The following is a 111,525-nucleotide window of genomic DNA, read 5'->3' as shown; positions in this document are numbered from 1 at the left end:
CAATTGTAAATAAAAAAAATTAAATAATAAAAAGTCATATCTGTATTAAAGGGTTTCTGTCACCTGAGAAAATGGGTATTAAAGGGACTCTGTCACCACTTTCTAACCCCCCCTTTTAAAAGTATTGTTATCTCCATGGCGCCCCTGTGATTACAAAGGTGTTGTTAGAAGATAAATTCGCCGTCTCCTTTTGATAAAAAGAGCTTTTATCTAACCTGTCAATCTTCTTGATAAGGTGCCCAGGGCGTTTCTGTTGGTCTCAAGCTGCCGCCCGCCGCCGCCGCCGTTGGTGCCCAGCTCCTCCCCTGATGCTTTCAGCGCCGCCTGAATGTAATGAAATACGCCTCCGGCTCTCGCTCAGTGCCCCCTCCTCCTTTTCAAAGATCCCGCGCGTGCGCACAGGCCTGTGCCTGATGCGCCCGTGCGGACATTTACAATCAGCCTCATTGAGCGAAGTGCGCATACGCGCACTTCGCTCAACCTCCTCATCAGACGAGCACTGCAGCCAGCCTGGCTGGCTGCAGTGCTCGTCTGATGAGGAGGTTGAGCGAAGTGCGCGCATGCGCACTTCGCTCAATGAGGCTGATTGTAAATGTCCGCACGGGCGCATCAGGCACAGGCCTGTGCGCACGCGCGGGATCTTTGAAAAGGAGGAGGGGGCACTGAGCGAGAGCCGGAGGCGTATTTCATTACATTCAGGCGGCGCTGAAAGCATCAGGGGAGGAGCTGGGCACCAACGGCGGCGGCGGCGGGCGGCAGCTTGAGACCAACAGAAACGCCCTGGGCACCTTATCAAGAAGATTGACAGGTTAGATAAAAGCTCTTTTTATCAAAAGGAGACGGTGAATTTATCTTCTAACAACACCTTTGTAATCACAGGGGCGCCATGGAGATAACAATACTTTTAAAAGGGGGGGTTAGAAAGTGGTGACAGAGTCCCTTTAAGCTGGCTGACACTAGTGATGTGCTAATGTCAGCTGAACATAACTATATTAGTGCCATCTCCCTGCCTAAAGCCTTTATTGAGAAAAAAAGCGCTGCTCTCCTCCCGCCGGCCGTGTCTACTAAGAAAATCTCACGCCTGCGCCGTCCCATTCATTATATGGCGCAGGTGCAGTGAGGGAAGGACGCTCGGCGGCTGCTGGCTTCCTCACTGCGCCTGCGCTGATTACGTCAGAGTGCTCCGGGAAGAGAAGACGGCCGGCATCGCCGAGAAGGAGGAGATTCGAGTGACGTCGCTGGATCCTTCTCTGTGGTAAGTATATTCCTTGTTGCCCAGCGCTTTATAACCACTTATACCACCAATGATCAAGGAGTTAAATAATGAACTATATTTTATAAAAAAATAAAAACAAAATACTAATAATCAATATATTTATAAACACTATATGATTCGTTGGTGATATAGTGTTTATAAATATATTATTAGTATTTGTTTTTTTTATAAAATATAGTTTACTATTTTCCTCCTTGATCATTGGTGGTATAAGTGGGTATAAAGCGCTGGGCGACAAGGAGTATACTCACCACATAGAAGGATCCAGCGACGTCACTGGAACCTCCTCCTTCTTGGCGATGCCGGCCGACTTCTCTTCCCAGAGCACTCTGACTAAATCAACGCAGGCGCAGTGAGGAAGCCAGCAGCCGGCGCCGAGCGTCCTTCCCACACTGCGCCAAATACTGAACGGGACAGCTCAAGCGCGGGATTTTCGCAGTAGACATGGACGACGGGAGGAGAGCAGCGCTGCCCTGGTCAATCAAGAGAAGAAGGGCGTGAAAATAGGTGGGCAAACGGAGCCTCTAGGAGCAGGGCAACGCCCCCCCCTGCTCCTAGGGTCTAATTAGCATATTATAAAAGTTTGTTTTTTCCAGTAATGGCTTCAGGCAGGGAGAGGTCACTAATATAGTTATGTTCAGCTGACATTAGCACATCGCTAATGTCAGCCAGCTTAATACCTATTTTTCAGGTGACAGAAACCCTTTAAATACTTTCGCTTTTTGGTTTCCAAAACTACAACTACTGTACATGTGGCTTGGAGTTACTAAAAAACAACAGTTGTCATAACTTTCGCAAACTGACTGTCATTTTACATTGCGTGGCCAATGAAACTCTTTCAGCTAACGAAACGGAAATAAAAACAGATCCATACAAAGCAGCAAAAAGAGAACGTCCCGATTTCCACCACCAATGTTTATTCTGTTAAAGGAAATTGGTACAAATATACATATATGTCTGTAAGACCGAAACTTACAGGTAAAAACGAATCTCTGTGAATTGAGGTATACAAGAAGCGATGAACAAAAAAGAGGAACGCGGAAATGGTGACTAAAGTCGAAGAACAAAAGGCTGTATAACAGATATACTGTGCATAATAGTGGTATTAAAACTCTAAACTGCATATATTAATATATACGAGAAAATATATATTAATATATAAAATATATAAAACATACAAATAAAACAAAGACCAGCAGTTTGTCAAAGGAAAGAACATTGAGATATATATATATATATATATATATATATATATATATATATATTTATTAATTAGGCAATATTGAATCGTGGAAGAAAAAAAATTAAATAGAAGAGACAGGCTTTCTGCAATGGCTTTTACACCACGCATGTACTGTTCTTTAATTTTTTTTATTTAAAAGTACAATAGAGATATTTCCCATTTTGTGAATGTTGAAGCGATAGCTACTTACATCTGAAGGTGACGTGCGGCGTGAAGATAAAACCACAGGTTGTCCAGTTTTATTTTTTACTTTAGAATTAGCAGCTGAATCAATTCTTATGTACATTACTAGCAACTGAACCCTCTTTTCATTTTAACCTTTGGCAAGATTACTTACAAACCTATACAACCATTAATTAACCCAAAACTATTTAAAATATCTGCATAAAAATAAAGATTTTGGCTTTATTCCCTCGGCTGCCAGTAGGTGGCTGCACTTCAGTGCTGTGAAGTGCACTGCGGCCGCCATGCACCTGGCAGCCCCTGGGTTCATAAGGTCCGCCATATAATACCTAGATCTGCATATTTACATAGATATTTTCTTCTTATATTCATTTGGAAGCTCAGGCACTAGGACATTGCTTTGCAGAGAGTCATATCTCCGGTATGTAGTCAGATTTTGTTGGTTTTTAATTCAAATGAAAAAAGTCCACCTTTTCATCTTCAGCCCCATGACTACAGTACAGAATCTTCTCTGATTTGCGAGGGAAGCCTATGAAAGATTTGAAGAACACTGATAATTTCCCATGGTTTCATATAATATAGGTTTGCGTTTTTTTTTCTGTTTTTGGTGAACATTGCAACTTCCATGCCCCTCGTTGGTCCGTTTCTAAAGTAATAGAGATTTTATGAGAAATATTTTATCAGTCCCCACTCTGTAAGACCCATGTCCATTGCTGCTTTAAAGTTCTATCTCAAACGTCTTCTGGAGGTCACTGGAGAAGGGATTAGTTGGGGAAGGGTTACCTCGAGCTTTAGATTTGCTTTCTAAAGCAGCCCACTGGGCTTCAAAAGGGTCTATGGCGGCAGATGAAGCCTGCCCTTGTTGGTGCTTGGCACCCAAATCCCAACCACTGCTGTCTAATCCATTAAATGCCACCGAACCATTTTGCTGCTGGGGAGGTGGTTTGAAGAATGGACTGCTACTGGTGCTATTCGTCTCATAGGTTGAGAAAGTCTGCTGCTTGACCAGACCCGGTGACGGCTTTGGTTGATAGACTTGTGGGTGACCTGCAGCTCCAAATACATTAGCAACCATCTGTGAAGGTGTAATGCCAACAACTGGGACGCTAGGAACCGTGTAGCTCATTCCATTAGTTACCGGGTAAGGTTGCTGCACAGGCATGAATGTAGGTGGTATAGTCGGGACTATGGCAACTGACACAGGTGGTGGAGCTATGAAAGTGTTTGTTGGGTAAGGCTGAGTAGGATTTGGTGCAGCAGCAGCGACAACAGGCTGCAACAGAGGCGGCGCCTGAATGACTGGAGCGGGAACAGGGGATTGTCTTTGCTGAGCTTTAACAGTTTTGGAGACCTCTTCAAGCCAACGGTCTGCTTCTGAGGAAGTCCGTTTGTGACTGGGCTGGACAACTGTATGTGTGGATACAAACTCAGGCCCTGAGGGAAGAAGAAAAACATTTTACTATAATCATTTTGCTTAATATTAATATTCTCAAGGTCCAGGAGCACACCTATGATGCACAGGGCCCAATAGAAAAATAAGATGGGGCCCCCACCACCTAGCGTAAGAAAACTAAAACACCAGCAAAAGTAGAAATAATTAAAAGGTGTGTGTAATATCAGAATAGATCAGAAAACCCACATAATAGCAAAAAGACACCAAATTGTTATTCCCTGCAAAAACGTACAATGTTCTTGCACCTGATAGGGCCCTCCAACCTCTGGGTGCCATAGCCCCCTCACCCTCACATTTCTTGGACACAGCCTGGAACATAGACTGCGTAAACAGAATATATAAAGCCAAAATGGATGCGAAATACATGAGACCTTATATAGAACATAAAGCCATGCTACCGCTCCTATGTGTGTCATTGACACAACAAAGGGCGATCGTGTGTGTGTGTGTGTGGGTGGAATATCACATACAGGGGATCACAACTGGAAGACACAGAGGTAGGCTAGTAAAGGACTACTACATAGACAAGCCAAACAAAACCAAAAATTCATCATCTCCTTTCTCTCCTGCTCTTGTTTTGGCAGATATTTCAATTATCAGATTCGTTTTGTAAACTGGGATTACTTTAAAACATAACATTTACTAAATCATTTAAAATAATGGTTTCTGTAAGGTGATGGACAACAACAATATCTCCAATATACCACTTCAAATGCATGAAAAAAGGGTGGATCTTACCCCATTCTGTGGGATCCACATTCAATGGAGAAATTTCCTGGTCTTGAATAGTACCAGGAACCATGGTTCCTGGTACTATTCAAGACCAGGAAATTTCTCCATTGAATGTGGATCCCACAGAATGGGGTAAGATCCACCCTTTTTTCATGCATTTGAAGTGGTATATTGGAGATATTGTTGTTGTCCATCACCTTACAGAAACCATTATTTTAAATGATTTAGTAAATGTTATGTTTTAAAGTAATCCCAGTTTACAAAACGAATCTGATAATTATTTGGGTGTAATCAGATATCGCCACAGATTTATCCAGTGTGGTGATATAATTAATTTTATTTCAGATATTTCAATTGCAGACCAAGAAAAATAAAATAGAAAAGCAAAGCAGTGTATCTTTCTCTTAGGCTGCAGCCATGTACTCTCCCTCTTCCCCTGTAATGCTAGTGGATGTAAGCCAGGAAGTTTAGGAGGAAGGGCCAGACTTCAATGGGTCCGTAGTCTGCATTTAGCAGCCAACAATAAGGCATGGTCTACCTTTTTGTGCAACAGACATACGGAGGGAAAGCACACCCATCCACAGGTTGTTTGAATACTGTACGGAGCGAGCAGTCCGTACAGTATTAGAATGTATTGGCTCAGATGAGCCAAAGTTATTACTTCGCGAAGTCTCGCGAGACTTCGGGTGATAACTTAAATAATTAATTTCTACTGTTAAAAACTGTTTCCCGAACTCTGGTTCGGTTCCAAGTGGTACCTTGGAACCGAACCAGAGTTCGGGAAAAGCTCAGACCAAGCAAGCGCTACATTCACAGCTATGGGAGTTATGAAAATAGCCAACCAAGCGTGCCTAGCCATTTTTGAAAGTGTCATAGTGGACCATGCATTGGCAGCCACCCATCCAATCATTTCTATGGGACTGCCGGAAACAGCCAAGCCAGCACTCGGCTATTTTTGGAACTCCCTTAGCGGTGAATAGAGAGTGGCCGCTTTTGCGCAGTGCGCACTCATTCACTTCGGAGGAACTGTTCTGGAGACAGGTGTGGGTCCCAGAAGTGGGAACAGTACCAATGTGACATTAGTCATATCCTAGCAATATATCATCAATGTTTGAGATGAGACAACCCATTTTAGGCTCTATTCACACGTCCGTGATGTGTTGCGGACCCGCAAATTGCGGGTCCGCAACACACCAGCCCGTCACCCCCATTGAAATGCCTATTCTTGTCCGCAAGCTGCGGACAAGAATAGGACATGCTCTATCTTTTTGCGGAGCTGCGTACCCAAAATCGGGGGCGCGCTCCGCAATTGCGGCTGCAGACAGCACACTGTGTGCTGTCCGCATCCATTCCGTCCCCATAGAGAATGAATGGGTCCGCACACTTTCCGCAAAATTGCGGAAAGGATGCGGACCCATTTTGCGGACGTGTGAATGGAGCCATATTCACACGTCCGTGATGTGTTGCGGACCCGCAAATTGCGGGTCCACAACACACCAGCCCGTCACCCCCATTGAAATGCCTATTCTTGTCCGCAAGCTGCGGACAAGAATAGGACATGCTCTATCTTTTTGCGGAGCTGCGTACCCAAAATCGGGGGCGCGCTCCGCAATTGCGGCTGCAGACAGCACACTGTGTGCTGTCCGCATCCATTCCGTCCCCATAGAGAATGAATGGGTCCGCACACTTTCCGCAAAATTGCGGAAAGGATGCGGACCCATTTTGCGGACGTGTGAATGGAGCCTTAAAGTAAATTACCCACCGTTCTATTGTGTTTGGGAGCCTCCAACTTTTCTCCAACATATGATTTTCGAGGAGAGAGGGGCTGAAGTGAATATCTCTGCCTGATCCTTTTCTCACAGGAGATAAGCTGCCAACAGAAATATCTGGCAACCACATTGTCCCGTCTCCTCATCGTTTGTTGTTGGATATTATGAAGCTTTAGAATACATGGTGTTACACTGACAGGCCTAATAGGCAGATGCCAGTGGCAGGCCTTGGGGCCTTTGTTAGGTCTCAAGAGCAATCGTAATCAAATGCATTTCATGGCACCAATCAGATGACCGCATCTTAGGCTACTTTCACACCTGCGTTAGGTGCGGATCCGTCTGGTATCTGCACAGACGGATCCGCACCTATAATGCAAACGATTGTATCCGCTCAGAAAGGATCCGTTTGCATTATGAAGAACAAAGTCAAAACGGATCAGTCCTGACTTACATTGAAAGTCAATGGGGGACGGATCCGTTTTCAATTGCACCATATTGTGTCAGTGAAAAGGGATCCGCTCTCATTGACTTACATTGTAAGCAGCGTTTTGGTGTCCGCATCCAGAGCGGAATGGAGGCGGAACGGAGCCAAACTGATGCATTCTGTACGGATCCTTATCCATTCAGAATGCATTGGGGCTGAACTGATCCATTTTGAACCGTTTGTGAGAGCCCTGAAACGGATCTCACAAACGGAATTCAAAACGCCAATGTGAAAGTAGCCTAAGGTGTTAAAAACTGTGGAGCTCTGAGTCATCCCTGATCCCGACACTTGTGGCAGGAGTAGAGCTGTGGGATACTGAGATCAACATTACTAAAGTGCACATCGCTGAGGGGTAACAGTGATGTAAATTTTTGGTTAAGCTACAGATCATGCAAAAGGTATGTGAACTCTTGTGTAGCTTCTTAAAGGGGGATGTTCACTTTATTCGTATTGATGACCTGTTCTCAGGATAGGCCATCAATATCAGATCGTCAGGAGTCTGACTCCCAGCACCCGCCGATCAGCGGTTTGAAGAGAAGGCCGCAGTTGTGTGGGCGCTGCCTTCTCATTGTTTACCTGCTTGCCATCGCAACCGGTTCGGTGAGCAAGTGTAATTACACCTAATTAGTCCTATTCATTTCAATGGGACGGCTCCTTCCTATATAGTTAAATCGGTTGCGTCGATCTGATACTGATGACCTATCCTGAGGATAGGTCATCAATATAAAAAATGCGGACAACCCCTTTAACAGTTTTGGGTTCATTTTGTGTCTGCATATTTACATCAACGATGAGGACTGATCCCAGCAGAAGAAAGTGGGAAGCAGTTTCTGTTCTTAGCCAGAAGTAAGCTCCCATGTGAACAGCACAGCGCAGGGCTTTCCATCTAATATCTTACCAACAATAGTGACCACAGGCGGTGCTCCGGTGCTAGCAACTTGTTGGGCAGATACTGTAGGAGCATTTGCCCATGGATTGGTCTCACGCACAGGTGCTGCTGCAGGAGCCACAGAGACTTGTGCAGGCTTAGCAGCGGGAAGTGTGAATGCAGAGGCAGTGCCATTCACTAAAACATGACAATGAACAGGTTAGTACATGCAGAGACGTGCACAAAGCAGAAACCTTAGAATATAGCTAGGGATAAGCCTAAAATGCTGGAAAGACGAGGTGTTAGCACAGTAAAAGCTTTTGCATTTTATCATTAAAAGGTCATAACACGGCAAAAGGACTACATTAAAGGGGTTATCAAATATCATAAACAGCCCCGCTATGTGCCGGGCCCCTCACAGTGAATTTACTTACCTGGCTCCTGGTCCCTGCACCGCCGCTGCTGCTTCTCTCCGTACGCGGATGAAAACATCCGGTATCAGGGGGAGCAGCCAATGGCAGGCGTGGACGAGCCTCCCTAGCGTCATCCCCGATGCTAGGGAGGCTCGTCCCCGTCCCTGCCTGCTATTGGCTGCCCCCCCCCCCTTCCCCCAACACCCAATGTTTTCATCAGTGTACAGGGAGTAGTAGCAGCAGCAGTGCGGGGACCAGTAGCGGCGCGGGGAGCGGGGTAAGTATATTACCTCTGAGGGGCCTGGCACATGGGGGGGCTGTTTATGATATTGGATAACCCCTTGAAAATCTGAATCCACATGTGTGTCCACGACGTTGAAATCAACAGCAGACATTAGGTAGTAGACATGCCCCATACACAGGTTAAAATGGCTGTACTAATACTAAGGATTTAGTAAGACTGGAACTTTGTGCTGGTCTTGTAATTCCCTGTGCTGCAGGACGACACACCACATTTATGACAAGGCGCATCCTCTGGTAGTCGTGCACCAAAACGGAAATCCAAGACATATGCATCAGAAAATCAACGTAAATGAAGATAAATTTGTCTCAGCTGCTGGCTCCCTTCCCTGCCCGCTTTTGGAAAAGTGGCAAAGTAGGCGTAAAAAGAGGCACTTTGAACTTACCAGCACCAGTCCAATACCCCACCCATCAGCTGTTTAGGTGTAGCTCCATTGCCAGAAGTTGGCGCCGAAACTACACAGCCCCGTCAACCTTTAAACGAGCTCCCTCCACTATAAGGGCTCACGCACACGACTATGTATTCTGTGGCCAGCAAAAAACGGATCCGCAAAAATTACGGATGATGCCCGTGTGCATTCCGTATTTTGTGGAACAGAAAAGCTGGCCCCTAATAGAACAGTACTATCCTTATCTGTAATGCAGACAATAATAGGACATGTTCTATTTTTTTGCGGAACGGACATGCACACAGTCATTTGCTTTTTTTTGCGGCCCCATTAAAGTGAATGGTTCCGCATAGGAGCCGCAAAAAAAAAACAAAAAAACAGAACAGACACGTAACAAAATATGATCGTGTCCATGAGCCCTAAGGTTGGCGGAACTGTGTTTTTCCAGTGCTGACTTCTGGTAATGGAGCCACACCCAAACAGCTGATCAGCTGGAGTCCAGATCCTAAGGATAGGTCACCCCTTATTGAAGGCTGGACAACCCCTTTAAATGTTCAACTAAATATTAATTATATTAACACAGAGATGTCATCAATGTATAAACAATTTGCCACAGGTAATGCAATGCTAATCCAGTACAGACCTTCAAATGGTGGGGACTGTGGTGTGGTGGGCTTCGTCATAGGTGCTGACATGAAGGGGTCTTCAGGTGGCATACTGAAAGTGTTGGTAATCTGGGAGCATAAGGCGCTGATGCTGTCTGTTTCTCCCTCTATCTCAGGAACTGTAATGCAAAAAAGGGAATTCACAAAAAGGTTAAAAAAAAAGAGAATAAAAAAACCAGGAGGAACAAAATTACAATAAGGGTCCATTCACACATCCATGTGTGTTTTGCGGATCCACGGATCCTCAAATCACGGACACCGGCAATGTGCATTCCGCATTTTGCGGACCACACATTGCTGGCACTAATAGAATATGCCTAGGGCATGTTCTATTTTTTTCGGGAACGGAAATGCGGAGCCGGAAGTGCGGGTCCGCATTTCCGGATCGGGGCCGCACATTGTGCAGCCTCATAGAAATGAATAGGTCCGCAATTCCGTTCTGCAAAATGGAGCCTAAGGCTCAGATGCTAGGGGAAGTGTTTTTACAGAGAGATGATATGAAAATAAAACAAACACACATGTTGAAGCATTAGGCTAGTTTCACACTAGTGCTTTTATATCCAGCAGGCTGTTCCAGTATATCATATCAGTAACACAGCATCCATCTGATATGGTTTATTTTCCCATGATAAAACGTGTTGGCTCAACAAAAGGACTGCAGTGCCCTTAATTTTTCTCTTCCTTTTTTTTCATACAATGCTCCATTGAAATCCTAATTAATATTGCCCACATAATACCACCTTATACAGTGAAAGCTGAGATAACCACCCAAAATTGCCTTTTTGAGAAGATTATGCAGACCACAGTTCTAATTTTCAATGCAATCTATTGACTGGCCCTGCTTAAAGGGGTTGTCCAGGATTTTGATGGCCTATCAACATCTGTTACCTTGTACGATGGCTCCAACGCCTACAGCGCTGCTCCCATTGAAGTCAATGGGGCATGGCTGCTGTTACCGGCACTGTCCACTACACAATGGAGGGAGCTGTGCAGTTCTGGCAATGGAGCTACAAGGTAAAAGCTAATTGGTGGGGGTGCGGGGTGTCAGACCCCAATCTGATATTCATGGCATATCCTGTGGACAGACCATCAATAACCAATCCTGAACAACCTTTTTAACAAACTAGCCCTTATAAAGCATTATGTAAAAGGTTCTCAGCTTGATTTAGTCAATCATATACCAAAATATATATTTATTTTTTTATCAGCAAGTCCATATAATTATGGTCAGTGTGTGAAACATAAAAACAGGGTGGGCATGCTCAGCTTTTGTACCCACTGAGCGCTTTTGGACTAGACACAATGTGAATACCAAATAGGTATACCAAAGAATAGTGGAATTTACAAAGGGTTGAAGACGGGAATTCCCATGCAAAATACCCTATAAATCACCAATAATATTCCAGTCAGAAATTGGTGGGTGGAGAAGAGGAGTATAAAATAACAAAAAAAATTGTCAAATATAACTAAAGCTTCCCACATAGACTCTCACCAAGAGACTGGTGGTAACAAAGAGGGCATAAAAAATTCTTAAGGTTTCTTTTTAGATAAATCTGATGTATTTTTCACACAGCTGCAGTCCCACTTAAAAGGGTGGTCTCATCTCAGACAATGGGAGCATATCGCTACGATATGCCCCCATTGTCTTATAGGTGCGGGTCCCACCGCTGGGACCCGCACCTATATTGAGAACGGAGCCCCGAAAGTGAAAGAGAGCGCACTGCGCATGCGCAGCCGCCCTCCATTCATTTCTATGGGGCCGCCTAAAATAGCCGAGCACTGGCTCGACTATTGCCGTCTGCCCCATAGAAATAAATGGGAGCATGGGCCGCGCATGCGCAGTGCGCTCCAATTCACTTCTATGGGAGAGGCGGGGATTAGCTCTTGGTGGTGGACGGACAACGGGAAATCTGGGGTCCTACAGCCACAGCGCTCCCCGCTCCGTTCTCGATATAGGTGCGGGCAGGGCCGGTGCAAGGATTTTTGCCGCCCCCCCCCCTTATCAGATGATCTGCCCATATCATGACATCACATATGTTCCACCCCTTTCTCAGCTTTTAAATTAAAAGAACTGCTATGTTTCCCTTACGGTTAATCTAGCTTCTTGTAGCTGTCCCTTTTTGCGGAACGGAATTGCGGACCCGGATCCGCGATTCCGATCCTGAAAAAAATAGAACATGTCCTATTCTTGTCCACAATAGCGGACAAGAATAGGCATATTCTCTTAGTGCCGGCAATGTGCGGTCCGCAAAATGTGGAACGCACATTGCCGCTGTCCGTGTTTTGTGGATCCGCAAAACACATACGGACGTGTGAATGGACCCTAAATGTGAGGTAAATTAGTTTCCAATGTAGTATTAATAACTAAACAATTACATAATAAACATATTGCATTGTCTACTTATCACCAGGACAATAAGATGATCTGATCTCTGGCTGCAGTCTGGCTCTGGGGACTCCCTTGTCACTCTCTTCTCTCCCCCCCCCCTCCATCCCTTGTCACTCTCTTCTCCCCCCTCCTTCCCTTGTCACTCTCTTCTCCCCCCCCCTCCCTTGTCACTTCCCCCCCCCTCCCTTGTCACTCTCATTCTACCCCCCTCCCTTGTCACTCTCATTCTCCCCCCCTCCCTTGTCACTCTCATTCTACCCCCCTCCCTTGTCACTCTCATTCTACCCCCCTCCCTTGTCACTCTCATTCTACCCCCCTCCCTTGTCACTCTCATTCTACCCCCCTCCCTTGTCACTCTCATTCTACCCCCCTCCCTTGTCACTCTCATTCTACCCCCTCCCTTGTCACTCTCATTCTACCCCCCTCCCTTGTCACTCTCATTCTACCCCCCTCCCTTGTCACTCTCATTCTACCCCCCTTGTCACTCTCATTTTACACCCCCCCTCCTCCCTTGTCACTCTCATTTTACCCCCCCCCCCCTTGTCACTCTCATTTTGCACCCCCCCCTTGTCACTCTCATTTTGCACCCCCCCTTGTCACTCTCATTTTACACCCCCCCCTTGTTACTGTCATTTTACACCCCACCCTTGTCACTGTCATTTTACACCCCACCCTTGTCACTGTCATTTTACCCCCCCCTTGTCACTCTCATTTTGCACCCCCCCTCTTGTCACTCTCATTTTACACTCCCCCCCCTTGTCACTCTCATTTTGCACCCCCCCTTGTCAGTATCATTTTGCACCCCCCCTTGTCACTCTCATTTTACACTCCCCCCCCTTGTCACTGTCATTTTGCACCCCCCCTTGTCACTGTCATTTTACACCCCCCCCCCCTTGTCACTGTCATTTTGCACCCCCCCTTGTCACTGTCATTTTACACCCCCCCCCCTTGTCACTGTCATTTTACACCCCCCCCCTTGTCACTCTCATTTTACCCCCCCCCTTGTCACTCATTTTGCACCCCCCCTCCTCCCTCCTCCCTCCTCCCTTGTCACCTCTAGTGTAGCGTGGCCGAGCTCTGTCCGGTCCGCGGTACAGGAGCATTTGTTTCTTGTACCCACTACCCGGCCGGACTGACAGGAAGTGCACACTTAGTGTGCACTTCCTGTCAGTCCGGCCGGGTACAGGAAACAAAAGCTCCTGTACCGCGGACCGGACAGAGCTCGGCCACGCTACACTAACAACAGCAGTAGCACAGGGCAGACACAGCAGGCTGCGCAGCACTGAGCCGGAGATTCTTTAGAGCGGCAAGCGCTCAGGAGGGGCAGCATGACGGGCGCCGCTGGCCGGCCGCCCGAACTTATATTACCAACTTTTTTTTTTTTTACACCGCAAAAGGGCGCCCCCTGCTAGATGGCGCCCTAGGCGACTGCCTAAGTCGCCTTACTGGTGGCGCCGGCCCTGGGTGCGGGTCCCAGCAGTGGGACCCGCACCTATCAGACAATGAGGGCATATCCTAGCGATATGCCCACATTGTCTAAGATGGGAATATCCCTTTAAGAACACAATTGTTAAAGGAGATTGAATCACACACAGCCTATCCTTGAATGTGTTCTGCACATGACTCCACAAGGAATCCCGTACAGTTAGTGTTTCGCTTACGGAAAGTATAGGAGGACACATTCCTCTGTCTTACCTGGGTTTGCAATTTGGAAGTCAGACTTCCGCTGCACAGTGGATGGTAGCTCATTAATTCTTAGAGAAAGCTGCCGTTTAAAAGGAGACATCTTTTGGCTGAGTGCAGGAAATCCCCTGAAAGAGCCTTGTCTTGCCAGCTGTTCCACAGGGGCATGTCTACGTGGGATCATGTGAGGGTTGCTTCCATCTAGGCTTTCATGGACCACATGGAGCTCAGAAGTGGGTGGGGATGGCAGGGCTGGGACAGTTGTCAAAGTGACTGTGGCTGGTGCCGTGGTAGTTGGTAATGGAGGTTTTGGTTCAGAATCGCCTACAGAGAATGAAAACAGAGTTAGTCCTCTTCCACATGGTCAGTATTTTGTAAAGCATATTGGCATGTCTTCCACACTCTGGACCCGTTCCTGGTTTTGGCTTATAGTGCATCTGTCAGCAGATTTGTACCTATGAAACTGGCTGACCTGTTACATGTGTTCTTGGCAGCTGAAGGCATCTGTTTTAATATATGCAAATGAGCCTCTGGGAGCAACGGGGGCATTGCCATTACACCTAGAGGCTCTGCTCTCTCTGCAACTGCCGCTTCCTTCTCTACTTTGATCGACAGGACCAGGCAGTGTAAAGGTCATTTCTAGCCCTATCAAACTGCAGAGAAACGCAGCAGTTGCAGAGAGAGCAGAGCCTTTTAGATGTAACAGCAACGCCCCCGTTGCTCCTAGAGGCTCATTTACATATATTAAAACCTCATTTTTCTCAGCAAGGCAGGCACATGGGAACATGGGACCAACACAGATGCCTTCAGCTGCCAAACGTACATGGAACAGGTCAGCCAGTTTCATAGGTACAAATCTGCTGACAGATGCTTTTTAATAGTCTCTAGTCTAGTTTTAAGCTTCTAAAATACACTGCATTCTAGTACAAAGGATTATGAGGAGTAGGGCCTGTTGGGAGTCCACAGATTATACAGACAGCCCATAGATTTTTTGAGGGGTGGAAACACTGTTTAAGATACAACCATAATTAAAACTAATCTTGATCTGCAAGTACAGAATATAATTTGAAAATATACATTCACCTTTCTTGGAATCTTGTATCTGCTTCATAACTTCCTCCCTCTCGGCCTGTTCTGTAGCAGTGGTTACTCTAAATGAGCCCTCCCTGGTAAAAGTCGTTCTGCTGGCATCAAAGGTGGCAGTGACTCCGCATTCCTTTTCGCGCTTCTGCTTTCTCTCTAGGCAGGCGGCAAAGGCACATCCAACAGCATGGCTCAGCCGCTCTCCCTGCGATTCGTAAGAAATAAAGAAAAAAGTCATCTTTAACCATCGTAATGTGTGCACAAAGTCTCAGTGCATGTGCGTAATGCATTTACTCAGAAGCCAGGGGACTATAAAAGAAAGTACAATACCACATCACTACGATAGACATTATAGACGTTTCCATCCTGCAGCCCATGCTGAGAAGCCACAAAGTATTTGGAATAGACATTCAGACTATATAGGATTGCATACGACTTGTTGAGATACACCTGTAACACCCCAGAGAGGTGTTACTACACGCCTCTATCCCGCTACCATCTCCTAAGAGCCTTTATACTGTCATCAGATGCGATTTTGCTTATGTCCTCCACAAATGTGCATATAAATCCATGTTAAATTCAATTGTTCATGTAATTTGCCTGGTTACCAGCAGGTGGCAGCAACACATTGGCAGAGACAGTCTAGTGTATCTGAGCTGGAATGGATTATTCCAGCTTAGCTCCCCCTCTGTGGAGAGAGTGGACAGTTCCCACATCCTGCAGCATGGGTTGAGAAGGAAGTTAGGGTGAGTGTAGCCCACCCCCTGTTAGGGGTAGGGTGTGTGTGTGAGGAGCTCCCCTGGATAGGGAAGACACCAAGGACCTAGTCTCGGCTGAGACTTGGTCATATACCCAGTCCGAGCAGCTGGATGAGAAAAGCAGAAAACTACAGACAAACTCCAGAGTTCCAGGAAGAAAGCATCCCCTGAGAATCCATCTGTGAGTTAAGTCCAGTGCCTAGGAGAAGCCTATTCCTCCTCAGCTAATCTTGTCCCCCACACAGCAGAGGTCACATTTAAAGCAGAAGCACTCATTCCTGCCAATCATTGCTAAAACCTGCTGGGACCAAGAGACCAAAGCTGTATACTGCTTGAACGTTTGAACTTCATCTAAAGGTCTGGACATCATTTCTTCTGCAAAATTCCTTTATTATTCCTACTATCACTACACTCAAATTTATTGCAAGTGAGCCAGGAGTCCAGCCGTACCCAGGTAGGAGATACCGTGACACAATTATCACTACCCTTCAGAGACATTATAGGCCATTACATTACTCTGGCATTCCTAATCTGGGACGTGGTTTATAACACCTTGGAAGGGCCCTGGGATAGTACCCTGCGCATGCTGCAATTGGCATCACAACAAATACAGAACATTAACAACCCGTATCCTGCCATTGCACACCCCTGGAAGATTGGCCATTGACCGGGCCCTGGAAGATTGTTTGCCAGGCCACGGCGATTAGGGCCGTCTTTAACGAGGTACTAATGAAGCGCTTCCTCGGCTATCGGCTGTGCAGGGCTGCGCACAGCGTGAGGTCGCTCTGTGACCTCACACTGTGCCCCGCGATACACAGCCAACAGCAGAATGAAGAGGATCGCGATGGTGACCAGGAGAGGTAAGTGTTGTTTTTTTTTATTATTTGCACTGGGGGCTGACATAAGGGGCTGAGGGCTGACATAAGGGGCTGATGGCTGACATAAGGGGCTGATGGCTGACATAAGGGGCTGATGGCTGACATAAGGGGCTGATGGCTGACATAAGGGGCCGATAGATGGCTAAAGGTTGGGGGGTTGATCTGAGGCATTGGGGGTCTGATTGCTGGTCTGACCTGAGGTGTAATGAAAAATATATTTTTCTTAGGCCTATTGCACACGACCGTATGGCTTTTTCAGTGTTTCGCGGTCCGTTTTAAACGGATCCGTTGTTCCGTTTTTTGTTTCCGTTGTGTTTCCGTTTCCGTTCCGTTTTTCCGTTCCGTTTTTCCGTATGGCAAATACAGTATACAGTAATTTCATAGCAAAAATTGGGCATAACATTTTCAATAGATGGATCCGCAAAAAACGGAACGGATACGGAAGACATACGGATGCACTTCCGTATGCATTCCATTTTTTTGCGGACCCATAGACTTTAATGGAGCCACGGAACGTGATTTGCGGCCAAATATAGGACATGTTCTATGTTAAAACGGAACGGAAAAACGGAAAAACGGAAACGGAATGCATACGGAACACATTCCGTTTTTTTTGCGGACCCATTGCAAAAAACGGCCAGTAAACGGGAAAAAAAAACGGCCGTGTGAAAGAGGCCTTATTGTTCTACTCTAAAACCTAGGTGCATCTTATAGGGCTAAAAATACTGTACAGTGCAGCAGAGACCCTAGTCAGTTTATATAGTAGTTATATATTTTAATATGCACCTTGTGTTTTGTTATGCGCATGAATCAGTCAGTACCGACTAGCACCACCTAAGCCCCCTCCCCCCACCCGGTCCCTGGGAAAATTGTCTTGCATGAAACTGGTCCTTAGTGCAAAAAAGGTTGGGGACCACTGGTCTACAACACTGAGCCAGAAAAGACATGGATAGGTTTGCTTTTAAGCTTGCAGAATTATAAATGCAGCTCTGGATGCCAAATGAGTTTTGAAACAGGATATAACTCTGGATAAGTATATGATAAAGAAGCAAAGCTTCTATAAAATTACTTTTATAATAAAATCTGCATAAAATGCTATTTTATGCAGATTTTATTATTGCGTAAACTTTAAAATGGTGTTCAAGCATGAACATAATGCTGCAATGAAAGTAAAAACCCGCACATTTCTTTCTCTATTTTGCAGCAGTAAACTGGTCTTAGTCTCTCTTTAAAACAAAGTCATGACTGCTGTGAGGGATACATTTTTCTCATTCAAATAGACACTGATGAACCCAACAAACATTAAAGGGCATCTGTCAGCAGTTTTGTCCCTATGACACTGGCTGACCTGTTACATGTGCACTTGGCAGCTGATGACATCTGTGTTGGTCCCATGTCCATATGTGCCCGCATTGCTGAGAATAATAAAGTTTTAATATATGCAAATGAGGCTCTAGGAGCAACGGGGGCGTTGCCATTACACCTAGAGACTCTGCTCTCTCTGCAACTGCTGCACCCTCTGCACTTTATTTGACATGACCAGGCAGTGAAAGTGTCATCACATCAGGCCTGGACTTTTCCTAAAGTCGATCAAAGTGCAGAGTTTGCAGCAGTTGCAGAGAGAGCAGAGCCTCTAGGTGTAATGGCTACACCGCTGATGCTCTTAGAGGCTCATTTGCATATATTAAAACAGGACCAGGCAGTGTAAATGTCATGTCTAGCCCCATGAAACTGCAGAGGAGCGCAGCAGTTGCAGAGAGAGCAGAGCCTTTTAGATGTAACAACAATGTACCCGTTGCTCCCAGAGGCTCATTTACATATATTAAAACATCATTTTTCTCAGCAGTGCGGGCACATATGAACATGGTACCAACACAGATGCCTTCAGCTGCCAAGCGCACATGTAACAGGTCAGCCAGTGTCATAGGGACAAAACTGCTGACAGATGCCCTTTAATATAGAGTTTATAAAAGTTCTGTTATTTCAGATGGCAAAAATAAGAGCTGCATATTGTGCTATTCTACTCATTAAAAATGATTGACAAAACTAGAGAACATTAGTGTGAATAGAGCCTAAATCACAAAAATCTTTATATGCAGCGAGTTGCAGAAGCCAGTCCATATAAACCTAAAACAAGGCCAAATAAATGAGCAGAAACGTAGAATAAATCTTCAAAGCACAGACCGTGTCCTTAACAGCCATAAAGCAATGACAGATCCATCTCCTTGTTGTTCCATCACGACATATGTAAGAGAATGCCCGGTCAAAGTTTCTGTCTGGAGCACAGAAGGACACTTTTTCTATGGTTTGGTCTACCAGAAGATCCTACAGGAAAAAGAGAAAATAAATTAGTTGAAAAATGTTATTAAGTCAGAAAATATTAGGATTTCAAAGCTAAACCTCTCTCGGCCAGTTGCTCCCTATCTGTGGATCAGTAGATCATGCATCAAGTAATAGTGGTCTATACCAGGGATGCCCAACCTGTGGCTTTCCAGCTGCTGCAAAACTACAACTCCCAGCATGCCCAGACTACCTATAGCTATAAGCCATTATTCCCACCACCCTCTTACGGTGTACTCGGTCATGTTACATCGCCTTGTCCCGAGCACCTACTCCCCCAACACACCCCAGTGCTGTCTCTCATGTCACCGACGCTGCATAAGTCGTATGAGTGAGGTGCTAGGTACAACACCTGAAAACCCATATCCAGCTTTTCACCGAAAATGCTCAATTCATCCATTCAACAGGTAAAAAAGTACAAAAGGGAACACAGTGAAAGTACTGTATATATTGTAAGTGTAATTAATACTTTATATGTTGCATTACAGCTTGTACATAGAAACAGGAAAGTGGGTAACCCTCAAACAGAAAAAAACACGAACTAAGGACTATAAAACCTGTCACTATATAGGCATCCAGCATTAAAGCGGTATTCCCATCTTGGACATTGATGACATTTCACTAGGATATGCCATCAATATCAGATAAGAGCAGGTTTCAGAGGTGGGACCTGCATTTATCTGGCAATGATGGCATACCCTAGTGATATGCCATCAATGTCTGTTATGGGAATACCCCTTTAAGCCTCATGCACACCACGGTATCTGTATTTCGGTCCCCAAACCAGAGAACCACTCAAAATACCTTCCATGAGCATTCGCATTTCTCTCTCCCATCAATAGAACTGACTATTCTCGTCCGCAATGTGGACCAGAATAGAATATGTTCTATAATTTGCAGAACGGACATAGTGATGCGTACAGCACAAGGATGACTTTTTTTTCTTGAGGACCCACAGAAATGAATGGGTCAGTGTGCTAGCCACAAAAAAAACGTGGAATGGACACGAGTGCAAAATACATTTGTCCGCATGAGGAATAACCACATACCGTAGTTTTCGAGCAAGATGATGAACAAGCGACCAAGACCTCATACCTTTGTTTTCTCGTCCACAACTCTAAGTCCATCTGCTGAAACCCACAGGACCGCCTTGATTGCTTTCTTGCCAGTCTTTAAAAAGTAGGGGGGGAAATAAAGGAAAATCTTACAACAGGGTATAAGAGTTCAGTTTTATTTTTGCTGTGGACCTAGAACAAAACAAAAAATGAGCAAAAATCATCTGGTAAAACCTCTAGAAGCCCAAGTGTCGAATATCCATGCCAATTCATTCACCAAAGCAGAAGAGAAGGTCATAAAAGCACTGCAAAGAAGGTGAAGGCCAACTGCTCAACAGAATATGAAGACTACGACATACACTTGAGAGTGCAAAGAATTCTGCATCAAAATTCTTTACCTGGATGAGAACATCTACCAAGACTTAGGAGACTGGCACACATGAATAAGGAGTTACTCCACCAGTACCTTGATCTAAAAAATCTTGCTACCACACTGGAAAATGGCATCTAGGCAAAACTAATTATGAACCACTGAGAAACCACTGCTACAGCTTCCTCTAAATAAAAAAATAAAAAAAGGTTTTAATAAGATGCACTAGCCAAGAAAGAATCAATGGCCATAAACAAGGATCCATTAGAATATGATTTGGGATGGAGAAGGCAGTGGATGAAGAATAACAGCTGTGGCACTACCACGAATTAGTGCATCAAGCTGCAATGCACGGGGCCCGTCCCCTCTCCTGACAGGTCTGTGTTAGTAACTACTCGCATCCCCCGTGTAATAACATTTCTGGGTCATCTATTCTTATGACTATGATGTGGCATTCCTTTATTATTCCTGCTAGACGTTATGGATGAATTACTAGCAGTTTGCAGTGAAGGTCTAGATGGGTGTTACCAGTTAGCGGTGTGTCCCTGCAGTCTGACACTAGCCAATCAGTTCTGCGAGTATCAGACTATACAAGGACACACTCTTAGGGCTCATTCAGACGGCCGTATGCTGTCCGCAAAAACGCGGATCCGTTTTTTGGGCGGATTAGATGCTGTCCCATTCACTTCTATGGGGGCCCTTTTCTTCCATTGCACGGCTCAGCAAAAAAATGTAACAGGTCCTATACTTGTCAGTGAAAATCAGGACATGGCCCTATTGAAGTCTAGTTTTTTTGTGGACATGCTGAACTGTCCGCAAAAAATCGGATCCGCATTTTTGCGGACAGCATACGGCCGTTTGAATGAGCCCTTAATTGGTAACGCCCATTTATAACTTCTAGCAGGACTAATTGAAGGGGTATTCAAAGGATTGGGGATAACTATCTGATTCGTGGGAGTCCTACCACTGGGACCCACCCCCCCACACACACACAAATCACAAGAACAAGGGGCCCCGTACCCTGTGAAGCACCCCTGAAATGGACGGAGCGGCTGGTCGGAAAAACGCACCTCTGCTCTATTCATTTCTAGTCACTGTCCATTTCAGGGTGGCTCCACAGGGTACTGGGCCCTAGTTCTTGTGGGGGTCCCAGGGGAAAGGCTTAAAATTTAACAATGTGTACCAAAAAATTGGGCCAACGATTGGGGCAATTATTGAGAAGGAGCATTCCTAGGAACACTTGCTGCCGATAACTGACTTGTGTAAAGATGCCACCAACCAATCCATGAACAAGCAACAGGTGAAAGTATGGCTGACACATTTGGACAGCAGATGGCAGTAGCGATTCCTGATCCCCATACAACGGAGGTGATTGCTGCATGTAAAGCAAGGAACTAATGGTACATTCCCCATAATTGCCTGCACAGTGAACCCATAATAAAGGGGCCTTTTGTTTACTCTGTCTAAATATCGGATAGGATTAGTAAACTAGCCCTAAATTAGTCTCCAGGGAACCCTAAAAGGCCATGTCTTGAGAAATTCCCATAGAGAATGTAAATCCTCAAGACATGGCCTGCTGGGGTTCCTTGAGGACAAGGTAAATGTACATATGATGTATTGATGGAGTTAAACAACTTTGAAAACAAATAATATTGGGTTACAGTGGCTCGACTGTCACTAAAACATGGAATGGGGCTCACTCCTATGGCAACACCTAATGCCGGATTGGAGAGGTAAGAAAAAAATCAACAACAGGAGAGCACTCCATTATCTGGTATAAGGATACATATAGACGGTGCGATGTGTGTTTGTATAGAATAAAGGTTATTTGCATAAAAATTACAACTGGACTGTAATAATAGCCGGCTATAAATAAAGTTGAAAAAAATAAAAATAAAACAATAAAAGATCTAAAATATATTAGATTGATGAATATGATTATACATAGGAGTACTATTGCTCTTTGTTTACAGCTGTACATAACTATTGTACAGATCTGGATAGTATATTATAGCACCCTGTGATCTATGCAGCCTATCGATTCTACTTGGTCAAGCAGAGAGTATTGCCGTATTTATGGATTATCCCAAAAAGGGTATTAACCGATACTTTACAACGTTATAACGGTAAACGTTTTGTTCCAGCAAATTACGCAATGTCTCTGTATATGTGTATATCTTATACTCTACGTATAGGGAGTATCAGCAGGGTTCATACATCTCCAGCTGAATACACACAATCGTTCTGTATAGAGCCCGTTGCACACAGGGGATCTGTGACCTGAATACAATATAATATACAGTACGATTCAGATCTGTACAATAGTTATGTACAGCTGTAAACAAAGAGCAATAGTACTATGTATAATCAGATTTATCAAATATATTTCAGATCTTTTATCATTTATTTTATTTTTATTTTTTTCAACTTATTTATTGCTGGCTATTATTACAAATCCAGTTGTAAACACACATCGGACCAGCTACAGTATATGTATCCTTATACCAGTGCCCTCCTGCTATTTAATTTTTCTAACTTTGAAAACACATTACTTATTTTGTACGGATGCAGAGTTACAGTCTGCATTATGGTTCAGAGCTCCTTTCACAATTTCGTAGGCTCGGAGCTGAAATCTCCCAATGCTTTCTGCTGTCTCTATGCCTGTCAGGAGTCAGCCCTGGTTATCTGCATGCTGGGTAATGCAGTATTTACACCATGTAATGTGAGATAGGAAAAACTGTTCCAGCACAGTATAGTCTCACAGTAAGGGCTCGTTCACACGACGTGTGAAGCCCATGCTGTGGACCGCAAATTGCACGGGCACCGACCGTGGCCCAGTCGCATAGGGATCGCGGACCCATTCACTTAAACGGGTCCGCTATCCCTCCGTTCCGCAAAAAGAAAGAGCATGCTCTATCTTTTTGCGGTGCGGAGGCACAAAACGGAACCCCAGGAAGCACTCCGTAGTGTTCCGTTCCATGCTTCCACACCGTTCCGAATCTCCGGATTTGCGGACCCACTGAAGTGAATGGGTTTGCATCAGTAATGCGGAATGCACAAGGAACGGTGCCCGTGTATTGCGGATCCACAAATGCGGTCCGCAGTACGGCAACGGGCAGCACACGTTTGTGTGAACCCACCCTAAGGGTTCATGCACATAACTATATATTTTGCTATCTGCAAAAAACACAGATCCGCCCCAAAAAAAATAAAAATAAAATTATGACATCCGTATGTGACATACGTTTTTTTTTTTTTGCAGATCCATTGTAACAATGCCTGTCCTTGTCCGCAAAATGGACAAGAATAGGACATGTTGTAATTATTTTTTTTTGTGGAAGAGACTTGCAGACATACGGAAACTAAATGCAAAGAGTCATTTCAGTTTTTTGGGGTTTTTTTGCGGCCCCATTGAAGCGAAAAGGGGCTGCAAAAAGAAACAAAAAAATAAAACGGAATGGACGCGGAAAGAAAATACGGTCGTGTGCATGAGCCCTAAAGCGGTCAGGGAGCCATGTGATGAGAAGTCTACTGACCGTTTCCAAAAACGAGTAGCTCTGAACTAAAATACAGCAGGCTATAACGCGGAATTGTACACTATAAGGCCCCTTTCCCACGGCCAAGTTTTCCACGTGGGTGCAATGCGTGAGGTGAACGCATTGCACCCGCACTGAATCCTGACCCATTCACTTCTATGGGGCTGTGCACATGAGCAATGTTTTTCACGCATCACTTGTGCGTTGCGTGAAAATCGCAGCATGTTCTATATTCTGTGTTTTTCACGCAACGCAGGCCCCATAGAAATGAATGGGGCTGCATGAAAATCACAAGCATCCGCAGGCAAGTGCGGATGCGATGCGATTTTCACGCATGGTTGCCAAGGAGACGAGGGATGAGTGACCCGGGTCCTCATTTACTTTATTGTTTTCCATTATAATGGAAAATAGCATTCTTTAATACACAATGCAAAGTGAAATTTCACATGAGGGTTAAAAAATTAGAAAAACATTACTCACCTCATCCACTTGTTCCCGCAGCCGGGATCCTCCTCTTTGTTCTTCTTGAAGGACCTGAAAAAGGACCTTCGCTGACATATCACGCTCACCACATAGTGAGCGCGATTACGTCAAAGGTCCTTTTGCAGGTCCTTAAAGAAGAAGAAAGAAGACGATGCCGGCTGCGCGATCAAGTGGATGAGGCGAGTTAATTAGTTTTAATTTTTTAACCCCTCAAGGCACATTTTACTAAGCATTCTGTATTAAGAATGCAATTATTATCCCTTATAACAATGTTATAATGGAAAATAATACAGTGAATAGACTTTAAAGGGTAACTGTCATTTTAATTTTTTTATTTGCTAGTTTATTAGAGCTAGGCATGTATACCCGAGTTAGTCTGTCAATGATTGCCAAAAAATCTGTAATTACCTTATAACAACAGTTTTCATTAATGTCTCCTGTCCCTTTCCACTGCTCCTTAAAAAAGACAGTTGCTACAGCTCGTCTGTCTCCGGTTAGGAAGACGGAGGGGCGGTCCTTCACACTGAATGCCTGCAATAGGCTTCAGAGTGAGGAGGCGTGTCTCTCAGTAATCCAATCTGATTGGCTGGCAGGGAGCTGCTGGCTACAGCAAGTTTGTATGTGACCTGAGGGAATGCAGTTTTGGCCTCAGAGAACTGGCAGAGGAGCCATCTTGAGAAGATCCTCAATGTAGGATTCAAAACAGCAGTAACTAAGGGGAAAACTCAAGGAAGACAGTGGTAAGTGAAGAAACCAAAGATTGCTTTATGCATAATGCTGCTGCAGCAGTAACATATGCTAAAATTAATTTTTTGATGAAAATATGACAGTTATCCTTTAATGGGGTTGCTCATCCCTATCATCTCCTTGCAACCATGCGTGAAAATCGCACCACATCCGCACTTGCTTGCAGATGCAATTGCAATTTTCATGCAGCCCCATTCATTTCTATGGTGCCTGCGTTGCGTGAAAAATGCACAATATAGAACATGCTGCGATTTTCACGCAACGCACAAGTGATGCGTGAAAATCACCGCTCATCTGCACAGCCCCATTGAAGTGAATGGGTCCGGATTGCGTTCACCTCACGCATTGCACCCGCGCGGAATACTCGCCCGTGTGAAAGGGGCCTAAAGTAGTTCTCAATGGCCAACAAAAGACTATCAAGGGAAAAGGATTCCTAGATGCCATTTTGACAGTGAACAAGGATCCGTCACCATAGCTGTAGTAAAATGTCCTACACTGGGAATTCCTGCAAACATACAGTGATCTCGTACTGTGTGCCAAAAACCCAGAATTTGTACCCGGCAAGTATAATCATATGATTGCCTCAATCAGCATGAGCCATGTTCATGTGCAGATTTTTGTAAAGTCCAGAAAAGATTAAAAGGCGAGAATCTAGGCTGATTTTATTTCTTCTCAGATCATGATAGAAAGAGATTATATGAAACTAATGATTACATGAGTACTGCAGATAATTTAATGAATTAGCAGCAATGGATACTCATCAAGTACGACAGTATGTACCGAGGACAGGGAGCAGAATGTATGGGGCTAATGAACGAGAAAATACTTATACAGCTTCCAAAAACGTCACTCTCTCTTTAAAAGGGCATCTGTCAGCATATTTGCACCTATAAAACTGGCTGACCTGTTACATGTGCGCTTGGCAGCTGGAGGCATCTGTGTTGGTCCCATGTTCATGTGTGTCCACATTGCTGATGTTTTAATATATGTAAATGAGCCTCTAGGAGCAACAGGGGCGTTACCATTACACCTAGAGGCTCTGCTCTCTCTGCAACTGATGCGCTCTCTGCACTGACCCTTTAACTGCCTGGCCCTGTAAATTAAAGCAGTGGGGGTCAAATGAATGGGGCTGAGCTGTGGCACCAAGCACAGCTGCTATATAATGTAGGGCACTGTGCTTGTTAAACTATGAGGAGGTGTCTGGTCATGAAGGGGGGGGAATATGGCCTGGTGTTGCACTGGTTAAAACACCTCCACTGTCAAACCAGAAATTTAAGATTTACAAAGGGCCTGTCACCTCTCCTGACAGGTCTGTTTTGATTGCTTTCCGTGTAATAACAATTTGGGAACATCTATTCTTATGTCTCTATGTTGTGCCATTCCTTTATTATTCCTTCTAGAAGTTATGAATGGATTGCTAGCAGTCTGCAGTAAGGGTACAGAGGGGTGTTACCAGATTGTGTGGGGGGGGGGGTCCCTGTATGGTCTCACTCTATCCAGTCAGTGCCGCCATTGTCAGACTGTGCAGGGACAACTGGTTACCACCCCTTTGTACTCTTACTGCAGACTGCTAACAATTCATTCATAACTTCTTGTAGGAATAATAAAGGAACAGCACAACATAGAGCCATAAGAATAGATGCTCCAGAATTGTTATTACATGGGGAATGCATGAAGCTATTAAAACAGACATGTCATGAGAGGTGACAGGTCTTCTTTAAAGGGGTCACCAGAGATCAGGAAGGGAGGGGGGAAGGGGGGAGTGTCACATGTTTTGCACCGTCGCTAGCGCACATGATCTGTCATGGATGGAAGGGACTACAGCTGAATCTAAACCACCCATCCTGGACCCAAAAGATTATTATTCCCTGCCCATCCCTCAGACAACAGATTTATATTATTTTTTTTTAAAGAGAGGAAACCATACAAGATTAAACTACAGGAATCACAGCGTGAAGGCACAAACTGCTATGTACAGTGACCGTTTTACGACCAGTGTGTAACTCCTTATAAATTAACCACAAATGGCATTGGACTTACTTTTGCAAAGAAGCCTTTGAAGAATTTCCTTTCCTGGAGGAACAGGGGAGGGGACAAGTCGAGCACTATTATTGCTGGAAGCTACAAATCTCTCAAGGTTGTAAAATCATCATGCATCAAACAGCACAGCAAGAATTAGTAAGAGCTATGTAAAAGGAGCAAGCAGAAGAGATCACTCCCTACGTCCATGCTTGGAAAAGAAGAGGTTAAAATGGCGGCCAGCAAGCTCAAGCTGCCAGAAGGGGGGAGAAAAAAAAAAAAAAAAACTTAAATGTCACCCTGTAATTTCCCAATCCAACAAGGGAAAAAGCTCAGAACAGCATTTGGCCATGGATGAACGTGTCAGGTCTATCTTTTATCTTTAGAAGAGTCTATTAGACTGGGCTCATTGTGCCAGCAGAGACTTATGGCTTCTGTAGTATTAAACTACAAGGCCTCATATACATAATGCTGTATGGAGCTGATAGATGCAAATATTTTGAAAGGGATAAACACACACACACACACACACAAAAGTATTTTACAAGTTTGCCAAAGACATTATCGACTCAACAGAATCAACAATTGTAGGACCAACTTTTATATTTAAAAGGGTCACTGAGCTTTCAAAAAAAACTTCCAATATGTCAGTGACAGATCAGTTTGGAGCGGTCGGGGTTCCACCACTGATTGCTAGAGCGAGGAGATTGCTCTCTCTCTCAATGGAAAAGGCTATGGAGCCGTCTCCGTTCAGTATGGGAGCGCTTCTCTCTCCAGGTTCTAGCAATCAGTGGGCATCTTAGCAGCCAGACCCCACCCCATGGGCGCCACCTGACATGCTCCATCACGCATCCCCCCCCACCGGGCAGGGGAAAAGTGTCTGATCGCTGGGGGTGATAGTGGGCATGCGAGGCAGCCGAGTGCTGTACTTGGCAGTACCATAGAAGTGAAGGGACTGATTATCTCCCATGTGCACCACCGCTGGGCTCTGGGGCCCTAAAACCACCAGCAAACAGGGCTCATGCACACGACCGCATGTATTTTGTGCTCTGAAAAACACAGACCCGCAAAAAAGAAATGGATGACATCCGTGTTACATCTGTTTCTTTTGTGGATCCATTGTAACAATGAATGTCCTTGCCCACAAAATGGACAAGAACAGGACATGTTCTATTTTTTTTTTGCGGAACAGACTTACGGACACAGAATTCACGCAGAGTCATAGTTCCGCAAGTTACTGGTTGAAAGGGAAAAAGGAGGCATCGTTTTCAGAACCAACAACCAACCACACACAGCGCAGCCGGGCAGCAGAAGGTTTGTCAATCTGGAAGAGAAGCATTGCCCAGCCATGATCCAAGAGCCGAGTCTGCATCTTGTCCTAGATAAAACCTTACCAAGCCAAAGTTATACTAACGCTTCATGTTGGATACTATAAAATGAATATCTAGGCAAGATTGAATATTATTATTTTTTTAGCCCAGAGTTAAAGGGGACCTGACATTTCTGCTGTAGTAAACAATTCTGCATCATCGAATCTTATCACCCTGTGTTGTTCTATTCCTTTATTATTCATGCTAGAACTTATGAATTGCAAGCAGTTTGCAATGAAGGTCCAGATGGGTGTTACCAGTTGAGGTGTGTCCCTGCACAGTGTCACATTATCCAATCAGTGCTGCCAATGCCCGAGACTGTAGGGACCCCAACTGGTTCATTGCGAGCTGCTAGTAATTCATTCATTATTTCTAGCAGGAATAATAAAGGAAGGGCCCATCATAGAGCCATAATAATAGAGGCTCCAGAATTGTTATTACTTGGGGAATTCAAGTAGTTACTAAAACAGACATGTCAGGAACGGTGACCGGTCCTCTGTAAAGGCCTGCTAGATACCTGATAATTAGGGATGAGCGAATTGAATACTGTACGGATCGAGTGCTCCGTACAGTATTAGAATGTATTGGCTCAGATGAGCCGAAGCTATTACTCCGGGAAGTCTTGCGAGACTTCGGGTAATCACATAAAAATGTATTTCTACTGTTAAAAACCTTTTCCGCGAACTAGGGGAATTAGTGGGTTTGTCTGATTTATTTAAAGGGATTTTTGAAGACTTATTAATTGATGACCTATCCTTAGAATAGGTCATCAATACCAGATCAGTGGGGTCCAAATCTCTGCACCCTTGCCCATCAGCTGCTTAAACAAGCTCTGAGACTATACACCTCTATCCACTGTGTCTGGTTACTGGATCGGTGGCCGTGCCTGGTTACTGGATCGGTGGCCGTGTCTGGTTACTGGATCGGTCACTAAAACACCTATCATTCAGGTGAAATAACTGGCCTCTTTAAAAGCCCAAAATATCACAACCTCCATCTTAAAACTTGAAAGCTAGCACACAGCATTGTAACCCAGGGATTGTAAATCACAGTTTGTGGCTTCATAATGACTCCCAGTGTTCTAGAGCTGAGAACTGTATTATTCATTACAAGATGTTTTACCCTGATGGGCTGAGGTTAAGAGGAAATGTCTGATTTAGGCATTATATTTTAGACATACTGGTTTGGAACCATCACAAAATCAGAATTCCCTTTTGTTGACCATTAAAGGGGTTTTCTGAGATTTTTTTTAACTGATGTCCCACAGCTCCAATAATACTATAAAAGATTATGGCCACGCCGGATGGATACCCTGCAGATATGCTGCAGCCACGCGGGAGGGATACCCTGCAGATATGCTGCAGCCACGCTGGAGGAATACCCTGCAGATATGCTGCAGCCACGCTGGAGGGATACCCTGCAGATATGCTGCAGCCACGCTGGAGGGATACCCTGCAGATATGCTGCAGCCACGCTGGAGGGATACCCTGCAGATATGCTGCAGCCACGCTGGAGGGATACCCTGCAGATATGCTGCAGCCACGCTGGAGGGATACCCTGCAGATATGCTGCAGCCACGCGGGAGGGATACCCTGCAGATATGCTGCAGCCACGCGGGAGGGATACCCTGCAGATATGCTGCAGCCACGCGGGAGGGATACCCTGCAGATATGCTGCAGCCACGCGGGAGGGATACCCTGCAGATATGCTGCAGCCACGCGGGAGGGATACCCTGCAGATATGCTGCAGCCACGCGGGAGGGATACCCTGCAGATATGCTGCAGCCACGCGGGAGGGATACCCTGCAGATATGCTGCAGCCACGCGGGAGGGATACCCTGCAGATATGCTGCAGCCACGCGGGAGGGATACCCTGCAGATATGCTGCAGCCACGCGGGAGGGATACCCTGCAGATATGCTGCAGCCACGCGGGAGGGATACCCTGCAGATATGCTGCAGCCACGCGGGAGGGATACCCTGCAGATATGCTGCAGCCACGCGGGAGGGATACCCTGCAGATATGCTGCAGCCACGCGGGAGGGATACCCTGCAGATATGCTGCAGCCACGCGGGAGGGATACCCTGCAGATATGCTGCAGCCACGCGGGAGGGATACCCTGCAGATATGCTGCAGCCACGCGGGAGGGATACCCTGCAGATATGCTGCAGCCACGCGGGAGGGATACCCTGCAGATATGCTGCAGCCACGCGGGAGGGATACCCTGCAGATATGCTGCAGCCACGCGGGAGGGATACCCTGCAGATATGCTGCAGCCACGCGGGAGGGATACCCTGCAGATATGCTGCAGCCACGCGGGAGGGATACCCTGCAGATATGCTGCAGCCACGCGGGAGGGATACCCTGCAGATATGCTGCAGCCACGCGGGAGGGATACCCTGCAGATATGCTGCAGCCACGCGGGAGGGATACCCTGCAGATATGCTGCAGGCACACGACCACAAATAAAATACTAATAAAATAAAATATATAGTAGTCAGATGGTGATATGGTACATAGCTGGTTGTAGGAAATCCTGCTGTGCTCTCTTCTTAAAGGATTAATTCCCTTTGCCGCTTGAGCGGCATGAAGCGCGTCCGTGTGTGAAGGGCTACGAAACGAGTGGTTACTATATACGCCACATGCACAAAAGATCTAATGCATGTCATGAGCCGGTGCGAGGCGACCACTAATGAGAAAGGACGAGCCTTCTGCTGCCAAGTTCAACCACCCTCCAATTCATCACGCCCGCAGATAGCAGACGTTAAGGACATTTCACCACACACACTCCTAATTTCAGGGTGACAGTTAATCGTTAATATTACTCCAAGAACAGCACGTGTTAAAGTGAGATTCACTTCCAAACGACTCCAGCAGAGTTAAGAAGAGTCAAGTGGTCATGCAAGGAAAGGCTGATTATATCCAAAGAAGGAACTACACTTGTTAATTGTTTAATATGTAAAAACACGGTTTATAAGTTAATTATGAATCTTTATTAAAAAAAAAAAATTATAAACCTGCTAAAACAAGAAAATAAATTAAACATATCAAGCATTGGTAAGCACGACAGACATGTACATCAAGGAGGCACATGGTGAGAATTACTGGAACCTGTTAAGGTCATGTAAAACACATGTAAGTGGTGGATGGATCTTTCACGTCTATCATCCAAAGCTGACCAGACGACCCGCAAAAAAACGGACTGAAAATGGAATACGATAATCAAATTGCTCAACACAATAGAAGTTACTGCAGCTGAGGATCACTTCCCCTGATGGAGCCTCTACAACAAATGCTTCATACTGCCATCTAGTCAGTAGTGGTACTGTAACATTTAGGTCTCATGCATACGCCCCGCAAAATATGGAAGCAGTTGAATTCAAAGGGTCCATGGTCCGCATTTTGTAGCCAATTATAGGACATCTTGTGTTAATTTGCGGAATATCCAGATGTCTGATCCACTAAAAGATAGAATATGTCCGTAATATGCAGACTACGAACCCTTTGAAGTCAATGCATCTGCAAAAATAAAAAATGCGGATGGCGCACAGACCACATCCATATTTTGAGGATTTGCGGTTTGCAGACCGCAAACGGGAAGCAATCGTGTGCATTAGGCCTTTAGGTCACTAATGCAGAAGATTTTTTTATTTTTTATTATGTATGCACTTGACCAGGAAAAATAACGCATAAGACCGCTAACTGGATCTAGATTTAGGTCTTCAGCTAGTCTTACGTGGTACATTAAAGATGGCAGAACTTGAGGAGTTTAGTGGGATTGGATATAGTCTAAGGCTAGGTCTACACGACAACATTTGTCGCGCGACAATTTTTATGATAGTCTATAGTGTCGCACTGACACGAGAGTCGCAAAAAAGCCATTCAAGATGGATTTTTCTGCGACTGTCGCGTCGCAGCGTGACACCATAGACTACCATTTGCCCTATGTGTTGCGCGACTTATGTCGTCGTGTAGACCTAGTCTAATGGTTACGGACAGCCAGATAAGTCCTCCAACATGAACGTCATCATGCCAAATTCTGTGTCCTATTAACCTATATATGCACGCTCTGCTGATCCAATTATTCATGTTTGCAGGGGAGTCAGAAGATACAACAGCTTACCAACGTGTTGGGGCGACTTTTCTATTTGTGACCAGCTTAGGCCCGTTTCACACTTGCATTGTGGCATTCCGGTTTTGAGATCTGGCAGAGAATCTCGAAACCGGGCCAAAACGGATCAGTTTTGTCTCCATTCATTGTCAATCAGCTGTTAGAGAAGGCAGCAGCGCTCTTGTGAGCACCACGCCTGCTCCATGCTCACCAAGCACAGCACCGTACATTGTATCCCATTCACTTCTATGGGGCTGAGCTAAGCCTAAGCCACGCGACCGATGAACGTGTCGTCACTCAGATTCTTTGGTCAGTCTGGACTTTTAGCTCACCCTCTACTATAGTTACCCTTTTGTACCTGCACAACATATGCCTTGTCCTTCCAGGCGTTCAAAGACTGCGAAATTTAAGTTTCCACGTTTAACTAAATGAACAGCATCATCCTGAAGCATACTGATAGAAAAAGCTACAGGAGGCCAGAATCCATGCTAGTCCTTCTCAGCACAGAATATACAGGCACGGCAGGATTTATATAGCATGTGGACAGTTATAAACACCAATAAGAATACCTACAGATTTTAGTCTTTTTACTGCATCTTCACAGATGTGCATTCCTCGAGATTCGTCCACCTCCACGTGTCCCAGGTACTACGTAGAGAAAACAGAGAAGAGGTAACATGACTTTACATTTCGTACAAACATCAATTCAGATAATCACATTTCACATATGATGAGTTGCTCATTTAGCAGATCCAGTACCCCGGAGGGTGTTCTTAACCAAAGCTGCACATCCCAAGACAATTACGCTTAAAGGGAACGTGTCTTCAGAAAATGAACTGTTTAAAAGGGTTTTCCAGGATTTTAATACTGATGACCCATCCTCTCGATGAGTCAGTCCCTGATCCGCGGGGGTCTGACACCCGGGACCCCGCTGATCAGCTGTTCGAGAAGGCATCGGTACTACTGTGCATGCTGCAGCCTTCTCACAGTGCCGTACATTGTATAGCAGCTGTGCTTGCCATCACGTTCAGCCCCATTCACTTCAATGGGGCTGAATGCAATACCAAGTACAGCTGCTATACGATGTACAGTGCTGTGCTTGGTGAGCTGTGAGATGGCCACGGCGCACACCGGAGTGCCGGTGCCTTTTCAAAGAGTTGACTGGCAGGGTGTCGGAACCTCACCGATCCGATACTGATGACCTATCCTGCACGACCGTGGTGTGTTTTGCGGTCCGCAAAACACGGATGGTGTTCGTGCGCGTTCCACAATTTGCGGAACGGCACAGACAGCCTCTAATATAAATGCCTATTCTTGTCCGCAAAGCGCGGACAAAAATAGGACATGTTATATTTTTTTTTGTGGGGCCACGGAACGGAGCAACGGATGCGGACAGCACACGGAGTGCTGTCCGCATCTTTTGCGGCCCCATTGAAGTGAATGGGTCCGCATCCGAGCCGTCAAAACGGCGGCTCGGATGTGGACCAAAACAACGGCCGTGTGCATGAGGCCTTATTGTGACTCCTGGGCAAAACTCCACTTGTACATGGTAGGTGTGAGGCACTTCTGATGACCAGGAGATTATAGCAATATCAATCAGGAGATTTTGTGCCACGTAATTGGAGAAAGAGTTCAGAGTCATCTAATAGCCCACACCCCAGTGTAGACCCAGGGCTGTCCACACAGTGGGCAGGTGAAAGCAGTCTTCTGCTCAAAGGTTTACATCGACAGCTACTTCACAAATCCAGTGCTGTCATTTAATTCAATGTCAGCATCAGATGCACAGTGTAAAATGCAGATCACTTCGGTCACATGGACTCATAACACCATTTTTATAATGCTGGATAACAAACCCTTTAAATAAATGCTTCTGCAGGGTCCAATTAGCATAAACCTCCACAAGATGGCGATAGACCGGGGTTTCATTAGCAGACATCCAAAAAATACCAGCGATCACAAGTGCACTGGTTACACTGGAAGGGCCAAAGACTCAAATGAATCAGCACAATTAATTCTCTATTGCAGTCAGTCATCAATCCTCTATAAACGCACAATAAATCCTGGTAATTTGCAGATTAAGTCGCTGCACTTACACCAGCAGCTTCATTTGGCAAATAAAAAGCGTAAATCCCTCATGAAAGGAAGCGCCCCACAGTGATAAGCCGATATTGGCAGGGGACGCTGCAGGTAACCACACCGTTCCCCTGCAGCAGCCATTCACATGTAACACATGGTCTCAGAGTCTACCAGAGCAGAAGCTGCTTTTTCTAGCTCTACCCCTCTGCCTAAACTAATGGAATTGGGTTTTAAACGGGGGTCCCCTCCGATGTCCATGTTTCCCATTAGAGCATATATACAGGGGTCAGTCCAGAACCTCTCTTCTATACGGCACACAAGGCTTATCCTATAAAGGGAAGATGTTCTACATATTTTTAAACTGTTGTAAATGAATATTTCTTAGGGGTCATTTACACGACTGTATCCGTTTTGCCCGGTGTGGTTCCGCATTTTGCAAATCAGCACGTCCTGCCCTGTCAGAAATGAGGATTCTTGTCCGCATAACAGACAAGAATAGGCCGTTTTTTGCGGGGCTGCAGAATGGACATACGGATGCAGACGGCAGACAGCCGTGCTGGGCACATCTTTTGGAATGAATGGGTCTGCATCCTATCTGCAAAAAATGTGTAAACGGACACGGACTGAAAATGCGTTCATGTGAATGCCCCCTTAGCTGTACTTTCTGGGTGACAACCAATATGGCTGCCTATTTATTTTACGCACTTATATAGCGCCGACATATTCCGCAGCGCTTTACAGACATTAGCATCAAGCTGCCCCCAATGGGGCTCACAGTCTAAGCTCCCTATCAGTATGTCTTTGGAGTGTGGGGAAAAAACCGGAGTACCCGGAGGAAACCCACCCAAACACAGGGAGGACCTACAAACTCCATGCAGATGAAGTCCTTGGTCGGACCCCAGCGCTGCAAGGCATCAGTGCTAACCACCGAGCCACCATGCTGCCTATAACTATATATCCTAGGTCTGCTGCGAATCCTTTCAATGATGCAGTATTCATCCTATTTATTCTACTGCAGAAATGAATACAGAAAGCCTTCATCATCCTGCCTTATCACCAACAATATTTAAATGGAAGTGGATGCACCCATCAGAACGTGACCCTGTGTCCCTACCCCCTATGACTGTATACAGATGGGAGATATGCACAATGATACGGGCTCCCACTGTGACAACACATAAAAGCCTTTAATCCGTCAGCAAAAGACAAGTGTTATTGCCGAATATGAATCACAACTGAGAGTGAACCCCTGCAGTGATTTTCAATGGAAATATATTATGGCAGCCTGCTGGAGATGATCTTTACTGCCACTTGAAGTCTAACTTGTCATAAGGCAACAAATCACAACATACCATTAAGGAAATGTTCCTCTCTGTAAGCAGAAGTCTTCCAAGGATATCACATATACTATTTTCTTACTTTGAAGGCTCCAGCAAGAGGGGTTTGAATGTCAATTTAAAGGGAAACTGTCATCAACTTTGTGCTGCCCAAAATAACAGCAGTATAAAGTAGAGACAGGTGAGCTGATTTCAGCGGTCTGTCATTTATAAGTTAAAAGTAAGTGGTTGCCGAGAACCAACATCACAATCATTGCAGACTGGGCCTGGAAAAGAGTCCCGGCCACCTGAGAAGAGTCCTGGTTATTCATGATCTCCTGCTCTCCTGCTGATGGCTGACAGTCTTCTACCTAGTTTTCTCTCTTTCTCTCTAGGAGAGAACTGCCAGTCATCAGCAGATGGGGACAGAGCAGGAGATTAGGAATAACCAGGACTCTTCTCAGGTAGATCTGACTCTTCTCAAGGCCTGAGCTGCAATGATTATGATGCCGGTTCTCAGCAACCACTTACTTTTAGCTCATGAGTGACACACCGCTGACATCAGCATTTCTGTCACTACTTTATGGTACCCTCAGTGAGATCAGCATAAAAGTTCATGACAGGTTCCCTTTAAGAAATATGCGCCAGATACATGGAGTAGTGCCAAATAAAATGTTCATTTCTGTAAGTAATAAATGCAAGGGAGGGAAAAGAAAGTCTGTGTGTGTCCAGTACAGCTTGGTATACACGTTAAGGCCTCATGCACACAACCGTGTGGCCACCGTGCCTGTGTTGCAGACCGCAAACCACAGACCCTGGCCATGCGCACTCCACATCGCAGTTTGGAACCATTGGCTTCAGCAGTTCCGCGATCCACAAGATGCAGCGAAAGGTAAAACATGTTCTATATTTTGCGGTGCGGAATATGGACCCGGAAACCCACGGAAGGACTTTGTTGTGTGTTTCTAGGGGCGTTTCCATTACTCCTAGAGGCTCTGCTCTCTCTGCAACGGCTGCGCCCTCTGCACTTTCATTGATGGGGCTCCCTGTGATGATGCACTAAATGGCCCTGTCAATCAAAGTGGAGAGAGCGCAGCAGCTGCAGAGAGAGCAGAGCCTCTAGGTGTAACGGTAACGCCCCCGTTGCTCCTAGAGTCTCATTTGCATATATTAAAACATAATTTTTCTCAGTAATGCGGGCACACATGAACATGGGACCAACACAGATGTCTTCACCTGCCAAGCGCACATGTAACAGGTCAGCCAGTGTCATAGGTACAGATCTGCTGACAGATGCCCTTTAGAGGGAGTTTTTCACCAGTAACCTTCCTATCTAACTAAGGGCATAGATTAAAACTATGTTTAAAAAGCTGTTTTTCTTTTGTTAATCCGAGGCCACATTCCAGAGTTTTTCCTAATATGCATATCAGGCGTTTGGTGTAACAAGGGTGTCACCATTGCCCTCATTGCACTGAAGCTCTGCACAAGAACAGAAGGCCAGGTGAGACTATGTCGCCAGTGATTGACCTTGTCAATCAAAGCAACTGGGAAGGGGCTTGTGGCAAAGCTTCAGTGCAAAGAGACCAACAGTGATGTCCTTGTTGCACCAAACACCAAATTTGCATATTACAAAATGACTCATAACTATCTTAAAGGGGTTGTCCTACTTTACATTCAGATTTGGTGCCAAAATAATAAATATGGCACATTTTAGGACTCCATGTAGCCACGGCGCTTTTTTTTGTTTGTTTTCTTTTGAAAAGTGTCTAGTGAGGCATAACAAATCACATAACAAATCTGGTGAACAACATGGACGACAGTAGTTCTACGCAATTTGATCCAGAATTATGGTGCATTTTGCTTAGTAAATCGATGTGGACACAAAATACAGTAAAAGCTTTGTAACAATGTGTTGTAATTACCTTAACCTGAAAGCTACATTTCCCAGTCCGCACGGACTCCTCATCCGTTTGCCACTGGTGGGGTCGGCTGGCCTCCGGGACATACACATCTTTCTTTCGCCTGAAACTTTGACGAAGTTTGTTCATTTTTTGACCCTCACAACCTGAAAAAATATAAAGGAAAATCTGAAGAAACAGTAACATAGGTATAATGCTGTCCTCAAAGGGGTTTTCCAGGTTTGTGCACTTTTGTCGCCCCCTGGGTCACGTGTCGCTGGGTGACAAGTCACGGCTGAGGCCAGTCATTGGCTGCAGAAGTGCAGGTGACCATGTGCATCCGAAAAGTAACAGGACAGGGAGTGGAAGACTGCAGAAGAGAGGCCATGGACTCAGGGACTCTAAACAGAGCAGAACGAGGACCAGGAAAGTATAGTTTTTCAACAGGTACAGCAGACTGGGCTTGAAGTTGAAAAAAGTGCACAAAGCTGGAAAACCCATTTAATTACACAACAGCATATTAACAAGACCAAGAAACAGTACTGGAAATGTTGGGGTAGGAGGTGCACTTTCAGTGGTAGTTGGAAATCACGGTCCCATTTCATCACCAACACAGTAAGGACACCTGTGGACAATGGCTAGTGATGTCAATTACCCACCCAGCTCACACTGCATCGGTGGCAGAAATAAGGGGGGTGCTCGGACACAAGGGTTAAGTAGGTGGTCACATGGCCTAGGCGCTGCTCAGCCCCACAGAAGTGATTGGGACTGAACTGCAATACCAAGCACAGCCACTATGCAATGTACAGCAGACAGAGGACATTCAGACATCTTTGGTTAGGGGGGTTAAAGGGGTTGTTCAAGAGAGGAAAACAAGAATGCCTTCTTCCAGAAACAAGTGTCACACTTGTCCATGGGTCAAGATGCCACACCACGTACAAGCTAGATATGTCACTGTTTTTGGAAGAAAGCAGCCTGGTGTTTAATAACATACACAACATCCTTAAATCATTTTTTTTTAGGATATTATACTGTGGACAAAACAAGCAAAGTTGTCTCTTGTCATACAGTGGTGCTTGAAAGTTCAGTGTCCTCCTAATGGTGGACTCAAACATTCATCAACAACTCTTCTTCTGGAGGTCCCCAGAAATCTCCTTTGGTTTTTGCCATGATACATTTCCACAAATGAGTGGTGAAAATCACACTTTGATAGATCCCCATTCTTTAGATAAAACAGGTTGCCCATTCACTCCTGATTGTCATCCTAGTGATGGAAAACACCTGACTCGTGATATTGGATGACGTTTCTCAATTAATAAATGACCAAGTGTAATATTTTTGACTCATTTGTTTGATTTGGATCGCTTTATCTACTTTTAGGACTTCTGTGAAAATCTGATGTCGTTTCAGGTCAAATTTTTACATACATATAGAAAATTCTAAATGGTACACAAGCATTCAAGCATCACTGTATATTAGCAAAGATCTAAGACCACACCAAAAATGCAGCTAGAATCTGCAGGGACGGAGAACATGGTAGTCAGCCAAACCAACACTTGGCTGAGCAAAAAACTACGCTTGAAAATCTGGAAGTACTCTCCATGTTCTTTATTTCAGTTTGAGTCATAGTGAACATTGTGAAAAGACTTCATGTTCTTCACAGTCAGTGAATCATGTAAGGACTAAAAAGTCAGGGGAAGAAGAAAACCCTCCTGGTTCCAGAGTGCAATTATAAAAAAGGATAATAAATAAATAGATTAAAAAAAATTAACGGATCCGGCATTTTTTTCCATTGACATGCATTAATGCCGAATCCGGCCCCGAGTGTTGCGGCAAAACGGATCCGGCATTGCGATCTGCGCATGCTCAAACTGCAACAAAAAGTGAAAACAATAAATGCCGGATCCGTTTTTCCCGGATGACACCGGAGAGACGGATCCGGCATTTCAATGCATTTGTCATACGGATCAGGATCCTGATCCGTCTGACCAATGCCATCAGTTTGCATGCGTTTTGACGGATCCGGCAGACAGTTCAGGCGACGGAACTGCCTGCCGGAATCCTCTGCCGCACGGGTGAAAGTAGCCTAAGACCAACATTTTATATACACTCCTCTTAATAATACGGGGTGCATCTCTGCAGGGTCATGTGCCAGAAGTGAAATCAGTGGCAGCTAGGAAGCTGGTGTAGACTTCAGGTAAACACTACCCCAGTTTTCTGGCATGAACAATAATCAAAATGCCAGGCCCAACTCTGTACCACTAATTCCCTCCACCACTTTTTGGAAGAAGGGGCGAACGGGTCACAAACCCAGCCAAAAGTTGCACATTTTTACGCAAGGGGGGAGGGGAGGGGGGTCAGCAATTGCCTTTTAGGGTACATTAAAATTGGGCAAGCTCTTTGCTACTTGACTTCTTCCAAGATGGCAGTGCTTGAAGTCATAGACCTGAAACCCAAGACAGAACTTCCAGTTCGGATTTCTTTCACAGAGACATTGAAATCAGCGCCCTCTAAGATGTTCACATGGACACGTTTATATCTTGGTCCATTTAATTTTCATGGTAATTTAAAATCTCATGCTGTCCTTATAAAAAGAATTCAATTAGAGAAGGAACAGTTGTCATGTGATTACCAAAGCAGCCTCAGGCTTTGGGCCCGTAAATAGGAATTACTTTTACGAGAATCAAATCAATGAGAGTAACAATATGCTAGGAGTGTGTACGCGCCCCTCGAGTTTTTGTAGGCGTCCTCCTCGAGCTCAGCTTCTTTCCCACAATGCAAAAGCATACGGATATGTCAAAAACAGAAAACGTTGCTGACTGCATAAATGGAACAATCCTCAAATATCTGTAAAGGATGAACTGCAGGACGGTTTTGCAGCAATGAAAGAGCTGAGCAGATTGATATAGTTTTGTGGGAAATGATTCAGTAAAACTTGTATTTTATACAATTAAACCTCTACTACTTCTGACTTCATTGTACACAGGAGGTGTTGATTGATAGCATTCTCTGTGTAAGTGTGTATACACAGATAGCTGCCAGTCACTGATAGCTGTACACAGGGGAGGTGTTATCAGCGATTGATAGCATTCTCTGTGTAAGTGTGTATACAGAGATAGCTGTCAGTCACTGATATCTGTACACAGGGGTGGTATCAGTGATTGATAGCATTCTCTGTGTAAGTGTGTATACAGAGATAGCTGTCAGTCACTGATAGCAGTACACAGGGGAGGTGTTATCAGTGATAGCATTCTCTGTGTAAGTGTGTATACACAGATAGCTGTCAGTCACTGATAGCTGTACACGGGTGAGGTGTTATCAGCGATTGATAGCATTCTCTGTGTAAGTGTGTATACATAGATAGCTGTCAGTCACTGATAGCAGTACACAGGGGAGGTGTTATCAGTGATAGTATTCTCTGTGTAAGTGTGTATACACAGATAGCTGTCAGTCACTGATAGCTGTACACAGGGGAGGTGTTATCAGCGATTGATAGCATTCTCTGTGTAAGGGCTCATTCAGATGGCCGTATGCTATCCGCTAAAATGCGGATCCGTTTTTTTGCAGATTAGATGCTGACCCATTCCCTTCTATGGGGCCCTTTTCTATTCCACGGTTCCACAAAACAAATGAAACATGTCCTATACTTGTCCGTGAAAATCAGGACATAGCCCCATTGAAGTCTATGGGTCCGCAAAAATACTGAATGCTATCCGTTTTTTGCGGATCGGCCAAAAAAAAACTAATAGCATTCAGTATTTTTGCGGACAGCATATGGTCGTCTAAGGCTACTTTCACACTACCGTTCAGAGCGGGTCCGTCTGATGTCTGCCCAGACGGATCCGCTCATATAATGCAGACTTGTGATCCGTTCAGAACCGATCCGTCTGCATTATATTGTAGAAAAAATTCTAAATGTGAAAGTAGTTCAGACGGATCCGTCCAGACTTTACATTGAAAGTCAATGGGGGACGGATCCGTTTGAAAATTGAGCCATAATGTGTCAACTTCAAACGGATCCGTCCCCATTGACTTACATTGTAAGTCTGGACGGATCCACTTGCCTCCGCACGGCCAGGCGGACACCCGAACGCTGCAAGCAGGCTGAACGCCGCCAGACTGATGCATTCTGAGCGGATCCGCGTCCACTCAGAATGCATTAGGGCTGGACGGATCCGTTCGGGGCCGCTTGTGAGACCCTTCAAACGGAACTCACAAGCGGAGCCCCGAACGTTAGTGTGAAAGTAGCCTAAATGAGCCCTAAGTGTGTATACGTATACAGAGATAGCTGTCAGTCACTGATAACTACACAGGGGAGGTGTTATCAGTGAATGATATAATTACCTGTGTACTTTACACAGGGCGGTCATTTACATTCCAAAAGAGCTAAGGTTTAAAGGGGTTATCCAATATCATAAACAGCCCCGCCTCCTCAGATGTGCCGGGCCCCTCCCATTGAATATATTTACCCCGATCCCCGTGCCGATCCTGGTCCCCGCACTGCTGCTTCTCCATGCACACGGATTAAAACATCAGTTGTCGGGGGGTTGGGGTTTGAGCAGCCAATGGCAGGCAGTGACTGGGACAAGCCTACCTAACATCGCGGGTGACGCTAGTGAGGTTTGTCCTTGTCCACGCCTGCCATTGGCTGCTAACACCCCACCCCCCCCTTCAACACTGGATGTTTTCATCAGCGGCAAGGGGAGAAGCAGCAGAGGCGATGCAGGACCAGGAGCGGCGCCGGAAGCGGGGTAAGTATATTCATTGTGAGGGGCCCGACACATGGGGGGGGGGGGGGCGTTTATGATCTTGGATAACCCCTGTAAAAATTATAAATTGCAACATTTACTAAACCCTTTTCCACAAAATTTATGAATCTGCTCAGCTCCTCCCGCTCTATAACATGCTGCAATATGTGGAGAAAGTTCTCTTGAACTCTACTCCAATTATACCTAGGGCTTTGGAAGGGGAAAACCACTGATAAAAGCAAAAAGTCCTATATGGGCAGATACAGCGTTATTCCTCCTGTACACACATTACCACATCTTCATTATACAGAGATTGCCTTTTTAGAATACGTATGGCAATTTTGTAGTACACTTTGAAAAATATTCCCAGTATTGCAAAGTCAAAGAAAATTGAAAATAATGAGAAAGTGAAACACAAAAGTACATTATGAAAGTTACCCAACTTTATACAATGATTCGAGGAGTTGTCTCAGCGCAGACAATGATATCTCTATGAGTCATGGGCCAAGCCTGCAACTTCCAGAGAAAGATGAGTGGAGTCATCAGGGGATATTCCTAGCGTCACTGTCACTTTGCTTTAGTGAATACCAGGGATCACAGTGGAAGCATTTAGAATTGGGCATGCCGAAATCCAACGGCAAAAATTAGGGGACAATTTTATGTGTGTACCTTGGGATCAGGTACATGCAACATCTGCTATTGGGGCAAATAGGCATTGGACAGGTCAACCAATATGATCCTATTGTTAAAGGGTCTCTCAAGCACTTCTATACTGATGAAAATCCTCCGGGTAGATCATCAAAATGTGATCAATGGAGTCTGACTCTGGGAAAACCACTGACCAGCTGCTGAAAGAAGCCGCAGCGCTCAACCTAGAGCTATGGCCTTTTGCTGGGTCAGTCACATCACGTACGTACGTTGGTCACTCGTTCAAGTAAATGGGATTGAGCTGCAATACCAAGTACAGCCACTATACAATGGATGGCGCTGTGCTTTCTATATTAAAGGGGTTGTACGGGCTTTTACCATTGATGACCTATCCTTAGCCGTCTCCTAAAAAAGATGATTGGCGGAGTTGCCGTGTGTTGGACCCCCGCTGATCTTATCTGCCGACACATTCTATGTTTCTATATGTGTAATTTTTTGGTAAATAAATTCCATTAATCCATTCACAATCCAGAGGATTTTGTAAGATTATTGGGCAGTTTCTCTGCCTACAAAATATTATCACAGATGCTTGGTTTACTTTTGCAGTTCTCAAAACTGAATTTGACTCAGCAGAGATCACATGCCTCTTCTTCACAGCAAAAATGTTATAACATGAACAGAGTTGAGAAAAATACCTTAATCCTAACTTCTACAAACCTATGAATACAGAATCAACCTAATCAAACTAATATGAAAAGTTGTTTAAATCTTCATCTACTTGCATATTATAAGTTATACCAGCAAGAATTAGTCTTTTATTTGGAAAACTATGATTTCAATCAAGCCCACCCTGATCCCCACCAATCAGATATTGATGACCCATCCTGATGAGATCATCAATATTCAAGCTCCGTAGACCCCTTTTAGCAGTGGACAGCCATTTCAATGGCTAGCCTCCAATATTTGGCAAGGCGATATGGCTTCTCCCACGGTAGATAGTTGGAGCAGTGGAGACCCGATTCCTGCAAAACACAGGACGGAATGCTAGTGGAAAGTCAGCAATAAGCGGAGAACAATGTTGTCTAACCTGTGACGCTCCATTGTTGCCCTGACTGCCTACAGCGCATGAACAGTATGAATGCATGTGCAGAGCAGGATCCCTCCAATGATGTGCAGGAACCACATCACCACCGCCATCTTGTGACCCATGTGCACGGCACAGGAGAACTGGAATCTTGGCGACCCCTTTTAATGTATAAATAGGTGAAAACACATTGGACTACATTGTTCAGGAACTTCCAACGAGGACTCTCGGCAATGACCTTGTACACAATTTGGTCCTCACAGTACATTTTCCAGTTTGTGATCATTAACTGGGTCAGTTATTTGCTCCAGTGCTTTTTTTCCTCCAGTTACCATATCTAAAAATGGTCTCGTCGCCGTACGCACAATGTTGTTAATATGTACACGGCTCATATGCCCCAAGCATAATAAAAACGAGAATGCGCTGCAGCTAATAAGAGATCGCTGCGTCACAAGGATGCCGACGTCTCCGAGACATACTGAACGCGATCTGCTCTATTATGTAAATTATGGATGAACAGAAGATTCCCAAATTCAGTTTGTAAAAGTGAATGCACGTCAAAATCCGCAAGCGACAAAAGATGATTTGTCGGCATATCTACGTGAAACATGATGGGAAGACACTGCTGGGGCCACAGGAACTGAGGATCTCGATGATAAACCAGGAGTGAAAGTAATTAACACTGGCTGACCTGTTACATGTGCACTTGGCAGCTGAAGGCATCTGTGTTGGTCCCATGTCCATATGTGGCCATGTTGCTGAGAATAATAAAGTTTTAATATATGCAAACGAGCCTCTAGGAGCAACGGGGGCGTTACCATTACACCTAGAGGCTCTGCTCTCTCTGCAACTGCCGCACCCTCTCCACATTGATTGACAGGGGCAGGTGTGATGACGTTTACACGGGTCCTGTCAATTAACCCCTTGGCGAGCTCCGCTGTACATGTTCAGCGCACGTCGGCGCGCACAGTGGCCGCCATAGAGTCCGGGTTTCTGCTGCCTGGGGCAAATGTATGCGAACACCCATAAGGTAAATATTTAACCCTTCAGACCCCATGGTCAAATGTGACCCATAGCTTAGGGCTTAGTCCATATGTTATGCTTGCATCTATTATTATAGTGCATTATTTTCTGTAATTGTATAAATGTAGCCATGTACATCCGCTACATTCATTATTATATTGTGCAGGATGTTTTATATATTTTTTTTCCGTGATTTTTTTTTTTCATAGCATATGAGCGGTGGAGATGTCAGTATATACCAATAGAGGCCAGAACATGACAGCACTATGCTGGTATATAATGAATGGTATGGTGTGTTCTGTGATGGATATATACTCATCACAGAACACAACTGGCAAGTTAATGATGGACAGTTTTAGTCACTTTACAGCCAGTGTCATAGGTACAAAACTGCTGACAGATGCCTCTTTAACGTAGCTACCAGTTTTCAACACTGGAGCGAGTGGTGTAAAAATGCAAAAAGTCCAACATTTTTAACCCCTTAAGGACACAGCCTTTTTACACCTTAGGACCAGGCCATTTTTTGAAAATCTGACCAGAGTCCCTTTAAGTGCTGATAACTTTAAAACGGTTTGACTTATCCAGGCCGTTCTGAGATTGTTTTTCCGTCACATATTGTACTTCATGACACTGGTAAAATGGAGTAAAAAAAAAAAATTTTTTTTGCACCAAAAAATACCTAATTTAACAAAAATTTGAAAAAATTTTGCAAATTTCAAAGTATCAGTTTCTCTACTTTTGTAATACATAGTAATACCCCCAAAAATTGTGATGACTTTACATTCCCCATATGTCTACTTCATGTTTGAATTGTTTTGGGAATGATATTTTATTTTTTGGGGATGTTATAAGGCTTAGAAGTTTAGAAGCAAATCTTGAAATTTTTCCGAAATTTACAAAAACTCAATTTCTAGGGACCAGTTCAGGTCTCAAGTCACTTTGCGAGGCTTACATTATAGAAACCACCCAAAAATGACCCCATCTAAGAAACTACACCCCTCAAGGTATTCAAAACTGATTTTGCATACGTTGTTAACCCTTTAGGTGTTGCACAAGAGTTATTGGCAAATAGGGAGGAAATTTGAGAATTTCATTTTTTTGTCTAATTTTTCATTTTAACCCATTTTTTCCACTAACAAACCAAGGGTTAACAGCCAAACAAGACTGTATCTTTATTGCCCTGACTCTGCCATTTACAGAAACACCCAATATGTGGCCGTAAACTACTGTACGGCCACACAGCGGGGCGTAGAGTGAAAGGTGCGCCATATGGTTTTTGGAAGGCTGATTTTTATGGACTGGTTTATTTACACCATGTCCCATTTGAAGCCCCCTGATGCACCCCTAGAGGAGAAACTCCCTAAAAGTGACCCCATCTAAGAAACTACACCCCTCAAGGTATTCAAAACTGATTTTACATACGTCGTTAACCCTTTAGGTGTTGCACAAGAGTTATTGGCAAATGGCGATGAAATTTGAGAATTTCATTTTTTTGCCTAATTTTCCATTTTAACCCATTTTTTCCACTAACAAAGCAAGGGTTAACAGCCAAACAAGACTATCTTTATTGCCCTGACTCTGCTGTTTACAGAAACACCCCATATGTGGCCGTAAACTACTGTACGGGCACACAGCGGGGCGTAGAGTGAAAGGTGCGCCGTTTGGTTTTTGGAGGGCTGATTTTGCTGGACTGTTTTTTTGGCACCATGTCCCATTTGAAGCCCCCCTGATGCACCCCTAGATTATAAATTCCATAAAAGTGACCCCATCTAAGAAACTACACCCCTCAAGGTATTCAAAACTGATTTTACAAACTTTGTTAACCCTTTAGGTGTTGCACAAGATTTAATGGAAAATAGAGATACAATTTCAAAATTTCACTTTTTTGGCAGATTTTCCATTTTAATATTTTTTTTCCAGTTACAAAGCAAGGGTTAACAGCCAAACAAAACTCATTATTTATGACCCTAATTCTGTAGTTTACAGAAACACCCCATATGTGGTCGTAAACCGCTGTACGGGCACACGGCAGGGCGCAGAAGGAAAGGAACACCATATGGTTTTTGGAAGGCATATTTTGCTGGACTGTTTTTTTTGACACCATGTCCCATTTGAAGCCCCCCTGATGCACCCCTAGAGTAGAAACTCCAAAAAAGTGACCCCATTTTAGAAACTACGGGATAGGGTGGCAGTTTTGTTGGTACTAGTTTAGGGTACATATGATTTTTGGTTGCTCTATATTACACTTTTTGTGCGGCAAGGTAACAAGAAATAGCTTTTTTGGCACCGTTTTTTTGTTTGTTATTTACAACATTCATCTGACAGGTTAGATCATGTGGTAATTTTATAGAGCAGGTTGTCACGGACGCGGCGATACCTAATATGTATACAATTTTTTTTATTTATGTAAGTTTTACACAATGATTTCATTTTTAAAACCAAAAAAATGTTTTAGTGTCTCCATAGTCTAAGAGCCATAGTTTTTTCAGTTTTTGGGCGATTATCTTAAGTAGGGTCTCATTTTTTGCGGGATGAGATGACGGTTTGATTGGCATCTATTTTGGGGTGCATATAACTTTTTGATTGCTTGCTATTACACTTTTTGTGACGTAAGATGACAAAAAATGGCTTTTTTTACACCGTTTTTATTTTTATTTTTTTACGGTGGTCATCTGAGGGGTTAGATCATGTGATATTTTTATAGAGCCGGGCGATACGGACGCGGCGATACCTAATATGTATACTTTTTTTTTATTTATGTAAGTTTTACACAATGATTTCATTTTTGAAACAAAAAAAATCATGTTTTAGTGTTTCCATAGTCTAAGAGCCATAGTTTTTTCAGTTTTTGGGCGATTATCTTGGGTAGGGTATGATTTTTGCGGGATGAGATGACGGTTTGATTGTTACAATTTTGGCGTACATGCGACTTTTTTGATCACTTTTATTACCTTTTTTGGGAAGTAAGGTGGGCAAAATTTCAATTTCATCATAGTTTTTTATTTTTTATTTTTATGGTGTTCACCGTTCGGGTAAAGTAACATGACCGTTTTATAGATCAGGTCGTTACGGACGCGGCGATACCAAACATGTGTAGGGAATTTTATTTTTTTTCATTTTTTATCAGTGATAAATGTGTTTTTTGATTTTTACTTTTTTTTCACTTTTATTCACTTTTTTTTGACCCAGACCCACTTGGTTCTTGAAGATCCAGTGGGTCTGATGTCTGTATAATACAGTACAGTACAATATATATTGTTCTGTACTGTATTTTACTTACACTGAACAGATCTATGCCTTTCAGCACAGATCTGTTCAGCACCATGGACAGCAGGACGCCTGAGAGGCGTCCTGTTGCCATGGGAACCTTCCCCGTCTGCTCAGTACTGCTCAGAACTTCGCAGACGGGGAAGGGTAAGGAGGGGATCTCTCGGGGGGCTCTCTCCCTCCCCATCGGGGGGCTGCAAAGGCACAGCAGCCCCCCGATGGGAGAGGGAGGGAGCTCCCTGCGCTGTTAACCTTTTCCATACAGCGGTCCGTACGGACCGCTGTATGGAAAGGGTTAAACGGCTGACATCGCATCGCAGATGTCAGCCGTTTATACCAGGGTGCCAGCAATGTGCTGGCACCCTGGTATCCCCACTAGACACCAACGATTATACAAGGGGAGGCGGGCGGGGGATCGCGATCCCGCCTGCCGCACCGCCCACCTCCCACACCGCCCACAACCCTCCCCCTGCACCTCCCGCCACCATAAAAATCATTCGGGGGTGCAGGGGGGGGTGAATAAAACTTTTTTTTTAGGCATATAAAGTTTCTGATCCCCGCGGTCAGGGACCGCGGGGACCAGAAACTTCAGAAATCGCAGCAAACCGCAGGTCTGAATTGACCTGCGGTTTGCCGCGATCGCCGACATGGGGGGGTCACGGGACCCCCCCGCGCATTTAGCCTAGGTGCCTGCTCAATGATTTGAGCAGGCACCGGGTTCCGACCACTGCCAGCCGCACGGCAGTGATCGAAAATACACAGGGCGTACATGTACGCCCTGTGTCCTTAAGTACCAGGGCACAAGGGCGTACCTGTACGCCCTATGTCCTTAAGAGGTTAAACAAATAAGACCAAAAAGACAGAATTCTGGAGCGCAGGGCTTGATACGTTATTTACCCTGTTTGTTTTCTCTTCCAATCTTACCAGGGTAACAAATAAAACCTAAATTATTAAAGTTCGTCTACTAGAACACATTATCCTGTTAATTTACTTTTATATCCTCCTGGATTCACTTTAAGTGAACTTGGAAAAGCAAAGCAATAACATTCTCTGTATTCGTGCACACGATCAGTATTTGTGCCGGAGGAGAAATGCGCTCAGAGAGGAGACGGAGGTTATAGGATACCATTAGTATCAGCTCTGCAAGCCTAAAACAACGCAAGCCAGAAAAGCACTCACTAGAATCAGGAACAATGTTTACCTTGTCAAAATTTCAGTGAGGTGCCTACAGCTCCAAGTGGTAACCAGAGCTAATGGCCGTAGGCCGACAGAAGCAAAAAAGATTCCCCGGGCCTGGCCCCAATGCAAAATCAGAGCCTGTAAATTAATCCGCATTTATATTACTGGTCTCCTCATACACGCAAGATTTATAAAAGGTTAAAAGCATGTCGTACATTCATGGAGTCTCAGACTCGCCCTCTAATGCCTCTTGGCCAGTTGGTGCCGCTAAGAGGAATCATGGGGAAAGAGGACCGGTCAGGAATGCCTATTAGCACCAACATGGAGTGACTTAAAGGGGTTGTCTCACTCAGCCAATGGCATTTATTATGTAGAGAAAGTTAATACAAGCCACTTACTAATGTATTGTGATTGTCCATGTTGCCTCCTTTGCTGGCAGGATTCATTTTTCCATCACATTATACACTGCTCGTTTCCAGGGGTTACGACCACCCTGCAATCTAACAGCAGTGGTGGTCGGGCTTGCACACTATGAGAAAAAGCTCCAGCCTATGCGCACTCCTGCAGACTTTCGGAAAGGCAAAATTATTCATTTCCTAATGTAAACGGGGCACTTTGATAATTTAAAGCAACCCCATGTTCCGCTATTATACCTCCTGGAAATGTACTAACATATTTTGGCAACTGAGTGTTACCATTCCCCTTTTTAACAGAGCATGTCCCTAAGCTCATGCACACGACCATATATATTTTGTGGTCAGCAAAAAATACGGATGACGTCTGTGTGCATTCCGTATTTTGCAGAACAGCCGGTCGCTAATAGAACAGTCCTATCCTTGTCTGTAATGCGGACAATAGGACATTCTATTTTTTTGCGGAACGGAAATACAGACATACAAAAACGGAATGCACATGGGGTAACTTCTGTGGTTTTTTTGCGGACCTATTGAAATGAATGGTTCCGCATAAAGTCTTCAAAAAAACTGAACGGACACGGAAAGAAAATACGTTCATGAGCCCTAAAGCACTCAGTGCAACTGTGTAGGTACAGGTCAACACTCAACTGCCAAATTATTCCTATATTTCTAGAAGTAATAACAGAGGAACTGTGCAATGCAAATTAAAATGTCATCTTTGCTCATGACTCAACACCTTATTGTAACAGCAATCCACAGAGGAGATCCGCACACAATTTGTGATGTTTCAATGCAATAACTGAACCTCTCTCAGTCATGGAGGACAGGGGCAAGTAAAACAGCCACAGAGCAGAGCGCTAAGGAGAAGGGTTCTGCTATGGAGGAATGGCTCAACAACACTGAGATGTAAGGCCGAGTTCACACACAGTTTTCAGAGTGGATTTTAGTGTCAATTCTGCACCTAAAAGTCACACAGAAAATGCATGCAATCCACCTTCCATTAACTTCAATAGGAAAACCCCATGGTTTCCATGCCAAATTCACATCCAAAGCTCTCACTGAAATGGGTGGGATCAAAAACTTCACCAAAAACTGTGTGGAATTTTAAAGCTGATGCCACATTGGGGTTTCTTTTTCAGCACAGAAAACAATTTTGTTTGAATGTACCCTAAGGGGAAACAAATGCTCCAGAATTGGAATCTTAAGGGAATGACACAGACATGGAGGAGAGCCGACTGATGCTCGTCAAATATCAAGGAACAAACATTTAAAAAAAAAAAAAAAAAAAAGGAAAGTTGCCTACGAAGGCATTAATAAATGCATAATCATGCGCGTACTGGAGAAGAGGCCATGTGTAGAGCTAGCAGAGTGAGACCCCAGCCATCCCCCATGCAACACCGCGCTCAGCAACAGCTACAGAGGCCGAATTCCTCCCCTATCAGCAGTGTTCATCTGACAGAGACAGAAGGAGGAGGCAGAAGAACCCATTATCCAGAGACTAAAACTCAGCTCTCTCGTAACCTTATAATAATATATAAATATATATATATATATATATATATATATATATATATATATATATATATATATATATATATAGCTGAGTTTTAGTCTCTGGATAATGGCTTCTGCCTCCTCCTTCTGTCTCTGTCAGATGAACGCTGCTGATAGGGGAGGAATTCGGCCTCTGTAGCTGTTACTGAGCGCGGCGTCATCGGTCTCTCCATTCATCTCCCTCTCTCTCCCCATTCATCTCTCCCTCTCTCTCCCCATTCATCTCTCCCTCTCTCTCCCCATTCATCTCTCCCTCTCTCTCCCCATTCATCTCTCCCTCTCTCTCCCCATTCATCTCTCCCTCTCTCTCCCCATTCATCTCTCCCTCTCTCTCCCCATTCATCTCTCCCTCTCTCTCCCCATTCATCTCTCCCTCTCTCTCCCCATTCATCTCTCCCTCTCTCTCCATTCATCTCTCTCTCTCTCCATTCATCTCTCTCTCTCTCTCCATTCATCTCTCTCTCTCTCTCCATTCATCTCTCTCTCTCTCTCCATTCATCTCTCTCTCTCTCTCCATTCATCTCTCTCTCTCTCTCCATTCATCTCTCTCTCTCTCTCCATTCATCTCTCTCTCTCTCTCTCCATTCATCTCTCTCTCTCTCTCTCCATTCATCTCTCTCTCTCTCTCCATTCATCTCTCTCTCTCTCTCCATTCATCTCTCTCTCTCTCTCCATTCATCTCTCTCTCTCTCCCCATTCATCTCTCTCCATTCATCTCTCTCTCTCTCTCTCCATTCATCTCTCTCTCTCCATTCATCTCTCTCTCTCCATTCATCTCTCTCTCTCCATTCATCTCTCTCTCTCCATTCATCTCTCTCTCTCTCCCCATTCATCTCTCTCTCTCTCTCTCTCCATTCATCTCTCTCTCTCCATTCATCTCTCTCTCTCTCTCTCTCTCTCCATTCATCTCTCTCTCTCTCCATTCATCTCTCTCTCTCTCCATTCATCTCTCTCTCTCTCCCCCTTCATCTCTCTCTCTCTCTCTCTCTCTCTCTCCCCCTTCATCTCTCTCTCTCTCTCTCTCTCCCCATTCATCTCTCTCTCTCTCTCCCCATTCATCTCTCTCTCTCTCTCCCCATTCATCTCTCTCTCTCTCTCCCCATTCATCTCTCTCTCTCCATTCATCTCTCTCTCTCCATTCATCTCTCTCTCTCCATTCATCTCTCTCTCTCTCCCCATTCATCTCTCTCTCTCTCTCTCTCCATTCATCTCTCTCTCTCCATTCATCTCTCTCTCTCTCTCTCTCTCTCCATTCATCTCTCTCTCTCTCCATTCATCTCTCTCTCTCTCCATTCATCTCTCTCTCTCTCCCCCTTCATCTCTCTCTCTCCCCATTCATCTCTCTCTCTCTCTCTCCATTCATCTCTCTCCCTCTCTCTCCATTCATCTCTCTCCCTCTCTCTCCATTCATCTCTCTCCCTCTCTCTCCATTCATCTCTCTCCCTCTCTCTCCATTCATCTCTCCCTCTCTCTCCATTCATCTCTCCCTCTCTCTCCATTCATCTCTCCCTCTCTCTCCATTCATCTCTCCCTCTCTCTCTCCATTCATCTCTCCCTCTCTCTCTCCATTCATCTCTCCCTCTCTCTCCATTCATCTCTCCCTCTCTCTCCATTCATCTCTCCCTCTCTCTCCCCATTCATCTCTCCCTCTCTCTCCATTCATCTCTCCCTCTCTCTCCATTCATCTCTCCCTCTCTCTCCATTCATCTCTCCCTCTCTCTCCATTCATCTCTCCCTCTCTCTCCCCATTCATCTCTCCCTCTCTCTCCCCATTCATCTCTCCCTCTCTCTCCCCATTCATCTCTCCCTCTCTCTCCATTCATCTCTCCCTCTCTCTCCATTCATCTCTCCCTCTCTCTCCATTCATCTCTCCCTCTCTCTCCATTCATCTCTCCCTCTCTCTCCATTCATCTCTCCCTCTCTCTCCATTCATCTCTCCCTCTCTCTCCATTCATCTCTCCCTCTCTCTCCATTCATCTCTCTCCCTCTCTCTCCATTCATCTCTCCCTCTCTCTCCATTCATCTCTCCCTCTCTCTCCATTCATCTCTCCCTCTCTCTCCATTCATCTCTCCCTCTCTCTCCATTCATCTCTCCCTCTCTCTCCATTCATCTCTCCCTCTCTCTCTCCATTCATCTCTCCCTCTCTCTCTCCATTCATCTCTCCCTCTCTCTCCATTCATCTCTCCCTCTCTCTCCATTCATCTCTCCCTCTCTCTCCATTCATCTCTCCCTCTCTCTCCATTCATCTCTCCCTCTCTCTCCATTCATCTCTCCCTCTCTCTCCATTCATCTCTCCCTCTCTCTCCATTCATCTCTCCCTCTCTCTCCCCATTCATCTCTCCCTCTCTCTCCCCATTCATCTCTCCCTCTCTCTCCCCATTCATCTCTCCCTCTCTCTCCATTCATCTCTCCCTCTCTCTCCATTCATCTCTCCCTCTCTCTCCATTCATCTCTCCCTCTCTCTCCATTCATCTCTCCCTCTCTCTCCATTCATCTCTCCCTCTCTCTCCATTCATCTCTCCCTCTCTCTCCATTCATCTCTCCCTCTCTCTCCATTCATCTCTCCCTCTCTCTCCATTCATCTCTCTCTCTCTCTCCATTCATCTCTCCCTCTCTCTCCATTCATCTCTCCCTCTCTCTCCATTCATCTCTCTCTATTCATCTCTCTATCCATTCATTTGTGTGTCTGGTCAAAACTTTCCATCTTTCAATCGATTGTTCATCTTTCTAGGATAAAGAAATGTCCAAGTTTTTAATAAGGCACTTAAAGGTCATCTGTCAGCAGTTTTGTCCCTATGACACTGGCTGACCTGTTACATGTGCGCTTGGCAGCTGAAGACATCCGTGTTGGTCCCATGTCCATATGTGCCCGCATTGCTGAGAAAAATGATGTTTTACTACATGCAAATAAGCTTCTAGGAGCAACGGGGGCGTTACCATTACACCTAGAGGCTCCGCTCCCTCTGCAACTGCTGGGCCCTCTGTACTTTGACAGCGCCAGATGTGATGATGTTTTCACTGCCTGGTCCTGTCAAAGTGCAGAGGGTGCCGCAGTTGCAGAGAGAGCAGAGCCTCTAGGTGTAATGGTAACGCCCCTGTTGCTCCTAGAGGCTCATTTGCATATATTAAAACATCATTTTCCTCAGCAATGCGGGCACATATAAACATGGGACCAACACTGATGCCTCCAGCTGCCAAGTGCACATGTAACAGGTCAGCCAGTGTCATAGGGACAGATCTGCTGACAGATGCCCTTTATATTACACCATAAAGCACTGATTTCAGGACCTCCTTTTGGCCTCTTGGATTCCCATGTAGCCAAGTTGCAGCCACTGTTCATAGTGGTGCCATAAAGAGCAGCCAATTTTTGCTATTTAACACCAGATACTAATACATATTTTTAAGTCAGTTTTTTTCTGATTGCATATGTTACATTCTATCATCTGTTCAGGATTATGGCGGCAGCCATCTTGCCGAGATGAGCTTTACAGCAGCCACATGAACCATAGGTTTCTATAGTCTAGGGTTGATTTATTGACTTCTATGAGAGAGTGTTGTGGGCATGCCCTGTAATGTTGTGGGCATGCTCTGTAATGTTGTGGGCTTGCTCTGTAATGTTGTGGGCATGCTCTGTAATGTTGTGGGCTTGCTCTGTAATGTTGTGGGCATGCTCTGTAATGTTGTGGGCATGCTCTGTAATGTTGTGGGCATGCTCTGTAACTTGTGCCGAGATCATCAAGCAGGGCGAAGGAGGAGGGGAGCTATGCTTATCACCTATAGAAAATGGAGGATTCTGTGTTATTTATATACACAGCAGGGGTTACATTCTATTGTAATCCCACCTGTGATTAGAATGAAATGACTGCTGAGAAGTGATCTCCACAGAACAGGAAACGACAGCCTATTGTGAGGCTGCAGGATTTTAGATTTTCTTAATGTAGATAACGCCATGCAGAATAAATAATAAATAAACAGTATGTTTAACATAAAAACGTGATTGGAAACAATATGGAACATATTCCTTTAAAGGGGTTAACCAACTCTAGAAATACCACCCCACAATGAGGAGATGCAGCAGCGGCCGTGCAGGGATCTGGAGTGACTCGAGTGCTGGGGAGCGGGGTAAGTATGATAGGAGAAGCCCGGGCATTGTGGGAGGCATTTTTAGAATTGGATAACCCCTTTAAGAAATAGCAGGTAACTATCACCAATAGAATAGCACCTAATCCAACTCTTTGTAATGGATGACCAGATATCCTCAGGATAGGTCATCAGCATCTGATCCGTGGTGGTCCGACACACGGGACCCCGCCGATCAGTTGTTTGAGAAGGCCCTGGCGCTCCTGTGAGTTCAGCAAGAAGCACTGGGGCCTTTGCAAACAGCTTATCATCGAGGGTCCCCGGTGTCTATTTCCCACCAATTAGATGCAAATGGTGGGATATCCCTTTAAATAGCATTTTGTACACTTAAAGTGGAATTCTGCTTTAACTAGAAAGCAACCAAACTAAAGAAAGCCAACTCTGTTCAGAGAAGTCCCAGGAGTGGACCAAGAGCTCGCCGTCCACTCAGCACTATGTCATCTATTACTGCAAGATGCAAGAACATCAGAAAGAGAACTATAATAAAATATACAATCACAAGCATAAAACCAGATGCTATAAATACACGGATAGGAAGGTTTACTGACTTACCTTTCTGGTTCCCCTCTTGTTACCAATATCACAGCTGCTCCTTTATCCTGTAAGCAGGAAAATATATAAAAAGAGGGTTAATCATTAACATACATTAATTAGAGTTACCTGCCATAATGAAAGGTTAAAAGGGTGAAATACATTTGGAAAAAATACATAACAATAACACAAAAAAAAACAATTTTTTTTACAGAAATATCCCTTACTAGAACCTCAAAGAAAGGTCTTATACACACTTATACCACAATTGCTCTTGAGCGATAGTTACGGTGCATGTGAGCATCCAATTAAAGGGGTTGTCCCAGTCTTTACTACCGATGACCTATCTTCAATACGTGATTGATGGGGGGGGTCCGACTCCCGGCACCACCCCTGCCATGAGTGCCACAGCCTCCTTGCACCTTACCAAGCACAGCTCGCCCATTGGATAGTGGTTGTGCTCGATATTGCAGCTCAGCCCCTTTCACTTGATGGCCATGTGACGGATAAAAAAAAGGAAGAGTCTAAAGGAGTTAGGACCTATCCTGAGGAATTCCAGAGAACCCTTTTAAAAAAGGTACAATTTCCCTAGAGGAGTACTCCTAGGTCACTGAAGTAGTTTGAGGCCACCTATACACACATACATCATGCCAAGACCTTGGGCAGATGACAGCTCGGAGAGAAAACAGAAGTCACTGTATACCAGCAAAGCAACAAGGGGAGTCAACGAGCACAAAATATTTCCTTAAAAATCTAAATAAAAGCAAAATGTGCTAGGCAATGGTCCAAGCATCGATGCCAGGGTAATTGCTGGGTCCACCGCTGCTCTTAGATGGTTTGCACAAACCACCGTGCTGCAAAACTTCATATCAAAAAGTCATGATTCAGCAAACACAACCACAGACGCAGCGCAAGAGACGTGTCACTTCCTGTGTTTAGTCTTACAGGCGTTTCACATGCTGTGAACAAAGTGCGAGACGACATTTGCAGACATCGGGTGTATGAGAAACCTCACGGCATCCTTCCCGTGTAAGCCATAGGTCAGGGCTTTCAGCCTAATAACTATAGAGATCACAACATCAACCCACAAATGAGCACAAAACAGGCGCAAAAAACACCTCACCCCAAGTGCCTCTATATTACTGCACCAAATATTCAAGTGTCCTGCAATGGGCATCACTCTCGCTCTTGAGCAAATATCTACCGACATCACTAGTGCAAGAATGACCAGAAAGACTGTTATGATTGATGGTAGTTTGGGAGTAAAGCAGACCATACGCAGGGATAGCCCCTGGCAGACACCTTTGGTGGTCGCTCTCTCCCCTATCCAGAATACATGCATGCTCATGGTATGGGGCAGTTAGGAGTGACCCCAGTGCATGTGTCAGCAGTGAAACATGGGGGGTATTCATACACCAGCCCATAGTTCTCTGGTATTTTCTTTGCATTACGTGTACTAGGTTTGTTTTTCTTTGGTTTGCACTATATTAGATGTCACATTACCATTTTTGCTAATACGACATCCAATACAGCGCAAACAGATTTTGGGGTTCACATTTCTGTACATTCTTCTCCTTATGCATTGTTTATTTTTGCATTGTTTGCATAATTTGAGTTAGATCACACTCTATAGACCTGTTTTTTTTGTTTTGTTTTATAACATGCTGGGGGGGTGTTTAATTTCTATTACTTTTGGCCCCAGTGAGTGAATTGTGTCGTTTTAAATGTTTGATTTTTTTTTTTGTTCTCTATAAGGCTATTTTCCATCCGCATCCAATCCGGACTTTTTGGAAATGGGATGCGTGCCCATTCATTTCAATTGAGAAGCACAAAAAAAAAAAAACGGTACCACTATCTGCAGGTAACAGCAGCTTACACATTGCAGATTTGCAAATCTCTCCTATTCCTCTAAATGGGGTTTGCAGAAATTTGCTGGGGGGGTGACAAAAAACAAAACAAAAAAAAACAAAAACAAAAAAAACACACTCACATGTATGAAATAGGACTTTCAGTCACAAAGTCCTGCAGCAAATCTGCCACATACAGAATGTGTCCTATTAAAATCCTTATTACAGACAAGCATATAGGACTGTTCTATTAGGGGCTGGACGTTCCGTTCCACAAAATGCAGATTGCACGCGGCCGATATCCATGTTTTACGGACCGCAAAACAGGCTATGGTCATGTGCATGAGACCTAAGGCAGAATTCTCACATTTATTGGAGTCCGTATTCCGAACGTGTTTACCGGCCCGAAAGCAGGTTTAATGACCCAAACTCACAGCAACATAGATCCCCCATGATGCTGAGAGGTCAGGAAGGAAAACCAGCATTCTGGTCACGACACACGTCAGAGAAAAGGATTCTAGCATACGGATGTGCGAATCTGACATAATGAATTCTCGCACTGCGGAATGTTCCAGGGTTTTCAGGGATTCCACACCGAAAATCCATGACAAGGTACAACATAGGGATGTGTTAAAGGGGTTGTACAGTGGATCAAAAACTTTTAAAACTGGTTATGTATGGCATCCTGCACATATGCCTTGGGTAATACGTTCTTCTTTTCCATCAAAGGAACAGGAAAAGGGAATGCAAACCAGTGATGGATCCGTCACACGACACGCACCAACAGTGCTGAACAAAAATAAGTGATCTGATGCTTCCCGATACCCCACCAGTGTCTATTACCTTATCCCTCTTAAAGGGTTTTTTGGTTATTTACCGTAATTTTGATGACAGATAATCAATATGCGATTGGTCGCGGTGGGGGTCCGACTTCCAGCACCCCCACCCACTAGCTGTTTGAAGAGACCTGTAAGTGGCGCGGCCTCTTCCTAGGCCAGTGATGTCATGCCCATGGCCTATCCAAGTGAATGAGCACGAGCTGCAATACCAAGAACAGCCACTATACAATGGATGGTGCCATGCTTGGTAAGCTGTGGCATGGACTAGAGCACTGCAGTAGCCTCAATGAAGTGATCAGCGGCGGTGCCAGGAGTCGATCCCCCGCCAATCTGATATTGATTACCTATCCTGAGAATAGATCATCAATATTAAACACCTGGGAAACTCCTTTAACAATGAAAACAACTGCGCAGACTAATCCTGACCACAGCGGCGACCCATCTCAGACAATGAGTGGTGGAGCCGTCACTTCCGGTGTGTCGAGAGAGACCATTTGCAAGCAAATTAGTCAAGACAGATACTTGCCAACCCACTTCACACATTATTGTGCATTATGTTCAAATATTAGCCATGGAAGCGGGGTCCAAAGTGCACGGACAAACAAGTGCAGTGAGGATGGCAGGCTATGCTCGAGTGTTCCTGCAACAATCAAATCCTCTAGCTTTCATCGTATCCATTTAAAAATAGAAAAAAAAAAAAAAGTAAGCAAAAACACAAAACTAAAGGGTTCCCATCCACAGGAACCCATGCAAAAGGAGATTAAGTGTTCTTATAGGGTCAAGGAAATATTTTGCGATTGAAAAAAAATTATTGGTGGTGCAAAAAAATAAAAAAAATATTAGATGAGTAAGTGCTACAGTTCTGAAAAGGACATGGCTTACCGGAAAAAGATGAAGGGTTTTGGAAAATCTCCGGCAGACAGAAAATCAAATAGGTAACGCTGTTTGGTGGTAAAAGCAGAATTGAGTTATGGATTCCGTTACCACGGACCATAATGCAATTCTATGACGGAATGCCTTTAGAGGCATTCCTTTATTCATTCCGTCATAATAGAAGTCTATGGACTGCAAAACGGATCCGTCCCGTTTCCGTTATGCAGGGGATTACTGTGTGCACAAAATACTAAAGGGGCATCACATGCGCCTAACAGCTTTAGGGAGGAATCCCTCGGTAAACAGCCATTTAGTTATTGCTGGATTCTTTCCTACATTATGTAACCAGCCCCAGAGCCTTTCCATACTCTCCAAAAGTCATTTCAATTTTACTCTTGTATTAGTCATGTATTCCTGAACGCCGGAGCAGTTCTCATTTTTTTTCTTCCCCGCCTTTCCTTAGCCATGACCTATACCCCCCCCACTCACATAGCCATATGAGGATGTTTTTTTGTTTTTGTGGGGCAAGTTGATTTGTTTTTTTATAATTTTAATTAATTTACCATATTATGTATTAAAGAAAAATTATATATATATATATATATATATATATATATATATATATATATATATATATATATATATATATATATATATATATATATATATATATAAAGAAAACAATGGCGGCACCGGAAGAACAACACAAGAAGGGTGCTATGTCCAGGGATGTAGCAGCTTACCCCGTCAATAGTAGATGAAAAAACGGACAGCACTCCAAGTAAAAGTTGATGGTGTTTATTCACCCATGTGGATATATACTGTGTAGTGTGAAATAGATAAAAAAAAAAAAACAATACAAAACAAAAAACAAATACCACCACTTTTTGGAGTTTTTTTTTTTTATAACATTCATTATGCGCTAAAAGTGACACGTTACCTGTATTCTATGCATCAGTACAATTAGAGCAATGCAAGACTTATATACCGTAGTTTTTTTATTTATGCTCCACTACTTTAAAGAAAATTGCCTTGTGTCACCCATAACTTTTTTAGATTTCCATTTACAGGGCTGTGTGGCCGCTTGCTTTTTATTGTGGAGAAAGCTGTAGTTTCAACTGGTAACATTTCAATTTTGAGGGGTCAGGGAACAAACAAAAAAAAATGCTAAATTGTCATTTTTATTTTGTTCCAATACTTTGTATTAGATGCAGCAATATCAATTTTTTTATTATTTATTTTTGTATCTAAAATTGGGAAGGAGGGTGATTTTATATATTTGTTTTTTTATATATTTTTAAAAAACATTTTGTTTTATGCTTTTATTTGTATTCCCCTTGCAAGACCTTAACATGCAATCGTTGGATCGTTTACACCCCTTTATAGCGACCGTGGTGTAACTGACATTGTATATGGGGTATTATAAAACTGTGAAATGCAGCACCCACCCCTCCAACAGTCAGGATACAGTAATATGGCGACCTTCCAGAACAGAGGTAGTGTGCCAGAAATGAGGCTGTGTTCACATATCGGTTCCTTTATGTTCAGCGTATACAGCAAATGTGCCACCATATGTATACACCACCTACAGGCCCTAATGTTAAAGGGGTTTTCCGCCAAGGACCCTGCACAGGCCGTTCTGGTATAGTGATGCGAATCACCGTGTTAGCCCAGCGTTCGGGCGACACAGGGAACGCTCCACTGCTGGGCGGCATCATCATGGCCGCTGCCTGTGCCATCTTACTACACCTCCTAGACCACACTCTGTCAGGGCGCCAACAACTTACTGTACTTGTGGATGGTGACTTCAAGAAGTGAGAAATACAATGCACGCCCTGTATCGATAGAAAAATAAAAGGTTATGGCCAGAAAAAAATAAAACAAGCGAGAAAAATCGATGATCAGGGGCATTCCGATTACAGAAAGTCATCACCTATCCACAAGATTGGTGGGGCGGAGGGGTCCTACCATCGGGATACCCACCGATCACAAGCGCCGTACCCGGCTATCTCCAGCGCAACCATAGAAATGAATGGAGTAGCAGAGCTCTTTTCCGACCAGCTGCTCCGTCCATTTCATGGGGGCTCCACGGGGTATGGGTCTCCGTTCTCCTGATTGGTGGGGGGTCCTAGCGGTAGGAGGTATACTTATGTCCCCAATTTCTATGTGCACATTTTTGGGACGAGCACTTCTACTTTAAATAAAAGAGATGAAATTCAGCATGCCCAATCCCCGTTGCTTATTAATATATTCAAGCTCATGTACAATTTAAATTTTTTAGCCCTGAAATGGCGCAATTACACCCATGGTGTTGGCTGCCAAGCTCCGAGGGGACTTTCATATAGGAATCCTAAATGACACCTGCATTTCATCGCTATATATCTGAGGAGTACGCCAGCATGTGACCACACAAGCTATTCCTCTAACTTTACAGAAAAGCGTGAAGGTATGAATAAATTGCAGTCCTGCCAAGTATTGGTTATCGTAATGATCAGGCTTTACTACAAGGAACAGAAAAGGGCCCAAAGGGAAAGCCACAAAAGGAATTTCCGCAGGAAGTGAATCACTACGCAATTAGGATTTCTAACTTTGCAGAGGACCTCCAGGTAATGCCCCGGGACAGAACAGCATTCTCCAGCTGCTCTGTCATATATAGCAGGGACTCCCACAGCTCCAATCACCTCTCCTGACATTCCCCATGTAATAATTCTGGAGCATCTATGCTTATGACTATGATGGATTTAGGGCTGCAGCTATTGATTATTTCAGTAATCAAGTATTCTATCGATCAATCCAACGATTAATCAAGTACTCTAATAATTAAAAAAAAAAACATTAAAAGAACGTTTTCCTTTATAAAAACTCATCAGCCCCCCCCGTGCCATCATCAGACCCCCATGCCCTCAGCTCCCCCAGTGCCATCACTCCTCCGTGCCCTCAGCTCCCCCAGTGCCATCACTCCTCCCTGCCCCCAGCGCCATCACTCCCCCGTGCCCCCAGCGCCATCACTCCCCCGTGCCCCCAGCGCCATCACTCCCCCGTGCCCCCAGCGCCATCACTCCTCCGTGCCCCCAGCGCCATCACTCCTCCGTGCCCCTAGCGCCATCACTCCTCCGTGCCCCCAGCTCCATCACTCCCCCAGTGCCCTCAGCTCCATCACTCCCCCAGTGCCCTCAGCTCCATCACTCCCCCAGTGCCCTCAGCTCCGCTCCTAGCCATGAATCCCCAGCGCCAGTTTAATACTTACCTCTCCTGTAGGAGCGCCGCGGACACATCACAGCTTGTCCATCCTCTTCTTCTTCCCGCGCTGCACTGTCGTCCTGACGTCACACAGCCTCAGGTCATAGTGCGCGCTTACATGCACTATGTCCTGACGATATGTCAGGATCCATTGCAGAGCGGTGCGGGCCGGGGGTGACCACGGAGCGCGAGTAATAGCAAGCGCTTCACTCGCACTCGGTGGTCACATGACAAACAAGTTTTATCCTCAGGATATCTCATCAATACCCGATTGGTGGGGGGGGGGCTGACACCCAGCAGCCCGGTCGGTCAGTTGTTTGAAGAGGAGGCAGCGCTACTTCCTCTTCTAGATTACACTGCATGTCATCTCGCCTGCATTCAAGTGAATGAAACAAGTACTTGTAATTACACTGCGCCGCTTCCGAGACAACGCGCAGTGTAATCTTGTAGAGGATGTAGCACTCGAACGAGCCCTGCTGATCGGCGGGAGTGCCATATTGATGGCTACACAACCCCTTTAACCACCTCCGGACCGCCTAACGCAGGATCGCGTTCCGGAGGTGGCAGCGCTGCGCAGAGTCACGCATATACGCGTCATCTCGCGAGACGCGAGATTTCGCTCAAAGCCGGCTCGCGCATGCGCATCGCGGGCCGGCAAAAGTTAAAGAAGAAGTTCGTCACCAGCCTGCCAGCAACGATCATTGGCTGGCAGGCTGGCGATTTTAAAAAAAATCCAATCACAAGCCATATAACAGATCATATTAGTAAATATGATCTGTTATATGGCTTCTCTGCTTCTCTGCTGGTCCTTTTCGTCGGTTGGATCCAGCAGAGAAGCAGACTGAACTGTGAGTACACCAAACACTTCACTGTAGCCCCTGATCACCCCCCTGCACCCCAATTAACCCTTTGATCACCCCTGTCAATCACTAGTGAAAGACAAAAAGTGATCAGTGTAAACTGTCACTTTTTTTTCCACTAGTATTGGCTGTTAGGTCTTAGGGATAGTTTAGGCCCCTTGGTTAGGTAGTTAGCGTCAGTTAGCGCCCACCCCACCGCACCGCAGTCACTTTTATTCGCTGATTAGCGTATCGCTAATCAGCATTTGTACTTTTATAGTATCTGTAAGTGATCAAAACTGATCACGGTCAGATCTATAATAGTATTAGTGTCACTTTAGTTCGCCCTCCACTCAAAACGCAGTGTTTGCCCGATCAGGCCTGATCGGTCGCCCACACGTGCGTTCACCCACGCCCGCCCCACCGCAGTGACAAAAAATATATATTTTTTTGATCACTGCACATTCACTTTACACGCACTGCGGCGATAAAAAAATCAGTTTTGATATTTTTTATCAACCGCAGCGGCCTCCGGTACTTTGCTAGCCTCCCCTTTGTAAGACAGGTTTGCTTTTTTTCTTGGGTAGTCTCAGGGAATACCCCTAAATTTAGTAGTCCAAAATGTCAAACAGGGGGTATTCTTCTGAAGAGGCCTACAGGATTCTGACCCAGTCGGATGAGTGGGAACCCTCATCTGACGAATCTAGCGGGTCAGAATATGAACCTGTGGAAAGCAGTGGCTCTCTGACCCAAAGTTCGGACGAGGAGGTGGAGGTCCCTGGCAGCACCAGGCGTACCCGGCCCCATGTGGCTAGACCACAGGTTGCGCAGGATCCGCTTCAAGAGCAGCAGAGTGGGGCTGTCGCTGCCGGATCACGTGGTGAGGCATACACCAGCAGCGCAGCCCTTCCTGGACCTAGTACCAGCACTGCCGTACAACCTGGTGACGTGGCGAGCACCAGAAGGGCAGTTGAAGCTGGTACGGTGGCACGTGCAGTAGTTACCCCGTCGCAGCCACCGCACAGACAGGCCCGTAGACCCCCTAGAATCCCTGAGGTGCTGGCAAATCCTGATTGGCAGTCACCAACTTCAGCCACACCAGTAGTTCCCCCTTTCACCGCCCAGTCTGGAGTTCGGGTTGAGACGGCTCAAATCGGTTCGGCCCTGGGATTTTTTGAGCTGTTCTTGACTGCGGAGCTCTTGGACTTAGTCGTGGCAGAGACCAACCGGTATGCCACACAATTTATAACCGCAAACCCGGGAAGCTATTATGCCCAGCCTTTCCGGTGGAAACCAGTCCAAGTTTCCGAACTTAAAATTTTTCTGGGCCTTCTCCTCAACATGGGCCTGACAAAAAAAGCATGAATTGCGGTCATATTGGTCAACGCACCCGATTCATCACATGCCCATGTTCTCTGCTGCTATGTCCAGGACACGATTTGAGACCATCCTGCGTTTTCTGCATTTTAGCGACAACACCACCTCCCGTCCCAGAGGCCACCCTGCTTTTGACCGGCTCCACAAAATTCGGCCCCTCATAGACCATTTCAACCAGAAATTTGCAGATTTGTATACCCCTGAGCAAAACATCTGCGTAGACGAGTCCCTAATACATTTTACCGGGCGCCTTGGCTTCAAACAATACATCCCAAGCAAGCGTGCCCGGTATGGGGTCAAATTGTATAAGCTCTGTGAAAGGGCCACAGGCTATACCCACAAATTTCGGATCTATGAGGGAAAAGATCAGACCCTGGAGCCGGTCGGTTGCCCTGACTACCTGGGGAGCAGTGGGAAGACAGTCTGGGACTTGGTGTCACCCTTATTCGGCAAGGGGTACCATCTTTATGTGGACAATTTCTACACAAGTGTGGCCCTCTTTAGGCATTTGTTTCTAGAAGGGATTTGCGCCTGTGGCACCGCGCGAACTAGTCGCGTGGGCTTCCCCCAACGGCTTGTAACCACCCGTCTTGCAAGGGGGGAGAGGGCTGCCTTGTGTAACGAAGAACTGCTCGCGGTGAAATGGAGAGACAAGCGTGACGTTTACATGCTCTCCTCCATTCACGCAGACACGACAATCCAAATTGAGCGAGCAACCCGTGTCATTGAAAAGCCCCTCTGTGTCCTCGACTATAATGCGCTCATGGGAGGGGTGGACTTCAATGACCAGATGTTGTCTCCGTATTTAGTTTCCCGCAGAAGCAGACGCTGGTATAAGAAGGTGTCTGTATATTTAATTCAATTGGCGCTGTACAATAGTTTTGTTCTCTACAGTAAGGCTGGGAGAACACGATCTTTCCTCAAATTCCAGGAAGAGATCGAGAACCTCCTTTACCCAGGAGGTTCCGTGGCCCCATCCACCAGTGTAGTTAGCCGTCTACACGAGCGACATTTCCCCAATGTCGTTCCTGGTACCTCAACCCAACCGTCACCCCGAAAAAGATGTTGTGTCTGTAGCAGGAGTGGAATAAGGCGTGACACCCGCTATTTCTGTCCTGACTGTGCTGACCACCCTGCCCTATGCTATGGAGAGTGTTTCCGGAAGTACCACACACAGGTACACCTAGCATAGGGATTGCATCTCACCAGGACAGGCACACAGGGCTATTAGGGCCCTTTTACTCACAGCTGCTGCAAACCTCTCCTTTCACCTGGGATAAAGTGCATAACGTACTTTGCCACATCTTTGGGCGATTTGCGCTTTGCACATTGTCCCATGGGGAAGGAGAGGTTTGTTCTATAAAGGTAAAAAAAACTAAACAAAAAAAAATTACCGGTAAGTAAAAAAAGTTAAAAAAGTTTAAAAAAAGTTAATATGTTCTGTTCTAAAGTTAATAAATTTATTGCGTTGCGGCCTGGTTTTTTCTTTTTTGTTTTGTTTTTTTTACCTTTCAGGTGGACCAACCGATCGACTAGCTGCAGCACTGATGTGCATTCGGACAGAAGCATTGCGCTGCTGTCAGATTACACGCAAGTCGGTGAATGCGGCGCTGCAAGACGAGATTTCTCCTCTGCAGTAAAAGATACGTTTGCCGAGGCATATGAGCTGAAGAGGTGGCGGTGTTCATATACTTTGGCAAACACTTTGTATATATAAAAAAAAAAATCCCGGCAATGATTTATTCATCCACATCGATTGATGTGAATGGAGAAATAGGGTTTGCCAGGGCATACGAGCTGAAGTGGGTATGGATGTTGGGCGGAGCTCCTATGTCCTGGCAGACGCCTTTCCCCTCCTTTTTTTTTTTTGGCAGAGATTTTTTCATCCACATTGATCGATGTGAATGAAGAAATCTGTGCCGTTCATTTTTTTCTTTCAGCCCAGAGGCTGAACGGAAAAAAAAAAAATCTCATTACCCGTATGCTCAATATAAGGAGAATAGCAGAAACTCCTAATGCTGGGCATACATGTAATGATTGTGGAGACCCTCAAATGCCAGGGCAGTACAAACACCCCACAAATAACACCATTTTGGAAAGAAGACACCCCAAGGTATTCGCTGAGGGGCATATTGAGTCCATGAAAGATTGAAATTTTTGTCCCAAGTTAGCGGAAAGGGAGACTTTGTGAGAACAAAATCAAAAAAATCAATTTCCGCTAACTTGTGGCAAAAAAATTTTTTTTCTATGAACTCGCCATGCCCCTCATTGAATACCTTGGGGTGTCTTCTTTCCAAAATGGGGTCACATGTGGGGTATTTATACTGCCCTGGCATTCTAGGGGCCCCAAAGCGTGAGAAGAAGTCTGGTATCCAAATGTCTAAAAATGCCCTCCTAAAAGGAATTTGGGCCCCTTTGCCCACCTAGGCTTCAAAAAAGTGTCACACATCTGGTATCGCCGTACTCAGGAGAAGTTGGGGAATGTGTTTTGGGTGTCATTTTACATATACCCATGCTGGGTGAGATAAATATCTTGGTCAAATGCCAACTTTGTATAAAAAAATGGGAAAAGTTGTCTTTTGCCAAGATATTTCTCTCACCCAGCATGGGTATATGTAAAATGACACCCCAAAACACATTCCCCACCTTCTCCTGAGTACGGAGATACCACATGTGTGACACTTTTTTGCAGCCTAGGTGGGCAAAGGGGCCCACATTCCAAAGAGCACCTTTCGGATTTCACAGGTCATTTACCTACTTAACACACATTAGGGCCCCTGGAAAATGCCAGGGCAGTATAACTACCCCACAAGTGACCCCATTTTGGAAAGAAGACACCCCAAGGTATTCCGTGAGGGGCATGGCAAGTTCCTAGAATTTTTTATTTTTTGTCACAAGTTAGTGGAAAATGATGATTTATTTATTTTTTTCATACAAAGTCTCATATTCCACTAACTTGTGACAAAAAATAAAAACTTCCATGAACTCACTATGCCCATCAGCGAATACCTTGGGGTCTCTTCTTTCCAAAATGGGGTCACTTGTGGGGTAGTTATACTGCCCTGGCATTCTAGGGGCCCAAATGTGTGGTAAGGAGTTTGAAATCAAATTCTGTAAGAAATGACCTGTGAAATCCGAAAGGTGCTCTTTGGAATATGGGCCCCTTTGCCCACCTAGGCTGCAAAAAAGTGTCACACATCTGGTATCTCCGTACTCAGGAGAAGGTGGGGAATGTGTTTTGGGGTGTCATTTTACATATACCCATGCTGGGTGAGAGAAATATCTTGGCAAAAGACAACTTTTCCCATTTTTTTATACAAAGTTGGCATTTGACCAAGATATTTATCTCACCCAGCATGGGTATATGTAAAAAGACACCCCAAAACACATTCCTCAACTTCTACTGAATACAGAGATACCAGATGTGTGACACTTTTTTGCAGCCTAGGTGGGCAAAGGGGCCCATATTCCAAAGAGCACCTTTCGGATTTCACAGGTCATTTTTTTACAGAATTTGATTTCAAACTCCTTACCACACATTTGGGCCCCTAGAATGCCAGGGCAGTATAACTACCCCACAAGTGACCCCATTTTGGAAAGAAGAGACCCCAAGGTATTTCGTGATGGGCATAGTGAGTTCATAGAACTTTTTATTTTTTGTCACAAGTTAGTGGAATATGAGACTTTGTAAGAAAAAAAATAAAAATAAAAAATCATCATTTTACGCTAACTTGTGACAAAAAATAAAAAGTTCTATGAACTCACTATGCCCATCAGCGAATACCTTAGGGTGTGTACTTTCCGAAATGGGGTCATTTGTGGGGTGTTTGTACTGTCTGGGCATTGTAGAACCTCAGGAAACATGACAGGTGCTCAGAAAGTCAGAGCTGCTTCAAAAAGCGGAAATTCACATTTTTGTACCATAGTTTGTAAACGCTATAACTTTTACCCAAACCATTTTTTTTTTTATCAAAGACATGTAGAACAATAAATTTAGAGCAAAATTTATATATGGATGTCGTTTTTTTCTGCAAAATTTGACAACTGAAAGTGAAAAATGTCATTTTTTTGCAAAAAAATCGTTAAATTTCGATTAATAACAAAAAAAGTAAATGTCAGCAGCAATGAAATACCACCAAATGAAAGCTCTATTAGTGAGAAGAAAAGGAGGTAAAATTCATTTGGGTGGTAAGTTGCATGACCGAGCAATAAACGGTGAAAGTAGTGTAGGTCAGAAGTGTAAAAAGTGGCCTGGTCTTTCAGGGTGTTTAAGCACTGGGGGCTGAGGTGGTTAAGGTACAGATGGGGTTTTCCAGTTGGGGGGGGGGGGGCATGTCCTTGCAGCCTGACACTAGCAGCACTGACTGGACAGTGTCAAACTGTGCAAGGACATGCCTCCAACTGGTAACACCCATCTGGACCTTCATTGCAAACTGCTAGCAATTCGTTCATAACTTCCAGCAGGGATAATAAAGGAATGGCACACCATAGAGCCATAAGAATAGATGCTCCAGAATTGTTATTACTTGGGGAATACAAGTAGTTATTAATGTCAGGAGCGGTGACAGCTTCTCTTTAAAGCCGTTAAAACTAATGACAGCTCATATGTTTTGGGTCTAAACCTGCAACACAATCCAGATAGCATTTGTTAGACCAAACCTACCCAGACCGCCCCATTAACATGCACCCTTCGACTGCTGGATATCCATCACCCCAAACGAAACACATTTGCTTGTTTGGATGCCATTTAGAGACTTGTAGCTATAAGGAGGGTGGGATAAGCCATAAAACATATTTTTCTAAAAACATGGACCCTAATTTATCATGCCTTCACTCCAGAATTCTGTCTTCAAAAAGTCACAAAATTGGGCTTTTGTGACATTTTGCACTCATTTGCGCAAACATTTTACAATTTTTTACAGTTTTACACCACTGTGGTTAGCTATGTTAAAGAGTTTCACTCCAGATTTATCAGAGATTTTTTTTTAAAAAAGTCGCAGTCTCACTCCAGGAGTAGGAAAACTGGAGTAGCTTCTCTAGACAAAAGTGTTAAATTTTTGGGTTCATGCACATGAGTGTATTTTTGGGTTCATGCACATGAGTGTATGTGCCCCGTGCCCGCATTGCTGCCTGCAAACAACAACTGGCCATGTGCGCTCTATATCACAGATGCCTTTCACTTGAATGGGTCCACAATCCGCAAGATACGGAGCGGAGGCACTACGGAGCGCTTATATGGGATTTCGGTCCGTGCCTCTGCACTGCAAAAAAAATGCTGTATATTTTTGCAATGTGGACTGAATGTTGCGGATCCATTCAAGTGAATGGGTCCGCGTACTCAAACTGCGGGCAAAGAGGCGGTGCCCATGCTTTGCAGACTGCCATTTGCATCCTGCAGTACGGGCCACACGTGTTCGTGTGCAGGAGCCCTTAAGTTTAATCACACAGCATGAGACGTTTGATACATGTGGAATAAAGTACACCAACATAGACTCGTGCAAAACGGACTTCAAATATTCCCCTCATGATAAATCCCCCCAAGTAGATAAAGGGATAAGAAACTAAGTAAATAAGTTTGGCAGAAGTTTAATGGGAAAGCAGGGCTCAGGCTACTTTCACACTAGCGTTGTTTAAATCCGGCGTTCAATTCCGACACCGGAACTGCCCGCCGGATCCGGAAAAACGTGTGAAAACTGATTACATTTGAATCCTGATCAGGATTTTGATCACAATGAAAAAATGCATTGGAAAAAACGGATCCGCTATTTATGGACTTTAACTTTTTTTTTCACATTTTTCGGGTTTAACATGCAAAAGCCGGATCCGGCGTTAATGCAAGTCAATGGGAAAAAGATCGGATCCAGCGTTCAGTCAAAGTGTTCAGGATTTTTGGCCGGAGGTAAAAATACAACATGCTACGGTTTTCTGAAAAGCCTGATCAGTCAAAAAGACTGAACGGAAGACACCCTGAACGGATCACTCTCCATTCAGAATGCATTAGGATAAAACTGATCAGTTCTTTTCCGGATTTGAGCCCCTAGGACGGAACTCCGCGCCGGAAAAGAAAAACGCTAGTGTGAAAGTACCCTTAGGGTAGTTTCACACTTGCGTTGTTTGATTCCGGCAGGCAGTTCCGTTGCCTGAACTGCCTGCCTGATCAGGCAAACTGTATGCAAACGCATGTCATTTTTTCTGACTGACCAGGCATTTGTCAGACTGATCAGGATCCTGATCAGTCTGAAAAATGCATTGCAATACCGGATCCGTTTTTTCCGGTGTCATCAGGCAAAACGGATCCGGTATTTATTTTTTGCTCATTTTTAAAAGGTCTGCGCATGCCATTCCGGTATTTTGAATGCCGGATCCGTCACGAATACATTCCTATGGAAAAAAATGCCGGATCCGGCATTCAGGCAAGTCTTCAGTTTTTTTCGCCGGAGATAAAATCGTAGCATGCTACGGTTTTCTATTTTGCCTGATCAGTCAAAATGACTGAACTGAAGACATCCTGAACGGATTACTCTTCATTCAGAATGCATGGGGCTATGCCCGATCAGTTCTTTTCCGGTATAGAGCCCCTGTGACGGAACTCTATGCCGGAAAAGAAAAACGCTAATGTCAAAGTAGCCTAAAAGTTTTGCTTGGTGATAATGTTTTTTTGTTTTGTTTTTTAAATAAAAACAGTGATTGCAAATAAAGGATCTGTTGTAATCGCCATTAAGTAATGCCAACAACTGTAACCGGTATAATGAAGTAACAGCAAGCGGTACTTTTCCTGTAGTGCTTGAACGCTACCTTCAGTCCCTTCTAGGGGCGATATGGCTTCTGTTCTTGCTTGACATTAAGCAAGTGGGAGAAGGAGACAAAGAGCAGGGCAAATTTAGGCATCATGTTTTTGTTTTTTTTACAGGATGCAATTATATGAAATACCGTCATCTACTACACTTTTCTCTATACGGTTTTTAATGCAGTATACTGAAGTACTGTATAACAGGCAGACGAACATCAAAAAGACTCTTGGCCTCCCTTCTGGCATGTAGGTAGGGAGCTTTCCCGTCGTACGCACTAAACAGACATCAGAGGCATAATGTGAACACACCCTTACACGCTGAATTTTAAGGCTACGGCTACGTTGCATTTTCTTGATGCACGATTCCCAATGGTCCATAAATTGATTACATAGAAATGCCTATTTAAAGAGGCGCTGTCCCCTCTCCTGATGTGTTTTAGCAACTACTTGTATTCCCCATGCAATTATACTTCTGGAGCATCTACTCCCATGACTCTATGATGTGCCATTCCTTTATTATTCCTGCTAGAATTTATGAATCAATTACTAGCAATTTGCGGTGAAGGTCCAGATTGGTGTTACCAGTTGGGGGGGTGTCCCTGCACAGTCCGACACTATCCAATGAGTGAGAGTAACACCCGTCTAGACCTTTATTGCAAAGTGTTAGTAATTCATTCAAAAATTCTAGCAGGAACAACAGAGGGATGATACATACAACATAGTCATAAGAATAGAAGGTCCAGAATTACTATTACATGGGGAAGGCAAATAGTTTCTAAAACAGACATGTCAGGAGAGGGGACAGGCTCTCTTTAAAACAAATCATTCCATGCAAGCGTTCAATTTCATTTCAAAGCCTTGTGTACATATCCTGCACATGGACTTCCCATGGTTCTGGACTGCAGAGCCTTACACTGAAGCTGGATTTACACGGGCCAACTGAGCAGCCGATTGCTGCTTCCCGACAGTCGGCTGCTTGTTCGATCCCTCGGCCTCATACAGAATCATTGTTTGTGGGCAGCAGATCGCTGTTTAGACAGCACGATCTGCTGCCCAGAAGCCATGAGCAGTGGTGCCTGCATGAACAACAGGATTACCCAATGCTCGTTCATCGGGTGATCGGCAGCACACTTACATGGCCAGATTATCGACCTTCGCAGGAACAGTCGTTCCCAATAATCTGCCCAATTATTGGGCCGTGTAAATGCACCTTTAGCCCTTATGCACGCGAGTTTATTCGTTTTAGCCGCTTGCAAATTGCGGATACGAAAAAAAACGGATACCAGCATGCGCGACGCATTTTGCTGATTGAACATCTGTTCCTATGTTAGCAATGCCTATTCTTGTCTGCAAAACGGACAAGAATAGGACATGTTCTGTTTGTTTTTTGTTTTTTTGCAGGGCTGCGAATGGATGTGCGGATGTGGACCGCACATGGTGTGTTGTCTGCATCTTTTGCAGCCCCATTGAAATTTACGGGTCCGCATCAGATTTGCAAAAAAATGCAGATCAGATGCAGACTGAAAATACGGTCCTGTGCATGAGGCTGCTGTATGGTACTTCTGTGTGGCAGGGTAATCTCCCATAAAAGATAATTATCTAGGGTAGAATAGCTCCTTGGAGAGGATCTGTCATGACAATAATTGAATCTAAGCACCTGTGCTTGTACCCAGAGTATTATTGTTGTTGTTTTTTTTTTATTCATTCATTCACGTGTCCCCTATCCACCTTGTGTCCAAAACGTGGACAGAATGTAGTATGCCACTGGAGTGGCAAACCCATCTCTTGTCTGGGAGTACAGCATCTCTTTGGTGCCATCACAGTGGGCAGCCTCAGAGCGATCCAGAAGCCCAGTGTGATCTCACAATATCTTCCACATCTTGTGAGTAAAGACTTCGTCCCTGACCTCACCGCCTGAGGGATCGGAATGAAGTCTTCACCGAGCATGGTCTCGTGAGATGAAGAAGATCCTGCAAGATCACGCTGGACTTCTGCATCGCTCTGAGGCCGTCTTCTAAGCCTGGACAGCTCCAGAGAAGACATGTGGTTCCTGATGGCATACTACCATCTGTTGATATATGGGGTGGCATAAAAAAGATTAGGAGACATGGCTCCTCATACAGGTCCTCTGTATAGACAACCCCTCCACGGCAGTCCTCTGCCTGCCACAACCTCATAAAAAAATATTCACATCGTAGAGGGAAGCTGCAGGCAACCAGTCACTTTACTGCAGCAGGTTTCCAACAAGGGCATCCATACGACATATGTGCAGGTGAAATGTTCTACATCCTTTAGATATAGAAGGCAAACAAGACCAGAAGCCTTATTATAAAACAACACTATTTTACGGCCATGGCAGCTGATGGGCACCATTATAAAAAAATACTGTTCTTAAAGAGTCACAGTACTTTCACACAATTTCCTTTCGCTTTATAGAGAATGGTGTAACTAGCAAATATCTAAATCGCTTCATTTAAAAAAAATCTGCCAGCATCCACCTGAAAAAAAAGATGCCACTATGGATCTCACTGCCACCTAAGGGCTCGTTCACACAAATGTTTTTTGCGTTCCGCATACGGGCCGTTTTTTGCGTTCCATATATGGTCTGTATACGGAACCATTCATTTCAATGGTTCCGCAAAAAAAAATGGAATGCACACCGTATGCAGTCTGTTTCCGTTCAAAGATAGAACATGTCCTATTATTGCCTGCAAACCACGTTCCATGGCTCCATTCAAGTCAATGGGTCCGCAAAAAAAATAAAAAATTTAACACATACGGAATGTACTCCGTAATGTCTTCCGTATCCGTTCCGTTTTTGCAGAACCATCTATTGAAAATTGTATGCCCAGCCCAATTTTTTCTATGTAACTTCTGTATATGCCATACAGAAAAACGGAACGGAACCGGAAACACTACTGAAACAAAAAAAACGGATCCGTTAAAAAACTGCCCCTGAAAAAGCCATACGGCCGTGTGAACGAGCCCTAAGTTGCAGTCCACTGGCTATTGTCAGGCAAGATCCGTCCCTAGTAACAAAGACTCAAAAACGGCAGAGAGGAAGTGGGGGTGCGTCACAGCTAGCTGAGATCCCGAGTCTGATAAAAAGAACTGCTTCTACGCTGTTTCTGATCATCACAGAAGCATCCTGCCTTTCTGTAAGGTTGATTTTCACTCTCCTTATCTGTTCAGAAAGCTTCAGAGCTGAAATAAACATAGTGGGAAGTAGGGGAAAGGACGTAACAGTAGTAAAGTACTAACAGATTCAACAGAAGCAAGACATCCCTGCTTGTGAAAGAAATGCATCTAGCTGTGCAGCTGATGAGGGAAATAATTAGGCTGAAAAAGACATAAGGGAAGCCTAAAAAAAAGATCTATTCTTTCACAGTTATGAATGTACAAAGAGCCAAGATGCAAACTCCGGTACAGCAACATGCAGGGAAACAGCTACTGGATAAGTGGGAGAGCCTCCCTCTGTACAGACTGACTAAATGAACCGGGAAATTATTTGTGAAGTCTGCTTTCATTGTCTTTTAAACCGTTAGGAGGAATTTTGAAAAGATCATTAACCTATAAAAGCCACTTAAAAGGTTGTAACCTTATTATCTCCCCCCCCCCCCCCCCCCCAAAATCAGGAAACTGCTTATAAAGTAGGATGAGACAGATATTGCTTATGTCTAATCCTGGGAACCTGTTTGACAGCAAATATAATGCGGAGCAGCACCCACAACAAGGTGTGCTCCAAATGTAAATATGCTCCAAATTTGGGATGGGGGGGGGGGTACATCTAAAACACACCGTCCGTATAATCTCCCCTCCAGGAAGGCTTCTATGGTCGGAGTGACAGTGCTATAATCCCAGACAATCATATAAACTCTGTGACGCTGCTATTACAACATATTTTATTAGCCTGCTATATGGCTCATTGCATTTATTTTTTTTTACATTTGCTCAGGTCTGACTCATCTCTGGCTCCTTGAGACGTGACCTGAATCCTAACCTGGATCTCCACGTTGGAGATCAATTGTACACATGTTCTTGTGTAAGATACCAATATCCAAAGCAGCCTTGAAAGGAAGACTTCTTTTCATAAGCTGTCTTAAGGGGAAACCAATGCAAACAGCAATTATTTTTCTTTCTTTCCACAAAAGCAATTATTCCATTCTCACACTGACTTCACAGTGGCCCAGCGGGAGGATATTTTAATCATTGTTATTTGAAAAGCGTCCTAATTTAATAAAATATGAATGCTTATGTTGTTCTTAAAATCCAACCAAATATGCGGAAACCCTCTAATATATCAGCTATACCACAAAGCAACAGGACATGTAAGAATCCAGTTATTTCCAGGCCCCTCTGCTTCTTATGATGTCATCCTGTCTACGTCTGTCAATCCAATGACATCACTTCTTGCCTCAGTGACTCCTCACAGACCCAACCTGGCCATACACTTGAGATTCATTACAGTTTAGCCCTTCAATTTCTCCTGGCCATTGTATGTGTATAGGGAGTGTCCTGACTTTCCCCCAATAGCTGGATTTCAACATGTCCAATCTTTTTGTACTCAGATACACTGGCAGGAGCAGCTTACTCCCCTCTCCATTCAGTGCACAGAAGTACTCATACCAGCTTGCATGCATAAGAGGAGGTCGGGGGATAGCGGTCTGCCAAACAAGTGGTGGCCAGTATGGAGAGTCTCAAAGTGACCATGCACATGAAAGCTATGTTCACAAAAGCTGTCAATTTTGTCAGAATTGGCTGACCATCCAATGTGTATGGAGGCTTCCAGACTCTCCACCACCGGCAGAAGACAGGGAAAGAAGGGTTAGACATAATGGAATTCATCACACCCCGGTCCCTTTATTCTCAGTAAGATAAGCCACCGGCAATAGGAGTTTGATAAGAAGCTTCTTTCCCTCTACCATTCAAAACACTTGCATGCTTGGCATAAGAGACCATGCATATGTTTAGGAGGATCAGAAGAGATAGCCAGATGCTGGTGAGGCAGACGGTTGAAAGTTATATGGTGTGTATGGCCAGCGTAACTGTCATGGTCACTGCCAATTCAAAACAGGGCTCTGTGGAGAACAAAGAGGCTCCATCCATGCAGCAAGAAGTTACAAAAGATCTCCTAGTCTTGGGCAAAGTTGGGAGGAAACGAGCTTGAACGGGGAGACAGAATTCATTTTAAAGTTTAAAAATGTGGTAATTTGCCTAGTTTTAGGGCAACCTGTCATGTGGATATTTGATTATAATCTAACTAATTAGATACAATCATTAACAATCAATAAAAGTGCCTTAGATGTATTCACTTACTGGTGTGACAGATGGTTACCTCATAATATACACACAAAGATGCCGCATGCTAATGAGCTGATTTGAGTCCAGCGTGATGTCATTGAGTCCAGCGTATATTTAATTCAGAGCTTTAGCCACTCCCCTGCCCACCTGCTGCTGATTCCTATGGAAAAAAACGGTCATTCAGCAGCAGGTGGGCGGGGAGAGTCAGGAGCTCATGAATATTCAGGACTCATCATTATCAGCTGGAGCTTTACAATACAAGATGTTGGCAGATTGACTGGGTCAATTAAAGAAAGTGACCCAGCATTTTGCTAAGAGAATCACTTATTTATGTTGCCCTTAGTTAGGACACCATAAAACTGGTGACAGGTTCCCTTTAAGCTGAAAAGGATACATTGCCAGTGCCACAGATTTCTTCATCGGGGCCTTCAGGGGTTGTTACAGTTCAGGATCACAATGGGTTTGTACTCATGGATATGACCCACCAGCCAGCAAGGAAGGTGATTGCCTATCCAGTGCAGAAAAATGGATGGTTTTTGGAAGAGGGAAATAGGGATACTGGCAGGAGGTACGTCTTAATTTGAATAAAGGCTTCCATTATGCTTTAAGATAAAATGCCAAAGAAGCGTCCCACACAACAGCTGCCAAAACTATAGTTCTGTTCACTGCACCATCTAAAAGTATAATTTAAAAAAAATATATGTTTTTGTCGTTCTGCAGAGGACTTAAAGCTGGCCATACAAATTAGCGTTTTGTCCACCGAACCCACTGAAAATAGTGGTTTCGGCCCAGGCTCTCCCCTGACAGATGATGTTGGAGGAGACAGGGATTGAGCGATGGGGCTATCCTGGATGGATATCCTGCTGTGCTCCCGCTGTGATCTGGAGCACTGTATCAGTGCAGCCCGCTCCTGGATTAATAGCGGGTCGGGGAAACAATGTCACGATATCTAATAAAATGAATATTGTCTGACGGCAAGAAAGCAAATGAATCAATTTAATTAGCTTAATCGCGGCCCAATATGTATGTGTACGGGGAAGTCAGGAGAGATAGCTGAAAGCTGAACAATCGTTAATGACTGTACGGAAGCTTACAATGAAACTAAAGGCCCGCTCAGCGAAGGAGACTGCTGTATCTACATGCAGCGATCTTTTTCACAGTACGAGTACGCGCGATCCCTCGTCCACATGCAGAATCCTTGTTTCTGGGCAGCAGATCGCTATTTAGAGTGCACGATCTGCTGCCCAGAAACGATGATCGATGCGTCTGCACAAACGACAGGATCACCTGATGAACGAGCGTTTCGCCACATTTAGATGACCAGATAATCCTTCCGATTATTGGTACGTGTAAATCTATCTTTAATCCACTTTAAACCATCCCAATAATACACAAATAAGACACAGATAGCGTCCACAAATTCAAGTGAGAAGTGAGTACAATGTAACAGATAAGAACTGATGACGTCAGGCGTATTTACTCTGGCTGTATGGCTCCAAACAATCCATTGTTCTCCATCGGCGACATCATTCAGCAACGGAATACCTTCAGCTAGCCAAACAAGGCCCATTTACATGTGCCGATACACAGGGCAATGAACAATCATTTCTACGATCATTCACTCCAATTGTTGTTCGGCAGCACATCACTATTTACAGGGGACATGTGCTGTCGACAAATGATGATTTCACGTGCCACATAAACGGTGCATCACCCAATCAACAAGCATTTTTGCATTACCCAATCAACAAGAACAGGCATATTCTATTGGTACCCGGCGATGTAGCAGTCCGCAAAATGCGGAACGCACATTGCCGCTGTCCGTGTTTTGCGGATCCGTAAAACACGTTGCAGACGTGTGAATGGAGCCTAAAATAGCGGTGTGCATTACTCCAGATATTCTCCCATCCTGTCCATTATGCTTACGGTCCCCATTACCAATGGGTTTGACTCCTAGGATATCTGTGCTGCAAGGCATCATTGCCAACAACTTATCAAGCCATTACAGATGTATTAGCAGCAATAAGGGCTCATTTTACACAAACGTGTGCTGCCCGTTGCCATATTGCGGACCGCATTTGCGGATCCGCAATACACGGGCACCATTCCGTGTGCATTCCGCACCCCGGATGCGGAAACATTCAATTCAATGGGTCTGCAAATCCGGAGAAGCAGAACGGAAGGACGGAGCAGAACAGAAGCACGGAACGCTTCCTGGGGTTCCGTTCCTCCACACCGCAAAAAGATAGAACATGCTCTATGTTTATGCAGAACGGAGGGATCACGAACCCATTCAAGTGAATGGGTCCAAGGTCAGTGCCCATGCATTGCGGATCGTAATTTGCGGATCACAGCACGGGCTTCACATGGTCGTGTGAACGAGTCCTAAGGAAGAGTAATCTCCATAGTACAGTATCTGTTGGAGCATGCCATGGCAAACTTCACACTGTATTAGGCCTCTTTCACACGACCGTTTTTTTTTTCCCGTTTTGCGGGCCGTTTTTTTGCGTCCCGTATACGGAACCATTCATTTCAATGGTTCCGCAAAAAAAACGGAATGTACTCCGTATGCATTCCGTTTCCGTATTTCCGTTTTTCCGTTCCGTTGAAAGATAGAACATGTCCTATATTTGGCCGCAAATCACGTTCCGTGGCTCCATTAAAGTCTATGGGTCCGCAAAAAAAACAGAATGCATACGGAAATGCATCCGTATGTCTTCCGTATCCGCTCTGTTTTTTGCGGAACCATCTATTGAAAATGTTATGCCCATCCCAATTTTTTCTATGAAATTACTGTATACTGTATATGCCATACGGAAAAACGGAACGGAAAAACGGAACGGAAACACAACGGAAACAAAAAACGGAACAACGGATCCGTTTAAAAACGGACCGCAAAACACTGAAAAAGCCATACTGTCGTGTGAAAGAGGCCTTACGGAGAAGTTCCTTCCAAGAAAAATATGGTGCCTTACAGGGTACACAACCTGCAGCTCAGGCGCCACAGCCTGTGATGTTATTCTGTGTGGCCCCCAACCTAAGTACTGATGGTGCACTGCGTGGCCATCTCTGCAACCCCCATATCACCAGAATGGAGGTCTCCTCACCTCTGTAGGACACCCCAGAAAGGAGTAGTTAGTTGAGGTTTATGGAAGTGGTGAAGCATTTGGCCGTTTCTTCAACTTACATAAGCTACAATGGAACCTGCCATAAGCTTCCATAGTCTTCTCCTTTCAGGAGTGGGAACTGGGGAGAAGAGGACCCCATTCTTGAGAGGTAGGACCCCTGGAAGTGTATCTGGTACCTATTAGACACATATGGCATATTATTTTGATATGCCATAAATGTCTTAGATTTAAAGGATTTAAATCCTCAGGATAGGACATCATTATCACGTCGGTGGGGGTGCGAGTCCCGGCACCAGCGCCGATCAACGGTTTCGGGAAACTGCAGCGCTTACTGAAGCTCTGAACACTGATGGCTCCTGGCAGCTTTCCAAGCACATTGTGGTACATAGTATAGCAGCTGTGCTTGGTACTGCAGCTCAGCCCCATTGACTTGAATAGGGCCGAGCTGCAACTAGGCCATCTGACCAATATACGGTGGTGTCACATGGCCTAGGAAGAGGCTGCGGTGCCCATGGACCTCCATGCCTCTTGTAACAGCTGACTGTCCCAGGAGTCGGGCCCTGCTAATCTGATGAGGATAGGTCCTCAACAGTAATTACCAGATAACCCCTTAGGCCCCTTTCACACGGGCGAGTATTCCGCGCGGATGCGATGCGCGAGTTGAACGCATTGCACCCGCACTAAATCCTGACCCATTCATTTCTATGGGGGCTGTGCACACGAGCGGTGATTTTCACGCATCACTTGTGCGTTGCGTGAAAATCGCAGCATGCTTCTCTTTGTGCGTTCACATAACGCAGGCCCCATAGAAATGAATGGGGTTGCGTGAAAGTCGCCAGCATCCGCAAGCAAGTGCGGATGCAGTGCGATTTTCACGCACGGTTGCTAGGGGACAATCGGGATGGGGACCCGATCATTATTATTTCCCCTTATAACATGGTTATAAGGGAAAATAATAGCATTCTGAATACAGAATGCATAGTACAATAGGGGATTGAGGGGTTTAAAAAAAATAAAAAATTAAATTAACTCACCTTAATCCACTTGTTCGCGCAGTCGGCATCTCTTCTGTCTTCATCTGTGAGCAATAGGACCTTTGATGACGTCACTACGCTCATCACATGATCCATCACCATAGTGATGGATCATGTGACGGACCATGTGATGAACGCAGTGACGTCATCAAAAAGGTCCTATTGCTCACAGATGAAGACAGAAGAGATGCCGGCTGCGCGAACAAGTAGATTAAGGCGAGTTAAAAAAAATGTATTCAGAATGCTATTATTTCCCCTTATAACCATGTTATAAGGGGAAATAATACAATCTACACTACAACTAACCCAAACCTGAACTTCTGTAAAGAAGTTCGGGTCTGGGTACCACAGTCGGTTTTTATCACGCGCGTGCAAAACACATTGCACCCGCGCGATATAAAAAAACTGAACATCGGAACGCAATCGCAGTCAAAACTGACTGCAATTGCGTTCCTACTTGCGCGGGTTTGCCGCAATGCACCGGGACGCATCCGGACACGCCCGTGTAAAAGAGGCCTTTAATGTTTTATTACAGCCCTCAGACCAAAAAAAGGTTGTGTATACCTGCCATAGGGACTCTATGCCACCGTATGCAGAAAGCCATAGGACACTGTATTACCCTTAGGCCACAATTCTGAGCTATGTCTAACGGTCCCTGCAGCGTCACTGTCTCCATTCTCTCCATAAGTAAAAGAAAGTGTCAGAAATAACTACTAACATTTTTAGCCGCTGCTAAAGTGGGTCACACAAAAAAATATATAAAACTATACCCGGCATCAGAGAATTTCAGATAAGAGAGCTCTTTAAATAGAAACGGAGAGGAAGTGCCCGAAATTAGTCAATGAATTAATCAGAGCGCTATGAATAGCAGAGATCACTTCCAAGGCTAAAGTGCATCCGAGTAGGCATGGCATCAGCGCACAGCAGCCATGAATAAATCATTAGAGAGTGACACAGGGTTTACCCAGCAAGTGCCAGACACCGACAACCAGTGATCCTCACCGCACCGAATGCAACGCTGCCAGGAGCCGCCAAAGGGCTGCTTTCTTGTGTGTCCAATCTATGGTTTCCCTTTAGTATCCGATAGCCGCTTATTCCCCTCCTCACTGAAAAATTTTAAGCGTTCAGTGAGGCCTTTTGGGTGAACAGCTAGCACCCCACATCTATGTGCAGATACAGCAGTAACCAGACACTACCCCATGTGGTGTTATACAGCGCATTCAGAAAGTCTTCAGACCCCTTCACTTTTTTCATATGTTAAAAAAAAATAAAAAATTTAGTTTTCCCCGTGTCAATCTACACTCATTACCCCATAATGAGAAAGTGAAAACAGAATTTATAAAAAAAAGAAAAAATATATATTTTTATAAAAAAATATTGCATGGACATAAGTTTGCTGTGACACTTGAAATTTAGGCTACTTTCACACTGGCGTTTTGGTTTCCGGAGGCTAGGTCATCAGTATAAGGTCTCTTGCAGACGATGTTGTTTTGGTGCGCATCTGAGCCGCATTTTTTACGGCTCGGATGCGGACCCATTCACTTCAATGAGGCCGCAAAAGATGCGGACAGCACTTTCCGCATCCGTTGCTCTGTTCCGTGGCCCTGCAAGAAAACAAAATAACATGTCCTATTCTTGTCCGTTTTGCGGACAAGAATAGGCATTTCTACAATTGGCCACCCGTTCCGTAAATTGTGGAAGGCACACGAGCGGCTTGCGTTTTTTGCGGATCCGCGGTTAGCAGACTGCAAAAAACGGAATGGTCGTGTGCATGAGGCCTAAGGGCTCATTCAGACGGCTGTATGATGTCCGGAAAAATGCGGATCCTTTTTTTTTTTTTAATTAGATGCAGACCATACACTTCTATTGTGCCCTTTTCTTCCGTTCTATGGCTCCGCAAAACAAATAAAACATGTCCTATGCATCGTTTTTTTTTTGCGGACAGCATACGGCCGTCTAAGATGAGCCCTAAAAGTCTTGGAAAACCCCTTTTAAATTAGATTAATAAGGCACTATACTTAGGCTACCTGACGTTTTATGGAAATTCCACACAAATTTCCATGCAGATTCCTGTGTGTTTTCCACAGAAAACCGGCAAATTGTGTTTTTTTTGGTTTGAGTTGATGCAGGGTTGTACTGCAGATCTCACTCTTGCATTGCAAAAGAGAAATTCGCACAAAAGAACAGCACAAATAAATTGACATGCTGCGGATTTCAAAATCCGAACGGCAGGTCAATTTCCACATGGAACGAAAAGGCAAAGTGTTCACCAGATTTGTCCGCTCTCTTCCACTTGCTGTATTATTACACTGCTGTTTTTCCACATTGTAATCCGCAATGTGTGCAGGTAACCTCAGCTGCATGCCAGCTAGAAGCGTGCAGAAGAGAGCGGAGATCTGACCCTGACCTTCGGGCTAGGGGCAGGCAGCCTGTACTACCGCCACATTTCTCTAAGCAAACACGTCAGTCACATCATCTTGTGCTAAGATATCACCTGGCAGTGAGCTCCTCCAGGAAATTCTCATGTTGCAACCATGACATTGTGAGCTCCTCGCACGCAATTTATCAGGATTTCACATCTATTCCTGACAGGCATTCCCTTGAAAGGGGTATAACTATTGCGTATAAGGCTACATTCACACGTCAGTATTTTTCTATAATCCGATTTTCTGTCCGTTTTTTGCGGATCCGTTGTTCCTGAAAATGTTTCCGTATGTCATCCGTATGTCATCCGTTTTTTGCGGATCCGCAAAAAACGGAAACATGTATAAATTTCAATAAGCAAATAAAGTTGTTTGGATTTCTTGAAAAAAAAAAAAAAAAAAAAATAATTAAAATGTAATTTCCAGGAACGGATTCCGTATAAAACGGATGACATACGGAATGACATCCGTATGTCTTCCGTTTTTTTGCGGATCCATTGACTTTGTATTGTACCAGGATCCGATTTTTCAGGAAAAGAATAGGACATGGTTTTATATTTAAACGGACATGCGGAACGGAACAACGGAAACGGACAGCACACATTGTGCTGTCTGTTTTTTTTCCAGGACCCATTGAAAATGAATGAGTCCAGATCTGGTCCAGATCTGTTCAGAAAAAACGGAACAGATCAGGAAAGAAAAAACGGACGTGTGAATGGACCCTAACTATTAGACCGGTGAGGGGTCCTACCACTGGAACACCACGGATCACGAGAACGGGAGCCCTGTACCCTCTGGAGGCCCCCTCACCGACAGCTGATTACTTAAAAACAATCGAATACCCCTTTATAGACTTCTTTATGTTCAGCAACTAGTAAGAAGGCACCATTATGAATATTTCACTATCCTGCTCTCCTGGAGAGCAAAGGAGGAAAAAAAATAAAAAAAATCACTAAAGGCTTGGCTATACGACAGTACATTTTATTCTGTGAATATAAAGTATTAACCCCTTCAGGACCTTGAAAATGTCAATTTTTGCGTTTTCATTTTTTACTCTCCGTTTACTCTCCGCCATAACTTTTTTTTTTTTATCTTTCCGTTCACAAAGCTGTACGAGATTTATTTATTTTTTTGGCAGGACAAGTTGTAGTTTCTAACGACACAATTTAATAATGCATACGATGTAGTTTAAAGCTGGGGGGGGGGAAAAAATCCAAGAAGGGAGGATTGAAAAAAATAAAATAAATAACGCAGTTCTGCTGCAGTGTAATATGAAACGTTGTAAAAACGAAGCCTATGTGGTAATACTGATCTATTACCTTCTTTCTCCAAGTCAGTATGATTACAGCTATGCCACATTTATATGTTTGTTTTTTTATATATACAAAATAAAAACTTAGTTTAATTTCTTTGCATTGGCATATTCTCATCCCCATACCTTTTTTCCTCTAATAGTTACATATATGGAGCTGTGCAAAGGCTCATTTTTTGAGAGATAATCCGTTTTCATTGATACCATTTTGGGGGGTGTATGACGTTTTGATCACTTTCTTTTTTAAATGGGAGGTGAAACGACAAAAAAAAAAAAAAATCTGCCATTTTCATTATTTTCTGTTACAACATTTACCATACGGGATAAATATGTTTATATCTTATTAGTTCGGGCATTTTGGGATGCAGCAATACAGATTTTTTTTTTATTGTTTAGGTTTCATTTTTAATAGGGGTAAAAGAGTAATTAGAATTTTTGTACATATTCTATACTTTTTATTTTAAGTCCACCTAGGGGACTTGAACGTGTGATCATCTGATCGCTGCTCCCATACACTGCAATGAATTACCGTTGCAGCCTATAGGAGTATCATTATGTTCCTATGGAGCCCTGGAGTGGTTGGAGCGGCCAGTAGGAAAAGCACACCCCGCCGCTCCATTCATTTTTAGCCATTTCAGGGTGGCTCTACAGGGAATGGGGTCCCGTTCTCATCATTGGTGGGAGTCAGAGCGGTAGGAACCTCACCAATCCTGTGAATAGGGAATAACTTGTTATAACCGGAATACCCCTTTAAGGAATGGTACAACACAGTCAGAACAGATGCTCCAGAATGGTTATTACAAGGGGGATGCAAGTAGACACTAAAACGGTCTTGTCAGGAGAGGTGGCAGGTCCTTTTTACCATCTTTGTGTTAAAGGGATTATGTAAAAATAAGCTAAAAATGCGGGTCATGGGACCCAAGCCAGGTGTTGTCACCTGGAGGCAAACTTTACACCAAGGGGGTCATTTATGAAGTGAAGTAAGGCACTTTTTGTCATTCTGTGGTAACAGATTCGGCCACAAAGGGGATTTGTGGCCGAATGTGCAACTTTTCTGAGGTGGTGGGAAAAAGTGGCGTGGCGTGGGCAGGGAAGGGGCAAGCCAGCCGGCTTGTCTCATTTATCATTTTCAACACCTGTTTTTGGCGTAGAAAATTACTTAATCTACCCCAGCAAGGGAGCTGGAGTAGATTTAAGCAAGTTGCACGGCCAGAGCCCAAGTAGAGGCCAGCGCCTCTAAGGCCCCTTGCAGACGAGCGTGTCCGGATTAGGTCCGGATGCGTCCCGGTGCATTGTGGCAAACCCACGCGAGTAGGTACGCAATTGCAGTCAGTTTTGACTGCGATTGCGTTCCGATGTTCAGTTTTTATCGCGCGGGTGCAATATGTTTTGCACGCGCGTGATAAAAAACCGACTGTGGTACCCAGACCCGAACTTCTTCACAGAAGTTAGTTGCAGTTATAAGGGAAAATAATAGCATTCTGAATACAGAATGCATAGTACAATAGGGCTGGAGGGGTTAAAAAATAAATAAATAATAATTTAACTCGCCTTAATCCACTTGTTCGCGCAGCCGGCATCTCTTCTGTCTTCCTCTGTGAGCAATAGGACCTTTGATGACGTCACTGCGTTTATCACATGGTCCGTCACATGAACCATCACCATGGTGATGGATCATGTGATGAGCGCAGTGAGATCATCAAAGGTCCTATTGCGCACAGATAAAGACAGAAGAGATGCCGACTGCGCGAACAAGTGGATTAAGGCGAGTTAAATTATTATTATTATTTTTTTTTTTACATACATAGGTGACAGTGTATCCAAGTATTAATCCCAATGATTTTTTTTAACCCCTCCAGCCCTATTTTACTATGCATTCTGTATTCAGAATGCTATTATTTTCCCTTATAACCATGTTATAAGGGGAAATAATAATGATTGGGTCCCCATCCCAATCGTCTCCTAGCAACCGTGCGTGAAAAATCGCACCGCATCCGCACTTGCTTGCGGATGCTTGCGATTTTCACGCAACCCCATTCATTTGTATGGGGCCTGCGTTACGTGAAAAACGCACAATATAGAGCATGCTGCGATTTTCACACAACGCACAAGTGATGCGTGAAAATCACCGCTCGTGTGCACAGCCCCATAGAAATGAATAGGTCAGGATTCAGTGCGGGTGCAATGCGTTCAACTCACGCATTGCACCCGCGCGGAATACTCGCCCGTGTGAAAGGAACCTAACTCTACATAACTTAGGCGCATCATCGTCTAAAACGCCGGTCTTAATAAATGACCCCACAAGTGTTTTTTCCCCATGCAGCAGCACCACCACCACAGGTAAAATTAAGCATTAAATCAGTGGGATGGTCGTGTAATGAGTGGACATTCCAGGTCCTCCAGCGAGAGAGATGCTCTTTATTCAATGCATCTGATGGAGGTCCCGACGGCAGAAATGTCTCTCATCGGAGCCACACAAATGACCGTTCATCTATGGCTAGTTCTCTATAGCAGGGAGGCTCAACCTGCGGCCCTCCAGCTGTTGTAAAACTACAACTCCCAGCATGCCCGGAAAGCCTACAGCTATCAGCCTACAGCAGATCACGATGGGAGTTGTAGTTTTACAACAGCTGGAGGACCGCAGGTTGAGCATCCCTGCTATAGAGAACTAGCCATAGATGAACGGTCATTTGTGTGGCTCCGATGAGAGAGATAAGTGGCTGAGAGACAAAAGACTTATTGATTGACCTTTTTTTTTTTTTTTTTTTTTTTTTAACTGGCCTTACAGCATATTTATCACATAACCCTCCCTACATGTCAATACCATCAATTACATACAGTACCATAGCCCTGGTTGCGATTGGTTACATGACATAATTAGCTATTGGTTTTCCATAGTATGGCGCACAAGAGGGGATAATCCCCTTCGGCACAGGTTCACACAGCCCTGCCCACGTGCAAAGAAACTGCAAGTAAAATGGAGAAAAGCTTTAGTCTGAGCACATACCATGTCATTTACAGAGAACGATCCCTCGAGGACTAATTACATGCAGAGAAATCTAAGGCACATGGGAATCGGATCAGTGATTACTTACACAGCATCAGGAATGCAGCATAAACAAGGCCCAGGAGGATTACATGGCCAATTAAGAGAACAAACAACCTGGGGGTTGGGGGGGGGTCTGCTATTTAAAAGAAAGGAAAACGCAGCTCTCCATCTACAAAATATTCAGTAGCGTGTATCTACAGGTTGGGATAGAGGTGTCAGGGGCACGACTGTGATCTTCCATAGGTTTAAGTGCTCAACAGTCTTCCTCGCATTTGATATTTCTGATATAACGTGTGTCTAGACTCTAGTCCACGATCGGCGTGAACCAAGAGCGGCCCACACATTTGTTATGGCATAAAACATTTACTATTATAATAAGGGTTGTCCAGTAGCTGAAAACCAGGTCAGATCGGCATAAAACAGTAAGGGATACAAGTCACCTTACCATTTACCCCCCCCCCCCCCCCCCCCGATTTATGGTCTCTCCTTCCTGGTCAAAAAAAATACCCGCTCAGCCAATCACTGGCCTCAGCATTGTCCCGCCTCAGCCAGTGATTGGCTGAGGAGGAACTTCCAGGCATTTCCTGGACCAGGAAGTGGCAACCAGTGAGGACCCGGCCATCATCAGGAGTGGCGGGGAAACTGTAAGGGGAGTATCTATTATTTTATTCAGCTATCCTTGCCCTCTTTTCATAAAAGGCAAGCACATCATAAAAGCTCAAAAAGTTGCATATTTTTGTGGGAAAACCACCCATGTCAAAATGGGACTATTTTTATTTATTTTTCACCCCAGATGGTGGCAAAAATAAAATCATGATCTCCAGCCTGTGTTTGCACGACAGGGCAGGCCGCTCAACAGTGCCCGATATCCAGGGATATCAACATGCCATGTATCTCCCAGAGGAGCAAAGGATCGGGCAGGACAAAATTCAACTAGACGGACCCTTCCTACCTTAATATCATCTGTAGGGGGAATAGTCAGCCGGCCCCGCCAACTTCCCTGTATGTGTATAAAGGGGCCTTTAGTGCCCGAGATAAATCATCCTAGCAGTAGAAATCTCTGGGAAAATATCATTTTAGAGAATGCGACTGACAACACCCTGATAAGACCAGATGGATCCAAACTAAACAATGTGCGAGAGGATTCTGTTTACACTAGATACAGCAGTGTAACAGAATAGCAAGAGAAACTAATGCACACTCCACCCTGGGTCACACAGCCCGCTCATCGCTGCCTCCAGGCCCTCAGGACGGACAACACAGTGATGTAACCCTTGTTCAATCCTTCACCTGAACACTTCTGCAGCTTCCCCCAGTACAGAGAAACTGCTGCAACAAATGTGGTGGCAATAAAAGCAATTAGACAGAAATGTATATGTTCACTAAAGTTTCTTCAGTTGTGATCACACTTTTCCAACTTATGCACAAACAAGTGTGAACCAGGCCAAGCTTAAAGGGAACCCGTCATCAACTTTATGCTGATCTCACTGAGGGTACCATAAAGTAGTGACAGAAATGCTGATGTCAGCGCTGTGTCACTCATGAGCTAAAAGTAAGTGGTTGCTGAGAACAGACATCATAATCATTGCAGCCCAGGCCTTGAAAAGAGTCAGATCTACCTGAGAAGAGTCCTGGTTATTCCTAATCTCCTGCTCTCTCCCCGTCTGCTGATGATTGGCAGTTCTCTCCTAGAGAGAAAGAGAGAAAACTCGGTAGAAGACTGTCAGCCATCAGCAGGTGGGCAGGGGGAGCAGGAATAACCAGGACTCTTTTCCAGGCCCAGTCTGCAATGATTGTGATGTTGGTTCTCGGCAACCACTTACTTTTAACTTTTAAATGACAGACCGCTGAAATCAGCTCACCTGTCTGTACTTTATACTGCCGTTAGTATGGGCAGCATAAAGTTGATGACAGGTTCCCTTTAAGTGATTGCTGTTACAGAGAAAGTGAGAGATTGATCAGTTGTCGTCAGAAACCTACAATACAACTTGGGGAGGATCAGACTGCACCAATGCATGTAGAATTATCTGTAGGATCCACCAGGCTCTGGACAACTAAAATGGTTGTCAATGCAACCAAGAAATATTTCGGTTCCAACATTTTTAAAAGTGGAAGCCAAAGTCACCAAAGTGATTTTTTTTTTAACTCGGAGTCCGGCAGATCCATGGCTAGTTTAAAGGGATTCTCTACTTTCATAATCCATTTATTGTTATCTGACCATAGTACCCCAAACACTGCATGTTCACCCCATATGCCTGGTTTTTGCATGTCAGCACTTTTCTTCCCCTTTTCTCAGCATCACTGCATCCTGGCAAGACGCATAACAGACATGCAGAACTTCCTGTTTTTATCAGCCCATTTCCTTAGGATGCTTCATCAACATCGGATGGATGGCGCTCCGACCAGCTGTTTCAAAGGGCTGTAGCTCTGCAGCCTTTTTTAAAAGTTTATTTTGGGCAGTACCCCAAAGTTGGACCCCACCATTCTAATGTTGATGGCCTATCCAATCCTGACATTCCGAAAGTATATCTGTTCTTTCAATATTTAAAAAGGTGTTATCCTATTAAAGGGACACTGACAGGCCGTTAGAGCATATAAAGTGACATATATTCTTCTATTGGTCTTAATATGATAAATTAAACTATACCATTATCACCCCTCACTGCCTTTCCGTTACTTATAAAAAGTGTTTTTATCAAAATGCAAATTACCTTACTTTGCGCCCAAGGGGCTGTCCCTCATTCAGTGCTGTGCCCAGCCGTGCCCCAACTGCCGTCTCCTAGTGCCGCCCAGCTCATTAGTATTCACATTGCCCTACTTCTCCTGAGTACGGCGATACCAAATGTGTGACACTTTTTAGCAGCCTAGGTGCGCAAAGGGGCCCACATTCCAAAGAGCACCTTTAGGATTTCAAAGGGCATTTTTTACACATTTTGATTTCAAACTCCTTACCACACATTAGGGCCCCTAAAATGCCAGGGCAGTATAACTACCCCACAAGTGACCCCATTTTGGAAAGAAGACACCCCCAGGTATTTCGTGATGGGCATATTGAGTTCATGGAAGTTTTTATTTTTTGTCACAAGTTAGTGGAATATGAGACTTTGTAAGGTAAAAAAAAAAAAAAAAACATTTTCCGCTAACTTGTGACAAAAAATAAAAAGTTCTATATAGTCACTATGCCCATCAGCGAATACTTTAGGGTGTCTACTTTCCGAAATGCGGTCATATGTGGGGTTTTTCTACTGTCTGGGCATTGTAGAACCTCAGGAAACATGACAGGTGCTCAGAAAGTCAGAGCTGCTTCAAAAAGCGGAAATTCACATTTTTGTACCATAGTTTGTAAACGCTATAACTTTTACCCAAACCATTTTTTTTTTTACACAAACATTTTTTTTTAATCAAAGACATGTAGAACAATAAATTTAGAGAAAAATTTAAATAGAAATGTAGTTTTATTTGAAAAATTTTACAACTGAAAGTGAAAAACGTCATTTTTTTGCAAAAAAATAAATAAATCGTAAATTTCGATTAATAACAAAAAAGTAAAAATGTCAGCAGCAATGAAATACCACCAAATGAAAGCTCTATTAGGGCTCTTTCACACCTGCGTTATTGTCTTCCGGCATAGAGTTCCGTCGTCGGGGCTCTATGCCGGAAGAATCCTGATCAGGATTATCCTAATGCATTCTGAATGGAGAGTAATCCGTTCAGGATGCATCAGGATGTCTTCAGTTCCGGTACGGAACGTTTGTTGGCCGGAGAAAATACCGCAGCATGCTGCGCTTTTTGCTCCGGCCAAAAATCCGGAACACTTGCCGCAAGGCCGGATCCGGAATTAATGCCCATTGGAAGGCATTGATCCGGATCCGGCCTTAAGCTAAACGTCGTTTCGGCGCATTGCCGGAGCCGACATTTAGCTTTTTCAGAGTGGTTACCATGGCTGCCGGGACGCTAAAGTCCTGACAGCCATGGTAAGTGTAGCGGGGAGCGGGGGAGCAGTGTACTTACCGTCCGTGCGGCTCCCCGGGCGCTCCAGAGTGACGTCAGGGCGCCCCAAGCGCATGGATCACGTGATCGCATGGATCACGTCATCCATGCGCATGGGGCGCTCTGACGTCATTCTGGAGCGCCCCGGGAGCCGCACGGACTGTAAGTATACCGCTCCCCCGCTCCCCGCTCCTACTATGGCAACCAGGACTTTAATAGCGTCCTGGGTGCCATAGTAACACTGAAAGCATTTGGAAGACGGTTCCGTCTTCAAATGCTTTCAGTACACTTGCGTTTTTCCGGATCCGGAGTGTAATTCCGGCAAGTGGAGTACACGCCGGATCCGGACAACGCAAGTGTGAAAGAGGCCTTAGTGAGAAGAAAAGGAGGTAAAATTCATTTGGGTGGCAAGTTGCATGACCGAGCAATAAACTGTGAAAGTAGTGTAGGTCAGAAGTGTAAAAAGTGGTCTGGTCATTAAGGGTGTTTAAGCTAGGGGGGCTGAGGTGGTTAAACACAAACAGATATTCTAACATTTATGAAGGTCAGACCATCAGTCAGGACATAAAGTAAGCCACAAATAAAACAATACTTGACAACACAAACATATAGCATATTATTCGGACTATAAGACGCATGACGGATTTTGAGGAGAAAAATAAGAAAAATATTTTACAACAGACCTCAGATCAGACCCTCATTCTTTATCAGACCCCAAGCTCTATCAGACCCCAAGCTCTATCAGACTCTAAGCTCTATGAGTTTCAGATCAGATCCCCCCCTCAACCTCCATCAGCTTCAGATCAGACCCCCCCCCCCCCAACCTCAGATCAAACCCCCCCCCCCCCATCAACCTCAGATCAAACCCCCCCCCCCATCAACCTCAGATCAGCTGCCCATCAGATCTCCTCCGAATCAGATCCCCAATCAGCCTCACATAAAACCCCCAGCCTCCATCTGCTCCCCATGAGACCTCAGCCTCCGATCGGACCCCATCAGACCTCAGATCAGGCGTTAAAAATAAATAAACTTACTTCACTTACTCTGGATGGTGCTGCACATCCAGGAATCACCGCTTCCCGCTGCACAGTTACCATGTAGTCGCACAGCAGCAGGTAATAGGGTGCGCCTACGTGACTTACGTCCTTCCGCTGTGCAGTAAGGACTCCGTGCACAGCGGGACCCGGTAGAAGACCAGGGAGGGTGAAGTACAGCCAGCGAAGCGCTACCCTCACCTTCCCATGCCTCCAGCATGCTGATGATGGAATCGGTTATTAGCATTTGGACTATAAGATGCACTGCCACTCCCCCCCTCCAACAGTCTTGAAGGAGTTCCCAGAGATGCTTAGCACTTGTTGGCCCTTTTGCCTTCACTCTGCGGTCCAGCTCACCCCAAACCATCTCGATTGGGTTCAGGTCCGGTGACTGTGGAGGCCAGGTCATCTGGCGCAGCACCCCATCACTCTCCTTCATGGTCAAATATCCCTTACTTTCAAAGTTTTCCCAATTTTTCGGCTGACTGACTGACCTTCATTTCTTAAAGTAATGATGGCCACTCGTTTTTCTTTACTTAGCTGCTTTTTTCTTGCCATAATACAAATTCTAACAGTCTATTCAGTAGGACTATCAGCTGTGTATCCACCTGACTTCTCCTCAACGCAACTGATGGTCCCAACCCCATTTATAAGGCAAGAAATCCCACTTATTAAACCCGACAGGGCACACCTGTGAAGTGAAAACCATTTCAGGGGACTACCTCTTGAAGCTCATCAAGAGAATGCCAAGAGTGTGCAAAGCAGTAATCAAAGCAAAGGTGGCTACTTTGAAGAACCTAGAATATGACATATTTTCAGTTGTTTCACACTTGGTTGTTATGAATATAATTCCACATGTGTTAATTCATAGTTTTGATGCCTTCATAGTCATGAAAATAAAGAAAACTCTTTGAATGAGAAGGTGTGTCCAAACTTTTGGTCTGTACTGTGTGTGTAATATATATATATATATATACACACACACATACATACATACATACACACACACACACACACACACACACGTGAAACTCGAAAAATTTGAATATCGTGCAAAAGTCCATTTATTTCAGAAATGCAGCTTAAAATTTGAATTTTGTGAAAAGGTTCAATATTCTAGGCTCAAAGTGTCACACTCTAGTCAGCTAATTAATCCATATCCCCTGAGATTGTGACTTTGGGGTTTCATAAGCTGTAAGCCATAATCATACAAATTATAACAAATAAAGGCTTGAAATATCTCGCTTCGCATGTAATGAGTCTATCTCATATGTTAGTTTCACCTTTTAAGTTGCACTACTGAAATAAATTAACTTTGCGCAATATTCAAATTTTTCGAGTTTCACCTGTATATGTACAGTGGATATAAAAAAAAAGTCTACACACCCTTGTTAAAATGGCAGGTTTTTAATCATGTAAAAAAAAAAAAAAAGACAAACGTTCAGAACGGTTCAGATGTATTTCCACTTTCAATGTGACCTATAATCTGTATATTTCCATTGAAAATTAACAATTTAGAGAGGAAAAATAAAATAATGTGGTTGTAATTGAGGAGATGGTTGTGTTCAGAAGTTTAGAATTAGCCAATCACATTTAAACTCATGTTAAATAGTAATCAGTACACCGCGGTCCTTATTTAAAGTGATTCTGATTAACCCCATATAAAGATCAGCTGCTGTAGTAGGATTTTCCCGACCTTTTAGTTGCATTTTACAGCGGAAGCCATGGTCCGTAAACAGCTTACAGCACATCAAAGGGATCTCATTGTTGAAAGGTATCAGTTAGGATAAGTGTACAAACCAATTTCCAAAGCATTAGATGAACCATGGGACACAGTGAAGATGGTCATCAAGAACTGGATAAAGTTTGGAACCACAGTGACATTACCTAGAACTGGATGTCCCTCAAAACTTGATGAAAAAGACAAGAAAATTGGTTCGGGAGGCTGCCAAGAGGCCTACAGCAACATTACAAGAGCTACAGGAATTTCTGGCAAGTACTGGTTGTGTACTGCATGTGACAACAATCTCCCGTCTTCTTCATATATCTGGGTTGCGGGGTAGGGTGGCAAGACGAAAGATTTTTCTGACTAAGGGTACTTTCACATTTGCGGCAGAGGATTCCGGCAGGCAGTACTGCCGCCGGAACTGCCTGCTGGAACCGGCAATCCAGACGCAAACGGATGCATTTGCGAGATGGTTTCGGATGCGGATCCGTCTCACAAATGCATTGCAATACCGGATCCGCCTTTCTGGTTGTCATCCGGAAAAATGGATCTGGTATTTTTTTTTTCCTCTCATTTTTAAAGATCTGCGCACGCGCAGACTGCAAAACCAGATCCGTTTTGCCGGAACACTTGGGGCAGGATCCGGCATTAATGCATTTCAATGGAAAGTGTTCCGGCAAGTGTTCAGGATTTTTGGCCAGAGAGAAAACTGCAGCATGCTGCGGTATTTTCTCCGCCCCAAAAAAAGTAAAAGGGACTGAACTGATGCATCCTGAATGGAATGCTCTCTATTCAGAATGCATTAGGAAAAAAATGTTTTTTTCCGGTATTGAGCCCCTGAGACGGAACTCAATACCGGAAAACAAAAAACACTAGTGTGAAAGAATCCAAAGAAAAAAATCCAAGCTTGGCTATGTTTTGTCAAAAGCAATTCTGACAAAAACATGGTTTGTACTGATGAGACCAAGCTTGAACTTTTTGGCCATAATTCCAAAAGGTATGTTTGGCGCAAACCCAACACTGCGCATCACCAACAGAACACCATAGCCACAGTGAAGCCAGCATAATGCTTTGGGGCAGTTTTTCTAGAGCAGGAACTGGTGCTTTAGTCCAGGTGAAGGGAATTATGAGCAGTTCCAAAAATCTGGCAAATTTGGCACAAAACCTTCAGGTCTCTTCTAAAAACCAAAGAGGAATTTCACCTTTCAGCATGACAATGACCCAAAGCATACCTCCACACTAACAAAAAAAATGGCTCCGCCAGAAGAAGATCAAAAGTTTTGGAATGACCCAACCACGGCCCAGACCTGAATCCAATTGAATACCTGTGGGTTGACCTGAAGAACGCTGTACACCTCACAATCTGAGTGCTTGGAGCGCTTCTGCAAGGAAGAGTGGGCAAAGATTGCCAAGTCAAGATGTGTCAAGCTGATAGACTCCTACCCAAAAAGACTGAGTGCTGTCATAAATTAAAAGGGTACTTTAACAAAGTATTAGTTTAAGGGTGTGCATATTTATGCAACCACTTTAATTTAGTTCTTTCTCTTTATTTTTCCACCCTAAAAAAGATTCCAGTTTCTCAATTGACTTGACTTGCACTGATTATAGGTGACATTAAAGGTGGAAAAAGTTCTGAAATTATTCTTCTGGGTCTGATTTTATTTTGACAAAAATCTGGTATTTTAAGAGGGGTGTGTAGACATATATATACACACACACACACACACACACACACACACACACACATATATATACAGTGAATATAAAAAGATATTGATATAGAATTATAATAAAATTAAAATTCTCTCCAAGAACAGGCTGCTCATGCTAGGCGAGATTAGCGTCCCTCTAATTACCCCACACTAGGAAAGCAGCTTACCATTACTTTCTATACTAGTTCTTACTTGGTTTTTCACAGGTAGGCCTCATGCACTCGGCCGTTGTTTGGGTCCGCATCCGAGCCGCCTGCTCGGATGCGGACCCATTCACTTCAATGGGGCCGCAATAGATGCGGACAGCACTCCGTGTGCTGTCCGCATCCCCTTGCTCCGTTCCGTGGCCCCGCTAAAAAATTATAACATGTCCTATGCGGACAAGAATAGGCATTTATATTGAAGGTTGTCCGTGCCGTCCCGAAAATTGCGGAACGCGCACGGACGCCATCCGTGTTTTGCGGATCCACGATTAGCGTACCGCAAAATACACCACGGTCGTGTGCATGAGGCCGTATACTCATGCCGTTGCTTACCTCATGTACATCTTTCCCCATGGCTTTTCCTTTTCTCTTTGGACTCTGTGTGTAGATTTTGCTGCAGATTCCGTTGCAGTTCACTGCAAATTTGCCACAGATATCCGCAACATACAACGGCAGGATTTATCAACTGCACGGCATGTTAAGGGCCAAGTTATTTTCCGGACAGCAATGGGTTGTGCAGGCTTAGGCCTAGTTCACACTTCAGTTATTTGGATCAGTTCTTGTGAGCCAAAACCAGGTGCGAGTCCACTTCTGGTTTTGGCTCACAATAACCGATGTGTGAACTGGGCCTTAGAACAGCATCAGCCTTCTTACAATAACCGTGCCACACGTTACCAGATTACGTGCGATCTTAAAACCCATTCACTTCAATGGAACTGATGACCAGATACAACGCACAGTGGTGCCGTTTCTGGAAGAAAGCAGCTAGGTAGTTCTAGTCCAGGATAACATTTTTAATTTTGGGTCATTGCTAGTTAACTTTTTTTTTTATACTGTCTTTGTCTTATCCATTAGCGGCCATATACAGATCTGGTTGACCTTGGCGCCCAGTGAAATACAGGCCTTCCTGCCACTTATGTCCTCACTCGTGCAGTCAAGGAAAACTGCGGAAGTTTACGGAGTGTCAAAGTCTGTACCAGGAGCCTCCCCTTCATACAGCGCCGTGCGTTCAGGCCAAACACAAGAACGCTTGGCTGCAAACTGTATGACAAATTAGCAAGTAGTAAAATACAGGGAGAAAAATCTGAACAAAAAAGGTAACACGAGGAAGCAGCAAAGTCTACTTATTTTAAAGGCTATGGACAAGTTTAGGGGCAAATTTTCTTATTGTTGTATTCTGCTCATTTTGGGCTAAACGTCATTTTTTCAACTGATCTTTATAAAAAAAAAAATTAATAGTCCTTCCACTACGGCTAAGGGCTCTTTCACACCTGCGTTGTTGTGTTCCGGCATAGAGTTCCGTCGTCGGGGCTCTATGCCGGAAGAATCCTGATCAGGATTATCCTAATGCATTCTGAATGGAGAGTAATCCGTTCAGGATGCATCAGGATGTCTTCAGTTCCGGTACGGAACGTTTGTTGGCCGGAGAAAATACCGCAGCATGCTGCGCTTTTTGCTCCGGCCAAAAATCCGGAACACTTGCCGCAAGGCCGGATCCGGCCTTAAGCTAAACGTCGTTTCGGCGCATTGCCGGAGCCGACATTTAGCTTTTTCAGAGTGGTTACCATGGCTGCCGGGACGCTAAAGTCCTGACAGCCATGGTAAGTGTAGTGGGGAGCGGGGGAGCAGCATACTTACCGTCCGTGCGGCTCCCCGGGCGCTCCAGAGTGACGTCAGGGCGCCCCAAGAGCATGGATCACGTGATCGCATGGATCACGTCATCCATGCGCATGGGGCGCTCTGACGTCATTCTGGAGCGCCCCGGGAGCCGCACGGACTGTAAGTATACCGCTCCCCGCTCCTACTATGGCAACCAGGACTTTAATAGCGTCCTGGCTGCCATAGTAACACTGAAAGCATTTGGAAGACGGTTCCGTCTTCAAATGCTTTCAGTACACTTGCGTTTTTCCGGATCCGGCAGGCACCTCCGGCAACGGAAGTGCATGCCAGATCCCAACAACGCAAGTGTGAAAGAGGCCTAAGGCTACTTTCACACTAGCGTTCGGGGCTCCGCTTGTGAGTTCCGTTTGATAGCTCTCACAAGCGGCCCCGAACGGATCCGTCCAGCCCTAATGCATTCTGAGTGGATGCGGATCCGCTCAGAATGCATCAGTTTGGCACCGTTTGTCCTCCGCTCCGCTCAGCAGGCGGACACCTGAACGCAGCTTGCAGCGTTCGGGTTTCCGCCTGTCCGTGCGGAGGCAAACGGATCCGTCCAGACTTACAATGCAAGTCAATGGGGACGGATCCGTTTGAAGTTGACACAGTATGGCTCAATTTTCAAACGGATCCGTCCCCCATTGACTTTCAATGTAAAGTCAAAAAGGATCCGTTTGCATTATCATGAACAAAAAAAAAAAAAAAAAAAAAAAAAATTTTTTTTTTTTTTTGTTCATGGTAATGCAAATGGATCCGTTCTGAACGGATCCAAGCGTTTGCATTATAGGTGCGGATCCGTCTGTGCAGATACCAGACGGATCCGCACCAAACGCAGGTGTGAAAGTAGCCTTAGGCTACTTTCACACTTGTGCTTTCTCTTTCCGCTATTAAGATCCGTCATAGGATCTCAATAGCAGGGGGAAACGCTTCCGTTTTGTCCACATTCATTTTCAATGAGGACAAAACGGAACCCACCAGAATGCATTCCGTTCCATTGCTCTCCCATCACGGACAGAATAACGCTGCAAGCAGAGTTTCTGTCACCGATGTGGTGCAGAGCAAGGCGGATCTGTCCTGAAACACAATGTAAGTCAATGGGGACGCATCCGTTTTCTCTGACACAATAGAAAACTGATCCGTCCCCCATGGACCATCAACGGAGTTCATGACGGATCCGTCATGGCTATATAAGACATAATACAACCGGATCCGATCATAACGGATGCAGATGGTTGTATTATCAGTAACGGAAGCGTTTTTGCTGATCCCTGCCAAATCCAGCAAAAACGCTGGTGTGAAAGTCGCCTTACACTTTCAGTGCATGTGCAGACTGTTGCCTTCTGCTTCACAATGAATCAGAGCTGCCCTGACGGCTCCATCCGTAGCCCTTTAAAAGCTCAAAGGTTATTTGCGGCACAATCTGCGACTTTTCCCTACGCACGCCAGGTCTAAAAAATGTGGCATGGCGTGGGCAGGTCAGTAAGGCCGTCTCCTTTATCATTTTCTACACCTGTTTTAGGGTCCATTCACACATCCGTGTGTGTTTTGCAGATCCGCACATCGCCGGCACTAATAGAATATGCCTATTCTTGTCCGCTATTGCAAAATGGGGAACGGAATTGCGGATGCGTGAATGGAGCCTTAGGCGTAGAAAATAGTAGACTTTGGTAGATCCATCACAGGGGTTATTAAGGAGCGGTGTCTAAAACGCCAGTCTTAATAAATGACCCCCATAGTGCTTGAAAAGAACTGAAATTTTGTGTGTGCGTGCAACGTTGTATGCGAGTGCGTGTGCGAGAGGGCGTGTGTGTGACAGAGAGATAGAGAGAAGAGTGACGTGTGTGTGCTGTGTCTGTGAGACCAGGTGACAGACTTGGGATATCATCCATGGCAGTTAGAATTTGAATCTCCGAACATTCTGCCGTTCATTTCTATGGGGGTTTTTTATTTTTAAACATTAATTTAAATAAATAGAAAAAAAAAAACATAAAACACAGACATACGAAAATATACAGCAAACGTCTTAGAGACGGGAGCTTTGAAAGACAGTATGATCATGGACTGTAAGTTAAGCGGTTCGCGCTGTATTAATCGCTGAAAACATGGAGGAGAATAAAATAGAAGATGAGAAATAACAATACAGCGCATTTTCAAGCACTATAAAAAAAAGGGTAATCTACGACCAGACCACAGCAAAACCTGGAGGTAACCCGTGGGGATTATTTTATACTATTATTTTTATAAAAAAAAAAAAAAATATATATTATATATATATATATATATATATATATATATATATATATATATATATATATATATATATTTTTTAATTTTTTTTTTTTTGAGAATACAGGTCTACTATACAAGACAAACGATGTGCAACGTGACTTGAGCTACATTCCATCTATTAGACACCCTCACAGGAGCGCTACACAACCCGTCACATTTCTGTAAAGTACAGGGTTTCCTCTCCATAAGGGTACATTCACCCATATTTTTGGCTCTGCAATTTTGCGGAACGGGTGCGGACCCATTCATTTCAATGGGGCCGCAAAAGATGCGGACAGCACACAATGTGCTGTCCGCATCCGTAGATCCGTTCCGCAGCCCCGCAAAAAAGATAGAGCATGTCCTATTCTTGTCCGCAATCGCGGACAAGAATAGGCATTTCTATCATGGGGCCGGCTACATTCACACGGCCGGTATCCGTGTTTTGCGGACCGCAAAACACATACAGTCGTGTGAATGTACCCTAACATGAGCCCTGTTATTCACATCCAGTATCACAGATTTTATTTTTATAAGTATTTGGAACGACTTGGAAGGAAAGCTTTTAGCCCACACAAGAACGGGTGAATAATACATGCTGCTGATATTGAAGCATTGCCGTCGCAGCCAAACCAATAATCACAGTCCAGAAATACCCTGGAAGAAGTTCTGGAGACACTATAAAAGCCAAGACGGACAGAACCCCATAGCTATAGACACCAAAGTGAGGTGCACTACAAGCAAGGGGGCTGACGAAACCATTTTTAAAATATTTTACTCTCCCCCAACAACATCCCTTTCATTTCTACTTTTAAAGGTTCTCTCTCGAGTTAAAGGGCATCTGTCAGCAGTTTTGTCCCTATGACACTGGCTAAGCTGTTACAGGTGTGCTTGGCCCCATGTTCATATGTGTCCGCATTGCTGAGAAAAACGAGGTTTTTATATATGCATATGAGCCTCTAGGAGCAACCGGGGCGTTTCCATTACACCTAGAGGTTCTGCTCTCTCTGCAACTGCTGAGCCCGCTGCACTTTGATTGACAGGGCCAGGTGAGATCATGTTTTCACTGTCTGGTCCTATCAAAGAGCAGAGGGAGTGGCAGCTACAGAGAGAGCAGAGCCTCCAGGTGTAATGGCAACGCCCCCGTTGCTCCTAGAGGCTCATTTGCATATATTAAAACATCATCTTTTTCAGCAGCGCAGGCACACATGAACATGGGATCAACACAGATGTCTTCAGCTGCCAAGCGCACATGTAACAGGTCAGGCAGCTTCATAGGTACAAATCTGACAGACAGATGCCCTTTAAGAGCACGGCTTGGAAGCTTAGGCGTCATGATGAGACTTTGTTCAGCTCCAAGAGTTACAGAAGTGAAATACTGCAGCAGTGTTATCTCACAGGGGTTCCGGTACTTCCAAAATCGGTACGTAGGGATACTTCTTGTAAGCACTTCACATGCTGTGATTTTCTCTGCTAAACTGCTAATTAGGATGACTGGTGTTGAAATAGTACATAAAAAAAAAAACCCTATCTGGTACCTGAATGAAGCTTCATAGGAACGTATACCCAACACAAGCAGTATCCATATGCAGCACCCTACCAATATACTGTTACCTCTCCTGACATGCCGGTTTTGTACATAGAGGAGGAGAGGACAACTTTGTAGCCACAATGCTGCCAGACGGAGCAATACAGTCACAGGTAGGTAGTAGATAGAATGATTTAAAACCATGCCTGGTCTAGCAAATATTTGTCTTCCCCATGTCACAACAATGATTGATTTTTCTTTTCTAGGAACTCTGTTTTGTGCCTCACCTTTATTATTCCTACTGGAAATGCATATAAATTGAAAATTGACCACTCCCGTTGGCAAAGGGTTGTGTCCCTCCACAGCCTAGTATCATGAGAGTGTCTGGACAATATCAAAATGTTTAAGAACCCCTCCCCCCCCAACATACACAAACTTGTCAATGTTTTCAAAACTTTCTCGAAGGAAGGGCACAATGCAGGGATCTATGAAAATATGCTCCAGAATTTTTATTTCAGGAAGAATACATGTATTTATTAAAGCAGACATGTTCGGAGGGGTAATAGGTCCTCTTTATATGTGCGGTAGATACAGCCATAGCACTGTGCGGACACTTTTGCATTCTTCCAGCTGGTAAACCCGTGTAGACAGACGGGTCCTGAACTCTCATCATCCCTGCTGCGCAGATCACGCAGCTTCATTAAAACACAGGAAACACGAATTGTACAGAGCGCAGCTTTACTGTCTGATACCATAGCTGATCTTTCCAACATAAATTACTTTTAAATCTTTGTTGGCCCCGTCACCTCTCCTGACAGGTCTGTTTTAGCTACTACTTGCATCCCCAACGTAATAATTCTGGAGCATCTATTCTGATGACTATGATGTGCCATTCCTTTATTATTCCTGCTAGAACCTAGAAGGTATGAATTACTAGCCGTTTGCCGTGAAGGTCCATATGGGTGTTACCAGTTGGAGTGTGTCCCTGCACAGCCTGACACTAGCAGCACTAATTAAATAGTGTTAGGCTGGGTTCACACGGGAGTTGCGGGAAAAGATGCGGGTGCGTTGCGGGAACATGCACGATTTTCCCCCGCGAGTGCAAAGCGTTTTAATGCGTTTTGCACGCGCGTGAGAAAAATCGGCATGTTTGGTACCCAGACCCGAACTTCTTCACAGAAGTTCGGGTTTGGGTTCAGTATTCTGTAAATTTTATTATTTTCCCTTATAACATGGTTATAAGGGAAAATAATAGCATTCTTTAATACAGAATGCTTAGTAGAAGGTCAATTGAGGGTTAAAAAAAATATATATATAAATAATTAACTCACCTCCTCCAATTGATCGCGTAGCTGCCGATCTCCTGTTCTTTCTTCAGGACCTGTCAAAGGACCTGTTGTGACGTCACAGCGCTCATCACATGGTCCATCACCATGGTGATGGATCATGTGATGAGCACAGTGATGTCACCACAGGTCATTTGACAGGTCCTGAAGAAGGAACAGGAGACCGGCAGCTACGCGATCAATTGGAGGAGGCGAGTTTATTTTTTTTAACCCTCAATTGACCTTCTACTAAGCATTCTGTATTAAAGAATGCTATTATTTTTCCCTTATAACCATGTTATAAGGGAAAACAATACAGTGAATAGACTTTCATCTTAGCAACCGTGCGTGAAAATCACACCGCATCCGCACTTGCTTGCGACTTTCACGCAGCCCCATTCACTTCTATGGGGCCTGCGTTGCTTGAAAAAACGCACAATATAGAGCATGCTGCGATTTTCACGCAACGCACAAGTGATGCGTGAAAATCACCGCTCATGTGCACAGCCCCATAGAAATGAATGGGTCCGGATTCAGTGCGGGTGCAATGCGTTCACCTCGTGGAAATCTCGCCCGTGTGAAAGAGGCCTTAGGCCTCTTTCACACGAACATATTGGTTACGTTCCATGTATTGGGACCACAATTTGCGGTCCCCAATGCACGGGCAACGTCTGTGCGGCGGCAGGGACGGATCCAGACCCATTCAACTTGAATGGGTCCGTGATCTATCCATTCCGCAAAAAGATAGAACTTTAGCACGGATTGGAACCCCATGGAAGCACTCCGTAGTGCTTCGGTGGGGTTCCGTTTCGTACTGCATCTCCGGATTTGCAGACCCATTCAAGTGAATGGGTCCACATCAGTGATGCGGAATGCACACGGTCGGTGACCCGTGTATTGCGGAGCCGCCGTATGCGGCCTGCAATACGGCCATGGGAGCACTACTGTGAAAGAGGCCTTAGACTGTGCAGGGACACCCCCCCTAACTGGTAACACCCATCTGGACCTTCACCGCAAACAGCTAGTAATTCATACATTCTAGCTTCTAGCAGGAATAATAAAGGAATGGCAAAACATAGCGTCAGAAGAATAGATGCTCCAAAATTATTATTACATGTGGAATGCAATTAGTAACTAAAACAGACATGTCAGAAGAAGGGACAGGTCCTCTTTAAAGCAGCTTCCCCACCAAGTACACTTATCACCTATCCCAGTGATGGCTAAACTCCGGCACTCCAGCTGTGGTGAAACCACGACTCCCAGCATGCTCCATTCATTTTTGTAGAGTTCTGAGAACAGCCAAGCAAGTGTGCATCTTGGGAGTTGTAGTTTTACCACAGCTGGAGTCCCGGAGGTTAGTCATCACAGCCCTATCCGGTGGATTGGTGATAAGTGTGTGATCACTGGGACCGCCAGCACTCACAAAAATTAAGATCCTGGAGTTCCCGATGATAGAGAGGTGATGCGTATGCATGACCACCCCTCCATTCATTTACTTCTATGGGACTGTCAAAAATAGCGCTAAACGCTGTGCAGCGAAGGTCAGACATCTGCACCACCTCTTCATTTTCATAGGGAACTCAGATTTGTGTCAGGGGTCAGTTCCTTTTTTAATTTTGAAGGGTTTCTGTCACCCCACTAAAGTGATTTTTCAACAAGAGGAGGGGGCGGATTTCTGCAGCAGCTACCAGCAAGTAGACGCCCTACTTGCTGGTAGAGACCGAATTTGCATATGATAAAACTTCGTTTTTTGACTAAACTGCTGGATCAAAGTAAGGAACACTATTATATTTTCATATATCGCTATATAACTAATTTAACTAGCCCAAAAAAAAAAAATCACTTTAGTGGGGTGACAGAAACCCTTTAAGTTAATTTAGAAAAAAAGACTAAATAAATTCGGGAATTGGCTTTCAGCCGATGGTTATATATGATCAGTCCCCATAGTAACTCACAATATGAATTGTTGCATGTGCCGTTGTAGGTCCACGCTTTTTAGAGATGAGTAAATCCAGGTTGTGTAGGGAAAGCAGGAGAAGAACTCGGTTTTACTTGCACTATATGTCCAGAGGAGGTCGAAGTCCGAAGGTTATAAACCACTAACGCATCAACTCGTAATCAGGTCGCAAAGATAGACTGACCAAACGAGAAGAACTGAACCCGGGAAACAGTGAAGACTTTAGACCCTGGAGGCATTATACAAGCATAGCCTCGTGTGCACCAGAAACCACACCGTGACATCGTACCGGCCCAGTGAGGAAAACCGCCAGTCACCAAACAATAAAAATGCATCAGAGGTTATCCCGCCGGCCACAGAGAAAAACCTGCATGGTATACTACATACATAGAGTACCATCGTATAGGTCCCACTGCAGGTAAATGTCCTTGGGACTGTGAAGGCTCCTATGGCCTCATGCACACGACTGAAGCCGTTTTGCGATCCGCAAAACACAGATACTGTCTGTGTGCCATGCGTGTTATTTTGTGTTTACATTGACCCCATTTCACAGACTGAATAGGACATGCTCTACAATTTGCGGAACGGATGCAGACAGTAGCGTGTCCGTCACAAATTATAAAACATGCCCTATTCTGGTATGCAAAATGCAGTCCAAGGACCCATTGAAGTCAATGGGTCTGTAAAAAAACGTGGACGGCACACAGAAGGTACCCGCGGTTACAGTCGTGTGTATGAGGTCTATACCTGATTCTATGGAAAGTCACTCTGTAGTACTGCATATATGCGGGTGAGACCCAGAGGGGTTGTCCAGTTCTTTGATATTGCTGGTCTATCCTCAAGAAACACCATCAATATCTGTTTGGCCGGCCGCTGCCCCCGATGATCAGCTGCGGCCAGCCAAACATGACAGGGAGCGGCATTTCAGTAACCAGCTCTGTCCAATGCACAATGGAGGAGCCGTGCAGTTCTGGCCCTGGAGCTATAACCAAACAGCTGAGCCACAGGGGCGTCAAACCCCTGCCGATAGGATATCGATAACCTATCCTGCGAATGGGCCATCAACATCAAAATCTGTCATCAGATAGAATAAAACCGTCTCACCAGAGACATGTGTCTTGACAGTTGAACATCATGGTCTTGGTCCTATCTTACTAGGTGCCCACATTCTTGAGAAATATACAAATAAAGCCCTAGGAGCAATAAGGGCGGTGCAGTTGCACCTCGTTGCTTCCAGAGGCTCTGAACACTGCCCTTCATGCCACTTCCCCACCACTAAGTGACAGGGCCAGGCAGTCAAGACGTACCCACACTTGGTTCTGAAATATTGCGGGAGCTCATTTGGGGCATGCACTGTACAGGGACGGGGCGCTCCATTTGAGGACAGAACCCCTTCAAGATATTCAGAATTTTATGGAATGTTGTAAATTGCAAAGTTCCGCAAAAGCGCAGTGTTTCCCAAGAGATTGCACGTCTTGGCTTATCTTGAGACATTCCTGCTGCCGCGGCCACAGTGGTCATTGGCTTTACCCAGGTTACCATCGCTCCTGCCAAGCGTCCTGAGGGATCTTCAAATTTAGGTGTGAGCCCATTTATTCCAATGCATGTATTATCTCCATAGTAATAGATTTCTGTACTCAGAACTGTTAGAAAGTCCCCCTAAAAGGGCGAGCTACACGGTAACTTCCGCATGGCGATTCCCAGCAGAACACAAAACACACATTGTGATTGTTTTCAATAGTCAAGTCACATGTGCCAGCGTCATGAGAGGCTCTTGGCACCACCAACTGGAGGAGCGCCATGGACTGGCAGGGCTCATCACCTCAAGTGGCAGGGACATGTCCTTACCGGAAGGACGGGGGCTAAAAGCATCCGAAGCTCTGACGCCAGACACGATGTGAACAGAGCCCTATTGCTGCTGCTGATGTAGTGAGATGAGAGGATTGTCTAGACTTCGGAAAACTGAAAGCACCTATTCACTGAATTTAGTATATTAGGCTACATGCACACGAATGTTGTTGGTTTCCGTGTCCATTCTGTTTTTTCTTTTGCGGATAGGATGCAGACCCATTCATTTCAATGCGTTCACAAAAAATGCGGACAGCACACCGTGTGCTGTCCGCATCAGTATGTCCGTTCCGTAGCCCCGGAAAAAGAAATTAGAACAGGTCCTATTCTTGTTCGTTTTAGGCATTGTTACAAAGGATCCGAAAAAAGAAAAAAAAAAAAAAAGGGATGTCATCCGTTTTTTATTTGCGGACTGCAAAACACATACGGTCGTGTGCATGTAGCCTTATAAAGGAGTTTCCCATTATAATGAGTCCTGTAGGAACCCTATGAATAATATAAGTTTGCCCTTACCGTTAGCCACGCCCTCAGCACTTTGATTGACAGGGCCAGGCAGTGAAAATGTCATCTCATCTGGCCCAGTCAAAGTGCAGAGGGCGCAGCAGTTGCAGAGAGAGCAGAGCCTCTAGGTGTAATGGCAACGCCCCCGTTGCTCCTAGAGGCTCATTTGCATATATTAAAACATCATTTTTCTCAGCATTTCGGGCACATATGGACATGGGACCAACACAGATGTCTTCAGCTGCCAAGCGCACATGTAACAGGTCAGCCAGTGTCATAGGGACAAAGCTGCTGACAGATGCCCTTTAACGTGTGTATTCACACATCAGTGGTTTTCCAGGGACCGTGGGTCAGTGATTTTCCAGGGACCGTGGGTCAGTGATGTCACCACACGCCCTACTCTGTCCAAGATTACGGATCCCTCTTGCACATTATAGTCTATGAAAACCACCGACACTCCGTGGATGTCATCCGTGTTCTGTCAGCGATTTTCACGGACCACTGGTAGGAGATGCTCTGCAACAGGGGTCTGAAACTTTTCACACCCCAGCTGCTCAGAAACTACCACTCCCAGCATACTCAGCAGTTCTTGTAACTCCCGTAGAAGAGAAAAGAGGATTCTGGGAGTTGTAGTTTCGGACCAGCTGGAGTGTCGGAGGTTGTTGATCCCTGCTCTGGAAAATAATTTTCAGCCTAGCCGATCGGTGTATGTGGAACCCGGATGACAAACGGAGGGCAAAACATGGACACGTGGACCAAACACGGATCCTTCACGGACGAAAGCCGAAACGGACCTGTGAAAGAGACCTTGGTAACCCTTGACCTGGGTGTCACAATATGCTGGTACGTTATATACAAGATGGCGGTTGCTCCCCAGCATTGGCACCTTGTTACTTAGGAGTCCGGGGGTGGGAGTGACATCATTCCCGCACAGCTTGTCCCAGTGACATCACTATGGGGATTTCCACTGACATGTATGTACTGCTGGCAGTCGTAGTACACTGCGTGCCCTGTGCTCCTATAAATGGCACAACCAGACCATTCCTAGGGATGCCGCCCACTACCCTGCAATGCCACCCCTCCTAGTAACCCGTAGATATGACATGTCTATGGGCACCCCTACTTTGCCCATGTAACAGGGTGACACTTTAGGTGAGGAGGCCGGAGGATCACAGGGCAGGAGTTACTGTTACACTTTCCTAACTTAATACCATTATGTAACGATGTCAGCCATGACAATGTTACTGCCTAGGACAGGCGACTCCATAGCCATCCTGTGCCCTGCCCACAGACGGGCACGGCCAGCTCAGGTCACGTGATGCGGATGGGGTACAGAAGTGCGTTGCTCCCCCAGAGATACAGCAGTGCCCGCTCTATACGTGAGAGGGAGGAGGGGGGGCAGGAAGAAAGAAGGTAAACGCCAGAAACTTACCGGAGAGGCGACAGCGGCGACTACGTCCTCCCAACCCAAAGTCTGCAATTCCCAGTTCTCAGGTCTCTCTTACCTGCCCGGGCACAACCTAACCCACCAGCTAAACGCTGCTCACGGGCGCTTTAGGCACCACCCAATCAAACCACCGCCTCCGACGCAAAATACAGACGCGATTGGTTCACTGCCCCGTCAGTCAGCCGCTATCCCTCCTCCCACGACACGCCTCTTCTTGGACGGCGATCCTCTCTGCCTAAAACCCCCGCACATTGGCTCGTGGGCCCGCCTCCTCCGCATCCCGATTGGCTACTTTAGCCGGAGCTGAAATCTCATTGGCTGGTGTTCTGTTCTGAGAGGAATCTGGTTGACTATGGGAAAAGACTATCAAAAGTTCGAGGAGGGAGGGCATTTCCGCTTATGTTATGACGGGTTTGGTTGCGCGGTGGTTATGATACACCCGCATGAGGGCGGAGACTTGGCACCCTGGTTTGTGGAGAGGCTTCACAGTGGGTGTGGGTGTGTGATTATTATTTTTTTTGGGCGAAATATTTGGCTAAAGTCAAGTGTGAGAAACCATCTGAGATTGCTGCTATGACACTGAATAAGAAGATAAACACAACGCTTTTGGTTTTGCTCCCATTTTTCATGAGCTGAACTCAAAGACCTGAAACATTTTCTACACACACAAAAGACCCAATTCCCTCAAATATTGTTCACAAATCTGTCTAAATCTGTGTTAGTGAGCAAAAGCACTTCTCCTTTGCCGAGATAATCCATCCCACCTCACAGGTGTGGCATATCAAGGTGCTGATTAGACAGCATGAATATCGCACAGGTGTGCCTTAGACTGCCCACAATAAAAGGCCACTCTGAAATGTGCACAGTTCTGCCTCACACCTGCAGACCACGTGTAACCACACCAGCCCAGGACCTCCACATCCAGCATGTTCACCTCCATGATCGTCTGAGACCAGCCACCCGGACAGCTGCAGCAACAATCGGTTTGCATAACCAAAGAATTTCTGCACAAATTGCCAGAACCCGTCTCAGGGAAGCTCTTCTGCATGCTCGTCGTCCTCATCAGGGTCTGGACCTGACTGCAGTTCGTCATTTTAACCGACTTGAGTGGGCAAATGCTCACATTCGATGGCGTCTGGCACATTGGAGAGGCGTTCTGTTCACGGATGAGTCCCGGTTTTTATTGTTGAGGGCAGACAGCGTGTGTGGCGTCGTGTGGGTGAGCGGTTTGCTGACGTCAGTGTTGTGGATCTAGTGGCCATGGTGGCGGTGGGGTTATGGTATGGGCAGGCGTATGTTATGGACAACGAACACAGGTGCATTTTATTGATGGCATGTTGAATGCACAGAGATACCGTGATGAGATCCTGAGGCCCATTGTTGTGCCGTTCATCCACGACCATCACCTCATGTTGCAGCATGATAATCCACGGCCCCATATTGCAAGGATCTGTACACAATTCCTGGACGCTGAAAACATCCCAGTTCTTGCATGGCCAGCATACTTCCCGGACATGTCACCCATGGAGCATGTTTGGGATGCTCTGGTTCTGCGTATACGACGGCGTGCTCCAGTTCCTGCCAATATTCTGCAACTTTGCACAGTTCTCCTTTGCCGAGATAATCCATCCCACCTCACAGGTGTGGCATATCAAGGTGCTGATTAGACAGCATGAATATTGCACAGGTGTGCCTTAGACTGCCCACAATAAAAGACCACTGAAATGTGAACAGTTTTGCCTATGTCACTTGGTGTCACTTTCGGCGGTATGTAGTCACATGGCACTGAATAGGGATGG

The 111,525-nt window shown here is 44.8% G+C and overlaps 1 protein-coding gene across 6 annotated transcripts; it reads right to left on the bottom strand.

Moving 5' to 3' along the window:
* Nucleotides 1-2,174: 2,174 nt before the first annotated feature.
* NUMB (NUMB endocytic adaptor protein) lies at nt 2,175-109,832 on the bottom strand. 6 transcript variants are annotated; one of them, XM_040412861.1, is made up of 12 exons: nt 109,712-109,832; nt 56,498-56,544; nt 37,910-38,052; nt 33,169-33,243; nt 27,138-27,170; nt 20,002-20,076; nt 18,751-18,891; nt 14,931-15,135; nt 13,860-14,174; nt 9,754-9,894; nt 8,039-8,206; nt 2,175-4,136 (listed from the first exon to the last, which is right to left on the bottom strand). In XM_040412861.1, exons 3-12 carry the CDS (start codon nt 38,033-38,035, stop codon nt 3,421-3,423), a joined length of 1,995 nt encoding a protein of 664 aa, XP_040268795.1. In that variant the 5' UTR covers nt 38,036-38,052; nt 56,498-56,544; nt 109,712-109,832; the 3' UTR covers nt 2,175-3,420. The 6 variants fall into 6 exon arrangements, with proteins under 6 accessions (XP_040268795.1, XP_040268797.1, XP_040268796.1 ...); XM_040412863.1 differs by having other exon boundaries at nt 13,860-14,171; XM_040412862.1 differs by lacking the exon at nt 109,712-109,832 and adding an exon at nt 105,924-106,015.
* Between the last annotated feature and the right edge of the window lie 1,693 nt (nt 109,833-111,525).

The sequence above is a fragment of the Bufo bufo genome, chromosome 11 (assembly GCF_905171765.1).
Source record: "Bufo bufo chromosome 11, aBufBuf1.1, whole genome shotgun sequence".
Taxonomy (NCBI): domain Eukaryota; kingdom Metazoa; phylum Chordata; class Amphibia; order Anura; family Bufonidae; genus Bufo; species Bufo bufo.
The sequence above is the reverse complement of the archived record's forward strand: the minus strand, read 5'-3'. Positions and strand labels throughout refer to the sequence as shown.

Excerpts from the sequence above, each read along its gene's own strand:
- NUMB (XM_040412861.1), bottom strand. The coding sequence starts at position 38,035 with ATGAACAAACTTCGTCAAAGTTTCAGGCGAAAGAAAGATGTGTATGTC. Across the intron at positions 33,244-37,909 it reads AATGTAGCTTTCAGGTTAAG|TACCTGGGACACGTGGAGGT; the intron begins GTAATTACAACA and ends TTCTCTACGTAG. Across the intron at positions 9,895-13,859 it reads CTTCCAAATTGCAAACCCAG|TTCCTGAGATAGAGGGAGAA; the intron begins GTAAGACAGAGG and ends TTTGCATTACAG.